Source organism: Diabrotica virgifera, chromosome 1, assembly GCF_917563875.1.
Source record: "Diabrotica virgifera virgifera chromosome 1, PGI_DIABVI_V3a".
NCBI lineage: Eukaryota > Metazoa > Arthropoda > Insecta > Coleoptera > Chrysomelidae > Diabrotica > Diabrotica virgifera.
This window is the reverse complement of record NC_065443.1, coordinates 293,901,583-294,045,761: the sequence shown is the minus strand read 5'-3', so window position 1 is coordinate 294,045,761 and position 144,179 is coordinate 293,901,583. Positions and strand designations below refer to the sequence as shown.

The window sequence follows — 144,179 nt, the reverse complement described above, 5'->3', positions numbered from 1 at the left end:
CTACCAAAAAAATTAATAAAAAAAATTTAAACATTATTAGTTTTACATTGAAATTTTTTACTCTATTGACAAACAACTAGTTTTAATTCGTTTGTTAAATACTTTATTGTTTTACTCGTGTGTTCGTTTTTTTATTGGCACGAAATAATAATAAATATCAGATGATTCCATATATGAGTTTGGTTGTGTATATATGTAAAAGGTTGTAGTCCTATGTAGTAATATGTAATGAGTCCTAGAAAATTACATAGGTAAGCAGCTTCATATGGCTAGAGTAAAATATCTTGGACGCTGAATCTTTTTCAGTGTTATTGGTACTACTGCTTACTCGAAACACGCTTTAGAACTTGTCCAGATAAGGTTTTTAAAAAAATTTCCTTTCGTCTATCAGCTTTCTGTCTTACTTATTCATCGATTTTATTCCCTATATTGCTATTCAATTGCTCAACTCTGCAAAGCTTTTGTAGTCCATTTATCCCTATTACCTCTATCGTGCGACTACTGGCCGCAGCAATGCCGTTTCTAGTGCCTTGTGTGTAATGCCTCCTCTACACATCGGCAGACGCATCTGCGGATGCATCTGCCGATGTATCATCACGAGCTGACCACACATCTGTAGGTACACATCTGTAAATCTTTCAGTCTGTGTTAATTCTCTGGTGACGCAATATCTACTTTGAATTCACTGCGAAAACTAATGCGTCGTACAGGTCAGAGGTCAGTAGTGAGAGTGAGAGCACGCAAAATAGAATTATATTTTAGTGACGTTACGTTGCCTAGTAACTGTCTATTCTCGCATTGTGAAATTCGTTTTGTGACGTCAGCAAACTAGAATTCTATTTTGCGTGCTCCCACTACAGATGTGTGGAGAGGCATCGGGCGTTCGCATCGAAACCCTTTGATCTGTGCTAGGAAGACCGACAACAATTGGATATTTCGCAGACGCGTCCGCCGACGTGAAATATAAACAACAAACGGTCAAATTACCCCATCTACACATCTGCGGATGCATACGCAGGTGCCGACGTGTAGAGGAGGCATAATACTCGTGCACAGAACTCCAGTATGGCGCGCAAGATCAGGTTCCAGCGTGTTGCACACTATCCACGAGCGAGTAATTAATCGCGCTGAGTAACGGCACTCGAATCGCACGTAAACCGCCTCACTTGGATCAGCTCGCGCAAATATTACAGACAGAACAATTATCAAATGCATTTGTTTATATACCTATGCCACGTTTTTACCATATATTTAAGATTTTTTATATTAGTTATTAATATTTTGTATTCAGCTTCAGTGAAGTGTTTTATAACAGAAAATATTGTGGGTTTTTATACTAAGCATTTTAAGAAAAAGTCGTGTTGCAATAAATATATTTATGCTGTACTAACTTACTTAATAAGTTTTAATGATGCATTAAGTTTTAAGATGCATTTACAGATTTGTTTGGTGAGTTTTAAAATATTGATGATATGTAAATTTGAGGAATATTGAAGGTTTGAGACATGAGTTGACTTTAGTAATAGATTTGTGGCAATGATATAATACAGGGAAACTTATTAAGCCCTATGATATTTTTTACACTTTATAGTTTTTTTATATTTTTTATACCGATAATAGCTATAATAATGGATGAAATCATCTACGAAATCTTGACAACCCAAGATGAAAATTGTATACAAATATTAATCCATGGATTCAGCAAAAGGACAAAGGAACGTAATATCACAATCTCAACTCAAAAAATTACCTATTACAATGATAGTTAGTAAAGAACCAATTGTTAGAGGTGCCTTTAAATAGACTTCGTGTGGTTAAGTGTGGTGTGGTCAATAGTATGGTACAAAGAGACAATTAATAAAAGTAAAATCGATAAATATAATTGAAGCAAGGGAAATGTGAATTTTAAAAAGAAATATAATATCGTGGATTGATCGAGTTACCAATGAGGAGGTGTTGCGACGGGCTGGAGTATGCCGAGAAATGTTGAGTGTGGTGAAACAGCGCAAGGTTTCTTATTCGGGACACGTTTTGAGTAGATCAAGGTAAACCTCTTAAAACTTATACTCCCGAGTAATATTAAGGGGAAAAGAGGTCAGGGAAGAATATTATATTGCTGGCGTGATAAAACATATGAATCTGGTATAATATCGAAGATTCTGGGTCTACTTTCCAGCTAGCTAATGAGGCAAAAGCTCTAAAGAGTATAGTTGATTAAGACAGCAACTGAAATTCCTATACCCTACTAAATGTATGGCACAACAAAAAGAAGAAAATAACCAACTAGAGGTAAATTGGAGAACCATGGCATCAGCATTGAGCAAGTAATGCTAAAAAAATAGTTACACGACATAGCTATGACAACGTGGAAATGAAAGTGAGACAATAGAAATAATTGTATGGTAAAGTGAATTTCTTAATAAAACTGTGATAAAATCAAGAATTTATAAAGTCACTACCAGACTAATCATCATCATCAACCCGTATGCGTCCACTGCTGAACATAAGTCTCCCTCAGCTCTTTCCATCTGTCTGTTTTGTGCGGCTTGCATTCAGTTACTGATATCACGATTCAGATCATCGGTTCATCTGGTTGGTGAGCGTCCTCTACTTCGTAGTGCTTCTTCTCGTTGCCCTCAGACCGATACCAGACCAATACACCGAGTTAAAACACAGAATTTTCTGGAACGAATATAATATTGACATAAGTAGAATGGAGAATTCTAGAGGGGTAAGAGAGCAAAGAATAAATCACAAAATGGTAGAAGAATTAAGAGTTGACCACGTGAAAGACGGAGTAATAACCTTTCATAGAATCACCAATCCACCAACGAAGGAGCATAACAGCCTGCATCCAAACCATTCTCTCAGGTTCTTCAGCCATGAAAATCGTCTTCTTCCGATGCTTCTTCTGCCATCTATCTTTCCTTGCATTATGAGTCGCAGGATGCCATACTTCTATTTTTGCTACTATTATGAGTTTTCTTTCTTTAATTGTAAGTTCAATTTTCGTCTCTTTACCTATTCTTCTCAGTACTTCGTTGTTCGTAAATCTATCTACCCAGGAAACCCTCATAATTCTTCTAAGGTCCACATTTCACATTATAGGTCCACATCAAAACTTGGAATATTTTAACTCTTGCATTATTTTGTTCACATTGGTTGGAGAGTTATTTTTCTTTTACTTCACCATTATTTGCAATAACAGAGCCTTAATAAATGAAATGGCTTCCCGCTTCATACCCTGCTACGTTTCTTATTTCTACCGGCTATTTCTATTCTGGATGGATCATTTCGATGAATGATCATCACCTTAGTCTTATTCATGGTCCATATTCATGACTAAATGTAACAAGAATGCAAACTTGAAAGAAGAGCCAATGCCTGAAAAATGATAATTGACAAGATGAAATGAGCAGAAGAGAACGGTTGAAAGCAAGAATAGTAGTATCTTCACAAAATAAAAAAATTACTGTAATTTAGTTACAAGTTCCTTACTCCTGTTTAAGAATTGTTTTGGAAGAGAATGATCTCTAAATTCAGACTATAGATGCATATTTTTAAGGGTAATACCGTTTTGCTGGTATACAGCGGATTTTAAGATTTCGTATTTCAATTTACCAAAGATATATAACACTTTAAAAAGAATACGGAGCTAAAATATTGGTTAGCTTACCAATGGATAAATGTGTGATATCGGAAACACATTGTGGCCTTTCTATTTTCTCATACAGTCCTCCACTATGTACTCTTATCACAAAAAGTAAAACATAAAATATTGACCCTGGTATCAGAAGCGATGTTTCAAGTTAATAATTTTCGGTTTAAAAATAACTGTCTAGAATAATTTGAACAGCATACCCAATCTTTCTATTACGTTCACTCGAGTATGAAGGTAACATGCTACTTCTATTAAAAATAATGTTTTGGCATAATGTTTTGGCGAATACGCCACGTTAAATATGTATTGGGATATACTTTATATTGCAAGAGTTTGAAAAGTAAGTTTGTGGGAGGTATGAATCCATATTTTTCAATAAGAAGAGAAATAATTCTTTCACAAATTAATGGATCAACTAAAACAAAACTAAAGTGTTTATTACTACTATTAAAATTAAACTACTACTGAAAATGCTATTAAAATGACACAAAACACTACCTTTAATTAGTCTAGGCGCCAAATAGAGGTCACCGTGTCCTTTTCAATTATGATGGACAAACTCAACGGTTTCGTATGGATTTTTGGCTGCTGATTACGAATTTTGAGGGTGGAATTCGATCCGAGTGGTGAAAAAATTGTTATAAACAATTTAATTGTTTATAAGGCTCTGACTCATAAACTAAAAGAGATAAAAAAGAATGTTTTAAATATTATTTGTTCGTTAATAAAAAGCGAAGAAAAAAACGTTTACTTAACTTAAATCCAACAATTAGATCTCAAGATATTGTAAAATTAGTGCACAATTCAAATTGCAAATTGCAAAATAAGTATTTTTCGAAGCTTTATCGATCGCAACTCGGCTTCTACGCATTCAAATGAGCCTTAGAAGATCTCATGTTAAAGTTTAATGAATATGCTTCGAAACAAAGTTTGTTAAATTCCCTTGTCTTCATTTTTTTTTAAGTTATATCCGTTTGAAGTTAAAATTTTCTTAAAAAAATTGTACAATAATTTGTTTATAATGGTTTCAAGCAAATTTGAGCTATAAACATTTATATTTTAATTAACAATATTGATAGAAGGACTCAAAAGGAACATTTTGAGCTTAAGAAAATGTTCGTGTGTTTATTTTTGGCCAAGATATCGATATTTCAATAGCGTGCTCTGAGGTGCGAGATTGGCTCATCGCGTAAAGGTTCACGCGCTATTTTCTCAATGCAAATTTTAATTTCTATGTATATATACGCTATCTCTATTTTTCATTTTTGAAAACACTAATAAAATTTGATCATACAATTCTTATAATTAAATCATCATACTGTACCTCGTATCACATTTCATTCTATTTACTTTTTCTTCTATTTTTTGTACTAAATGAGCAAAAAAACATTAAAATCTAATATTTCAGAAATATAACTAAAAGTTAATATTATTTATTAATACTATTTTTACAAACATTATCTTTCATGCATCTGCATCGAGATATACAGATGTACAGATGCAGCTTTTTACATATGCATAAGTTCTTAGAGCAATTTTTACAGTTACATGGTACTAAGTCTGTTCTTGTAGGCAGTAAAACTAAAACTTTCTGGGGCTTTAGAGTCTAATTATCTAATCTATATGATATCCATATAAAGTGGATCTAGTTCTTTTGCAACATCATCAAGGCACGTCAATTGTGTGTATGCCGTCACAACATAAATGCAATGATTATGCTGTAAAAGAACTCGATCCATTTTTATATGGATATCACATATTGGCTCATTTGCATGCGTAGAGGCCGAGTTACGGTCGATAAAGCGTCAAAAAATACTTACATACTTGACTGTGCGCCGATTTTGCGCCTCATAGTGCGCCATTAAAATATCGATATCTTGACCAAAAATAAACTTACGAACATTTTAAAAAGCTCAAAATGTTCCTTTTGAGTTCTTCTATCATTATTGTTAATTAAAGTTTAAATGTTTACAGCTGAAATTTACTTAAAACCCTTATAAACAAATTAATGTACAATTTTTTTAAGAAAATTATAACTTCAAACGGGCATAACTTTAAAACAGATAAAGATAAAATAATTTAGCAAATTTTTTTTGGAAGCCTATTAATTAAGCTTTAAAATGAGATCTCCTAAGGCTCATTTACATGCGTAGACGCTGAGTTACGATCGATAAAGCTTCGAAAAATACTTATTTTGCAATTTGCAATTTGCATTGTGCACTAATTTTTCAATATCTTGAGTTCTAACTGTTGGATTTAAGTTTAGTAAACGTTTTTTTCTTCGTTTTTTATTACCGAACAAATTTTATTTAAAACATTATTTTTTATCTCTTTTAGTTTATGAGCCAGAGCCTTATAAACAATTTATAAACAATTAAATTGTTTATAACAATTTTTTGACCACTCGGATCCAAATCCACCCTCGAACACATTGTGGCCTTTCTATTTTCTCATACAGTCCTCCACTATGTACTCTTATCACAAAAAGTAAAACATAAAATATTGACCCTGGTATCAGAAGCGATGTTTCAAGTTAATAATTTTCGGTTTAAAAATAACTGTCTAGAATAATTTGAACATCATACCCAATATTTCTGTTACGTTCACTGGAGTATGAAGGTAACATGCTACTTCTATTAAAAATAATGTAATAATTCGTGATCAGCAGCCAAAAATTCATAAGAAACCGTTGAGTTTGTCCATCAGAATTGAAAAGGACACGGTGACCCCTCTGGCGCCTAGACTAAATCGTCTTAAGGTTCATCTAAAATAATTTTCGCGCTCACAAGGTCCTTTATAAATAAATATCATAAGTTTTTAAGATCTACAACTTTTCTTTTTTGAAAAGACCGGAGATATTGCTCATTTTAAGACAATATCGCTCACTGACTAGTGGCACATTTTCAGAAAATGGTGTTTTCTAATAACCTCTACTTAAAAATCACAAAATTTCGTTTTATAATAGAACGAAACCGGCATAAAGGTAGTTTGCATAGAATCCCCTAGAAAACGTTGTACCACCTGCATATTTTCCTCCATTTCGCTCGAGCGGCAGCACTATACCGGCATATATTTAGTATGCCGTTGACTTTTGACGTGTGTTTGTGTTGTTTTTACGTAGAATACCGGTACATTTTAATAAAACTAAAATTATGTCAGTTTAGAATTTTTACAACCTTCAATAAAAATATCTTATTTTTTAGTCGATACCGGCACATTTAAAGTTGTGCCAGTATGGAATTAATGTATTGGCAAAAACATATTATTTATGTCACCAAAATATAAAGTTGTGTCGGTATAGAATTTACTTTACTTCAAATACTTCACTTCATGCCATAAAATAACAAAGTTGTGTCAGTATAGGTTTACTTTTTCTTATATTTCACTTAGACTCTAAGAAAAAGAAGAATGTAAGAAGAAAACGAGAAAAAGGAAAGCCCAACCTTCTCAGTGGATAAAAAACCGAATTAAATGCCTCCGAAACCCTGGACAATCGTATCAAATGTACAACAGGAAGATATATGTTTCATGAGCAGTTAAAGAGAAGAAGAAGAAGAGAGGCAAGCGTTTTTAAGTTATACTGGGATTTAGGAGACATTTCCAATCAGCTTAACTACATAATGGTATTGATAGAACAGGTTAATGTAGCAAAGAGTGGTGGAAGAACAATGCTTTTTATTTTATTTTAGAAAAATTTTTAAAATCTTTTTAAAGAAACTTTTTAAGATCTACAACTTTTATTTAAACTATTTTTTTAAACTCTATTAGAAATGTCTACGCAAAAAATAATTTTTTCACTTTTATGGCTATTTAAAAAAAAACAAAGCAAAATCAGACGTACCTATGGCTTCACCACGGGTTTGTCATAAGCTACCCCTCATCTACCTTTTAGAAGTTTCAAGATTTTTTTGATTTCTAGATTTTTACGTGAAAATCGATGATATTTTCACAGGTAGACTGGAGTCATAATAATAATTTAATGTTAAGTTTTTATAAATTCAAATCATTATAATTAAGTAAGTTAGTACACACGTATAAAATTATTACATTTTTGCCTCTTCCCTTATATTCTTTATTGTAAGTTCATTTAAAATTTTAATTAACTTTCGTTTTTTATTGAAACGAAATATAAATAAAATAAATACAGAGAAATATAATGAAAAATGTTGAGTTAGTATATTTACCCACAATAAGGTATCAATTAGAGATTTTTGTTAATAATTATCGAAAAACTGAAGTTAAGTAAAATTTTGTCTAAACCTGTATATATATCGAGAAACCAGTGTGCTGCGCATATTGAAATGTAGGTATATTTTTAAAAGCTTATAATATGTGTTTAAATGTTTTTTACTAATTTTTTATAAGTATTATATAATTTAAATTTAAATAAATAATAATTTTGGTGTAAAATGAAAACTTCTTCTTCTTCTTTAAGTGTCATCTCCGCGTCAGAGGTTGGCAATCATCATAACTATTCGGATTTTAGAGACAGCTGCTCTGAAAAGTTCATTTGATGTACATCCGTACCATTCTCTCAGGTTACGCAGCCAAGATATTCTGCGTCTCCACATCCTTCTTGTTCCTTGAATCATTCCCTGCATAATCAATTTTAATCAAGTTGTATCTCTCTCCCCGTGTAATATGTCCGAGATATTTCAAAATGAAAACTAAAGACGTCTTATACTTATTTCAATTCATTCCGAAAGTGTCATAAACAACCTAACCAAACTCCTAAGCTATTATCAGAAAGTGTGTATGCATATGTATATTACTTTCTCTAAATGAACTAAAACAAATCCGACTGCTAGTAGGGGAGAGTTGGATAAAACGGGATAGTCGGATAAAACGGGATACCTAGCCTAGAGACCCAACTAGTGCTGCTATCAATCGGACAACGACGAAAACTTGTTCTCAGTCGTCATTTTAACATTCTCAGTTCGTTTTACCTCGATGCCATTATTTGATGAAAAGTTGTTGTGTTTAGAATTGTTTGACTCTATTTTTTTGGTACTTTGTACTTTTAAGTGCGTTGTTTTCTACAATATATTGCCTACATATCTAATCATATAATTCCGGTGGCAATTACATTTAATTAAGCACTCATTAAAGAATAGCTCATGTGTAGTATATCTAATTTTACTTTCAAGTTTAGGCAGGAGCCATTTTTGTTTTGAAAAATGTCTGAGTTGGACAAAACGGGACACTTATAAGTTCGATAAAATGGGATACAGTTTTTTATGTCCCGTTTCATCCACCTATTTATTTGTTGGCCTATTCATTTTTTAAATAGTGATAGAGCGTGTTCTCATACTGCAGAAAAGAACAACATATTTTTATGTGACTTTTGTTCTGATATACGTACCTAGTCCTAAATAAAAGGTCTTATTTCCCATTTTGCAATAAAACATAAAAAGGCCTATTTTTAAGTTTCTGACTACTGAAGATATTGTTTTTTCAAAGGTATTTTTTTCTTTGCAGTCTTATATCTACTTAAATATACTTTTTAAATAATTTTATGCAAAAAATTAAATATTGTGAACCTATCCCGTTTTATCCAACCGTGGTATGCTAAAACGGGATGTGCAGGACTTTCATAATTTTTTTTTACTATTTTCCAGTCATTCAAAATAGCTAAAAATATGTTTTTTGTGTGCTTCAATAAATGTTATACCTATAAAAAATAATAATATAATTTATTTTTAACATTTTTTCCGTAATTAAAATAAACAAGAATGGTACCCCGTTTTGTCCAACTCTCCCCTACCGAATTACAACAAGATTGTTCAAGATTGTTAATTAATTTTACCGGTTCATTTTTGGCACTGATTTGAGATAAATAATTGTTTGCGCGTTGGATAGTTGTTTATCATCTGTTATTAATTTTGTGAAAACCTCGAAGAAACTGGTCCATTCGGATATTTCACCGGAGAAAAACCCCCCGAGTAATCCATTGGCATCAATTTAGTGCCGAAAGCCCTTGAACTTTCAGAAGATGACGTGTCTTAGTAGTGATCCAGGGCACTAGGTATTCAGGAGGTTGATTCTGATGGCATATTCGTGATTAGCGACCCCAAAAACCCATAAGTAATCTCCAAAATTAAATGCCGAAAACCAAAAAACTCCAGAAGATGATGTCCGTTGCACTAACCTTGGGCACCAGGTGATCCGGGGGTCAGTTCTGATGGCATATTCGTGTTCAGTGGCCCCAAACCCCCCGGTAATAAAATTTGGTCTTTAGTACACTGATTTTGACATGTTTATGCACTTTTGGATGCATTTTGCACTTTAAAGGGCAATTATGCATTTCCACCCATTTTTCAATAGTAGCCTTTTTTCCTGACGTCATCCTGAACATAATGCAAAAAACTGTATGTCTGTAGGTGCTGTATTTAAAAATCGATGTATTCAAGTGTTTTTAGTGCTAAATTCCCCCGTCTAAACCATGAATGACTTTTTATTTATTTATTTATTTATTTATTTATTTATTGTTTATACATATGACCTGGCCTCTAGTGACTAATCCAGGTCGTTTTTTCCTGATGAGATTACAGATATTTTTTTATATTTTTACATTTTTTACTAAACTACTTAATCTATTTTTACAATTTATTAATTAATTTGCCATAATATATTAATTACAGTTAACAAATACATTTAACAAATTTAAATAAACAATATACATTTGTTAAAATATTTTTGGTACTATCAACTCCCTTCAAAGTTATAAAGAGAGTCCCTCTATTTTCAGAAGAGAGTTGGTAGTCTTTTTTTTTAATTTAATGAATTATTTATTGAATTAATTTAATATTTTTATTTATTTATTTTATATTGAATTATTATTATTATAATTGTAAATATCTATTTTTGAATTTATATTTTATTTTATTTATTTTAACTTTATCTTACTCAACTTCATCAGGGTTGGATTATTTGTTGTCTTCTTCTATTATTATAGATTTCTTGTTGTTTTTTAGATATTATTTCTGTTAGATTGTTTAATATTCCAAAATATTCTTCATTTTGTAATATATCTTTTATTTCAATTCTTTCTAATCTTCTTCTCATTTCTCTATGTTCTTCATTTTCTATAGTATGTTCACAATGTAACACTATATGTTGAATGACTGTAGTATGCCGCGACTGATCAATTTGTTCATGAATTCGATTAAAATTTTTTTTAATGGAATCGTGCCAGAGAAGATATTTTTTGGCGAATGCTTTTTACTAATTTTTGGTGGATACAAATAAGCGCAGCACACTGGCCATTTAACACATTCGTACGAGTGTGACAAATAAACAATAACTAAAAAAAGTGTATGTCCAGTATAAATAAAACTAAAAAATAATAAATAAGTCAATACATCGTTTTCAAACGACTATTTTTTGCTAGAAGACTCATTTATATATCGATGAAATGTTACAAAAGCAAAGCTGTTAAATGTTTTCGTTCTTTTTTGATACAGTCAATGTCAGCTTTATTAAAATTTTTCTCGAAATAAACCAAAAGACACGTTGTAATAACTCTGATTCTAATTTAAATGCTAGTAGTAAATGGTACTTTTTAATATGTAAAAAAATAACTTTAAATTTAATAGTTCCAATTACATACATATTTCTGAAAAAATAAAGAAGATAAACAAGAAGATTGATAGGGCTATTATTCATCCAGGCTATCTGTTAAAACTACGGATTCTTCCATAAATACGTTTGTCTTTAATATATAACCTCATTATTTTCTTTTATAACAACATCAGATAAAGTTTGTAGAAAAAAAACTGAAAATAAAATAAAATTATCATTAACTAGATCTATATTATCTGGAAAGTAAAGTGCGTACGAAGAATCTGGTTTTTATATTATTGAAAGCCCTTTTGTGTTCTGTTATACGTTTGCCAAAGATTCTACCAGTTTGACCAATGCAAATTTTGGGCAGTCGCAATATGGTGTCCGTAATATATTTACTTATATTCTTGTTTGTTCTGAGAGCTGGTACTATTCCTTTTTTTATGTGTTTATTTATTTTTGTTGATATCTTGCTTGTATATGACTTACTCGAGCAAAAGAAATTGGGGTTTTTGTCTGGTGGTGGAAAGACTAATTTAAGGAATTTTTTATGCAGTTTTTGGTTAAACTTGTGTTTTTTTTTGTTAATATGCTACGGTAGATTGCTGATTTATATTGTGTAGGAAGGGATGATGATTTATGAATAGTTGTGTCAGTATGAGTAGGTTTCTGAACTACACAGGACTCATATTTGTTTTCGAGGCACATAATTTTTCTAGAAAATTTTTGAATTGGTTTTGTTCTACTGTTATCGTAAATTCAATATGATTTAAATTCACTCTATCGATAGTCATATTGAATTTACTATTAAATAGAAATAGAAGAAAATGAATCTATAATCAATATTTAAAAATTATGATTATTTTTCATATTTAAAAATTATGAGACTTGAAAACAAACATAAGTTCTCCGTACTTCATAAACCTACCCAAACTGACACAACTATACATAATTCATCATTCTACACAACATAAATTAGCATAGCAATCTATCACAGCATGTTACATACAGTAACAGGAAATACCATAAAAATAACTTCACGATAGAAATGAATATCATTAAGCAAGTAGCAGTAAATAATAGGTACAACGAACAAACAATAAACAAAATTTTAAACCAAAAACTGCATAACAAATCCTTGAGATTAGTTGAAAAGAATAACATTCGCTTTCAGAACAAACAACATCCGTAGCAAATAGATTAAGAACAACAAGAACCCAAAGTAAAAGTACTCCCCAGTGCTCCCAGTCCAAAAACTTACTTCGGTTAAACTGGTAAAACCTTTAACAAACGCATAGAAGAACACAAAAGGGCTTTCAATATCATAAAAATAGATTCAACGTACTCACTTCACCTTCTATATCATAATCATTCCTTTAACGACAAATTTTAAATTCTCTGTATTCAAAATAAGAGTCTCTTGCTTTTATATTTTTGGCTTATTCCTTGTTTTTCCATTGCAACGCAGATCATTTAAAATGGTACACATTCGTGTGCCTTTGTTAGATCAATAAAGACTATATGTGTTGAAAGGTTTTGGGCTAAACGTTTGTCTTAAACCTGCACAAAATTTTGTCTGTTTTTGTCTGTGCGTACAAAATCTGCCTGCACGAAAGCCATTTTTCTTCTAAAACGAGAGTTTAAAATTTAAATATTGCGCATGGTTTACAAACCGTGAAATATGGTCAGTTAGAACCAATAAAAAATTAATTAAACTCTAGGGAACCTCCAGAATCATGAATATATTAGAATTCAAAAATCTAGATAGTTGAGTCATAAAGAAAAGACGTAGCAAACAAGAGTCCAAGACGTTAATAACAAAAATAAATGCTTAAAGGAAACTGACCTCAAAAGGCATGTCTTAAAACAGAAAATCAAGAGCGAATAAAATTAAACGGAGAAAGAGAAACGAAAGAAATTGTGTCTCAAAACCTCGTAACAGATAGCTTATACCTACCCCTACCCAGGGTGATCATTTGATGAGGCGTGCTAACAAACAACACTATTGCATACTTCACTAAATAAAATCTTCCATTTTCGCCATTTTTATTTGTTTTCTATATAGGTATAATTTAATAAAACTAAACATTGAATATTTCAACAGTCCGCCAAATCCTCTTAACGAATTTGCAGATCCACGTTTTTAGATACTAAAGATGCTGCATCTTTTCATTTTACACGCCGAGATATAATGTGAAATTTAAATAGAGGAAATTTCTTAGAAGAATAATTAATTTAAATCGTTTTCGCCAACTCAACGTCTGTCCTTCCTAACCACTGACTGTTTCTTAAATTACCGAGGTGTGGAAGAGTCGGACCAAGTTCCAGAGTCGTGGAAACTTTGTTTTTCTGGAATGGTTTTTATTTGTGGTTGAACATTTCTTCTTCTTCTGCTTTTTCTTAAATCAATCATATCTTGTTTTTTTCCTTAAACTCTAATAAACTACAGTGGTGTTAAAAAGTCCTGCATCACCTAAGCGCCTTATAGTTTTTGAGGATTAACACAAGTTTTTTTTGTATATTTTCGCTAATTCATTTTAAGTTTTTACTTGTATCAAACAGCACAAGTCAAGGTCGATGATGAAATGACTGAGGAGATCAAAATATGTAGAGGAGTAAGACAGGGGTGTATTCTGTCTCCTCTTTTGTTTAATTTTTATAGCGAAGTCATATTTAAAGAAGCTCTGTCGGAGGTTAGTTGTGGTGTAATGATCAACGGAAATACAATCAATAATGTGAGATACGCTGACGCACAGTGATATTAGCAGACAATCTTGCAGATCTGCAACGACTGATGGAACGCATTAACCACTACTGCAACAGCTACGGACTTACATTAAACCTCAGAAAAACTAAATGGATGGTAATAACAAAAGATCCACACGCCAGGAATGATTTGGTTGTCAATAACACCGTTATAGAAAGGATATCCTTCTATAAATACCTTGGAGCTTGCCTGGATCATACAGAGCAAGAATAGAAATAGCTAGATAAGCATTTAACAAGATGAAAATATTTCTCTGTAGTCGTGATATAAATCTTGATCTGAGAGTGCGTATGCTGCGGTGTTATATCTTCTCCACTTTATTATATGGAGTTGAGTCATGGACCATGAAGATGGGCAGCATTAAAAACATTGAAGCTTTTGAGATGTGGTGTTACCGTAGAATGCTACGTGTATCTTAGGTGGACCACGTGACGAATCCGAAATTTTACGTCGGATCGGAAAAGGATGTGAAGTTGTACTTACTGTTAAAAAAAGAAAACTTGAATACTTTGGCCATGTTATGAGAGGTGACAAATACTCGCTGCTGAGACTGATCATCCAGGGTAAAATCAGGGGTAAGAGAAGTATCGGTAGGCGCAGAATATCTTGGTTAAGAAATCTGAGGGAATGGTTCGGCTGCAGTTCCATCGACCTATTTAGGGCGGCCGCCAGTAAAATAAGAATAGTTGTGATGATTTCCAACCTCTGATAGGAGACGGACTTTAAGAAGAAGAACTTGTAATTAGCATTATCGGTATACTTACTAATGTTTTTTTAATTACTAACGCAAAATTCTACAGAAAAGATTAAAATAATCTGTTTAAAGGGATTTCTCATAATCCGAGAAAATTATGAGGTGACTATTATTCGCTCTTTGATTTTTGATAAAAAGGTCAAAATGTCATCCCAGACCAAACAAATTAAATTATCGAACAAAAAGCGTTTTGAAATTATTTTTCACCATAAAAACGACAAATCTAGTCGCGAAATAGCATCCGCAGTAAACTGTAATCAATCTACAGTAATTAGTGTCATTAAGAAGTATGCTGAACAAGGAAAAATCGACGACAGTCCGCGTATTTAGTAAGGTGATGCAGGACTTTTTAACACCACTGTATGTGACCTCAACAAAGGTCAACGGTTTTTGTATTGGTAGTTTTAGGATCTCTTCTGGTTCAAACCTAAGTTGACCACTGAATTCCTGCCTTATCTTACTTAATATATTGCATTGGCATAGTATATGTATATTTTCTTTCATTTCGCACTTTTTGTACCTTGGTTCATTCAGCTAAGCTATGTAGTTTGTATGGGTGGTTCCTTAAACGGCAATGCCCAGTAACCATTTCAGTGATTGTTTTGATCTCTCATTTATTGAGGTTCGTCAAATTGTTCGATAGTTTTTTAATAATATTCTTGATTATTTTTTAGTCTGGATTTGCCCTTGAGTGGTTCTCCATTTGCTTTGATGATTTTTTATTAGCCACAGAAAGGTTCTTCGCCTTTCTGCGGCATCACTAAACATAACGTATCTGCTCGTTCATTCTCATGCACCCTTTCATGATCCGGCAGCCATATTTAAAGACACTTTATTGTATTTTGCCAGATTGTTGAGGAGATGTTTGCAGTTCCTCACCCGTTTTTATTTAGTGAGTGGGTTCTTTACTGCCAGAATAACCGCTTGGTATGGTAACCGTAGTAAAACAGTGGTATGGTGACCAAAGGTGCAGCAAAAAAATGTCATCTGCAAAATCAGCAAGGTGTAAGATCAAAGGAACTCTGAGAAGCACAAAAACAGCATCTACAAAGTTCCTGCTAGGTATCCCTCTTCTTCAAATCGTTATAAAGGGGGAAGGCGATAATATGATATTAGATACTAAGGTCATAATAACAACATAAATGAAATAAAAGATAAAGGAAATAAGAGATACCTAATGGATGATAATTTCTGATCAATTGGTAGCCAAATACAGGCGTAAACTACCTTTTTCAGCGGATATATGCCCAAGAAAGGTATGAAACAGAGGAAATATACAAAATAAACTACAGAAAAATCGGGTGTGGAACTACGGGTGTAGTCAGGTATCATACTAGTGGTGGAAATATAAACATTTTTATTCCAATAGAAGAATGTACCTCTTTATTCCAGGCAGAGGTTTATGCAATCTTGCGTTTTGCAAAAGAATTGAACATGAGGGCTTTAGAACTGAAGTGGATCAATATATGCAGAGGTAGTCAAGCAGCCGCGGGTGCTCTCTTAAGCTCTAAGGTTTATTCTTAGACAGTATAAGAATGCCGAGACGAACTCGAACTAGACTAGTGGAATAAAAAAAATTCACAATGATATATATTCTAGGTCATTTTAAATATCACGACAATGAAAAAGCTGATATATGACAGGAAAAAATCCTGGATCCGAACACAACATATCTCTCACTAGGAAGATACGCCCATCTAACCACACAGCAAAATGTATATTAGAGAGACATACCCTAACAGGAGCTAAACTACTAGGACTTCAGACTTCCTTCTTGGACACGCGTAAGTCACCAGCCATGTGATACTGGCAAACTTTGTAGCATAAAATCTAAAACAATCAACCATATCCTTCCTGTAAAAATTGGTACAAGCTTCCAGATTTCTGGAAGGGAAAATAACCATAAAGTATAAATGGAAGATGTACAATGAGCCAATTGGCCGCAGTAGGTACGATTGACTAATAACAGACGGCTTCCGAAAAACGCAAGATGATTTAAATCAAAAAAGGAAATTAAAGAGGAAGATACGGTGAATTATTTATTTAGCGTGTTATTCCATAGGCATGTACTTCTAAGTCTTTTGTAATCACGAATTACAGGTAAAGCTGTTAACGCCAATATCTTTTGGTCAAAATTTCTGCCGATTTTTATCTCCTTCTGTAACAAAATAAGGCCGCACATTAGTTCCAAAACTTTAATAATTGTGGTCTCTTTAAGACAGATTACTGTTACAAAGCTTCTAAAGATACAAGATTGGTATTTTGTATATGTATACTAAGGATTTCTACAGTGTTCGCTGTATTCTTTCACTCAACCGTTCTCTCCAGTTCTTTCTGTTGTATCAGTCTCCTTCCTGTAGATTTCTTCTCTCCATTGCTTCGTCCACTTCATCTCTGAAAGATCGTCGAGGTCTGCCTCTCTTCCTTCTTTCTATCAGGCTTCTAGTCCATTCTTTCACGGTTTTTGCTCTACATTTTAAAGAATCGCTTGGATTGACATGAAATTTGGCATACTTATAGCTTACATGTCAAAGAAAAAAAGTGATATTGTGCCGATGTGTGCTTTTGCCCTGGGGGTGACTGTCACCCCCTCTTGGGGGTGAAAAAATATATGTGCAAAATAAGTCCGGAAATAGGTAAACTGACTAATTTTAAGTAACTTTTGTTCTATAGAGCTTTTTCGCCAAGTCAACATTTTTCGAGTTATTTGTTAGTGAATATGTTCATTTTTCAACAAAATAACCACATTTTTAGGCGGTTTTTCGCAAATAACTCAAAAAGTAAGTATTTTGTCGAAAAAACGTTCCTAGCAAAAATATAGCCCGTGAAAAAGTAAAAAAAAATGGTGTGCGCGTTAGGTCTCTGGATCTCGTAGAACCAGAGTTATAGCCAATGAAAAATATATTCATATTCACCAAATTTCAAATAGAATATTTCGACGTGAAATATCCAAAAAATTAAGCACTTTTTGGGGAAAACTCATTATAACTTTTTTAAAGTGTTTAAAAAAGCTTTATTTCTGTTTTTACAAAAAGTTTCTAGCATTAAATTTAAACAAGTTACGTTCAAAATAAAGATGGTCACTTTGGTTTTTGCAAAAAAAAAATCGGGAAGACCACCCCCTAATTAGCAGCTTAAATGAAATTAATCGTTACCGCTCCACAAATTATTTTACTTATGTTGTGTTTATATGATCTGTAAGTTTCGTCGATTCAAAGTGCTTATTTAAAAAAAATTGGTTTCAAAGTAAAATTTTTAAAAATTTAAATTTTGAAAAATATGCTTTTTTTTCAAAATAACTTAAAAACTGTTAGAGATTCCAAAAATCTCAAAAAACAAAAAAAAGTCAGATTTGCTTTTCTGAATATCATGTATTTTTTTGTTTTTCTGTTAGACAAAAATTGATTAAGATTTGGTGTTTCTAAATTTGCATACATTCGTGATCAGTGACTCGTTCAACCCCTTTTAACTACAGCCATTTCAATAATAAGGACTTTGAACCGATGAAACTTACAGATCATATAAACAATATATACACGAGTTAAGAAACTTGTGAAGTCGTAACGATTAAGTTCATAAGATACTAATTAGGGGGTGATTTTCTCGATTTTTTTACCAAAACTAAAAGGGACTAACTTTATTTTGAGCGTAACTTGTTTAATTTTGATGCTAGAAATTTTTTTTATAAAACAAAAATGAAGCTTTTTTTAAACAATTTAAATAAGTTAAAATGAGTTTTCCCCGAAATGTGCTTCATTTTTGGTTATTTCACGTTAAAGTATTGCATTTGGAATTTGACGAATATGAACCTATTTTGCATTAGCTATAACTCTGCTTCTACTAGGTATAGAGACGTGATATATACACCATTTTTTTAAATTTTTTACAGGCTATATTTATACTGAGAATGTTTTTTCGACAAAATACTTACTATTTGAGTTGTTTGCGAAAAACCGTCTTAAAGCGTGGTTATTTTGTTGAAAAAATGAGCATATTCACTGCCTAATAACTCGAAAAGTATTGACTTCGTGAAAAAAATCTATTGAACAAAAGTTACTTAGAATTAGCCAGTTTATCCATTTCCTGACTTTCTTTGGACGAATATTTTTTCACCCCTAACAGGGGATGAAAACCACCCCCAGGGCAAAAGCACATATCGGCACAATATCAGCTTTTTTGTCTGACTTGTTAGTATGTGTATGCCAAATTTCTTCAGTTGTTCCTTTGTTTGATATTATGAAACCTAAATACTTGCTACTTATATGTTCCTTTGATTTATTTACCTTCGTCTATTTGCAGGCTTCATTTATGTATTCTCCGTTAGGTAATCGGTTTTCTTTAGGTTTATTTTCATCCCATTCTTTGAATATTCCTGTTACAGTTTTCTCATCGTCTTGTAGGATCACTCTTTGGTAGTTAGGAAAACTTAGGGTATATAACACAAAACTAGTCATTCTTTCTTACTGGTATACCCATTCCTTCGCACTTTCTTTTCCATGATTTCAGGGTTTTTTAAGGAATGTTTTGACCAGGCTAAGGGATGATGTGGAGCAGCCCTGTAGCAGTCCCTTTGTCATATTAATTCGACTTCATATTCTATTGCCCGTTTTGATAGCTACTTTGTTATTCTTTCGTATTTTGTTAAAACATAAAACTAAGATGGCTCTCTTAAAAATTATGAAGGTACGCCCCTGTAATATTCATTTGCATTCTAAAGGAGTTCAATTGGATTATGCAAAAGTTCCTCAGTTTGTCACAGTGTCTTGCGACTTCGAGGTGGGCATTACTTTAATTAAGTATTGGATGATGTTGGATTATTTCTCGAGGATCAGTATCTGGAATTCGGATCTAAACTTCGACTTTCCTTTCATCTGAGTCGACATATACAGAGGCTGCTGAATAATATAATGAGGATTAAGAAGTAAGTTTTGAATAAAACGGAATGCAGATGAAATTTCGGCTCTTTAATAACGTCTATGGAGGTGAATTAGTTGTAGGGAGTACAAAAAGTAATCATATTTAGTTGAGTTGTACAACAAGACAACAAAAAATAGTAAAAAACATACTAGACTTAACTAATAACACTGATTTCAACGATATTCCAATAACTCGATATTTTTTGTGTAGAACAAAGTCTAATTCGGTTTCTGCAATAAATCCCATATTTTATTCAAAATTATTTCACTGAAGACTTCATTCTTTCACAAGGATGTGGTGACGTTATGGTATTCGACGTGTGATTGCTATCCACTTTTCTCCCTCCTGGTAGCCCTCATCAGACAAAAACTCATTCAATTCACAGAGAAAAAATTTGGAAACTACGAGCAAGGATTCAGAGAAGGCAGATCCATTACAGATGCGATACACATAATTACAAAAACAATAGAAAAATGCCAATAAAATAGAATAGAACATCATTCATATGGATGTAGTGACGTAATGGTATTCGAGGTATGGTTACTATCGTTGGACCATCGAAGTGGACTCGATCTGGAAATACAGAATCCAGCTCTGGGGAGCCTCCTCTAACAGCAATGTGAAAATAATCCAAATATTTCAAAATAAGACAATAAAAATGACCAATAGTATGTACAAAGAGATACAGGGATAATAACCAAATAGATAAAGGGATCTGATAAGTGAATACGTGCTAGCCAAATGATTGTTTCGAGATATTTCTTTGATTTTTTTCGTAGTTTTTTATGCTTCTCTAAGAAATACCCAGTACACTATAAATGATATTTAGTGTACCCACTATCGTCGCTACTTGGTCGAGGACTGCTTATTCAATATACAGGGTGTTTCATTAATAATTGTCCATATAGTAACTGGAGAAACCTTAGCACAAAATACGAAGATTTAACCCAAAACATTTAAATAAAATGTGGTCCCTTACTGAGTTACAGGGTGTTTTATCTAAAAATTTAAAAACTATTTTTGCTCCGAATTTTAAAACTATTCGACGTATCCTTTTCATACTTGGCAAAAAGTGCGACTACTATACACCCTACTAAATTATGATAAACAAACGTTTCTAGCTGCTACCAGAGGCGTACGACAAGGGATAGTGAATGGTTGACCCTTCTCAAATTCTACGCCAATGGTGGAATTACTATTTTAGTGCCATTTTTAGATTCTCCAATACTTTCTACGTAAATAATATACTTTTCATTGGTAACGATAAAGTCATTAGTTTTCGAGATATTTGAAGTTAAATACGAAACGGCACAGTTATTTTGATTAATTTATGATATGATTCATATGATTAACATTTAAAAATTATTTGTACCCAGTACTTTAAAACTATTTGGAGTATCGTTATCATACTTGGCAGAAAGTGTAGGTACTGTACACCCTACTAAATTAAGATAAATAAACGTTTCTAGCTACTACCAGAGGAGTACGATAGGATAGTGGTAGGTTGACCCTTCCCAAATTCTACGCCACTGACGAAATTTGCTGTTTTAGTGTAATTTTTTGATTTTTCAATACTTTTTATGTAAATAATATACTCTTCATTCGTAATGATAAAATGATTAGTTTTCGAGATATTTGAAACTAAAATGAAGCGACACAATACATTAATCAAAATAACCGTGTCGTTTCATTTTTAACTTCAAATATCTCGAAAACTAATAACTTTATCGTTACGAATGAAGAGAATATTATTTTCATAGAAGGTATTGGAGAATCCAAAAATTGAACTAAAATAGCAATTCCGCCAGTGGCGTAGAATTTGGAAAGGGTCAACCATTCACTTTCCCCCGTCGTACGCCTCTGGTAGTAGATAGAAACGTTTTTTTAACATAATTTAGTAGCTTGTACAGTACCTATACTTCGTGCCCAATATGAAAAGGATACGTCGAACAGTTTTAAAATGCTGAGCAAAAATAATTTTTAAATTTTTAGATAAAACACCCTGTAACTCAGTAAGGAACCACATTTTATTTAAGTGTTTTAGGGTAAATCTTCGTATTTTGTGCTAAGGTTTCTCCAGTTACTATATGAACAATTATTAATGAAACACCCTGTATTTGCAGCTGATCTTTATAACTCAAGACCGATTCACTAGCTGTAACTTCTTCTGCTATTTGTATTTGATGAAAGCTATTTGATAAAGAACTTCTTAGAAACTGGCGTGAATATTTCTCTTCGGTTGTAACTATTCAGTAATTTCCATTCCTGTGCAAGTCATTTACGTTTAATATTGACAATAATCCAATTATTTGGCAAAGGCTATAGCGGGATAAGATGGTAAAATCTGCACTCGGCTGGATTCTTAGTTGGGGTTGGGCAATCGAAAGTACATAATTCAAAAACCCCCTAACCAAATTTTTAGCTCCATATGTGACCCCAGGTGTCCCCTATCGAAAAAAATGTGTTTTTTCGAAAAACATTTTTTTGGAGCGATTTTTTGCCTTAAAAAATGTGAAAAAAATTGTGAATGTACATTATTATACCCTAAATCCCACTGATTTTTTTTAGATTTTTTGGATCAAAATTGACGCCAGAAAAAATTTTTGAAGTTTTCAAAAAATTTTTAGGTTATGTAGGTAATTTTTGGCTAGCTCCGACAAAATTTTTTTTAGTGTATTTTTTTCCGTTCTTTTGAATGGCAGGGTTAGTTTTGCCATTTTCTCGCCGGAAATTACTCAAAATTCGAAAAAACCCATTTTTTGGTTATTCCCCTCATATTTTTAGTGTTTACTGAGCGATCTTTTCTTTAAAAAATCTGAAAAAAATTATGAACATACATTGATGCCCAAAAATATACTATTTTTTTTTCAGATTTTTTGGATCAAAATTGAAAAATTTTGAATTTTTCAAAAAAATTTTAGGTTATGTAGGTAATTTTTGGCAAGCGCCGACATAATTTTTTTTAGTGTATTTTTTTCCGTTCTTTTGAATGGCTGGGATAGTTTTGCCATTTTCTCGCCGGAAATTGCTCAAAATTCGAAAAAACCCATTTTTTGGTTCCCCCTCATATTTTTAGTGTTTACTGACCGATCTTTCCTTTAAAAAATCTGAAAAAAATTATGAACATTCATTGATGCCCAAAAATATACTGGTTTTTTTTTCAGATTTTTTGGATCAAAATTGAAAAATTTTGAATTTTTCAAAAATTTTTTAGGTTATGTAGGTAATTTTTGGCTAGGTCCGACATAATTTTTTTTAGTGTATATTTTTCCGTTCTTTTGAATGGCTGGGATAGTTTTGCCATTTTCTCGCCAGCACAGTGTGCAGCACGTGGAAAATCGAGCACGAATTGGCTTATGCTTACCTATAGTATTATTGTATTATTATTCTATCTATGTATATCATGGATTGAAAATATAAATATGTAGATATTCACATACTTATTTAGTAAGCTACATTTATGGAAATAACTTGATTACGGTGCAATTTGCTTATTTAAAATGTAACTTTTAACGAATAATTTTATTTAATTTACACCTTTGAAAAGTAAAATTAATAAATCAAATAAAGTTGAAAATAAACGTTTGCCTATAACTGTATGGCATATTTCATGCTGTGAAAACGTTTTTAATAATTACTTATTACTTATTAATTACTTATTAATTACTTATAATTACTTATTAATAACATTAATAATGTCTATATATATTTAAATATTTATAATATTGATATATTTTTTAAAATAGGTACTCTAGCGTATCAAAAAATTAACTTTCAATTACCTTAAGTTAATTAATAAATACGCAAAAGGTAATATTAATATGGTAATTTCAATTGAGAAATCGGAAAACACAACTAAGACGAAGAAATATCTATGAATTGATCTATACATAATGTAATTAAGGTAGCCATGTACCTATAGTTAAGGGTTAATGTTGTCTACTAAAAACATAGGAAAAATATCAACAAAGGGAGTTTGTCGTATTTTATGCATATTCTCTTCTCAAAATGGCTACCTTCTCTTCTCAAAAAACCTGATCACGCTATTCAAAATAACGGAAAATCGTTATAATTTATTGACATGCAATTGAGTTTATGTGTACACATAGGGGGACACAAAGAAATGGCTCTTTTCGAATTGTGAGGAAGTCCCGGAGAGAAAATGGCAAATCTAACCCAGTTATTCAAAAGAACGAAAAAAACATACACAAATTATTTCGAAGTCCGTCAAAAATGGCTTACATAAACGATTTTTTTTGAAAAATTCAAAAAATTTCCCTGAGTAAAATTTTAATCCAAAAAATCTAAAAAAAATCAGTATGTTTTTGGGCATAACAATGTATGCTCATAATTTTTTTCAGATTATTTTAAGAAAATATCGCTCAGTAAACACTAAAAATATGAGGGGGGAAAACCAAAAAATGGGTTTCTTCGAATTTTGAGCAATTTCCAGCGAGAAAATGGCAAAACTATCCAAGCCATTCAAAAGAAGGAAAAAATACACTAAAAAAAATTATATCGGAGCTAGCCAAAAATTACCTACATACCCTAAAATTTTTTTGAAAAATTCAATAATTTTTTCTGGCCTCAATTTTGATCCAAAAAATCTGAAAAAAAGTATGTTTTTGGGTATCAATGTATGTTCATAATTTTTTTCAGATTTTTTAAAGAACAGATCGCTCAGTAAACACTAAAAATATGAGGGGGGAAACCTGAAAATGGGTTTTTTCGAATTTTGAGCAATTTCCGGCGAGAAAATGGCAAAACTATCCCAGCCATTCAAAAGAACGAAAAAAAATACACTAAAAAAAATTATGTCGGAGGTAGCCAAAAATTACCTACATAACCTAAAAATTTTTTGAGAAATTCAATAATTTTTTCTAGCCTCAATTTTGATCCAAAAAATCTGATAACAAAAAACAGTATGTTTTTGGCCATCAATGTATGTTCATAATTTTTTTCAGATTTTTTAAAGAACAGATCGCTCAGTAAACACTAAAAATATGAGGGGGGAACCAAAAAAATGGGTTTTTTTTAGAATTTTGAGCAATTTCCGGCGAGAAAATGGCAAAACTATCCCAGCCATTCAAAAGAACGGAAAAATATACACTAAAAAAAATTATGTCGGACCTAGCCAAAAATTACCTACATAACCTAAAAAATTTTTGAAAAATTCAAAATTTTTCAATTTTGATCCAAAAAATCTGAAAAAAAGAAATAGTATATTTTTGGGCATCAATGTATGTTCATAATTTTTTTTCAGATTTTTTAAAGGAAAGATCGGTCAGTAAACACTAAAAATATGAGGGGGGGACCAAAAAATGGGTTTTTTCGAATTTTGAGCAATTTCTGGCGAGAAAATGGCAAAAATATCCCAGCCATTCCAAAGAACGGAAAAAAATACACTAAAAAAAATTATGTCGGCGCTCGCCAAAAATTACCTACATAACCTAAAAATTTTTTGAAAAATTCAAAATTTTTCAATTTTGATCCAAAAAATCTGAAAAAAAATGGTATATTTTTGGACATCAATGTATGTTTATAATTTTTTTCAGATTTTTTAAAGAAAAGATCGCTCAGTAAACACTAAAAATATGAGGGGGGTAACCAAAAAAATGGGTTTTTTCGAATTTTGAGTAATTTCCGGCGAGAAAATGGCAAAAATATCCCAGCCATTCCAAAGAACGGAAAAAAATACACTAAAAAAAATTATGTCGGCGCTCGCCAAAAATTACCTACATAACCTAAAAATTTTTTGAAAAATTCAAAATTTTTCAATTTTGATCCAAAAAATCTGAAAAAAGAAATAGTATATTTTTGGACATCAATGTATGTTCATAATTTTTTTCAGATTTTTTAAAGAAAAGATCGCTCAGTAAACACTAAAAATATGAGGGGGGTAACCAAAAAAATGGGTTTTTTCGAATTCTGAGTAATTTCCGGCGAGAAAATGGCAAAATTATCCCTGCCATTCAAAAGAACGGAAAAAAATACACTAAAAAAAATTTTGTCGGAGCTAGCCAAAAATTACCTACATAACCTAAAATTTTTTTGAAAACTTCAAAAATTTTTTCTGGCGTCAATTTTGATCCAAAAAATCTGAAAAAAATCAGTGTGATTTAGGGTATAATAATGTACATTCACAATTTTTTTCACATTTTTTAAAGCAAAAAATCGCTCCAAAAAAATGTTTTTCGAAAAAACACATTTTTTTCGATAGGGGACACATGGGGTCACATAGGGAGCTAAAAATTTGGTTAGGGGGTTTTTGAATTATGTACTTTCGATTGCCCAACCCCAACTAAGAATCCAGCCGAGTGCAGATTTTACCATCTTATCCCGCTATAGCCTTTATATGTGCTTATTTCCAAAGAGCATTTTTGTTTTACGGGCAATAACATTATTCTGAACTACATAGATATTGATACTTAATATTATATCTATCGATAAATAAACAGACGATTTTAGAACCATTACATGATAATTATATACCTACTTTATTGATAGTAAAATTAATTATATTTATTATTGTAATTTGTACACCACATATCACCAATAAAATAAAATTTATGGAATTAAATTTTATGTTTGGTAGTTACTCTAAAACAATAATTTAAAGTGAATATTATCGGAACAGCATTATGCAAATATTAATCTCCAATGTATAAGTGCAAAAAAGGATAACTACATACATATGGAATGCTAGGAATTTCTATCAAAATTATTTTTTTCTTTATTAAGTAGGGTGCGGAAAGGTATATTGGTAATAAAAATGAAAAATACTAATAATATAGCAATTTCACAACTAAGCAAGAAATAAATTTTGCTTTATTATGTTACTTATTATTTAAAGTAAATGTTTAGGAGAGTTAATTTAACAGAAAATGAATAATAATGATAGTAAATGCCAAATTGACATACAAATTTATGTTAGTTAAGTTGGTGACACGGTAAAGTATATTGGTGATAGTGGTTAGAAAATTTCATGAAACAACCACAATTTAAAGAGTTTAACTTACCTTGGCTAAATCACGAATTCAGTAAAGCTTTTCTTATTGATAATTAGTTTATTAAATGGTTTTATAAAATTTTATAGAGAAAACAGCAATTATTCCAATATACAGGGTGTCCCAGACTAATTTAGCCACGGTATATCTCTTAAACGAATAAAGATTTTCGAATGGCACAAAAAGTGGTAAATTATACTTGTAATACACTTTAATATGGCGTAGAAAAAATCATCCCCTAAATATTCATCCCTTAGTTACAACCCCAACTTTAATTTTTTTAATAGCACCCTGTATATTTTTTTATAGTTTTGGATGTGGTCTTCTATCGTCTATTCATGACATTTTTTGAAAATAAAGTCGGTTCGTAAATAACCAAGAAAATATCAGTTTAGTTTTGTTAATTATGTGTCCCAGACTAATTTATCCAGGCTATATTTCTTTAACGAATAGAGATTTTCGAATGGGACAAAAACTAATCTATTACACTTTAATAAAAAAATTATCCCCTAAATATTCATCCCTTAGTTACAACCCCTAACTTTTTTTTTAAATAGCACCCTGTAAGTTAGGGATGAATATTTAGGGGATGAATTTTTTCTATGCCATATGAAAGTGTATTTGCAAATGGAATAGATCAGTTTTTGTCCCATTCGAAAATCTCTATTCGTTTAAGAAATATAGCCTGGATAAGTTAGTCTGGGACACACAATTAACAAAAATAAACTGATAGTTTCTTGGTTATTTACGAACCGATTTTATTTTCAAAAAATGTGTTGAACAGACGATAAAAGACCACATCCAAAACTATAAAAAAATATACAGGGTGCTATTAAAAAAAATTAAGTTAGGGGTATTAATTAAGGAATGAATATTTAGGGGATGATTTTTTGTATGCCGTATTAAAGTGTATTACAAGTAGAATATATCAATTTTTGTCCCATTCGAAAATATCTATTCGTTTAAGAGATATAGCGTGGCTAAATTAGTCTGGGACACCCTGCATATATAACCTACTCTCACATTCAATAGGAAATGGCCCCACTGTTGACTGTCACACAACGCAACGGTCAAAATAGTCTGTTTACTAAAAGCGGGTGCGCGCATTGCGAAATCGTAATAAATGTTTGTCCTGCTTACACTCATAGCAACTTTCTAGCGCTGTGTCATGAATGTGCCTGCATAGGGAACTGTGTGGTAACCTGATTAAAAATTATCACCAAATTATCTGTATCACCAATATACCTTTCCTTACTACCTACCTTCAACAAAAAGTTTTATTTTTCATGATTTTCAATCATTTCTAACTAATATTAATTCTAATAAAGTACTTGTGATTATGGTTAATCGTAATAAAACAAATAAGGCTATTAATAAAAATCATATTAAATTCTCGACATGTTATAATTTGTATTGAAACTGGTTTATTTCGAGAAAAATTTTTTAGAAATCGAATCGTATATGCTTCAAGTAGCACTTTCTATAAGATGTATATTGCCAAAATGTAATATATAGGTTAAAAATAAACATTTATAAATTTACATTTATTTTTTTTCCAAAGACCTATTCACAATACAATATTTCTCTGAAAAACCCATAGGCGCTTAAATCAATATCTGAAGCAACATCGACGAAACAGTGGCGTAGCGTAGTGGGGGCGGCAGGGGCGGCCCGCCCCGGGCGGCACTTTTTAGGGGCGGCAAAATTTAACAATAAATAATAAAAATATTTTGTAAATATTTGAACCATTTTATATTTTTGTCGCAACTACAAATTCGGACCGATTGAAAGGAGCACGGAATCTTTAAAATCAAAAGGAGAGACAAGACGGCTTACTAAGGAATGGTTTTACCGTACATTGATTAACGGCGAAAAAGTTTTACGTACTTGGATGGCGTATTCTCCATTTAAAGCATGATTATTTTGCTTTTGTTGTCGTTTATTTGATAACGTAAATACACCGAACGGATCTAAATTTTGCTCATCTGATGGATTTAATACTTGGTGGAAATTAAATCCTAAGGTTTCAAGTCACGTATCAAGTGCACTACACATCCAAAATTATTGCAAATGGAAGGAGTTGGAGAGCAGACATCAAAAAAGATAGATTATTGACAAAAAAGAGCAAGACATAGTGCCAAAAGAAATAAAGAAATAGCAGGAAATTCTTATCAGAATGTTTGATATTATAAGATTCCTTGCCAAACAAAATTTGGCTTTACGTGGACATATAGAAAACGACACCAGTATCAATAGAGGGAACTTTTTAGAGTTAGTTAATTTAATTGCAAAATACGATCCTGTACTTCGTGAATATCTCGTAAGTTCTAAAATGTGTGGCAAAATTTCAATCACTTATATGTCATCACAAATACAAAACGAATTTATTGCCATTTTGGGAAATAATATTCGCCAACATATCATCGGGCAAATAAAAAATAAGGCTATGTCGGTTCGCTAAACTCAGACGCAACTGGCTAGATATTTTAGTCGATAATTTTTTTGTTTTTTGCCAATTTTGCAAAAATTGGCAAAATTACTAACTATTTAGTGATTATTAACTATTTAGTAATTACTTTTTGTCAATTTTACTAAAATTGGCAAAATTACCGACTAAAATATCTAGAAAGTTGCGTCTGAGTTTAGCGAACAGACTATAAGTATTATTCAATAATTATATTCGACACCACTCCAGATCTTTCTCATAAAGATAAAACGAGTGAGGTATTAAAATACGTAGTAATTGAAAATCAGGAAGTAAAAGTAATGGAATCTTTTATAGATTTCATTGAAACTAAAGACAAAACTGCTGAAGGAATTTCTAAGATGATTTTGGACAAGATTCAAGCTGATGGCCTAGATATAAGCAACTGTAGAGGCCATGCATATGATAATGCTGCTCTTATGGCTGGAAAGTATTCAGGAGTTCAGCAAAGGACTCATGAAATAAATCCTAAAGTTGAATTCGTACCTTGCTCAAATCATTCGTTAAACCTAGTTTGTTTACACGCTGATGCCTCAGTTGAGGTGGATTCAGTAAATTTTTTCGGCACTTTAGAACGTTATTCTTTTTTTCCTTATCGGCACATCGTTGGGAATTTATGATAGCAGCTACAGGCAAAAGCTTCTTAAAAAGGGTTCAAGACACGCGGTGGAGTGCAAGAGGCGATGCCGTAAATGTGACATGGCATCATTAAAAAGATATTCTCGACACTTTGGAAAAACTAACAGAGGCATGTGAAAGCTTAAACACTAGGACAGATGCAGGTGCTTTACTAGTTTCGATACAGTCATTTTCATTTCTTTGTTTTTTGGGCCTGTGGCAACCGGTGCTACATGAAGTGAATGATACACAAAAATATTTACAAACAAGGGGACTTGACATAAAATTGTGCGCTCAGAAAGTAAATGCTTTGCATGTAATATTGACAGAGAATTATTAAACGTGATTGTAAAACTTAGATAAACTTTTTTATTTAAAATTTAACCTGTATAATGCAAAATAATACTGTGTTTTCGCCGAAAAAATCTCTATAATTAATGTTTGTAATGTATAGTACCATTAAATTAAAATACCTTAATAAGAGGGCGGCAAAATTGTCCTCCGCCCCGGGCAGCCGACACTCACGCTACGCCACTGCGACGAAATCAGATATAAACGATGAATCAAATAATTTGAGAATATGTATTGGAAAAGAGCCACCTTCTAAGAAAATGTTCATTAATGTAAATATTACATTAAACATTAAAATCAGATTAATACGCTACAAGATATTCTTCACATTGCTCTATGACATGGAGGGCTGGACCGTTATGGAAACATGACATAAAAATGAAAAAGGGCACAGAAATAATGAGAACAATGAAGCATCCAGCGAGGTATAAGCTTCTACATTTCATAATACAGGGCAAGATCTTCGGAAGAAGAAAAGATGCTCAGGCAGCAGAAGAGCATCCTCGCTCCGTAATCTCTGAAATAGATATAAAGAAACATCCGCTAATTTGTTTCGAGCTTCCGCAAACAAAGATTATTTTTGCCAATAACCGTAGAATAAACAAATAAAAACTGAAATTATTAAAAAAATGGGCACGTGCTCAGTCCAGGGTCCCGCCATCGATTTTGGCCCCCCAGTCTCTACTCGATTACTAAATTTTAACCGAATCGGTTATTTAAGCATAGAAACAAATATACAAAGAATTCAAAACAACGATTTTTTTGCAAAAAAGGAATGTCCAAAGAAAATATATATAAAAATTCCAGATGGGTCGGTCAAATAGTTTTTCAGTTACAATGTCTGAAGCCTTTGAAAAAGGCAGTTTTATTTTCAATTTCTTTTTGTCTTTCTTTCAATTCGTAAAATGATGCACACCGGAATATCTTTTTGAATCGCGGAGTAATTTACTAAAGAAAATGAGAACCGTTGACCGTTGTTCAACCACGTTCAAGCGTGCTTTCGCGAACCTGCTGCAAATCGAGTCGAAAGTAGGGCTATTCAACACTATCTCTCTACCTCCCTACCTTCGACTCGCTTTGCAGCAACTTCGTGCCAGCGCGCTTAATAGCGAAAAACGGTAAACAGCTGTTTTTATTTTCTTTTGTAAATTACTCTGCGATTTAAAAACATATTCCGGTGTGCATCACTTTACCATTTGACAGACAAAAAATAAATTGAAAATAAAAGTTGACAATACTTTAAACGCGTTTTTCTCAAAACTGCTTTTTCAGGCTGTAGACATTGTAACTCAAAAACTACTTGACCAACTCACATAAAATTTTGTATATATTTTCTTTAGACATTCCTTGAGGTAACGCTGTCGAGTTTTTTTGTTTTATGCTTATTATTTGTTTAACAATAATAAATATGATGATTTTCACCCTTTTTGTAAAAAAATTCTTTGTTTAGACTTCTGAGTGAAAATTAAATAAAACTAAAAAAACCTGACAGCGTTACCTCGAGAAACTCGTAAGCTAATAAAATCTTTTTGAATTTTTTATTTACCATGATCCAATGATGAGTTCTGATGTCCACTGAAAAATCCATTATATTTTGAGGTGTCTTAAAAATTTGCCACCGTTGGCTTATGTTTCAGTATTTTTCCTTGAATTTTTTCTTGAGTAATCTATGAATTGTAATGAATATGCCTATTTAATTTAAATATAAAATAATTCTACCATACTTTCAAAAAAATGTGTTTGGAATATTGATTTCAACCCCTTCGGCCCCCCCTTAAGCATAGCTATGACACGATTTTGAGAGACAACCCATGCTAGAAATATTTGTCTATATCTGTAATATAATAAAGAAAATGTTTCATTCGGCAAGCGGATGGGTACATTTCGACGTCTTATTCGGATCTTAGACTATATAATTTTATGTATATATTAGGAAAAAAATTAAGTTACTTTTTACGTCAGAACCTACCTTGAACTCTTTAGTACAGAACAGTATTATAGGTACATATATCTACTTTTGATCTCTTTGAAAAACATTCTCTGTATTGCATATCCCCATTAGTCCCGAGGTTACGCCCGCTGGCTCCAGATTAAGAGCAAATCTCTGTTTAAATTCGCTTCCGAACCACTCCACGGGAGTAAATCAGAAACAACTATACAACTGGCATTACACCATAGAGTGCGGTAACTTGCCCTAAACCCACTATAAACACTGCAGCCCTTTGCTGGCCTGAACGCAACTTAAGAGACGCTCACTGGAAACGAACAAACCGAATCAACAAAGGTAATTAGAGAACGTATGTACTTGTTGATCATCTATTATTAAAAGTGAGGTGAGAAATTCTATTAGTAGAGTAGTGTATACATTATGGAGTTCAGGTAGGTCAAAAAAACAAAAGAACAGAAATTGAACGAAGCTTTATATTTAGAGCAAAATTATAGAATACAATAGAAATAATATGCTTTATTGTCACTGAATTTTTTTACAATTCTATGGACAAAGCTTACATACAGTCAAAAGAAAAATAATGTCAATAACAAATAACAACTAACAACTACAATTTACTAAAATTAGATAGATCGTCAATACAGTGCGTCCATAAAGTAACGCATAAATTCGTTATTTCGTAAACCGGTTACTTTAAGGAAAATTCCCGAAACAGGTCGATTTTTATTTTTAAATTACGGTTTTTTGATATATATATCATACTAGTGACATCATCCATCTGGGCGTGATGACGTAATCGATGATTTTTTTAAATAAGAATAGGGGTCATATGATAGCTCATTTGAAAGGGTATTCAATTCTCTATGCAATAATATAAACATTAACATAATTATTTATACAGTGTGTTCAAAAAACATTTTTTAAATTAAAATAAGTAAGACAAAAAGAAGAATATAATGTAATTATTTAATTCAAAATACATTTTACTACTGTCAGTAAATAGAAAAAAAAATTATTTGACAAATAAACATTGATTTTCACTAGTAATACCACTAGAGGTCAAATTATTTCCGGAAATTTTTTTGAGATCATGAATATTTTGAAAATTTTCCGAGTCGCAGACGAGGGAAATTTTCTAAAAATATTCATGATCAAAAAAAAATTTCAGGATATTAATTTGACTTCGCGTGGTATTCGGTAAGAAAATTCCACACCAAATTTGCATTTGAAAATCCAAAGCTGCATGAACAGATTAATAGCGCGCCATAGCTTTGTCAGCAATTATTTAGGCTTTCAAATTCGTAATTTCTACTCATTGTAGTTGCATGGGAATACCATTTCAAGATAGAAAATAGTATATTCTTCAATTTTACATAAGTTTTGAGTAACTACAAGTGATAGAAAATGAATCAAAACTAAATTATGTAAACAAATAAAAACCAGTCTGTCAAAAATGTTCTGTTATTGTAAACGTCAAAAAATTTCCACTATAATTCGCTGTTGGGTACCCCACGAGCAAAAAATTTCCGATAAAATACCTCCGTTGCCATGGTGATCTGTCAAAATAACGTATTTTGATTGGTTCAAAATTACAGGTGTGGAATTTTCGCTGAAACGAAATGTTCAAACTGCCAAGCGACAGGTGGGTGGCAGATTTAACATTGAATTTAAGCAAAAAACAATATTTATTTCTCAAATAAACCTTTTTTTCCTGTTTTCTGACAACAGTAAAACGTATTTTGAATTAAATAAATTACGGACATCCTTCTTTTTGTCTCAATTATTTTAATTAAAAAAATGTTTTTTTGAACACCTTGTATAAATAATTAGGTTAATGTTTATATTAGTGAATAGAGAATTGAATACCCTTTCAAATGAGCTATCACATGACCCCTAATCTCATTTAAAAAAATCATCGATTACGTCGTCGCGCCCAGATGGATGACGTCACTAGTATGATATATATGCCAAAAGATCTGAATCTAAAAATAAAAATCGACCCGTTTCAGGATTTTTCATTAATGTCGCTGGTTTACGAAATAATGAATTTATGCATTACTTTATGGACGCACTGTATACAGTATACAGTATAAGCTATAAAAGCAATGACAAAAACAATTTATTGCAAAATTTATATAAATTGCTGATTGAACATCTTACAACAAATAAAATACAACATTAGGAACTGACAAGTTTAAGCTACTGCCTAGGAAACCCAATTTTCTTAGTTATTCATTAAGAAATTCTTCTATTGGATAATATGGTCTTTTAGATAGATAGGCTTGTGCCATTTTACGGAACTTTGGGAAAGATGTTGCAGATTTAAGTTGTAACGGGAGATGGTTGTAAAGCTTTTTTGCGGAATATAATATAGATTTCTTTACTAACTCAGTGGATGGGATCGGTAAATAAATATCAAAGATTGAATTTCTGCTGGAGTAAAGATGATTGGGCCTTGCTGGAATGACATGAAGGTGTTTATGAATTAAATAAATCGTTTCTAGAATATATAAAGATGGAAGTGTTAAAATTCCGTGGTCTCTGAAGTAACTTCTGCAATATTTAGATCTTCTGAGCAGGGCCGCCAAGAGGGATGAGCGGGCCCCGGTAAGAAGTGAAGAGCGGGCCCCTGCAAAAAGTGAAATTTTGCGTTGTTTTTCTTTATTCGATGTAAATTCTGGGTTTATTCCATTATTGCTGACAACTAATTTAGATTCTTCAACAGAGGAATACCATGAATTTCTGATTTTTTGAAAGTCTTCTAGAAGCCCTGAAATATTTTTAATCTCCCTATCCATAGTTATTTGACTGCTCTGTAGTATTTGACTCCTATGATATATTGCTTTTAAAATCTAAACTAAACCGATGACATAGTATACAATTTAAATGTGTTAATGTATTTTTTTATTTGGTTAAGTTTTTTTTTAATTCCATTATTATGTATTTCAATTTATAACTTCTTCTATTTGGGTGTGCAAGTACTTGGAGGGGATACGAGAAACGATGGCGCGCGATTAGCGGAGAAATCTTGCAACTTTCTAAAATAATTCATTGTCAATTGAAATTGTCAAATTGACGTATATTTCGTATCTACTGTCAATGAAGAAGTAAAATTATATATTGCTCCACAATATTGATAGGATATGCAATTATTATATAAAGGTAAATTTAATTAATTGTATTTTGCTTGCAGTACTGCATTTTAATAACTAATTTTATTTACTACATACAATTGTTAACGTTTTAATAACATAACCAGGTGCGGGAGCACGCCAAATAGAATTCTATTTTGCTGACGTCACAAAATAGAATTTCATAATGGGAGAATCGACGGTTGCTAGGCAACGTGACGTCACTAAAATAGAATTCTATTTGGCGTGCTCCCGCACCAGGGCACAGAGCACGCCAAATAGAATTCTATTTTGCTGACGTCACAAAATAGATTTCCATAATGGGAGAATCGACAGTTGCTAGGGAAAGTGAAGTCACTAAAATAGAATTCTATTTGGCGTGCTCCCACACCTGAATCTTATTTTTTCTTCTTATTATTTTTTTGGACTATGGCCTTGACAATTATCCAGTAACCAGGACTAATATAATTGGCCAATATAATTAAAAGTGCGAATAATGTTGCTGAGCGTAGAAACCAGGTGTTGCTTTGCCGAACTTGCACGGTCCCAATAGCTTTATCAATTACAAGTAATTTCTGTACTAGTGGTTTAATGCTTTCAACTCTAGTAGACACTTTCAAACACCCCTATTTTTCTTTAATATCTCCCAACGTTGTGAGTTACTGCTAAATTATATTGTGAAGGTTTTAGACAATTTTGAAGAATGATGTACGGTTGTACTCTTGTAGGGTAAAGATCATAAATATTAAATATACCCGAGTATTAATTAAACGCATTATGCACATAAAGTGAAGAGCAAAAAAACGAGGAAAATTACGTCTTTGTTCTGGTCGACGCCGGGCCCCGGTAAAACGTACCGGATCTACCGCCCTCTCGGCGGTACAGCCACATTTTCTGCTTCTGAGGCCAAACAGATATCTTGTTGCTCTTTTTCACAATTTAAAAATAACATCAAATTGAGCAGCGGTACTATAACCCCAAAAAGGAAGACCATGTCGAAGATGAGACTCGAACAACGAAAAATATGTTATTTTATAAGATGCCAAATTGAGTTCCCTTGAGACAGATCTTATTGCCTACCAAGCTGAGGCGAGTTTCTTACTTAACGAATCGATATGAAGGGACCATTTGAGGTTGCTATCTAAAAAAATATCAAGAAATTTTACAGAATGAACGGTACTGATCTGGCTGTTATTAAGAGGCAAAGATTGAAGAGCTCCTTTGCCGATAGAATTGTAGACGATATACATACACAATAAATTATAATTTACTATTTTAGTTCGGGATAGGCAACAATTTTAGCTTGATATTAAGTTTATTTGACGTTTCGAGTTCCACTTCGGAAGGAAATCGAAATGTCAAATAAACTTAACTTCTAAAACAATGAAGGCACGAATACAGGTTGTCACCAGAAACTTGGTTACGCTACAGCGCTACAGCGCTACAGACGCTACAGCGTCTAATAGCGAATTTTTTTTTTATTTAGAAAGACAAAGTCACATCCACTCGAAGGTTATTAGCGACATTCCTGTAAGATGTGTAATAATATTAAATTTAACATTTGTAGCAATCAATCATTGTAATAATTAATAACAATTTGTGAACAATTCAACATTTGTAACAATTAATTAAGTTAAATTTTGTCTAATATACTTTTATACATTTTAAGTAACCCAATAAATTGTCCGGAACTAAATTTTTGTTGAGGAGTGCTTCAGGTTATTTTTTGGCAAACTGTAAAACTGTCTTTGATTTACATATTTAGGACAGTCTATCAAGAAGTGCTCTATACTGTCTACTGTATTACATATGTTGTTCTGAAGCTATTTTCTTGTGGCATTTTTACAATTTTAACTATTTAGAATGGGAAATAAGCCACAATATTATTAAAAAATGATTTTTATTAACGTTTCGACGCCCAAATCGGGTGCCGTTGTCAAAATATAAAATACTATTAATATAAACAAAAATGTTGTTGCTTAGTAAAAAAATTCTTCTAAGAATTTATTTAATTTGACTCATTTATATCGGCACTTCAGATACATATGATACATTTTAAAGTAGAAGACTTTAAAATGATATTGCCAATATTTATAAGTTGCGTTCCTGGGACGACTTTACTGAAAGATAGTTCATTCGATTACATGAAATCAACCCCAACTCAAGAATATCCGTCACAAAAAAATCATAGCATGTGATCTGTCTTTAAAAAGACAACCACATGCAACGGTGACATTAAAATTCTCGCGTTAGAGATCTCATAGTAAATCACGAGGGAAAACCAGGAAAAACCTCGTGATACTATCCCGACATCGTAAGTATTTGGTCTTACATTTAATTTACTCTCAAAATTAATACCAAATTCTGACTTTACTATAATTTTGTTTAAATTATAAATAATATCAATAATACATGGGTATATAAGTAATACTAAAATATAAAATATGTACTAACTCGACTATTGACTTACTAATTGTGGTATTTTCTTTCTATTGACTTCCTCTTTCAGTATGGGTATCCACATCCTACTGCATTCCACCGAGGAATTTGCGACACAATTGGTTTCGTTTAGCATAATTAGAGCCGCTTCTTTGATTTTTCTCTTTTTACTATCTGTTTCTTTCAGGACTATACTTGAATCTCTCCACTGAACTCTATGTTCATTATCCCATGCGTGTTGACATATTGGAGATCTATCAAATTCTCTATTTTTAATATAAGATTGATGTTCACTTATTCTAACTTTTAATGGTCTTGATGTTTCACCTATATAAAACTGTTCGCATTCACAAGGTATTTTATAAATACAATTCTTTGTCCTTTCTTGTTCATTGTTAGGTTTAGTTTTAGATAGAATAGATCTCAATGTGTTGGTTGTTTTGAATGTTGTTGAAATTTAAAATTTCTAAACAAAATTTAAAACCCACTGTATGGTGGAGATATGTAGATGATGTGTTTTCAATATGGCCTCATAGATCAGAATTGTTGGATACATTCCTGAATATTATAAACGATCAAGAAGAGACAATAAAATTTACAATGGAAAAGGAATATAATAACACCCTGCCTTTCCTCGATGTTTTAGTCTTAAAGAAGGATACTGGATATGAGACTCAAGTGTATAGAAAACCAACACATACCAACAGATATCTCAATTACAAATCAAATCACAACATCAACGTTAAAAAGGGAATCATAAAATCCTTATATGATAGAGCCAAAATTACTTGTTCTAACGAAAATTCTTTTTTAGAAGAAAAACAATTCTTAACTTCTGTTTTATTAAAAAATGATTATCCTTTATCGTTTATAAATAAGGAATTGTCAAGATTGGATCGAATGGAACAGAACAACATAGAACGGGATCCTACAACATTCACAAGAAATAATACGAGGAAAATATCAATACCATACATAAAAGGACTATCCGAGAAACTTAAAATAATAGGAAATAAATTCAACATTTCAACAACATTCAAAACAACCAACACATTGAGATCTATTCTATCTAAAACTAAACCTAACAATGAACAAGAAAGGACAAAGAATTGTATTTATAAAATACCTTGTGAATGCGAACAGTTTTATATAGGTGAAACATCAAGACCATTAAACCTTAGAATAAGTGAACATCAATCTTATATTAAAAATAGAGAATTTGATAGATCTCAAATATGTCAACACGCATGGGATAATGAACATAGAGTTCAGTGGAGAGATTCAAGTATAGTCCTGAAAGAAACAGATAGTAAAAAGAGAAAAATCAAAGAAGCGGCTCTAATTATGCTAAACGAAACCAATTGTGTCACAAATTCCTCGGTGGAATGCAGTAGGATGTGGATACCCATACTGAAAGAGGAAGTCAATAGAAAGAAAATACCACAATTAGTAAGTCAATAGTCGAGTTAGTACATATTTTATATTTTAGTATTACTTATATACCCATGTATTATTGATATTATTTATAATTTAAACAAAATTATAGTAAAGTCAGAATTTGGTATTAATTTTGAGAGTAAATTAAATGTAAGACCAAATACTTACGATGTCGGGATAGTATCACGAGGTTTTTCCTGGTTTTCCCTCGTGATTTACTATGAGATCTCTAACGCGAGAATTTTAATGTCACCGTTGCATGTGGTTGTCTTTTTAAAGACAGATCACATGCTATGATTTTTTTGTGACGGATATTCTTGAGTTGGGGTTGATTTCATGTAATCGAATGAACTATCTTTCAGTAAAGTCGTCCCAGGAACGCAACTCATAAATATTGGCAATATCATTTTAAAGTCTTCTACTTTAAAATGTATCATATGTATCTGAATTGCCGATATAAATGAGTCAAATTAAATAAATTATTAGAAGAATTTTTTTACTAAGCAACAACATTTTTGTTTATATTAATAGTATTTTATATTTTGACAACGGCACCCGATTTGGGCGTCGAAACGTTAATAAAAATCATTTTTTAATAATATTGTGGCTTATTTCCCATTCTAAATAGTTAAAACTGTATTACATGTTCGCGTTTTGGAGGTTCACTATTTGAGAAGAGATAGGCGTGAGTATATCTACAGTGTCCAAGTCGTAGACGTGTATTAATAGTTTGGCATCTTCTATTTCTGGCAGTGGACTTCCATTACAAAAATGTCACTTTTGATGGTTCTGAGTTTAGAACTGGAATCATTCCACTCCCGATTCCACGCACTTAGCACCTTATATTTTTGAAATAAACTTTTAGATCGCCTGCGACACTCCGACACTCTGTTTCTAATGCGTATTCCACTAAAGTAGAGACTTGAATTTTAATGTTGGCTTAATTGAGATGTGTCACTTTTCGCGTCCGATGCCTCACTGCCAAGGTTACCATGTTAAGTTGATCAAAGTTTAGAGGGAAAGGTAGAGGATGATTTTCCATGAAGTTTTTAGCACGGTCAAGTAAGAGAGAAAATGAGCATTGAACTAATTTTAGCTTTTTTAGGTTTTGCTTGGACTTTAGGTGGTGGAAAAATGTTACATTCTTTTTAAGATGGATCTGCTTCAGGTGAAAGCTGATTTTCATCAAAGCTACTTTCTGGTTGATTAATTATGTGACTGTCATTATTTGATGCATCTACTTTGTTCGGTATCTCCGGGGCATTAGAAATAGACATTTGTTCACATTGAGAAGGGTTTGTATCATTGAGTTCTTGCAAAGATATATTTGTTGCGCTGGATACCGATGTTTCATTGTTTTGGTTGGGGATTAATTGAGCTAGTGGTTCGGAGCACTGTGATGCAATGTGACCTGACTTCTTGCAGCTAAAGCAAACTAAATTATCTTGAGAGATGAATAAATGGCGTGTTGTCAAAAACAAGAGTAAATGATTCTGGAAGTGTTAGACTGTGAGGACTGATATAGATTTATCTTCTAAAACTAAGAATGTGACTGTACTCGGGCATAGAAGCACTAATTTTAAGGAATGTCATGGGGGCGATAGGAACTATGCCGATTTTTTGCCTGCAACTCATTGATTAGCAAGTCGTGTGGTATTGTAGGACATACGTTGGAGAGCACAAGTCGTTCCGCTGCTGTAACTAATCTTCTTGATCTGACAATTTCACCTTGTATTTCTATTTGACCATGATTATTAATAAAATCACCCACCATTTTTTTATTGGATAAATACATACATATGCGATTATTAGATAATCTAGAAGAGAAGATTATATTTTTTGGTTGAATTTTATTTCCAAGTGGGAGAAAGTAGTCTTGAAGTATGATGATTTCTAAGGCACTAAAAATAATTGCCTGCTATTTGCAAGGAAATTGCATTTTCGACGCTGCCAAAGAATATGATTGTGATGAGTTTATTTGACTTTGACGGTCTTGAATTATAGAACTGTTGTGTGATTCCATGTTTGAATTCGTTTCGATAAATGTTAAGTGAAAAGTAAATCCGACCCTGTACACCTGCTAAAACAAGTATATGGGTCTTTACTAAAAGTGGATATTTTGCCTATAAAACTGGATTTGTTTATTGACAACAATAACAAATAATTGCAATTTGCTGACTTTAATGCTAATTTAACTGGATATTATGTAAAAAGTTTGTGCACTTACAGTTTATTTCAATATATCACTGAGATTTACAATGTATAACTTATATTAAACTTTGTTAATATTAAAAATATTCGGAGCCCTCATTGAGTACAATATTATAGTTATCGATGCAGAACCGAACTAACCCTAATAGCGAAATATTTTATATAATTTTGCTTAGTAAGATGGTTGATTTTTGTTACGATTCAGAACAGTCCACAGGCCTCTCTGAAGATCTCAAAAGGGTAAAACGTACGTAAGAGGATGGTGGTTGTCTCTGAAATGGAATGAAATATTAATTGTTTTTCATTCTCATTTAGTTTTACTCCTATTTAAGTACAAGAAACCGAAATTGGTTTCATATATTTATTGTTATTCGTTTTAAAAGTCACTCTCAAACTGTTTCTCAAGATAATTCTTAACAGAGTTAAGCAGAAATGGGAAGAAACAACGGGAGACAAACAATTCGGCTGTAGAGGAGGATTGGGAACAAGGAAAGCTTTGTTCTCAACGATAACATTAATTCAAAGGTCATGGGAAGTACAGAAACCAATTTACGTCTGTTTTATAAAGTTTAAGAAGGCGTTTTAGGGTTCAACACGATAGGCTGTTCGAGTATCTAGAAATTAGTGGAATATATGATAAAGATTTGAAACATCTATATTGAATCAAGAAGTGTATATTCCGGTAGACGGTAAAGAAACAGGAAAAATTTTCATTCAAAAAAGTGTCAGGCAAGGTTATGTGCTATCTCCAACTTTGTTTAAAGTGTAATCGGAAACAATATTCAACGAAGCCTTAGAATGGCAATGTGGAGTTCGAATTGGGGGGGACTATTAACAACATCAAATATACACAGTATCGAAGATCTTCAAGTCCTTATTGATCCATTCACTAAAGAATGCTCCAATAATGGACTTGGCATAAATACATCAAAGATTGTACCTATTCACAAGAAAGGAGACCAAACAGTTTGTGATAACTACAGAAGCATTATCTTGCTAAACGTGACGTACAAAATATTGGCCTACATTCTTCGATACGTACTCATATTGTAGTTAAAATCTCATGGATTCAACGCATTTCAGACATAGAAGTCTTAAACAGAATAGGTCAAGATTTGACGAAGATGATAAAAAAAAGAAAACTTGAAATTCTGGGACATATATATGCAATATTCAACGAAAAGGTCGAGGGAAAAGATCGGTCGGAAGAAATATTCATGGCTCCGCAACTTTCGTCAATGGACTGGCTTATCAGCAGATGAATTACTGTTACATGCCACGCAAGATCAAGAATGATATCGGCAAATTGTCATGAAAGCTACCAACGCGAACGCCTAAAATTTGAGCACGGTACTCAAAGCAGAAGTTTTAAAAGTAGCAGGTAGAAAATAACAGTTACAAGATATTTTTATTAACGTTTCGACGCCCAAATCGGGTGCCGTTGTCAAAATACAAAATACTACTAACATAAACAAAAATGTTGTTACAAAATACCTATTAATAACTCAAGGGTCGCGGAAATATTTTTATTTTAATTTGATATTTTACTAAAACTACCTATTTTCCCTATTGACTTTAAATAAAGCAACACCCTTCACACTACTCTATTGAACAGACATCGATTCAACTCAGAACAGAAGTTAAATTAAAAACACTATTATCAAAATAAAAGTTCTTTTGTGTGAAACTTCTCTTTGTTTGTCTGGATGTTTATTTGAAAAACATCAACCCTTATACTCTGCGATGCGTGTTATCTACAGGAAAATAAAAACAGTTTCGTTTTCAGGGATTCATTCACAATGGTATGAAAACTGAAAATTGAAAAAAATTGAGGATTTGTCTAGATGATAATTGAATCTATTTAAAGCAGCTTCGCGCTGTTGTCTATTTTTAAACGCTGCAAAATCCGATTTAGGTTTTAGGGATCGAGTGATTGATTACGAATATTTTAAAATGTAGTACGGAACAAAGAAACTTAATCTTTGTGGTAAATTGTGGGATTCGGGAATGTTGTCGAGCTGTGTTGTTTTATTGATTATTTCATTCATAGAGATTCTGACCAATAGAAATCTACAAAAAGAATAAAAATTACAGCGATTATTTTTTAATGATTTTAACTTCCAATCGTATAGTAAGATTTTTGATCACATGTTTAATTCTGTCCAATCAGATTATTATTTCATCGGTAATTTTCTACTTTAGAAAATTACAGCGATTATTTCATTCATAGGAGATTCTGACCAATAGAAAGCTACAGAGATGCAAGTTAAGGTGATAATTTTTGATAATCTCCCGTCGTTAAGCATATTACGTCAGATGCCCTTCGTTGCTACGAAAAAATACATTCAGTGACATTAATGACAAATGTTTTAAAAATTATAAAAGTGATGACTTTCAACCGTCAAATACATATTTATAACAACTGTGTGTTTAATTTCACTAATTGGTACTTACATATATAAATTACAATAAAATTTTGGTTTTGAACAGTTTTATTCATGAAATAATCGCAACAAATTGCACTCGATCTCTAAAATTATTATAGAATTTTTGCCCTCGTGACACTTTGACATAATTTCACTCGCCTTCGGCTCGTGAAATTAAAACTGCCAAAGTGACACTCGGGAAAAATTCAATCATTTTAGAGCTCTTGTGCAATTACTACTGAGAATTTTTTAAGTAGATTGTTTCTGTTTAATGGCAACCAGTTTCCTAGTTTTGATAACTGTGATATTTAAGAAAATATCCATAATATACTTTTTTCTACAACCGTGTTAAAAATGCAATTTTTAGCACTCCATACGAGCATTAAAAATGCTACTTTAAGGCACTAGTGCTTTAAAAATTTTATGGAACTGCCATTCGTATTGACCGTATAGGCAATTTTGATGTAATGTCAAAAAAATATAAAAATGGAATGTCGGTCAAGTTCAAGTAAAAGTTTTTGTAGATATTGTCCTGTAATTACGTTTGTAGAAAAAATATTGTATGATATGCGTGTTAAAAAGTACATTTTTAAGGCACTCATGTGAATTGCAGAACTCGCTATCGCTCATTCTGCAAACTTTCACATATGTGCCTTAAACGTGTACTTTTAACACTTATATCATAAATAACTATTAGTTCTGCATCTCTGGCCAGTTGGTTGCTTAAACCAGTGCCAATAAAACACAAACACAGACAAACAGTTCTGCATCTAATGTCAAATTGTCACGAGGAGAACACAAATAGTCAAATTTAAGCGCTTGATTTACTTCGGTAAGATGATTTCATGAATAAAACTGTGTTTATAAATAAATTAACTAATATTTTATTAATATCTTCATCTAAATATTAACTAAACTGTGCATTTCACTTTGACAAGTTGAAAAATGTGTGTCACATTAATTGGGTTCAATGTCACTGACTGTTTTTATATAAAGACTTGAATTTTATATATAAGTATTAAAAAATAATCTTACGAATATCACACGACAGTAAGAATAAATAAGAAAATAATGCTTCATTTTTCTCAAATTTGTTGTCATTGGGCAACAGAAACTCGAGCCCTGCGGGCTCTCGTGTTTATTGCCAGACAACAAATTTTCGAAAAACTGTCGCATTATTGTCAATTTATTCTCACTCTCTTGTGATATTATACCCGATAATTTTTGATAATTTCCCGTCGTCAAATATTTTACGTCAGACGCCCTTCGTTGCTACGCAAAAATACATTCAGTGACATTAATAACAATTAATGTTTTACAACTTGTCACAGAGAACAACAAGAAAGAGGTTTAGCAAATATGCAGGCGAATATATCAATAAAATATTAGTTAAAATGATTTAAAAATACAGCTTTTCTCATTAAATAATCTTACCGAATTACTCTCGAGCTCAATTATCAATTTTGTTTTGCCTTCGTGACACTTTGACATAATTTCACTCCCCTTCGGATCGTCAAAATAAAACTGTCAAAATGTCACTCGGGATACAAATCGATACTTTTAGAGCTCTCGTGTAATGACTACTGATTATTTCATTCGTAGAGATTCTGACCAATAGAAACCTACAAGAATAAAAATTACAGCGAAAATTACACCCACCCATTTGTCTACTCGACAATTATCGCTTGATTACAGCTATAATTGCATAGTAGAAATCGAAAATTTCACTGTCGTGTTTTTAATCGAAAAGGATCATTCAACAAATGAGAACCAATACAACGGAGCCCCAACCTAGTTGTTCCAAAAATTTAAATCCACATACAAAGGAACCGGAAAATAATGTATACAATTATTATAACTGTGTCTTTAACAATTATTAGTTTTTTTTGAAGTTATACTTCTTTACCGGCGATAGAGGGTGAATTTTTATATGTTAAAACCTATCAGCCCGGCGCATGCGCATTATAACTTTGTTCTGATTGGATGTTCAAATGACATGTCAAAAATTATCCGATATGGCAGCTGTAGGACAGCTGTGGTTTGGAGGTAAAGGTAAAGGTAAACAAATGTATATATTAGTTTTATTGTTGTGAGGACAGAAACAAAAAAAAGAATGTGTGTGTACTTTGTACGCACGTAAGAAGTTATACTTCTATTATATGATTATATGATTATAAAGGAAATTAATATACTTTTTATTTATATTTTATTTAAATATTAAATTAATTTATACTTACTACTTCTCAAACATTTTTATTAAAACAGTGCCAAAAAACACATTAAAAATGCCACAAATGATTTCTGAACATTAATTGTCGGAAAATTTTTTAACTAAATACGTATTTTCTGAAAATAAAATTATATAATAAATATACTTACAATCATAAAATGTATAAAAAAATTAAAAAAATAAAAGTTTCTATTGGGATTCGAACCAACTTACCACGCGGCTGGTATTTGCGTTGTATTGGGATTCACCCGCATTAAAACTTCGCCACAGAGACAGCTTGTCATTATGTGCGAAGATCGTCTAACTAAACAGATTAACCTTTTGACATTTTTAACTTATGTAAATCAAATTATTTTGATTTTGAATTGAAATGATTTAGAATTGAAAAAATACAACAAAACATAGAGTAAGAAGACAATATATTAGGTGAATATTGATAGAAATTTTGATGGTAATCAAATTATGTAAATAAAAGTGTTACATACTACTTATGTATTTTGGTAGGTTCAAGGTAGGTATCGGAGCCCGTATAACGACTAATAAATTTCGCAATCACTTGCGTCGTGCAAAGTGGCTATGTTCAAATATCATAACAAAATTTGATCAACTATTTATAAAACACTTACCAGTGAAAGATTCTTTAGCTTTGAATAAGCGAGATCTGCGGCACTCATACTAGGCACAGTTTGATGAGCTTTCACATTGGCATGCAACAATCATCTCTTCTATGTAAATAAGTCCAAAAATATAATATGAAAACTATTTAAAAAGGCAGTATAACCATTAACTAACTTTTTGTTTGTTGTTTCTCTTCCTACAAACTTTAAAACGCAACAAGCATACATTATAACCAAACCATGCACAGTCCCACAGCTGTGCCACAGCTGCCATATTGGATAATTTTTGTTATGTCATTTGAATATCCAATCAGAACAAAGTTATAATGCGCATGCGCCCGGTCGCTAGGTTTTCCCATATAAAATTTCACCGTCATTACGCCCGTAAAGAAGTATAACTTCAAAAAGTTTATAATATTTTAGTGACTTTTAAATAGTTTTTAAAAGCAACAGGTACGTAATAATTGTTAATGTATCATGGGTATAAACCTACCTATTTGATCTGCCAAAATACACAGTATGTAATACTTTTATTTATATAATTTGATTACCATCAAAATTTCTATCAATATTCACCTAATATATTGTTTTTTTACTCTATGTTTTGTTGTATTTTTTCAATTCTAAATCATTTCAATTCAAAATTAAAATAATTTGATCAATTTTCAAAATATCAAAATATCACAAGTTTAATCCGTTTAATTAGTCGATCTTCGTAAATAATGACACATAGTGTCCGTGGCTAAGCTTGAAGGCGAATGAATTCCAATACCAACCGCGCTTATCAGCGCTGGTTCGAGTCCCAATAGAAACTTTCTTTTTTGTTTTTTTTTTAATACATTTTATGATTGTAAGTATATTTATTATATAATTGTATTTTCAGAAAATACGTATTTAGTTCAAAAAATTTTCGACAATTAATGTTCAGACATCATTTGTGGCTTCTTTAATGTGTTTGTGTGTGTTTTATTCTTTTATTATTTTAATTTTTGGCACTGTTCTAATAAAAATGTTTGAGAAGTAGTAAGTATAAATTAGTTTAATATTTAAACAAAATATAAATAAAAAGTATATTAATTTCGTTTAAATCATATAATAGAAGTTATAACTTCTTACGTGCGTACAAAGTACACACACATTCTTTTTTTAAATTGGGTTTTGTCGTATTGTTAACCCGGGAGCAGTCGCGCTCACTTTTGTAACGTAAGTAGTCGCGCCTAGAGAAAAAATCTGACATTATAGATTTAAATACGAATTTAAATTAAATTTAAGTTATAAAATTTTTTTTATTTACTTGTTTATGTTAAAAATATATATTTCTAACAATTTCAAAAAGCTAATTGGTTCACACTAAAGACATAAATTCTACAAAAAAAATAAAAAAATAAAAAAAAATTAAAAAAAAAAATATCCACGCATTACTACGATCTTCCTCGAGGCACTTGCGAGTGGAAAGCAATGTTGAAAAAATTTTCATCAAGTTATTACGGAAAAGGATAAAATGTGATATTTTTTCTCACGGCGCGACTGCTCCCGGGTTAAGTAAATTGTTTAGAAAATTATTATTTCTTCATTTGATAGTTTCATTTTCTTTGAGAGTAATTTTCTACCTCAATTACACTCGTACGTCAACATAATGAGATAATTTAGCTTTCAAGTGTATTGCCTTTTAAAAACTACTCTTGTTCATTTTCACATTTTTGTGAAAGAGCCCTCCTTCTTCGCAGTCGGGCTCTTTCGCCAAAATATGAAACTGAACTCTAGTAGTTTTTAGGCAATACGGTTTCAAGCAAAATTATGGATAATTTTGAAGCACTTGTGTAATTATCAACGAAAATAAAAAACATTTATTACAGAAAAACTTTTATTAAATAAATTAGTAAAATGTTTCCAAAAGTCGTAACAAAACAGTAATGGATCTTAATAGCTACCAGAGAATTTTCTATTTGCAATCGTTTTACAGTCTAATTTAAATTGTTCGAACTAAATTTGAACCCCTTTTTTCATAACAGTCATTTTTGGAAAAATATTGCAACGAAATTTTAAGTGTGTTTTAAACTTAACTTTAACACTAAAATCGAATTTAAAATTATAAACGAACACAATTTTAATTTAAATAGAATTAACTAACTTATTAAAATCTATATATTCTCTAACGAGGGTAGTTTTGTTTTTTGCTTTTTGCTTTTTACCCAAACAAATTTCTTGCAATTTCTCCAACGTACTTTTTGGATTAAACATGATATTTGATTTACGTTGTACAGGTTTCTCATATACTTTGGCAGCTACTGATGGAGAATACAGTTGAATGTTTCTGAAAAAATATCTGTTACTTAAAAAATAAATCCTGAAACTACACTCCTATTCAAAAAAATCCGGACAGTTGTATTTTGTATGTTTTCTTTTTTAATTCTGTTAGTGTATACTGGTTTTAATAAGGAAGATGTAAACATTAATTATGAAACTCGTTAATTCGTAACAATAGAAACGGTTCTTTTATTGAAATAAAAATGTATACCATTTTTATTCAGTTACAATGCGAAGGAAAAACTGTTTTATTTCTCACTTAGAACAGAGAGCGCAAACCAGCACTCTAAATCAACGATTTTCAAAAACGAAAGTCAAAGTTTTAAAGTTTTCAACCTAATAGAATTATTAAAAATATTGAAAAATATTAAAAATATTCCTAAAAGATATTTAATTGAAAACTTTTGGACCATTTTCCTGGTAACACCTCCATGGCTTCTAAAAATTGCAAGCCAGATGGATGCTGAAGCGAAGAAAACAAGAGGGAATACAAAAACTTACAATTTACGACCCCGTCTGTTCAGCTGGTCATGAATTGTAAGTGTTCACGACCAGCTGAACAGACGGGGTCGTGAATTGTAAGTTTTTGAATTCCCTCTTGTCTTCTTCGCTTCAGCATCCATCTGGCTTGCAATTTTTAGAAGCCAAGTAACCAAATTTAATTCTGGTAACAGGGCTACTGATATACACAACGCGCTTACGGGCTTACGTCGTCGCTCCTTCAAGATTTTCAGACACTAGCTGGTCCCGAGCGACAGCGAGGATATAACCATTGTAACCACAAATGAGACTGGTAACAAAGTATAACAATGTTGTTCTGAAGTTATTTCCTTGTGGCATTTTTATGATTAATTATTTATATGGGAAATAAGCCACAACTAAAATGAAAAAAATTATTTTATTAACGTTTCGACGCCCAAATCGGGTGCCGTTGTCAAAATACAAAATATTAATAAAATAAACAAAAGTGTTGTTCCTAAGCAAAAAAATTCTTCTAATAATTTATTTAATCTCACTCATTTATATTGGCAATTCAGACATATATTATACATTTTAAAGTAGAAGACTTTAAAATGATATTGCCGATATTTATGAGTTGCGTTCCTGGAACGACTTACTGAAAGATAGTTCATTCGATTACATGAAATCAACCCCAACTCAAGAATATCCGTCATAAAAATTTATAGCATGTGATCTGTCTTTAAAAAGACAACCAAATGCAACGACAGTAAAATTCTCGTGTTAGAGACTTCATAGTAAATCACAAAAGAAAACCAGGAAAAACACTGTGATACTATCCCGACATCGTAAGTATTTGGTTTTACATTAATTTACTCTCAAAAAATTATACCAAATTCTGACTTGTAACATGTTTAAATTATAAATAATATTAATAATACTAGATATATAAGTAATACTAAAATATAAAATATGTACTAGCTCGATATTATTGACTTACTAATCTTGGTATTTTCTTTCTATTGATGTGGTATATATGCAGTAGGATGTGGTTACCCATACTGAAAGAGGAAGTCAATAGAAAGAAAATACCAAGATTAGTAAGTCAATAATATCGAGCTAGTACATATTTTATATTTTAGTATTACTTATATATCTAGTATTATTAATATTATTTATAATTTAAACATGTTACAAGTCAGAATTTGGTATAATTTTTTGAGAGTAAATTAATGTAAAACCAAATACTTACGATGTCGGGATAGTATCACAGGGTTTTTCTTGGTTTTCCCTTGTGATTTACTATGAAGTCTTTAACACGAGAATTTTACTGTCGTTGCATTTGGTTGTCTTTTTAAAGACAGATCCATGCTACAATTTTTTATGACGGATATTCTTGAGTTGGGGTTGATTTCATGTAATCGAATGAACTATCTTTCAGTAAGTCGTTCCAGGAACGCAATTCATAAATATCGGCAATATCATTTTAAAGTCTTCTACTTTAAAATGTATAATATATGTCTGAATTGCCAATATAAATGAGTGAGATTAAATAAATTATTAGAAGAATTTTTTTGCTTAGGAACAACACTGTTGTTTATTTTAGTAATATCTTGTATTTTGACAACGGCACCCGATTTGGGCGTCGAAACGTTAATAAAATAATTTTTTTCATTTTAATTGTGGCTTATTTCCCATATAAATAATTAAAGTATAACAAAGTGCAACTGAGTCACATAAACTCGCCAATATTTTCGTGTGTCTACGAGTAGTTGGCTATTTACTGAATTAGGTACTATTAACACATAACATAATAATATATTTCTATTGGTAAAAATATTGGTAAATGGAATTATTCATCGTCGTGAAATATTTATATGCAAAATTTTTAACTGTTACCAATCGTAACAGTGGTTACATGGAAGCTTCTCCAGTGTAAGCTATATATTAACGTAATATTTATTATACGTTATAGTTAAAGTGATAAGTTAAAATAGGTAAGTTTGTTGATAAAGCATGGATCAATTTATACAAGTGTTTAACTATGTATTACTAAACCGAACATACCCGTGAGACAGACGGGATGTCAACTGTCAAGGTTAATGTCAACCATTAAAATATTATCTGTTAAAATATGTTTGTATTTGGGTTTCAATAAATGATTATAAAGCTTATCCAATTATTAAAATATCCTAGTATATGTGGATACATTAATTTTAAACATGGCACAGTCACACATACATGGACCTGTAAAATTGCCTCCAGATTTCGACTTACAGGGGCAGAATGCCGCTACAACATGGAAGTTTTGGAAAATCTCATTTGAAGATTATCTAGTAGCCACAGGGAAAGATCAGTCTGCCGATAATATAAAGCTGGCAATCCTCAGAAATATAATAGGAGCCGAGTCCGCTAGAATAATGTGCACAATTGCAATCCCCGATGGAACTGCTGAGCCCTACAAATACATGATGGAACAGCTAGAGGTATATGTTAATCCAAGAGCCAATGAAGTGTTTGAAAGATACAAGTTTTTAAGCAGAAACCAAAAAGAGGGCGAATCTTTTGAGCATTACCTCACTGAAGTGAAGCACCTGGTGAAATCTTGTAATTTTAATGTAACAGACCCAGATGAAACAACTGAGGAGAAAGCTCTAAGAGACAGAATTGTCATGGGCATTCGTGATACAGTCACAAGAGAAGCTCTACTAAGAATCGACAAGCTAAAGTTAAACAAAGCCATAGAAATTTGCCGTGCAAGTGAAATCAGTAAGAACCAGAACAAAATGTTTGCAGAAGAGAGCATCGCAGAAATTCATGCTATCAAGAGGTTTCCCAAGGATAAACATACAAGCAGAAAACAGCAAGACAAATTTAAATGTAGGCGCTGTCAAACAATGCATGGGCCAAGGAAGTGTCCAGCGTTTGGAAAATCATGTTCACGGTGTGGAATCTTGAACCACTTTGCAGTTGCTTGTAGAGTAAGAAATGTAAAGAATGTGGACAACCAAGAGAAATCCGACAGTGATAGTGATAGTAATTCTAGTTTAGTGATAAATAATGTTAATGTTTCAGATCAGTTACGGGACCTTTGGGATGAGATTGTTGAAGTAGAGAATTCCAAATTTAAAGTAAAGCTAGACACAGGGGCTGACATTTCAGTAATACCAAACAAATTTTTTAAAAGGATTAACAAGCAGTTTAAGGTATGTAAAAATAAATTTATTGTAAAGGGTTTGAAGGCACTCAGGCAAAAACTATTGGTATTGTAAGCCTTCATTGTAAGTATAAGAACAAAAATATATATGAAAACTTTGTAATTGTTGAAGGAGCTAACAAAATTTTGCTAGGTGGGCAGGCTTGTGTTGATCTTGGTCTTTTAAAACGAATAAACAGGGTAAATATTAAACAATGTAACAACAATGTTGAGAAAGATCAATTCATAGCAGATCATCATGAAATATTTTCTGGCTATGGAAGATTTGAAGGGAAATTTAAGATAACTACTACAAAAAATTTCGAAGCAGTCAGTTATCCACCTACAAAGGTTCCATTCGCCATAAAAGATGCTCTAAAAAACGACATTGAGAGGCTAGTGCAGAGGAAAGCCATAGTAAAAGTGGATGAGATAGACCCTCGTGCCAGCATAAACCGTATAGTAATTGTTGAAAAAATTAATGGTACATTGAGATTATGTCTAGATCCACAAAACCTTAATGGTCAAATTATACGAAAACCACAACCAGTCAAGACCATTGAAGAAGTGTGCTCCAATATGATTGGGAAAAAAATATTCACTGTATTTGATTTGGCTGAAGGGTACCACCACTTAGAATTAGATGAGAGCTCCTCTTGGAAATGTAGTTTTGCTACACCTTTTGGTATCTACAGATATGTGGTTCTGCCTTATGGGCTTTCAAACTCCCAAGACTTATTCCAGGAACAAGTTGAAAGAAATTTTGGAGACTTAGAAAATGTTCAGATCTTACATGACGACATGATAGTAGTTGGCCGAGATAAAGAGGAACATGATAAAGCAGTTGCACAAGTGATAAAAAGAGCCAAAGAAACCGGTGCCAAATTCAATAAAGAAAAATTTCAATACTGCCAGAGGCAAGTAAAATTTATGGGACAAGTATTCTCAGAGAAAGGTATGGAAATAGACCCAGATAGGGTTGAATCTCTTTGTAAATTGGAAAGACCAAAAGACAAAACTGAACTTCAAAGAATAATTGGAAGCTTTAATTATGTTAGAAAATACATCCCGAACATGGCAGAGCATATTAAACCTTTATGTGAACTTTTAAAATCTGACGTAGAATTTAAATGGCTCCCATTACAACAAAAGTGTTTTGAAAACTTAAAAGAAATAATTACTAAATCTCCTGCATTAACGCCATTTGACCCAAAGAGGAAGATTATACTACAATGTGATGCCTCCAAGAATGGATTAGGTTGCTGTATGTTCCAAGAACATGAGAATAAAATTTTAAAACTGGTAGCTTGTGTTTCTCGAAATATGAATAATCACGAAGTGAACTACAGCCAAACAGAGAAAGAACTTTTATCAATTCATTATGGCACCCAAAAGTTCCATGATTTCATTTATAAATCTATTGTTGATGTACAGACAGACCATAAACCAATTATATCTATTATGGCAAAACCTATATGTAAAATTGGATCTGTGAGATTACAACGATTAAGGTTGAAACTTCTGAAGTATTCCTTGAATACATTATATGTTTCAGGTAAAAATATCCATTTCGCAGACATGTTGTCACGTGCTAGTTTAAAAGTGCAGGAAAACGACCCTGAAATGATTGAAATGGTACATTCTGTGAGCAAACATCTACCAATGAATATTGAGAAACGATCTGAATTAAGAGAATTCACGAGTAAGGATGAAACACTTTCAAAAATTTTTGACTACTACTTCAATGGATGGCCAAAAGAGAATATGCTACCAGCAAATTGCAGACCATACTATAAGCTAAAAGATAGCATCTTCGTTGAAGCTGGTATAGTCTTCCTTGAGGACAAAATTATAGTTCCTACAGCTCTGAGAAAGAATTACATGACAATAATGCATAAAGGACACCTAGGTATAAGCAAAACCATAAATAAGGCAAGAAAAATATTTTATTGGCCCCACCTTAACGACAACATCACAACATTCATAAAAGAACGTAGGACATGTGAAAAGTACTTACCCAAGAATTTCAAGGAACCCATGTTACCTCATTCTGTACCTAAGTTACGATTTAATAAAGTTGCCTCTGATATAGTGGAGTTCGGAGATAAATACTATCTTGTAACTATAGACTATCTTTCCCATTGGATAGATCTTGCCATTTTAAAAGATAAGACTTCAAATTCTGTAATCAGTGCATTCCAAGATCTGTTCAGTAAATTTGGATACCCACAGTTTTTAATTGCTGACAACTTACCCTTTGTGTCACAGAAATGTTTGAATTATTACCGTGAAAAAGATATAACTATTGCAACATGTACTCCAGAGTGGCACCAAAGTAATGGTCTTGCAGAAAAGGCTGTCAGCATCTCAAAACAAATATTAAGAAAAAGTGTAGAAACAAACACTGATTTTCGTGAATCTGTAATGGAATATAACAATACAGGAATAATTGCACTGCATGCCTCTCCGGCCCAGATTCTTCAAAGCAGGACTTTACGGACTCAACTACCCATAACTAGTAAACAATTAGAACCTCAGATACAGAAAACAACATATGGATTGCTGTGCAAACAACAAGGGAAGGTGAAAATACATTATGATAAAACAGCACGTAAAGCAGTAACTGAGTTTAAAAAGGGTGATAAGGTAGTAGTGAAAAGTAGAAGGGATGAAATATGGCACAAAGCAGTGGTTATTGAAAAAGCTAAGGAACCAAGATCATACTGGGTCAGAAAAGAGTATAACAATAGAATAGTTAGGCGCAATACAAACCAAATGAAACATTCGATAACAAAATCCCAAGCTAGTGAGCTGCTACTAGAACCTGAGTTTTACCCTGACTTAGCTCAAGCCGATAATCTATATGCCCAAAAGCAAAACATTGTCGTAAGACATAAACAAAATAATTTACATAAACAGAACAATGTAAACACACACCCAAATGGCAGTGACATAACAAAAAATAAACAGAATCATGACCACCATCACGATCCTCACAGTACTGCCAACTTAGGAATTATTAAGCCCCCAAAAACATCTATAAATACTTCAAACAATCTTAGCTTCAAAAGGACCAACAGCTCAAAATCAGGTCGTCTAATCAAACCCCCCCATAGAATGGACCTTTGAGGGGAAGGTGTTTAACTATGTATTACTAAACCGAACATACCCGTGAGACAGACGGGATGTCAACTGTCAAGGTTAATGTCAACCATTAAAATATTATCTGTTAAAATATGTTTGTATTTGGGTTTCAATAAATGATTATAAAGCTTATCCAATTATTAAAATATCCTAGTATATGTGGATACATTAATTTTAAACAACAAGATATGCATCCAACCGTACTTATCAAATATTTCAAAAAGTACTTACTCGCTACTAAGTCCATATATATCCACGATGTATTGTTTTAGACTAAGAAGAAGCAACCATCCCTGAGCAGCAGATATACAAGCCTGTAACTGGCTCGTATCTTTTGGTAGACGGTTTAAGAGAGTTTGCTCGTCCTCCTCCTCTTCATCTGTATCAATAGCAGTAAGGTCACCCTTTTTGTCGGCAAGATTTTTATTTTTTGGTTGGTTCTTGGCAGAAATTAGACCCTATAATAAATAGAAGCATTTAAGCAATGAACATAAACGCTTATGAAGACGATGTCTTTCGTTTCAAATGCATATAAAAAAAGGTTTTCCTACAACCACTATCCAAAATGCACTTTTCTGTACAGTTTTATGTTAACAAACTTGATATTTTCTCACAATACAGTGGAACCTCGATAACTCGGACTAATCGGGACCGCGGCCGATCCGGGTTATCGAAAATCTGGGTTAGCCGAATAATATGGTAAAAAGTAATAAAATACGGTATACTTACAGATAAACTCCGTTATAATTGAAATAACATGAAATATATATTTATATGCACAGTACCTACACATCTAAATTAGTAAAAAGACGCAAACACAAACCTAAGAAAACGGAAGGGAACAATACAAGACTGTACTACACACAATACAGTCACAATCGGAACGATGTTATGTTATTTAAGAAAAGTGAAAACTAAGACCATTGTTTAAATAAGAATTATTTAAATAGTGTTTTATTCTTTTTTAAACAATGCTAAGACGGTTTGAAATAAATAAAGGAATACTACAGGTGCCTGTTGTTTCCAATAATCCGAGAAAATGAACGTCGCTCTGCCGCCGGCGCCGTGTGCCATAAGTCATTTTTATTATCGTATAGTTTAAATTACACAAATACACATTATCTCTCAAATATTATATTACATAGGTACATTTTTATTGTTGGAATATTTTTCTGATGAAAATCGGTCCGGGATAGCCGGACTTCCGGGTTATCGGGGTCGAGTTATCGGGGTTCTACTGTATAAGATATATGACATTAGTGTGCAGAAAAGTGATGTTTCTGTGCCGGAAAGTCCTTTTCTGCACAGTTGACTGCCTCATTCTGAGTAACGTATTCTGTTTACATCCGTGGTTAAAGTTTAGACAAATATATAACCCATAAGACAATTATTATATTTAACTATAGAATAGAAATTAAATTATAGATGTTACAACTGTTTTATTTTACAATTATATTCTTAATAAACATTTTTTAATTATCAAATAACCAATAAGGATTTAGCAACCTCAACAAGATACGTCGAATTAAATAGGTTTGGTGGAAATCCATGACTGCATAAATATAACGTCAAATGTGAAACTATTATGCAATATTTTTTAAAATAGTTTAAATTTAAACAAATTAAGGCAGTGCATTAATTTTTTAACTGATTTCTGTGCAATTTGTTTAGGTGTAAGGAATTTAAATTGATTAGTATTAATGAAATACAGTTTAAAATTTGTCACATATTATTATAATTAATCTTCGTTTGAAAATTGTGATTTTTATTTTTAAGTAGACTGTAGAAAAAGTATAGTGTGTAAAACGTGCAAAAAGGTAATTTCTCACTCGTTTGAATTGCGGCACTCGCTTACGCTCGTACCGCACTTTTCAAACTCGTGAGAAATTAGTACCTTTTTGCACTTGTTGCACAATATTGGGACCGTGCAAGTTCGGCAAAGCGACCCCTATTTCTACGCTCTATACTAAAATTCGCACTTTTAATTATATTGACCAATTATATTAGTCGTGGTTACTGGATAATTGTCAAGGCCATAGTCCAAAAAAATAATAAGAAGAAAAAATAAGATTCAGGTTATGTTATGAAAACGTCAACAATTATTGTATGTAGTAAATAAAATTAGTTATTAAAATGCAGTACTGCAAGTAAAATAAAATTAATTAAATTTACCTTTATATAATAATTGCCTATCATATCAATATTGTGGAGCAATATATAATTTTTCTGCTTCATTGACAGAAGGTATGAAATATACGTCAATTTGACAATTTCAATTGACAATATGAATTATTTAAGATAGTTGCAATATTTCTCCGCGACTCGCGCAGGGTCGTTTCTCGTTTCCGCTTCCAAGTACTTGCACACCGCGAATACTATTGTAATCTAGTCGATTGAGGAGCTGGTAATCAAATTGTTTACGCAATTTATTTTTTTTTTTTTTATTTTTCTACGCTCTATGTCATTATAAAATAAGACTCGGCGCAATTTTAACCGACCACCTCCTTTTCCCCTCTCCTAAAAACAAGACGCCATTATTTCGATTTCATTTATCTTAGGTGGGATGCAAACAATTCTAAAATTTCAAAAAATTCACCCGCATATGTGTCTATTGTCTATTTTTTTATAGACCTGTAGGGTGTATATAACGTCAAAATTCATTCTTGCTTTTTTTGAAAAAGCGTTTTTTGAGATTTTTTCCCTATTGTATAGACTTCAAAACAGATCAAATCAAGGTTTTTTTATAGGTTTTATATAATTTGAAGTAACTGAGTCTTTCAGGATATTTAAATACGGGAGAAACATGTTCAAATCCCCAGAAACGTGGGGGGTATTTTGGCGGTCTTTTTTTGGGACCTCATTTTTAAATGCCCTAAAGGGCTCAGTTACTTCAAATTAGATAATATATAAAAAAAACCTGGATTTCATCTATTCTGAAATTTATAAAATGGGGAAAACTCCCAAAAACCCACTAAAAAACCATTTTTTCGGATTTTTGAAAGTGGCGAACCTTTCAGAAAATCTGAAAAAACTTAAAAATATACCCTACCTAGTTTTTGATAAAATACACAAAATAAAAAAATTAGAAATGTAGCTATCTCCAAAAAAAAGTGATACGCTTTTTTCAAAAAAAATAAAAATGCATTACTTATGATGTTATGAATACTTAACCTACGGGTATATAATAGCTATTTGTATAACAAGGGAGGAAAGTGCTACTTTTCCTCCCGAGAATGAAGTTTACTGCCCGACGCGTAGCGGAGGGCAGTAATCATTCAAGGGAGGAAAAGGCACTTTACTCCCATGTTATACATATGGTTTTTCCACCTTCCTCAAATAACAAGTCATTTTTTCATTTTTACTTAATTTATTTATGTAACTAACCAACAAAATTTATTAGAACTAAAACTAACAAGTACGTACAATATAACTGTCAACTGTCAAATATAAGTCAAATTAATAATGTAAACATTGTTAAATCAAAATAACAATTTACTGTTTTTTACCATTCTGCAAAATACAGAGTGTTTTATAAATAAAGGTTAAAATGTATAGAAACTTACGTAATAGAAAATAGATATTTTACAGGGCGTCAATAAGTTACATTTCATGAATGAAATACCATGACGTCACTTTTACTTTTCCTCCCTAGGGAGGAAAAATATTTTCCTCCCTAGGGAGGAAAAGTACAACTTTGCTCCCTACAATCAGGTCCGGAAAAGTATACTTTCGGTAGAGGTAGGTGGAAAAAATAGTTTTGTAAAAGCCTTAACTACTATGCGCGTGAATTTTTGAAATTTTATAATTGAATGCATACTACCTACAAAATAAAAATGGTGGGGAGGATAAAGGGTTGGTGGGTAACAATTCCGATGAGCTTTATTTTTTAATCACAGAGAATTATTTATCCGGTCCGTAAGTGAAAAGTTTGATTTTCCAACGCCGCCGACCCATACCCACTAAAAATTGACGACATAATGTTCATACGTTTTCTTTTAGGTTCTATTATTTAAGTTATAGCCTCTTACGATACCTATTATATTTAACAAATTTAATTAGTAATGTTTTCCTATACTTAGTCTAATAAGCATTTCGTTGGCAACAAGTTATACCTTAAAAGAAGAAAATTATAATACTTACGTCCTTAAAGTTTTGCAGTAAATTCGTTCCGAAGACTGAGATTTTAATATCAATATAATGAACCAGAAACAAGGGTTCATCTTGTACTTGGTAGGGAAAATAAGCCATATTGTCAGCTAAATAAATCATGTACGATAAGGCAAGTTCCTAAAATATAGAGAAAGTTATAGTTATTTATGAAACAGTTCGTGAAGTATGCTTTTTGCGAACGCACGCGATGTTTAGAGCTATACATCGCTTAAGTGCGCAAAAAGTACTCCACGCCCAGTTTCATACAATATTTTATCTACGATAAACAAATAAAAAACGGTAACTCTTTGTCACTGGAATTTATTTCTATTCTAGAATTTTTAGAACTTTGACATTTAAAAATCCTAACTTTTTTTAAACCACAAAACTGTCAAAACTTTTGTTGTAATTTATTGCTCACATATGTCATCACCATGACAACGCGAAAGTTAAGGATATTTGATTATATGAAAGTGTGCCAAAAAACAGTGCGAAAAACTAAATCCCGTTTAATAGTGTATTGTGGAACAAGTGCAGCAAGGTACTACCTTTCTGCACGTGTTATACACTATACTTTTTCTACAACCACAGTTTTTGCTAAAAATAAAAATCACAATTTCCAAACGAAGATTTATTACAATAATAAATTATAAATTTTAAACTGTATTTAATTAATACTAATAAATTTAAATTCCTTATACCCAAACAAATTACACAGAAATCAGTTAAAAAAATTAATGCACTGTATTAATTTGTTTGAATTTAAACTATTTTAAATAAATTATTACAAAATAATGTCATATTTGACGTTATATTTATGCAGTCACGGATTTTCACCAGACCTACTTCATTCGACGTATCTTGCTGAGGTTGCTAAATCCTTATTGGAATTGATAATTATAAAATGTTAATTAAGAATAAAATTGTAAAATAAAACAGTTGTAACATCGATAATTTAATTTCTATTCGATAATTAAGTATACTAACTGTCTTACAAGTTGTATATTTGTCCACATTTTAACCACAGATGTAAACAGAATAAATAACGTTACTCAGAATGAGGTAGTTATTTGTAAAATACCAAATGTAAAGTTAAAAAATAATGTGTTAAAATAGCGAATTTTGCAGCCTTCTCGGACATGAGTTAAATCGGCTCTTTGTTGAAAAGCACTATCAAATCTAATATCTTAAATAAAACGATTTCATCTAAACATGTTATAATTATATTTATGATTTTATTGTGGAATGTAATGGTAATGTGCAGAAAAGAACTTTTCGGCACAGAAACGTCACTTTCCGGCACATAAACGTCACCTTTCTGCACACTAATGTCATAAATCTTATACTGTGAGAAAATATCAACTTTGTTAACATAAAACTGTGCAAAAAAATGCACTTTAAATAGTGGTTGTAGAAAAAATACATTGTTACTTCACGCACACTTTCAATCCTTCATGCCAGTTCATGCACTGCTATCTATAATGACAGTTTTCACAAACTAAAAACTTATACATAATATTAGATACTTAGTAGATAAAATACTTTGATGAATTTAATGATTGATGTTTATGAAAATGTTGGACAGACCATATAGTCCTGTCGCCAGGGGGGGTACAACGGCCTCCTGTATTCAGATGGACTTACCCAAGTTTTTATTATGTATTTTGGCCCGTAGAACACGAATTTTTTGGGTAAGAGTTGATCCGGATGTCGATAAGATTGTTATAAACAAAGAAGTTGAGGAATTACATAACAGCGATTTCTCGCAAAAAAAACCTGTTTTTGTATTTTTTGGGCCATTCTAACCAAAAAATGTTCCTACAAGTTTTTTCGTAGGATGCATAGTTTTCGAGATAAACGCGGTTGAACTTTCAAAAAATCGAAAAATTGCAATTTTTGAACCCGAATAACTTTTGATTAAAAAATAAAATAGCAATTCTGCTTACCGCATTTGAAAGTTCAAGTCAAATTCTATCGTTTTCGAATATATACATTACTCAAAATTTTTGTGTTTATTGCTAAAAAAAAGCTATAAACACATAGTGTTTCCCGTGCCTAATACATGCGTTTACATGCATGCTACGTAGAAATAGCCTCGCTTGCACTTGTACCTACTCTATCTACTCGTTCGATTTTAAATGAGAAATCATTGAAAACATCACTCCAGCACTAGGTGTTTATACTTTTGTTTAACAATAAAATAATAAATTTTTAGCAATGCAAATAACTAAAACCGATATACTTTGACTTGAATTTTCAAATGCGGTAAGCAGAATTTCTATTTTATTTTTTAATCAAAAGTTATTCGGGTACAAAAACTGCAAATTTTTCGATTTTTTGAAAGTTCCACCGCGTTTTTCTCTAAAACTATGCATCCTACGAAGAAATTTGTAGGAACACTTTTTGGTTAGAATGGCCCAAAAAATAAAAAAACATGTTTTGTTTTGCGAGAAATCGCTGTTATGTAATTCCTCAACTTCTTTGTTTATAACAATCTTATCGACATCCGGATCAACTGTTACCCAAAAAATTCGTATTCTACGGGTCAAAATACATAAAAAAAACTTGGGTAAGTCCATCTGAATACAGGAGGCCGTTGTACCCCCCCTGGCGACAGGACTAATAATATATACAAGAATACAAAAATTACTTACAGTAGGTTCCTCGAACTGTTTCAAACAATATATTATTAAAGCTCGTCTCTGCTCTCTGGAACCTCTTAGTAGTGAATAAAGACCTCCGTTTAAGGCTACAGGATATTCTTCTTTCTCTTTTACCTTAAAACCTCTTACAACTTTTTCTCCTTGCAAAATTTTCTGAAGTTGGAACGATAATTGAATACCCAAAGATGATCTCGTGTGTATCAATCCTGGATATCTGGATTCGATTTCACATAAGCGTTTATGTGCACTAAGGGCCACCGGTTGCTCACAGTCTGTGCTCATACAGAACAAGTAGGGAACCATGAGTAAAGGGTGCACTAAACCTTGACGTAAAATCATTTGCACAACTCTGTAAACAGCTTGGCGAATCTGCAAGCTATCGTATAGGTAGCAATTTAGGATTACTTTGAGATAATACTGAATGACTAGACTGGCTATTCCTGAGGAGGTGTCATCCATTTCCTTCAAATCTGTTTGCTTAGATATTTTGTTCCCTGAAAATAGGAATATGTTTAGGGTAACACAATAGCAATTGGACCAAAATTGGATATGAAGATATCACTTACAGTTCTTATTGTCTTCTGTTAATCTAATGTCCTCCTCTTTCAAAAAGTTTTCGATGTTGTTTAATATCTCAGCCTTCATTAGTAACGAAGTATCTTTGGAAGCAAGTTGTTTATAATAAAACGTTTTCAGTTGGTTTTCCCACAAGAACTGATAATATCTGCTACAAAGAATACCAATTGCTTTCAGTGTATTCACCTGAATATCAATACTATCTTTTTGGAGAAAACATAACATGGTTTGGTAAACTTGGTCGGTGGTGTCAGGCTAAAAGGAGAATATAAAATAGGTGTATCATAAATTAATGACTATAGAAAAATAGTGCTGTAGGAATAATCTCATAACCCAATGCGAGAAAGTGCGAAGACTATAGAATTATAAGACTTATGAGCCATTGACTTAAAACATTTTTCTAAAGTTCATTCACAAAAGAATATAATACAAAGTGCGAGGAACAACTAACAAGAATCCAATTCGGATTTCGTGATGCTCTGGGAACACGGGAGGCCCTTTTTGCTGTGCAAGTACTATTTCAGAGATACAGGGATGTAAATTGTGATATATACGTATGCTTTATGGATTACCAGAAAGCATTTGACAGAGTAAAACATGACAAATTAATAACTCTAATGCAAGAAACTGGAATTGACAACAAAGATCTAAGAATTATCAGAAACATTTATTACAATCAAACGACCAAAATCAAAATAAAAGATCAGTTAACTGATAAAATTACTATTCAATATTTACTCTGAATGGGTATTTAAGGAAGCTTTAGATGGTTGTGCGAGAGGAGTATTAATAATTGGTGAATGGTTGAATAACATTAGATATGCAGATGACACCATAGTTTTTGCCGATAATCTAAATGATTTACAGATATTAACAAATCGTATAACAGAAGTCAGCAACAGATACGGACTAGCTCTAAACACAAAGAAGACCAAATTTATGACAATTAGTAAAAAACCAATACTAAACGCTCAACTTACAATCAACCAACAGAATATCGAAAGAGTTGAGCAACATGCATATCTGGGCACGAATTTAAATAGTAAATGGGACCACTCGACAGAAATTAAACAGCTAGTAATAAAAGCGAAAGCAGCATAGGTTAGAATGAGATCCATTTTCAACAGTCAAGACATATCATTAAAAACAAAATACCGTCTGTTGAATTGCTAGATATTCACAGTTCTGCTGTACGGAATGGAAGCGTGGACACTAACTGTTGCATTTATGAATGGGCTCGAAGCTTTCGAGATGTGGTGTTATAGGCGCATCTTACGTATATGCTGGGTTGACCGAATTACTAATGTGGAAGTCCTGCGTAGAATGGGGAAAGAGTGTGAAATTCTCATAACCATCAAAACAAAAAAATTAGAATATCTAAGACATATAATGAGAAATCAAGAACGTTACAGCCTTCTCCCACTGATTCTCCAAGGGAAGGTAAATGGTAAAAGAGGACGGGGAAGAAGACGCATTTCGTGGCTTCAAAATTTACGAAAGTGGAATAACACGACTACCACTAAACTGTTCCGCGCTGCGGTAAACAAAGTCAAGATAGATAAGATGATCGCCAACATCCAGAACGGATAGGCACTTTAAGAAGAAGAAGAAGGAATAATCTGTTATTTTCTGTACAAACGATGGCCTCTTTGCAGTGATGAGTACACTAAGAACCGGCAAAATAACGGAAAAGATGGAAAACATAATGCGTTGTGCAATAAAAAAGATGAAAATAGTAGAGGTGGGAAATTATCGATATTAACCTATAAAACATTACCACTTACGATAGTCTTCCACCTTTAAACGTAAGCTAAGAGCAAGTTGACTTTAATCATACATATAACGTTAACGTGACATTACTATTTTTTTAATTTTAATTTTTAATTTATGTTGCAACCAAAATTATTCTTATAGATTTTCATTGCACTAGTGCTTGCATCTTGCGTATTCTCCTTTTCATGAACATTTTTCAGTGCGTCACAAATTATAGAAAAAAAGGTAAGTCCGTGATAATACACATTTATGACATTTATTCTAACGTGACATTTTAGTTAAATCTGACAGTTGTCAAATTTTATTTTCAATTTGGAATAAAACCAAATCAATTGTGTCTATTGCATTTATAAAATGGTATTTTCTTTCATTTGTATAGTCTTATAAATTGTACAGATTATATTGATAATATTATTATTTTATTTAATAAATAATTCTTTTTTGATTATGGCGCCATCTATCGACAACTAGAATAATCACCGAACTAGAATAATTACCGAAGTATTCCCAGACGTGCCTTTTTTTCTGTCACATACAATTTAATGCGTTAGAGAGAAATCGAAAAACTGTGACGCACTGAAAGATGATCATGAGAAAAAGAATACCAGAAGTGTGTCATGCATTCACCTTGTTTTCAACTTTACTTTTTATGACCGCTAGTTCAGAGAGATATATTTCTAAACTTAAATTAATAAAACCATATCTTCGTACTACAATGTCAGAAGCACGGTTATCTTCTCTAGAGCTTATAAGTATTGAAAACGAAGTTGCCCATCAGATAGATATTAATAAAATAATTGTAGATATATCCGCTGATAGTAGTGCACAAAGAAAGTTGTTCATCTCATAGAATAATAATGTGTAATAATGTAATAATTTAAAGAGTGTAGGAGTAAAATTTCCGACTAACGCTTTTTAAATGCATTAATTTTTTTAATCCTGAGAAAACTAATACAATTTTTGAAAAGTTCAAACGCAGAAAGAAAGATTACATTATTACCGAGGGCTGAAAGTTATTTAGAATAAACAAAAAGTTTCTTTTGAATGGGATATTGAAATTAAAAATCATACTAAACATTCTCATTTTTCTCACCCCTGTAACTTATTAAATTAAACATTATTATAAGTGTTCAGGGTTCATATGTAATCTTTCATTCTGCTTTTAAATTTTTCAAAAATACTACTAGTTTTTACAGAGTTCGAAAAAAATGAATTTAAAAAGCATTGGCACGAAATTTTGCGCCTACGCTCTCAATTTTTGTTCTATTTTATTCTATACCAATAAAGATCAGAAATATAAGTTTTTATAAACAGTGCATAAATACACTAACACATATACGTTTGTGTTACAGAAGTCGCATTTAGTAATTTTTGTAAAGGGGGCCCCATTTCCTATTCTGCGGGGGGGGCAACGGAGTTTGTTACGCCACTGATGTTGGGTGCACATAGATGAAAATACCATATCACGCGTGCAACAGTTCGTTGAAAACCAGCCTATCCACCAAACGAACATCGTTAAAGATTGTTTTAGTTTGTTAAAGCTTGTTTTGAAGATTGTTTTATCCTTTTGTGAGTCAATTCATTCAGAAAGGTACTTTAAGCTTTTACAAGAATAATGTATAACTTTGCATGAAGATGAAAGATTCGAAGAACGAAACGTCATTTTCGTCAGCAAGAGGGCGGCCCTGTGTATTTTGGTTTAAAAGTTCGTGCTTTCCTAAACCAGCATAATTCTTTCAGCCTATCCTTTTGCTGGATAATTGGGTAGAAGTGGAAACGAACCGTGGCCTCCAAGGTCGACAGGTGACGACCAATAATTCAATCAAATTGTGTTTTAACTAGGAAAGTTTTGGGGTAGTTCTGTTTTCTTTCATTTTATACGTATTTTCGGCTTCTGAATCCGAATATGAGGTTTGGGGACAAAATTTCGTGACGGAACATTGAGTAAATCGCAAAAAAACGAAAAATCTCTTCTTCTTCCCGATTTTTTGCTGAAATCTCAAAATTTATTAACTTTTAGTAAATGGTTTTTAACAGAAATTAAAGTACTTAAAATTCTCTACAGATATCAGTATCTACTTTTTTATTCAGACGAACCTTTCGGTCTAAAATGCAGGTTGAAAATTGCCAATTTAACGGTTTCTGCAAAATCCACATTTTATACCGGGTGCCCACATAAATTTTTTTCCCCATTTTAACTGCCTATAACTTTAAACGGCTTAAGATAGAAAAATGCGGTTTTCGCTGAAATGTTTTATTTTAGTAAAAGTTTTGTCTGAATGGATTGAATTTTTTATATTGCGTTCAAATACGAAAAGAAAAATGGCGGATTTTTGAAAAAAAAACGTTGTTGACTTTTTTTTAATGGAACACCCAGTATATTTTTTGTAAATTCAAAGAAAAATTATTCACCTATCCAGCGATATAAAGTTTTTCAAAATCGGTTGTCAAATCACTGAGTAATTAATTTTTAAAATGAGCGGTGCAACGTGGATATCACATACCTAAATAACATAACCAAGCAAAATGACATTATGTTATGTGATTTCCACATTGCATCTCTCATTTTAAAAAATATTTTCTCAGTTATTTGACAACCGATTTTAAAACATTTATATGTTTTTTCAACCGATATAATTACTCAGTGATTTGACAACCGATTTTGAAAAACTTTATATCGCTGGATAGGTGAATGATCTTTCTTTCAATTAACAAAAAAATATACTGAGTCTTTCATTAAAAAAAAGTCAACAACGTTTTTTTCAAAAATCCGCCATTTTTATTTTCGTAATTGAAAGCAATATAAAAAATTCAATCCATTCAGACAAAATTTTTACTAAAATAAAATATTTCAGCGAAAACAGCATATTTCTATCTTAAGCCGTTTAGAAGTTATAGGCAGTTAAAATGGGGGAAAATATAGGTAGACACCCGGTATTTCAAAATTTTATTTGTTATTAGAATGCTGTCATTTGATAAATTTACATCCTCCATCCTATGGAGGATGCTGATATCCTAATTATCACAACAGCTCTTGAGATATCACCGTCAAATAAACATGTGACAGTGGTGGGGGAAGATATCGACCTTCTGGTCATTTTGATTGACCTGTGAAGTCCTAACACAAAAAATGTATTTTTCCTGAAACCAGAAAAAGGAAAGGTTTCACAAATCTTCTACGATCCTCATCTGGCTGCTGAAAAAATCCTAATGGACCATATATCATTCCTACATAAGATAAGTGGTTGTGATACTACTTCTGCATTGTTTAATCGGGGTAAACTGAAATTTCTTAAAGTCCTGCAGAAGAACACAGTCTTGCAACCAACCATTGAGGCTTTTAAAGACCCTAAGTACCCTTTCAGACTAAGACACTGGTGTCTGACATTAGTGTCCGCCACCGGCAATTGTTTTAAATGAACGACTACAGATAAGCCACTTTCGAGTGTCTGGCTGATTTTAGTGGCTCAACAATGCTTTGCTGCAATTGAACACCGGTGGCGGGCACCGGTGTGAGACATCAGTGCCTTAATGTGAAAGGGTACTAATGCACATCAGTATGAGATTGCCACAGCAGGAAACATGTTTCTCATGGCTCTATATAGAAAAAAAAAAGAGACCAGTCTGAACGATTTGAGATACATACAATACGTATGTTTTCAACCAACGTTTTCTCATAACCCCCTACCGAATTTGCTGCACGAGACCATTCACTTAGAGTTTACTATCAGGTACAGCAATGGTTATCTTTATATCAAGCCACACCTGACGAGCAACAAAAAGATCCAAGTGAGTGTGGTTGGAAAATACCTACTAGTGGTCTCATGCCGGTGCCAATCACTTTGGACTCTGCACCAAACTCATTACTACGGTATATTTCTGGTAAATGTAAAAAAAGCTGCCAACGTAATTGTGGATGCAGGAAGGCGGGCCTCCATTGTTCCCCAATTCGCACATCATGTGAAGGACTGTGTGACAACGTTGAGCCCCCGGAAGATAGCTTTGATATAGACGTAGAAGAGACTGTGTAGTTGACGGTGCCATCTCAAGCGCTGTTGTGATAATTAGGATATCAGCATCCTCCACAGGAGGGAGGATGTAAATTTATCAAATGACAGCATTCTAATAAAAAATAAAGTTTTGAAATGTAAAAAGTGGGCTTTGTAGAGACCGTTAATAATTGGCAATTTTCTACTTGCACTTTAGATCGAAAGGTTCGTCTCAAAAAAAAGAAAATAGCCATATTTGTAGAGAATTTTAAGTACTTTAATTTCTAAGAGACCATCTACCAAAAGTTAACAGGTTTCGAGATTTAAGCAAAAAAAGCGGAAAAAAGCAGATATGTTTCGCTTTTTCGCGATTTACCCAATGTTCCATCACGAATTTTTTCCGCAAACTTCATATTCGGATTCAGCAGCACAAAATACATAATATATAATGAAAGAAATTAAAACTACCCAAAAACTTTTTCACTAGGGGGCTCGTAGAGTATAAATTGACTGAATTACAATGGATTTGAAGATCCCACAATGTTCGCTCGAATTATTAATTGTATCGAAAAACGTTGTTTGAAGTGTCTTGAGGTGAACGGTGAACATTTTGTACACTTATTGTAAATAGTTGTTTCTGCCTTATAAGGAAATACAACGTTTTTTAAAAACAAAGTTTCCTAAATGTGTTTTCTTTTCAAAAATATTTTTGCAAATTCTCCAGTTAATTATGACCACCCCTGTATAATATACTTCAGTTATTTTAAAATAAGAAAACAAAAAATAAAATATAACAAACTTACTGCTAGTTCTCCCGACACTTCTGGATCTTTAAAATCAAAATACTTCAGCAGGAGTCCAACAATCAACAAAGATCTTTTGATTACAGCTTTACATATCGCATATTCTTCGGTGGGCATGCCAACACCTTCCCAAGTTTTGTATCCCAGCAGGTAATTATAGAACTTATTAAAGCAGTCTCTGATGGTCTCATACTTGTGAGTAATTTTGTTGCAAATCGCTGCTAAACAAGACAAGCAGCTGTTAACTATGGTTCTGTCGTACCGTAGAAGCAGCTTCATGATCTGTTCTTCTAGCTGTGCTAGGAATACCTCGCTCGGATTTTCTGATAAAGGAACTACTAATTCTAGAATAGCAATAACGCTTCCTATGATCCCATTATCATTGGCAGATGTCTCTTGTAATTCCAAGTAACGGTGAAACTTGCTGACATGTCGGACTAGAAGCTTAGGTTTTATTTTGGCAAAAATATGTAGAGTTTTTAAGACAGCTGCAAGTCTTTCAGATGATTCGTTGTTGTGTTGGTTAGGATTACGAAGGGTAGGTTCCATCAGGAAATCGACAATTTGGCGGGAAGCTCGTAAAATTTCGTTAGGATGATCAGTTTTTGATTTCGAGGAATTATATTTGTCTTTTGTCGGTTCCAATAACTGTAATAGAAAAAAAATGATAGCGATTTGGAAAAAAAATAAGCATCTAAATACTATTAACATGCTCATGCACATAACCTCAAGTAGTGGTACATTACAATCTATTGACCATTACTTCTGATGATGACAATTTTGTCGAAAAAGCAAATAATAAAAAATAAGGAAATAATAATAGTTATTTATGTACCAAGTCAGTAAAGTTACTCTTTGTCGAACGAGTCTGATATTATGAGCAGAGCGAGCGTTAGCGAGCGAGGTGAATAACAGACGAGTTCGATAAAGAGTCTTTACTGACGTGGTGCATACAAAATTTTATCACCAATCATAAAAAATATTAACACTTACTTAATTACATCCTAATGAAAAAAGAGTGTGTGTACTTGGTACGCACGTAAGACGTTATACTTCTATTATTAAAATTTCAACGAAATAAATATATTTTAAACTATTTAATCGTATTTTTATTTAAATATTAAACTAATTTTAACACTAAAAATAAAATACCAACAATTAAAATTACCGTTAATAGTTACGTTATTGTTTATGAAGTGTATCATTCCGCAGTTACTTTTCCCTTGATGAATAGTAGAAAATCTAAATAAATATATTTTCTAACAAATTATCATTAATATCTGTCACCGTCCTATATATAATCGAATTAGCAAAAACGTCATTTCATAATATATTTGCATTAATACAAAACTTAAAAGATTTAAGAATTTTATTAATTTTAGACGGCATAAAAATTTCGTATGACAGTGACAGTAATGACGATGACAGAATGCTTTTGCATGATGGCCGATTTCGATGTTTAATCGATAGTTGTTCAAGTGATCAATATTGAATAAGTACCTAATTACTAAATCTGTAAAGTTTCAATTTATGCTTTATGAATATAATTGCAAAATACTAAAGAATTTCACTTTCTGACATAAATTTAATTAATAATAACGTAAATTTTGTACAATATTTTTAATAATTACAGTAAATAAATTTTAAGTTCACTCAAATAAACAATCGATTACTGCCATCGACCGCTTACATTCAATTTCAGTTTATTTTGATTAATCGCGGCAGGTAAAGTAAAATTCTTCTTTCAGTACAATAAAGTGTTACTTTACTGCCGCAAATGGCGTCAAATGAGTACAATAATGAGTGACTTTAGTGAAGGTTGGCGATAAAAACATTTTTACACCCTTTGACATACTACACTGCGAGTCAGAGAAAACGGGCACCCCACAAAATAGGTCATTTTTGATGACTCGAATCTCCTAAACCTGTTATCCAATTTAAGTGATTTTTTCAGTATGTTATAGCCTTATTATTTAGCAATATCATAGTAATAATATTGTTGCCAAACAGGTTACTCTGGGCTAATTAGCAAAATTCATGGAAGAGTTATTTACCAGCAATTTTATTGCTGGAATCGAATTATAAGATCATATATATTAATAATATAGGTATTCTCCTTTTCATGAACATTTTTCAGTGCGTCACAAATTATAGAAAAAAAGGTAAGTCCGTGATAATACACATTTATGACATTTATTCTAACGTGACATTTTAGTTAAATCTGACAGTTGTCAAATTTTATTTTCAATTTGGAATAAAACCAAATCAATTGTGTCTATTGCATTTATAAAATGGTATTTTCTTTCATTTGTATAGTCTTATAAATTGTACAGATTATATTGATAATATTATTATTTTATTTAATAAATAATTCTTTTTTGATTATGGCGCCATCTATCGACAACTAGAATAATCACCGAACTAGAATAATTACCGAAGTATTCCCAGACGTGCCTTTTTTTCTGTCACATACAATTTAATGCGTTAGAGAGAAATCGAAAAACTGTGACGCACTGAAAGATGATCATGAGAAAAAGAATATGCAAAGTCCGCACATAGTGTGCTACTTTTTTATAAACAAAATGGCGCCGACAAATCGTATTTTTTTCAATTAATGCTCTATAACTCCGAAGATTTTAACTTTACAACAAAAACAACCAAATAAAAATTCACCGCAATTAAATTCTGCATAGAGATATGTTTTTTACGATTTGCTCCGACGAAATTTTTCCTCGGAAAATGCGGGTTTTCCTAACAAAAACTATAATTTTCAAATAAAGTTTTAGGTAAGTAATTATTAATCAATAATTAAATAACTTAGTGACATCAAAGATTTTTTGGTATAGATTGTAATTCCAGAAGCCAGTGAAAAGTAAACGAATATTTTAGCAAAAATTCAATTGTTAATTAACAATTTACGATCGCAATAATAACCAAAATAATCATGATATATTGATCAAACTTATAAAGATTATAAAAATGAGATGCTTGTTTAATATTTTATTGACAAAATACAAATTTTTCTTTTTTTTGCATAATCTTTAAATTTTGAAAAAAAAATAGTTATAATACGTTGGTCTAATTAGTAAAGTACAAAGAAAGGTTATTTACCAGCAATTTTATTGCTTTCATCGAATTATAAGATCTTATATATTCTTAATATAGGTATACAAAGTCCACAGATAGTGTGCTACTTTTTTTATAAACAAAATGGCGCCGACAAATCGTATTTTTTTAAATTATTGCTCTATAACTCCGAAGATTTTAACTTTACACCAAAAATACTAAAATAAAAATTCACCCCAATTTAATTCTACATAGAGGCATGTTTTTCCCGATTTGTTGCGACGAAAATTTTCCTCGGAAAATGTGGGTTTTCCCAACAAAATCTCGAATTTTCAAATAAATTTTTTGGGCCAGTAATTATTTATCAATAATTATATAGCTTGGTGAAATAAAAGCTTTCTTGGTATAGATTATAAATTCAGAAGCCGGTTAAAATGAAACGAATATTTTAGCAACAATTCAATTGTTAATTAACAATTTACAGTCGCAATAACAACCAAAATAATCATGAGACATTGATCAAACTTAGAAAGGTTATAAAGGTGTGATGCCTATTTAATATTTTGTCGACAAAATATAAATTTTTCATTTTTTTGCATAATCTTTAAATGTTTAAAAAAAATTGTTATAATCAAATTAACATTTCTTAGAAATTGTTTATTATATTCTAATTTTAAAAAATACTTTAAATGCTTATTTCATAGGTTTTGAAAATGAAAGCTTTAAAAAAAATTTCTAACCATTTGCAAAAAAGTTAGGAAACAGCAAAATAAATATACGATATCTCCATTGTTTATAATTTGTTTTAATTGTTTCAAAGCTTAAAAGTGAGTCTATGGTACAATCTAATTACTCACAAAGAATGTCAAAAATTAGTTCAATGGTTATATTTTAATCAAAGATTAAAAATACTTTTTTTGTAATTTTTAGCGCGAAAGTAGGCGTGATACAAAGCCGGAGATAAAATGTTCACTCGAAGCGACTGACATGCTTCAACTCGCGCGAGTTGTGTATGTGGGCGGGTAGCTACGGTACTGTATTATTCTACTTTCGCGCGTGTAAATTACAAAAAAATATATTTATAATCTTTAATTAAAATATAACCATTAAGCTGATAATCGATATTGTTTTATAAATAATTAGCTTGTACTTTAAACTCACTTCTACGCTTTGAAAGAATTAAAAAAAATTATTAACACCGTAGTAATCGTATGTTTACTTTGCTGTTTCATAACTTTTTTGCAAATGGTTACAAAAAAGTTTTAAAGCATTCATTTTCAAGATATTTGAAATGCGCATTTTAGTTATTTTTTAAAATTATAATATAGTAAAAACTTTCTGAGAAACGTTAATTTGTTTATAACTATTTTTTTTTAACATTTAAAGATTATGCAAAAAAATAAAAAATTTATATTTTGTCGACAAAATGTTAAATAGGCATCTAATCTTTATAAGATTTCAAAGTTTGATCAGTGCATCATAATTATTTTGGTTATTATTGCGACCGTAAATTATTAATTAACAATTAAATTGTTGCTAAAATATTCGTTTAATTTTTACCAACTTCTGGAACTATAATCTAAACCAAGAAGGCTTTTAAGTCACCAAATTATTTAATTATTGGTAAATAATTACTTATCTAAAACTTTATTTGAAAATTAAAGATTTTGTTGGGAAAACCCGCATTTTCCGAGAAAAATTTTCGTCGGATTAGATCGGGAGGAACACGTCTCTATCCAGAATTTAATCACGGTGAATTTTTATTTGAGTGTTTTTGTTGTAAAGTTAAAATCTTCGGAGTTCTAGAGCAATAATTGAAAAAAACACGATTTTCGGGCGCCATTTTGTTTATAAAAAAAGTAGCACACTATCTGAGGACTTTGCATACCTATATTATTAATATATAGGATCTTATAATTCGATTCCAGCAATAAAATTGCTGGTAAATAACTTTTCCCAAAAATGGCCTATTCTCCGGTAATCAGCCCAGACTAGTATATTGTTATTGTATACGGGGTGTACCACACCCTGTGGAATATTCTAGCATTTATAAAATACTTAAATTAAAACAAAACTATAACCTCAGGTTTTCTCAACATTCTGTTTTGTTATTCATTTACTCATGTTTGATAATAAAAAAGTTAGGTACTTTAACAACTAGACATGTTCTTCATAAATACAGGGTATTTCTAAATACGTGCAACAAACTTTAAGGGATAATTCTGCATGAAAAAGAATGTGTGTGTACTTTGTACGCACGTAAGAAGTTATACTTCTATTATATGATTATATGATTATAAACGAAATTAATATACTTTTTATTTATATTTTATTTAAATATTAAATTAATTTATACTTACTACTTCTCAAAAATTTTTATTAAAACAGTGCCAAAAAACACATTAAAAATGCCACAAATGATTTCTGAACATTAATTGTCGGAAAAATGTTTAACTAAATACGTATTTTCTGAAAATAAAATTATATAATAAATATACTTACAATCATAAAATGTATAAAAAAAATAAAAAAATAAAAGTTTCTATTGGGATTCGAACCAACTTACCACGCGGCTGGTATTTGCGTTGTATTGGGATTCGCCCGCATTAAAACTTCGCCACAGAGGCAGCTTGTCATTATGTGCGAAGATCGTCTAACTAAACAGATTAACCTTTTGACATTTTTAACTTATGTAAATCAAATTATTTTGATTTTGAATTGAAATGATTTAGAATTGAAAAAATACAACAAAACATAGAGTAATAAGACAATATATTAGGTGAATATTAAGGTGTAAAATAAAAGTATTACATACTACTTATGTATTTTGGTAGGTTCAAGGTAGGTATCGGAGCCCGTATAACGACTAATAAATTTCGCAATCACTTGCGTCGTGCAAAGTGGCTATGTTCAAATATCATAACAAAATTTGATCAACTATTTATAAAACACTTACCAGTGAAAGATTCTTTAGCTTTGAATAAGCGAGATCTGCGGCACTCATACTAGGCACAGTTTGATGAGCTTTCACATTGTCATGCAACAATCATCTCTTCTATGTAAATAAGTCCAAAAATATAATATGAAAACTATTTAAAAAGGCAGTATAACCATTAACTAACTTTTTGTTTGTTGTTTCTCTTCCTACAAATTTTAAAACGCAACAAGCATACATTATAACCAAACCATGCACAGTCCCACAGCTGTGCCACAGCTGCCATATTGGATAATTTTTGTCATGTCATTTGAACATCCAATCAGAACAAAGTTATAATGCGCATGCGCCCGGTCGCTAGGTTTTCCCATATAAACTTTCACCGTCATTACGCCCGTAAAGAAGTATAACTTCAAAAATAATGACTGTTCGCTTTATAAGAGCCCCAAACGCTTCGTTTCCGAGATAGGGGATGTTGAACATTTTCTTACAAACTGACGATTTACTTATTGCTCTATAACCGGTTGAGATATGCAAATAAAATTTGGTAGGTTTTAAGAGATAGTTATTGCGCAGTTCTTGACATACAATTAAGAATTTTATATTCGCTATTGGCGTGTATACGAGTAATAAATACATACATACCCGTATGCACGCCAATGGTGAATATAAAATTCTTAATTATTGTATGTCAAGAAATGCGCAATAACTATCTCTTAAAACCTACCAAATTCCATTTGAATATCTCCACCGGGATTTAGAGCAATAAATAAACCGTCAATTTGAAAGAAAAAATGCAACATCCCATATCTTGGAAACGAAGAATTTGCTGACATATGTTTATAAAGCTAACGGTCATCATCTTTTCATGCAGAATTACCCCTTAAAGTTTGTGTCACTTATTTAGAAACACCCTGTATTGATGAAGAACATGGCTAGTTGTTAAAGTACCTAACTTTTTTAATTGTCCAATATAAGCGAATGAATAAAAAAAAACAGAATGTTAAGAAAACCTGAGCCTATAGTTGGGCTTAAATTTCAGTATTTTATAAATGCTGGAATATTTCACAGGGTGTAGTAAACTTTAAGAAAAAAACACAGTTTGATTGGTACACCCGGTAAACAATGACAATTTACCTGTTTAGAAACAATATTATTACAGCGATTAAAAGAAATAATTTCAATTTTAATAAAATAAAATACTTGAGGAGATACAATAATTTAACCATTAAATTGTTAATAACAAATTATCTGACGGGTACCACAAAGTATTAGGTCTGGATCCCGCGTATGAAAAAAAGTTGAATAATAGCAAGCTGAAAATTTGTTAATAGCTTAAGGGTGTCTAGTAGGACAAAAACTTTGATATATGGGAACACTGGAACAGGGGAAGTTTTAATTGTGGAACAGGTTAAAAATTTGGAACGGTCAGACCACGAAAACGGCACATTTATTTTGTCCGACAGAACAGACTCAAACTCTCAGAACAGAGATTAAACTCTCATGCAAAAATCAGACTCCTATTTTTCACCAAATGGGCGTTTTAATAAGTCCAACACGAAGAACATGTCAAATGACAGGAATTATGACAGGTGATAAATAGCAGTCTGATTTTTGCACGAGAGTTTAATCTCTGTTCGGAGAGTTTGGGTCTGTTCTGTCGGAGAAAATAAATGTGCCGTTTTCGTGGTCTGACCGTTCCAAATTTTTAACCTGTTCCACAATTAAAACTGCCAATATTCCAGTGTTCCCATATATCAAAGTTAAGTTACCATATATCAAAAAAACGTTAAGGTGCCGAGGGAACAAGGTACTAGGAAGGAGGGTTACATAGTCAACCCTCCTCCTGGCTCCTACACATAAGTAAAAAAATTATTAAAAATTAGATTGACTTACCTCGACTAATATTTGTTCAAAGTTTTCTAATCCCGTTTCTTTTGAAGCAATAACAATATCAATAATGCTGGTAACCTTTTTGAACAGTTTTGAACCCGAGGCACAAGTAAACCACATATTTTGGAACATTTTTAACACCAGTTCTTTAACACTTTCTTCATCGTTGATCCTTCGAATTATTTTTACGCAAATTTCTGTATTTTTCTCAAAATCGGGATAATCTAGGCAAATATCGTTTAAAATCTTGATCACACGTTTTCTGATGCTTATTCCTGTATCTAATATTCGAGCGGATATCATTTCATAGTATTTGGTTATTAACTCTGGTTTGTCCAAGATAAACTTTGCTAATAGATCTATGACAGCTTCTCTTACTGAAGAAGAGGGATCGACGAAAGACTGGCTTATCATCAATTGCGTATCGTTCCCTTCCAGAACCGTTGGATCCGTTTTAATGATCGTGCTAAGACATTTTAAGCCTTTGGTTCTTAGAACATTCGAAGCATCTTTTAGAACGATCAAAATCTGAAAATAACAATTGACTAAAATGTATGAAATAACAGTCATAACAAAAGAATAGGTTCCCAAACACAAGCGTTAATGGAAAAGATGAGAACAATGCAAATTAAGAGGAGCAAAGAACACCATGAACTTAATGAGATAGGTAAATACAAAAATATATTAGAACAAATCCAACAAACGGTTGATGATAACGAGAGCCTTAAAGTTCTAAAGAGAAAATTAACAAATAAGAAATAATGAAATTTAAGGGTAGAGATGGAAACAACAGAGATGAATTAGTAAGGGTAATAGAAGACTTCTATGCAGAAATATATAACAGCCAACAAAACCATGGTGAGCAACTAACAGAAAATTTCAGGAAAAAGATTAGTCAACCAAGGATCAACAGACGAAATTAGGAAAGCATTGTTTGAAGACAATTAAAATACATAAAGCTCCGGGTGAAGATAATATAGTTATAAAAGCCCTAAAAATTGTATTAGACAGATTTTATACGTATACGAGCAAGAAATCCAGCTCCAAACTCAATTGCAGAATTAAGAATTGCTGCACAGGAAGAATGGAATCGACTTCCGCACAGTAGCGGATCCAGGGGGGGCACGGGGGCACGTGCCCCCCCCCCCCCAGACGGATCAAAAATACACTAGATAGAATAGATTTTATCGGGGTACATTCCAGACTCCTTGAGTTTGTACCCTATGTGTCCCCCCCTAATCGATTTTCTGGATCCGCCCCTGCTTCCGCAAGAAAGCATCCAAGATATTCTGCGGAGAATGCCTAGAAGGATGCAGGCAATCATTAGAGCTAGAGGAGGAAATACTAGGTACTAAATTGTTATAATGTTGCCGTAAAAAATTGTTCTATTGTCGTTATTGTTTCTTTTTCTAAATAAATGTTATAAGCAAAATCAGACTATTTCTTTATTTCTCTACAAATTAGTTGTGACTCTGCAATATGCAAGTAACTTGACAATAAATATACGTAGGACAGTTCAGTTCAACTTACCAAAAATAAAATATGCAGTTATTGTTGTCTGTGAGTGTATAACAAACTCCAATCTCAACAAACTGGTATATATTATTACAATGACATACGATAAATATCATTAGAATATAAATATTTTTCCTTTATTCCGCGACGACGAGCTGGCCAAATACCCAAGTAGGTGGAGGCCAATAAACTATAGAAGAAGAAGAAGAATATACCTAAATATAACCATAAACGGAACCATATAGTTAAACTCTGTGACGTCACGGGTCGTTTGAACTATTTTAAAATACAGAAGACTTTAAATTTGTACTTCTAAGTTATTAAGAGTTGTTGAAGCGTGAAATTTTCAAAATCATATTTTTATACAAAACTGAACATTATTAATAACATAATAAAAAAAATGTGCAAGTTCCCTATTGGTTGCAGGAAGCTCAAGACTGACAGAACTGGAAAGAAATTAGGGGAGGCCTATGTTCAACTTTGGACGCAGAAGGCTAGATAATGATGATATGAATAGATAATGATGAAAAAATATAAACGGCTGTAATACGAATACTAATAGAAATAATATCAGTATTTGAAAAAATTTGTGAACTGAATGTATTGTGACATGATTATGTCACCCGACTGTTTTCAGCTACTGGTCTATTTATTATAATTTAACAGACCTTTTTTTGTTTACTGAATTTGTTTGTGAATGCTTTTAAAAGGGGGGCATTTTTAACAGGTACACACCTCGATATTTCTTTTTCATTCTAGAAAATGCTTATTTGATATTTATGTAAATAACCCTTTGATTGTTATTCTAGAATAAGATGAATTCTTTTCATAATAATCTTTCTTATTCTGAAACATTGTAATAATGTATAAATAGGGGTTTTTGGAATTAGAGTTGTGAATTTCAATACGTCGGTGTACTTTGATATGTATCGGGTGCGGTCTACTGTTGAATTTGTAATTATGTAGATAAAGTATTAGATTTAGTGTAATAAATAAATTAGATATCGTAGTTTGTAAAATAAAAGATATAAATTCAGTGTTTTTCATTTGTTTAGAGGTAAGTTATTAAAAATAAATAAAGTCAACTAAAACTAAACATTAGTGCCTAAAAGATCATACAAAAGTCAGTTTTGTAACAGTATACTTACCGCATTGAAATACTGGTCAAAGCTTTGGGAAAAATATCTCTTGGAAGCTAAGAGCGCAACAACCATTTTTGCGCTGTTATAGTCAAGTTGACATTCATACGCTTGATGTTCGAACTCTGGAGAAAGCACCTCTTGGATTTTTTCTAAAAGAAACTTCTCCATTTCCGCGATTCGCATTATTTCTGGATCTTTCTCTGGGACGTTTTCCTTATCCTTAGACTTACTCTTTGTTTTGGAACTACTTTTGGACTTGTAGTTACGTTTTTTATTACCACTTTCTTCTTTGTGGTCCAACACCAGTTGAGACTTTCTGGTTGCGAGATCTTTGTGCCACTGAACTAAGTAAAATAATCTGGCATTTTTGTAGATACCATTCTGTCGACCATTTACGCCCAGAAATTCCAGTAGAAGGCTTTGCAAAAATTTGTCATCGTTACGAAGTATGTCGACTTCAATCTGAAATTTATTATACAGGGTTGCGAGAAAGTCTGGTAACACGGTATTTAGTGGTAATTACATTTATGTCAAATCTTCCGTTTTTCTGAAAATCTAACGAACTTGCTTATTTCAAATGGAACACCCTATAGACCAGGACTAATCTGTAAAAAAACGTGTATTTTTGGATGTGAGAGGAGGCATTCGGATGTTTGCAGATAAAGTTAGGTGACACCTTCAGTAATAATAATTGACTTATGCTCCTTCTCAAATATACCCGGATCATTAAAATATTAAAATAATTATACAATAATAATAATTAATAAAAAACAAAAAAATTAAAATATTTAAAAATTTCGAAAAATATCGATTTTTTTCTGCTTTATTTACTTATAACTTTAAAACGATTCGTTTTGGAACAAAGTCGTAGAGAAATAAAATAAAAATAATTAAATTTTGTATGATATACGACTGGTCAAAAATGTCTTAGGTTATTATCTTTTCTGCAATATAGCAATAAATACAAAATAAGGTGTCAAAATACGCCTGTTGTTATTCACTGTTTCTTAACCACTTTTGTGGCACTTAGAACCTTAGTAATTCGCTTAGAAAATTCTTATAACTTACTTAAACGGTCTACTAAATTTAATTAAAATCGACCTAATAGATTTTGCATAATACATTTGCAATAAAAATGTTTTAAAAAAGTTCAAATTTGAACTTTGATCAAAAAAATTTGAACTTTTTTAAAATCTTTCTGAACAAGTGAAATTTTTTTACATATAAAGAGATGCTCTACCTATCTAATACACTTTACAGAATTAAAATCGGACTATTTAAGGGGCCTCAGCAACGTTTTAAAATTATAAACAATTTTTTGGCTTATAAACAAATAGCTTTGTTTAACAATAAAGAAATTAATTTTTAGCAATGCAAATAATTAACACCGGTATAATTTGACTTGAGCTTTCAAACGCTGTCAGCAAAATTGCTATTTTATTTTTTAATCAAAAGTTATTCCCGTTAAAAAATTGCAATTTTCGATTTTTTGAAAGTTCCACCGCGTTATCTCGAAAACTATATACTACGAAAAAACTTGTGAGAACATTTTTTGCTTAGAATTACCCAAGAAATACAAAAAAATGTTTTATTTTGTGAAAAATCGATGTTATGTAATTCCTCAAGTTCTTTGTTTATAACAATCTTATCGACATCCGGATCAACTGTTACCCAAAAAAATTCGTGTTCTACGGGTCAATATACATAAAAAAAGAATGTGTGTGTACTTTGTACGCACGTAAGAAGTTATTCTTCTATTATATAATTTTAACGAAGTAAATATACTTAACAGGTTATTTGTAGTCTATTTAAATATTAAACTAAATTTCTTATCTACCACTTTCAAAAAATTTTTATTAAAACAACAAAAATAAAAAAAAATGAATCGTCCAGGATTGGAACCCGGGACCTTTCGATCTCTGAGCGAACGCTCAACAACTAGACCACCGAGTCTCCTGTAATTGACACGTAAGTTTCGGATATAATTACACAACACGGTGAGAAATAGATTGAGTGGTATCGTGCATATTTTATTATCTTACTAAAGAAGAAGGGAAATTCAAAGACACAAAAATTATAATAAATAATACATTTACTAAAAACACTAATATATTCTTTTAATGACTTATTTGCGCTGATACAGATACTATCTTGAAAGATTAGAAACGAACTACATACTTTCTGTGTGCGCATGCGCGCAGATTTATGAAAAATTTTACTCTTAATCGCGCCTAAAGCAGAATAACTTCAAAAACCTTTTAAACCACCTTTTTTAAATTGCGCAAGTTGTATTATTAATATTAATGTTAATAAATGAAATATAAATATTTTGACCTTTCACAATTTGACAATTCACTTTTAACTGCAGTGCCTTAAAATTTTTAAAGCACTGGTGCTTTAAAGTAGCATTTTTAACGCTCCTATGGAGTGCTATAAATTGCATTTTTAACACGTTTATAGAAAAATATATTTAAAAACACTAATATAGCCTTTCCACACCTTTTCTGGACTGATACATACATAAATTAAAACATTTAGTAACGAACTCCACACTGTCTGTGTGCGCATGCGCGCAGATTAATAAAATTTCACCCTCAATCGCGCCTAAAGAAGTATAACTTCAAAAACTTGGGTAAGTCCATCTAAATAAAGGAGCCCGTAGCACCCCCTCCTAGACATAGCACTAATTTGTTTATAAGCCAAAAACTGTTTATAAATTTAAAACATTGCTGAGGCTGCTTAAATAATCCGATTTCAATTCTGTAAAGTGCATTAGATATGTGGAGTGCTTCTTTATATGTAAAAAATTGACAAATCTTTGAATGTTCTAGTTTTTGTTGTGCAAGATTTAAAAAAAAATTATTTTTTAAAAAAAGTTTAGATTGCAAAATTATTATGCAAAATTTAGTAAGTCAATTTTAATGAAATTTGGTGGACGGTTTTAGCACATTACAAAAATTTTCTAAGCGAAATAGGAAGGTTCTAAGTGTAACCTAAGTGATGGAAAAATATTGAATAAGGACAGGCTTGTTATGCCCCCTTATTTTATATTTATGGCTATTTTGTAGCAAGGGTGTTAAATTAAGACATTTTTAACCAATCGTATCTGTTAGAAAATTTAATGATCTTGGTTTTATTCCTATACGACTTTGTTCCAAAATGAATCGTTTTAAAGTTATAAGCAACGAAGGTAGGAAAAAAACGAAATTTTTTGAAATTTTTAAATATTTTATTTTTTTTATTATTGTTCCGGGCATATCTGAGAAGGAGCATAAGTCAATTATTATTAACGAAGTTATCACCTAATAGTGTAGGAAACAAAGGTTGAACCTTGCAAAATGAACACAAGTCCGGTTTTATTTTTTTCTGGTATATCAAGGGGTTCTTATTATAAGACTAACTTTTTCTGAAAAAATTTCGCCCCGGAACCTCCCTTTTCACCCCTTTAAAGGGGGTAATTTGTGGTTTTTGCAGAACGTAGCCCTTCCTGTAACTTTTACAAAAAATTTCTTTTGTAGAAATATGAAGAGGACTATATTTTCTACGATTTATTTCCAACACCATCTCTCTATCATCCACCGTTTAGCGGGGGTGGCGCCCTAAATTTGACAAGTTTTTAAAAAAGATGTTTTTAAAAAAAAATATGTTTTTCCCTAACTGTAACGGAAATTAAGAAGAAATTCTACGGCAATTATTCACAAACAATTGACTGCTTTTTTGGTATAGGTTTCACTTAAGGGTAATTGCCCTTTTTTTAATTACAGGGTGTTACATTTTAAAAAACCTCTTTTTATACCATCTGAACCGTTTATGCTAGAGTAAAAATACTTTCAGCGATTACCCATGTACTGGTGCTATTTACAAATTTGTATAATTCACCCCCATTTTTTCCCCGGAACCACCCCAAAAAAAAGAAGAATTAATAAATAAATTAATTTTCTTGGAATCCTTCACACACAATGCCCTTTATTAATATGCTTCATATACCATTTTGTGCACAATATTATTACCCATGCATGGACACCAAAAGCAATTTCCTAGTGCAACCTTTGTAGCAAAAAAAAAATAAATAAAATGAGGGGTTGAAATTTTTTTTTGTTTTTTGCTTTTTGATCCATATGGGCATATGCTTCGTCAATAGTGCTTTTCAAAAATATATATGGTTATTGCAACATCTCTGCGAAAACCACCCCTATCCTTGAAAATATACTGCAGAAACTACCCCTATCCCTTGGCGAGCATGTTTTTACGATTTTCTCATTACCTATGTATTCTTTTTAAACAAAACTTATACAAGGTTAAAGACCACTATTTACTCTAAAAATTATGTCCTATTCATTTTTTCGTACAAGCAACCGTTACGGCACAGTGGCGCCGTAAACCTCATATATGCTTTGACGGGCTCCAGTTTTTGTTTTTTTTTTCGTCATCTGTTCGTTTTATTGATAAAGTACTTATGCAAAACAAAACAACACAGTGTAACCTACAAATTATGACTTATGCACATTTTACATTCTTTGCTCCCCAAAGCCACAGTGGTGGCCCAAAATAAATTTTTGCATATTTTCGCCACCTACATGCATTTTATTGCATTAATGCTACCTTAACAGCACAATATTTACCCTTAGGTGGTCGCTACGCAGTGGCGGATCCAGGGAGGGGTAATGGGGGTGATCACCTCCCCCCCCCCTCTCAAACCAAGTGATATTATATTCAAAGATTATAAAAATATTCATTTATTTTTATAGAGATTTAACCAATTGGCACTCCCCTCTTAACGATTCTGGATCCGCCACTGTGGCTAAAGCATAAAAGGTCATTCTTATAAAAATAATATTAATATAATATAAGTATTTCTATAAAAATAAATGAATATTTTTTAATCTTCAAATATAATATCACTTGGTTTGAGAGGGGTGGGGGTGATCGCCCCCATCACCCCTCCCTGGATCCGCCACTGCTTAGCGACCACTTAGGGGTGAATATTGTGCTATTAAGGTAGCATTAACGCAATAAAATGTGTGTAGGTGGCAAAATATGAAAAAATTTATTTTGGGCCACCACTGTAGCTTTGGGGAGCAAAGAATGTAAAATGTGCATAGGTCATGATTTGTAGGTTACACTGTGTTGTTTTATTTTACATAAGTACTTTATCAATAAAACAAACAGATAACGAAAAAATAAACAAAAACTGGAGCCCGTCAAAGCATATATGAGGTTTACGGCGCCACTGTGCCGTAACGGTTACTTAAACGAAAAAAATGAATAGGACCTAATTTTTAGAGTAAATAGTGGTCTTTAACCTTGTGTAAGTTTTGTTTAAAAAAAAATGAATAGGTAATGAGAAAATCGTAAAAATATGCTGGATAAGGTATACGGGTAGTTTCTGCAGTATATTTTCAAGGATAGGGGTGGTTTGCGCAGGAATGTTGCAATAACCATATATATTTTTGAAAAGCACTATTGATGAAGCATATGCCCATATGGATCAAAAAGCAAAAAACAAAAAAAAATTTCAACCCCCCATTTGATTTATTGTTTTTGGCTACAGGGGTTGTACTAGGAAATCGCTTTTAGTGTCCATGCATGGGTAATAATAACTTGCACAAAATAATATATGAAGCATATTAATGAAGGGCATTGTGTGTGAAGGATTCCAAGAAAATCACTTTATTTATTAATTGTTCTTTTCTTTTGGGTGGTTCCGGGGAAAAAATGGGGGTGCATTATACAAATTTGTAAATAAAACCAGTACATGGGTAATCTCTGAAAGTCTTTTTACTCTAGCATAAACGGTTCAGATGGTATAAAAAGGGGTTTTTTAAAATGTAACACCCTGTAATTAAAAAAAGGGCAATTACCCTAAAATTAAACCTATACCAAAAAATTAATCATCTATTTGTGAATAATTTCCGCAGCATTTCTTTTTAATTTCCGTTACAGTTAGGGAAAAATATATTTTTTTTAAAAACATTTTTTTTTTAAACTTGTCAACTTTGGGGCGCCACCCTTGCTAAACGGTGGATGATAGAGGGATGCTGTCGGAAATAAATCGTAGAAAATATAGTCCTCTTCATATTTCTATAAAAGAAATTTTTTGTAAAAGGTACAGGAAGGGCTACGTTCTGCAAAAACCATAAATTACCCCCTTTAAAGGGGTGAAAAGGGGGGTTCCGGGGCGAATTTTTTTCAGAAAAAGTTAGTCTTATAATAAGCACCCCTTTATATGCCAGAAAAAAAATAAAACCGGACTTGTGTCCATTTTGCAAGGTTCAACCTCTGCTTCCTACACTATAACTTTATCCGCAAACAAGGTGAATGCCACCTCTCACATCCACCTAAAAACAGATCCTTCCTGGTCTACTATATATTTTTTGAGTTTTGGAATCCTTAAGGGACACTGATTATTTTTCATATGATATTCCCTATATCTAAATGCCATAATTTCGGAGTTATTGCTTTATTTATTAAACAAAAATTTTTAAATAATTTTAAAAAATAAATTTTTTCGGCCCGGGTAGACATTATGTTAGGTCCCTTGGATCATTGTGAACAAAAAAGGCCTTCTAGAATTTTTCTCTAAAGTTAATCGTTTTCGAATTATAAGCAATTTAAAACTGAAAAAAAAAACGAAAAATAACGATTTTCCAGGTTCAAAAATACAAGTAAAAAATAATTTTTTAAATTATAAAACAAATTGTCAAAATAACTGTCAAAGTTTAAATACATAATTCAAAGTTTCTCTTCGAATTTTGTGATTTAACCACAGATTATTTAACGTAGATAAAATTTGTTCAGTCCATTCTTGTATCGACATATCGAAGTAATTTAGTACAGCAAAAAAAACACCCTGTTCGGGACTGTGACAAGCCCAGTCCAGGAAAACTAATACACAGGTACGCAAATGATGATAAATATATTTTTCAAAATATGTTTCCATCCGGGATAAATACAGAGTTTAGTAATAATTCAATAACCAACCCACAAATGTATCAACAAGTCAACACACAAGGGCAACTAGCCATGAATGTACAAACCACGCCATATCTAATATCGATGTCGCAACCAGCACCAACTAAACCAATGCCACCTAACTTGTACCCTCCACTACCACAGACACAAATTCCATTAGTGCCGATCACATATCATAGTTCTGCTTCAAATTATCAATTACAACGATTGCCATCCACCAGTGAAGAAGAGGAAGAAAACAACGAACCAGCTAGCAGCAACGATTGGCAAGAAATTAGAAGCTCAAAAAGAAGAAAAATCAGAAAAACAACAGACAATGCAAACAGTACAAATATTATTGTAACAGAAAATAGATTTGAAGCGCTAGAAAATGAAGTAATCCCTCCCAAGGAGAACAACACAGCAAACCCTCCACCAATTTTCATACACGGTGTACAAGACTATCAAAAAATGGTACAAAAAATTAAGGATGTAGCAGAAAGGGAAGAATATCATACGAAAAGTTTAACTAACAATGTCGTAAAATTAAGTTGTGGCACGCCAGATACATATAGAAAAATGGTTAGATATTTTAATGAACATAACATTTATCACCATACATATCAGTGAAAACAGGATCGAGCCTATAGAGTTGTAATAAAATACCTTCACCACTCTACAAACACCGAGGATATAAAAAACGAACTCCTAAAACTGGGTCATAAAGTTCGAAATATAATAAATGCACAACACAGAATTACTAAAGAGCCACTTAATTTGTTCTTCGTGGATCTCGAACCGGCAGCAAATAACAAAGATATTTATAACTTAAGGGGGCTACAGAATAGAGTTATTGAAATTGAACCTCCCCGAACAACCAAAAATCGCATAACACAATGCATGAGATGCCAATCGTACGGTCACTCCAAGTCATATTGCAATAAACCATTTGTATGCGTCAAATGCGGAGGAGCCCACAATACCACAACTTGTAAGAAGACTAGAGAAACTCCAGCAAAATGTGCATTATGTGGTGGGGATCACCCCGCAAATTATAAAGGATGTGAACATTACCAAAAAATTTATAATATTAATAACAGGTATCATAACAGAGGAAACGTATTAAATCCAGCAATAAATCAAATACATACACAACCCAGAATATATACACAACCCAGGATTCAGAATCAGTATGAAAGTTACGCTCAAGCTGCAGCAAATAATCAGAACAATAACGAAGATACAGCGAGTATACTTACCAAATTTCTAGAAGAGTTTAAAAATTTATTTAACCAGCTAATGCAACAAAACAGTATGGTGCTCAACATGATTTCCATGCTAGTAAATAAAGTAAACTAACAATGTCAAAGTTCATAAGAATTGCCCAATGGAATGCCAATGGTCTTCCTAATCATAAAGAAGATATAAAACTATTTCTGGAACAAAATTTCATTGACATACTACTAGTAAGTGAAACCCATTTTACAGACAGAACCTACTTCAAGATACCTAAGTATAAATTATATTACACAAATCACCCAGATGGTACAGCCCACGGAGGTTCAGCCATATTGGATAAGAGAAACTATAAAACATTATGAAATGCTAAAATACGAAAAAAATCACATTCAAGCAACATCGATAAAAATACAAACTCTTCCATATGATATAACTGTCACAGCAATTTATTGTCCGCCCAGGCATAGACTTACAAAAGAAGATCTTCTACCCTTTTTCGAAACTGTAGGGCCAAAATTTATAGCAGGTGGAGATTACAACTGTAAACATACGCTATGGGGTTCACGCCTAACAACCACCAAAGGCAGAGAGCTAGCAAAAGTTATCCAGGATAAAAGCTACTCATTCCTATCGACGGGATCACCGACATATTGGCCAACCGATCCAAATAAAACACCAGACCTATTGGATTTCTTTATTACAAACGGAATATCTCAATCATATACAGATGTAGTACCAAGTTTTGATTTATCATCAGATCATAGTCCCATAATTGCCACAATTAGCACAACGGTGATAATCAAAAAACCAACACCTCGACTGCATAACTTCAAAACAAACTGGGACACATACCGGCTAATCATAGAACAGGAAGTAAATCTACTAGTGAGATTGCAAACTCCCGAACAAATAGAAACAGAAACTAATAATCTAATCAACTTACTTCAAAATGCTGCCAAACAGTCTACCCCTCAACCTGGACAAAAAAAAATTTCAACCAACATTCCTCTTGAAATAAAAAGACTAGTTGTTCTGAAGCTATTTCCTTGTGGCATTTTTATGATTAATTATTTATATGGGAAATAAGCCACAATTAAAATGAAAAAAATAATTTTATTTTTTTATTTTAATGTATTTTGACAACGGCACCCGATTTGGGCGTCGAAACGTTAATAAAATTATTTTTTTCACTTTAATTGTGGCTTATTTCCCATATAAATAATTAATCAAAAAGACTAGTAGCAGAAAAACGAAAAGCCAGATCAATTTGGCAAAGAACTCACAGACCAGACGACAGGACAGTTTATAATAACAAAACAAGAAACTTAAAAACAGCTCTAGAACAGATGAGAAACAACTCATTTGAAAACTATGTATCAAACCTTTCGCGTCAAGATAACTCTATCTGGAAACCAATCAAAAACAAAAATAAACCAATAAATACTTCACCTCCAATTCGGAAAAACTCATTACCACCAGGACCATGGGCAAAAAGCAACAAAGAAAAAGCTGATTTATTTGCTGAACATCTAACTGAAGTCTTCAAGCCACACGACAATGACCAAGTACAAGAAGTAGAGCAGGAACTAGCCTTACCAATTAATCAACGAGAGCGACTAACTTTAATTACACCGAAGGAGATCAAAGATGAAATTAATCATTTGAATGAAAAGAAGGCACCAGGCACTGATCTCATAACAGCAACAATGCTAAAACAACTTCCTAAAAAAGGTATAATGAAGTTATTGTACATATTAAATGCAATCTTAAGACTTAATTATTGGCCTATATCACTAAAAATTGCCCAAGTAATTATGATACCGAAACCTGGTAAAGCTTTAACGGATGTTTCATCATACCGCCCAATAAGTCTACTGCCAATAATGTCAAAACTTCTTGAAAAGCTGTTACTTAAAAGAATTATGAGCGACCTAGAATTCCAAAACTGGATCCCAGAACACCAATTTGGATTCCGGCAAGGTCATTCTACAGTGCAACAATGCCATCGCATATCAAATGTAATTAATAGAGCTTTGGACAATAAACAGTATTGCACAGCAGCATTTCTGGACATTAGCCAAGCATTTGATAAGGTATGGCACCCAGGATTACTTTATAAAATCAAAAAATCCCTACCCAACAAATACTTTGACTTATTAAAATTATATCTAAATCACAGAGAATTTGAAACTAAAGTGGAGGATGAACTATCAAACCGTAACAAAATTCAATCAGGAGTCCCACAAGGTAGTATATTGGGTCCACTTCTTTATGTACTGTACACATCCGATTTACCAACCTCTCCACAAACCACCATTGGAACTTTCGCTGATGACACAGCAATATTTGCAACTGAAGAGGATCCAAGAGCTGCAGTATTAAAACTTCAAGAACACCTAGACCAAATTGGACAGTGGTTAAAGAAATGGAAGATAAAAGCTAACGAAACTAAGTCAACACATATAACTTTCACACTAAGGAAAGACCAATGCCCAAATATTAGCCTTAATCAAGTCAACATACCACAACAGAACATCGTCAAATACCTGGGGCTTCATCTTGATTCTAAATTAAACTGGAAACAACACATTTTAAAGAAGAAGAAACAAATTGAGTTGAGAGTGAAAGAAATAAATTGGCTTATAGGTAGAAAATCTCGACTCTCAATTGAGAACAAACTGCTGATTTATAAAACAGTCATCAAACCTATATGGACGTACGGTATAGAACTATGGAGTTGTGCCAGCAAATCAAACACAAAAATTATCCAAAGAACTCAATCAAAAATTCTACGCACCATCGCAAATGCCCCGTGGTACATTTCCAACCAAACCCTTCATACAGACCTAAACATCCCGTTAGTCAGCACAGTAATTCAAGAAAGAGCCAACAGACATCACGAGAAATTGGAAGACCACCCCAACCAATTAATATTACCATTACTGCAGCCACTAAACAACAGAAGATTGCGAAGATTATGGCCCATAGATCTTCGCTGAAACTGAGGTGAAACCGCTGGGTGATGTACCTCATAACGCCATTTTAGTGTACAATAATACATTGATATATGTTATTGTACTTGTTATCAAATTAGCTTATAGAATATGTAATTCTGATTGCTAATAAATGCTTACAAAAAAAAAATTATAAAGCACCTAAATTCAAGATCAGACCTTCTTCCATCAGATACCTGTAAGAATTTATGGCACGTTTTATTCTAAAATATTGTTTTTTTAATTATTAATGAAGCGCATATGAGAGAACGGGCGATCGGGCTACATTGAGGACTAAAAAATAATATTTTAAAATTAAACAACACCAAATTGCTTATCGGTAGCTGATAAAATAAGGCTTGATATTGAATTTAGGCTTTTCGTAGGTTTAAAAATAATATTTTTTACTTTTGTTTTTAAAACTAGAAAATTGTAATTTTTAGATTTTTTTCAGTTTTAAATTGTCTATAATTCGAAAACGATTAAATTTACAGAAAAATTACAAAATACATTTTTTGTTCCCAATGATCCAAAGAACCTAAAATATTATCTACCAGGGCCAAAAAAATTGATTTTTTAAAATTATTTAATTTTTTTTTTAATAAATGTAGCAATAACTCCGAAATTATGGCATTTAGATATAGGAAATATTATATGAAAAATAATCAGTATCCTTTAAGGATTCCGATACTTAAAAAATATATAGGGTGTTCCATTTGAAATAAGAAAGTTCGTTAGATTTTCAGAAAAACGGAAGATTTGACAACAATGTAATTACAATAAAGCAGTTTCCTTTATTGCAAATTAATTATATCTACCCGATTAATGCAATCGAGTAGATATTATTTTAGGTTCTTTGAGTTATTGGGAACAAAAAAGGTCTTTTTTAATTTTTCTCAAAAGTTAATCCTTTCCGAGTTATAAACAATTTAGAACTGAAAAAAATCAAAAAATGACGATTTTCTGGGTTCAAAAACATAAATAAAAAATATTATTTTTGAAACTATGAATTGCCTAAATTCAAGTTCAAACCTTATTTTATCAGATGCCGATAAGTGAGTTGGTCTTATTTCATTCTAAGGGCCGGTATTTCAATAGCTACTTAAGCTTTTGCTTAGCTAAGCCTGTGTCAAAAATTAAGGAGAAGCTTAAGCCGGGTGCCGTATTTCCATCATTTCCTTAACTAAACTGATGCTTAACTGTAAAGTTAATTGGTTTGGTACCTCCGAATACGTCAAAATGCCAAAACTAACTGTTCTGAGGTAAAAACCACTACTGGTGACGTTTAATTTTATATTAGGTTTGTTCCAACCCGTCAAAAAAACCGTTCTTGAACGGTTACGCGTATGCGCAGTAAAGAAAAATGTGTTACTGCGCATAATTCTTCGTTATTGCGCATGCGCGTAACGATTCAAGAACAGTTTTGTATCGAGTTGGAACAAACCTATTATCATCTGTATCAATGTCAATTACTTCACATAATTTTGTGTAATACATGGTACAGTGTTGTTAGTTTATTGTCTATATTTTCTCTGGTTATATGTTTATTGTTATTTTGCATAAGCAATAGATCCGTCTTTGTAATTTTGTTTATTGGATATATTCCTTAAAATGTCAAATTCGAATGTAAGTTTATTTTTGTAAATAAATATACCTACCAAGCATTGTAGAAACAAATAATTTGCATGTGCCTACACCTTCCAAAAGTAGTAAGAATTTTAATAATCGTTATTACGATTAATGAATTAATAGATTAATAGATTATTATTTAATAATCTAATAATAACGTTATTACTCAAAAGTTGGTTTTCAAAATAACTTTCTAATTAATAATCTATAGAAATAACCTCAAAAAACAGATAACAAATTTTAAGCAAAGGCTTAAACCAACTCCCGCGCGAGCTTAAAATTATTTGGTTTAAGCCTAGGCTTAAGCCTCAAATTGAAGTGGAAATACAGGCATCCAAGCTTAAGCAAAGGCTTAAAGTAAGCTTTTGCTTAAGTGAGGTTGGAAATACCGGCCCTAAAAAACATTATTTTTTAGTTGTTAATGATGCGCGATAGCCCGTCTTCTCATATGAGCTTTATTAACAATTAAAAAAAACAATATTTTAGAATAAAATATGCCAAAAATTCTTATAGGGATCTGATAGAAAAAGGTTAGAGCTTGAATTTAGGTACTTCGTAATTTTAAAAATGATTTTTTACTTGTGTTTTTGAACCTTGAAAGTCGTCATTTTTCGATATTTTTCAGTTTTAAATTGTTTATAACTAGGAAACGATTAACTTTTGAGGAAAATTATAAAAGACCTTTTTTGTTCCCAATGATCCAAAGAACCTAAAATATTGTCTACTTGGGCCGAAAAATTGATTTTTATATATTGTTTAATTTTTTTTAATAAATGTAGCAATAACTCCGTAATTATGTCATTTAGTTATAGGCAACATAACATGAAGAATAATTAGTATTTCTTAAGGACTTCAAAATGCAAAAAATATATGGGGTGTTCTATTTAAAATAAGAAAGTTCACTAGATTTCCAGAAAAACGGAAGATTTGACAACAATGTAATTATCACTATAATATCGACCGCATTAGGACACCCCTAACCATCAAAATTTATAAAAATCGTTTTAGAGGTTTCCGAGAAATCACCGTGTTTCCATACTTTCTCGCTACCCTGTATTAGTATATCAACAAATATTAAAGTTTCATGAAATTCTTACCTCTCTGTTGCCCACATCTTTCTGATTGCCCTTTTGTTCCCTCCGCTTTATTGTACTGATCATATCATCGATATTAGCTTTTTCAGACGCAAACAAGACATTGTCTTTTCTCAATTTACCTGCTATTATACTCAAACAATCCAAACTAACTACTCTAAGAGCTACTTGCTCATTTTTATTTAGAAAGAGTTTCACCAGCATCTTTCCTAACAAACATAGTACTAGATCAGTACCTGGAAATTCTGGATTATTTCTAACCAAAAGCAGATCATCTACGAAGTTCTCGAATAATGATCGACGGTCTGAATTCTTTTGCATTTTAAAGCATCTGTGAAAGAAAATTGTAAGAAAACCAGCTGCCATAGCAGTTGCTTCTTTGTATTTAGTGCAAATAAGGCTGTCAATATCGACCTGAAAGATAAAAAATTATGATATAAAAATGTTTCGGTGTTCAATTTTTATATAGTACCTTGTCTTTGGTTTTGGTTTTGGTCTTGGTATTTTTCTGAAAGAGATTCTCTGGTAAAGTAACCATGGATTGTATTAGCTGCACAACCAAGGCGCTCACTATTGATATATTTTTTCCGTCTTTTAATATATACGTTTTTAAATGTTGTTTGGTAGTGGGAAGGAGCATAAGGGAAGATAAAATGTTGTCCAAAAATACTGTTTGGTGTCTTTTATATGTTCTAAATAGCTGCAATGAAGATAATGGTATGGTCCTTTTCATGAGCATTTTTCAGTGCGTCACAAATGATAGAAAAAAAGGTAAGTCCGTGATAATACCCATTTATGACATTTATTCTAACATGAAATTTTAGTTAAATCTGACAGTTGTCACATTTTATTTGCAATTTGGCATAAAAACAAGTCAATTGTGTTTATTGCATTTATAAAATGGCATTTTCTTTGATTTGTATAGTCTTATAAATTGTACAGATTATATTCGTAGATATATTATATAATTCGTAAATATTTTTTTTTTATTATAGCGCCATCTATCGACAACTGGAATAAATGTTATAAATGTCTCTAATCACAGAGTTCTGTCACATACAATTTAATGCGTTATAAAGAAATCGAAAAACTGTGACGCACTGAAAGATGCCTATGAGAAAAAGAAGACTAGATTAAAGATTTATCTAATACAAAAAAAAGAATCGCAGTGTTATTTACTGAATTATATTACCTGGTTGAGATTATATCACATCCAAGATGATAAGAAAGTTATATTACTCTCAACGTCGAAATTATGACAGGTAAACGAAGAGATCTCGCCGATTTCATGCAGAGAAGAATGATTGGTGTACTTTGTGTGAAATAAAATCATTAGAAAGGTAATTAATCGAGAAACCTTGAAGGTGAATGCAAGTTAATATACAGTAGTGCAAACAGTCACGGCAGAAATCGAGTAGTGTTATTTTGAACGAGTGGAAGGAAAATCCAGTAAGGGTAACCAGAAGAATTGATGGTGGTGATCCAACCGAGTACAGGCGATACTATCGTGAATATCATATTTCAGTCAATTCAGTCTTCTTACAAAGCCTATTTGATAACGGGAAAACCTAGAAACTAGGTTTCTATTTTACTAGGTTTCTATTTAGAATAGAAACCTAGTAAAAGACGTATCGGTATTGTATTAAATCAGTTTGACCTAGGAAGCGACCATAGACTAATAATAACAAAACTAGTAATAAACAAAAAACTAGAAAGAAAAAGAATACACGAAAAAAGATGCAACTGGACATCTGAAGAAATAAAAAATAGTGAAGTTAATAAAAAGATAATGCATGCATTAAATCAAGTTAACATGCAGCAGATAAACTCCAATGATATTGATGACTTGAATAACCTTATAACCGAAACAGTGAACAAAGGCATTCTGCAACTGAAAAAACCAAAAACAACACACAATGAATTAGACAAAGAAATATTACAGCAAATATAAAAAAGGAAGATCTTAAATAAATCTAACAAAAAGGGAACCGCAGTATATAGAGAAATTAATAGGCAGATTAGAAAAGGAATCAGAAAATAAAAAAGAAAAGAAGAAGAAAAATTAATAACAACATCTATTGAAAGCAATAAGAGTACGAAATGCCTCAGACCGACACTAGGACAACGTCAGATAATATCATTAATGGGAAAAGACGAAAATGAAATCACAACTAGAGAAAACATACTGAAACGAATAGAAGAATTTTACACGGAACTCTACAGAACACATCAACAAGACGATGAAATGAGACCAGCACGGAAATTAATAAAAAATGTTGGATCGGAAATAATGCCAAAAGTAACAATTTCAGAGGTAACTACAGCATTGGGAAACACGAAGAGAAATAAAGCTGCAGGAGAAGATAGGATTACCACAGATATGATATTAGAAGGAGGTAAAGAACTCATTGCAATTGTAACTAAGCTTATAGACAGTTGTTTACACCAGGGCAAAGTCCCTAAGAGCTGGAACAACTCTAAAGTAATCTTATTACACAAGAAAGGTGATAATCGAAAGTTGGAAAACTACAGGCCCATCAGTCTATTGTCCACCTATTTAAAATACTCACCAAAGTCAAAACTACTCGACTAACAAGAAAATTAGATGAATGCCAACCATATGAACAGGCAGGTTTTAGAAAAGTCTATTCAACTTCCGATCACCTGTTAATCACAAAAATATTAATAGAAAAATGTAGCGAATACAAGTTTCCAGTTTTTATAGCATTTGTAGACTACGAAAAAGCTTTCGACACTATAGAACACACCGCCGTAATAAACGCAATACAAAATTGTAGAATAGACAGCAGATATATTAACTTAATAAAAGAAACTATGAACCAAGCTACAGCTACATACTACCGAAATGAAAATGAATACACGAACCCTGTACCATTAAACAGAGGAGTCAAACAGGGAGACACTCTATCACCCAAACTGTTCACCTTAGTTTTGGAGGATGTTTTTAAAAATCTAAATTGGAAATATAAGGGAATAAACATCAATGGCCGCTACCTCAGTAATCTACGATTTGCGGATGACATAATCCTGATAGTTACTGAAATACAAGAACTGCCAATCGTGCTTTCAGAACTACATACAGAATCTTCTAAAATAGGACTAAAATGAATTTAAACAAAACAAGAGTCATGCACTCCGAAGAAACGATGACAATAATAAACAACAAAGTTAAAAAAAAGTTGGAGAATATATATATTTAGGACAAAAAATAATACTAAATAGGGAAATTCAAACGGAAGAAATAAAAAGAAGAAGAAAGTTAGCATGGGCAGCATTCGGCAAACTAAACTATATACTCATAAATCAGCAAATTCAACTACATCTTAGATCTAAAGTTTTTGATGCATGCATTATTCCGATATTAACATATGGGGCACAAACCTGGACAATCACAAAAAAGAATATGAACATACTCAGAGTCACTCAACACGCGATGGAAAGAGCAATGCTTGCCATATCACTTCAAGACAGGAATACAAACACATGGATTAGACAGAAAACCAAAGTCGCCGATGTGGTACAAAAATCACTAAAATTGAAATGGGAATACGCTGGACATATAGCTAGGAGCGATCTTAACAAATGGCACAGAACAATTCTAACCTGGAGACCATACGAACACAAAATACCTAGAGGCAGACCTCCTATGTGATGGACAGATGATCTGAAACGAACTGCCGGGAAAAACTGGCTACAAGTAGCGTACAACAAAAAACAATGGAAAGGAAGACTTGAAGAGGCTTATGTTCAGATGTGGACGTGAATGGCTAGACGAAGAAGAAGAAGAAGAAACCTAGAAACACGTGTCAGAGGATAGTAAGTGAATCGAAATTAAAACAAAACGAAACCGTCTTAGTCGAGGAAATGAAACTGAAAAAATGGCAAAACCTCGCAATTTTTTCGTCCAGCATCGATTTGTACAAAAATTTGGGATTAGGCTCATTTCACCCTCTAGTCCATTTTCTATATTGAGCCGTTGTACGCTTTTGGTTTTTTAAGGGTGAAAACTACCTACCCCTAATTGTAAAAAATTGTAAAATAACATTTTAAACTTTAATATTGTCAACATTTGGTTCTTATTAGTTACATAATGATTGTTTTATGCTTTAAGATATACTATCACAATATTTAAATCCTTAAAACCACCCTTGTTGGAGCTATATATAAAAAATTACTTATCCTAAAAGAATAATTTCGGCTTGCATCGATTTACATAAAATTTTGGGATTAGGATCATCTCACCCTGTACTTTATATTCTATAACATGCTCAAGGGCGTAGATTATTTTTATGGGTGTAAACTACCCCTTATTGTCAAAAATTATATAAAAATATCGTAAACTTTAATATGGGTAAAATTTGGTTTTGATTGGCTAAAAATAATGATTGTTTTATGCTTTAGGATATAATCTTTATTAATATTTCAACCCTTAAAAACCACCCTTAAGAATATTACAATTTTTAAAAGTAGCTAATTTAATAGATCTATACAGAAAAAAACGTAGAGAATTAAAGAATTACAAAAACATTTATTTACACAAAAATACGAATTTACAAATATGTAGACGTACAAATACAAATAGTTTGTCATCTTTCAGTATACGAACCAATTCTGTGGTATTATACATGCATTGAAAATGTTCCATAAGCGGACTATTCGAATATTTCGAAAAAAAAATTCGTTTTATAAACATAGCTCCTTCATTTTTGGCGATAAACAGTTTTTTCAAAAATGACTTTGTAGTATTTTTAAAGAGCTATAAGACCGTGTAAATTTAATTTCATTAGGTCCCTTAATTGTTAATTGGGTTGGGTTTAAAGGGCTCGAATAAGGGGATGTTTTCTCGTAAATAGAGGTTTTAAACAGCTATATCTCACTAACTGTTTACTGTAATGAAATATATGCGCACAATATGATTTTAGTTATTAAGAAAGCTACAATTTAGTAATTAGTCATTTTTTTCGTATCTCCAGTATTTTCTGAGATATTTTGAAGTAAAAGGTAAAAAATATGAAATTGCAAAAAAATCAATTTTTCTATAAACTCCAATTTTTCTAAAATTAGGCCTTTTAAATAGGTCAAACTTCTTGGGTGTATTGACAATACAAATAGGTATACAAGGAGTTACAGAAAGGTGAAGACCAATTTTTAATTAGGAGGGTAGTTAGGGGGTTATTTTCACTGATTTTTTCGTAGATAAAAGCAGGTACCGACCTTTTTTTGATCATAAATCGCTCTGTATTTATGCTAGAAATTTGTTATTATTATTCTTTGAAAGGTTTAATTGTATACTTAAAAAAAGATAATTTAAGTTTTCATCGAAAAGTGCAAAGTTTTCCCGTTACTTGACTTTGAATATTTCAAATTATTCATTTGACGAGAAACACTAACTTTTAACATGCCGCATCTCGGTTTGTGTTGGACTTAAAGATATTTTAGAAAAAGAATTTAGTTTGTGTTACTAAAAGATACAATTTTGTTATCTGCAGTTTTTTTGATTTTTTTCGACGAAAAACTGTTGCTTTTAAGCGCGAATAACTCGAAAAATATTAGTTTTACGGAGAAAATGTAAAAAACATTTTTTTCTTAGAATTGCTTTTTACATTGATTTACATGTACCACCCCCAAGGTTTTAGCGTACAGCGGCATGATATAGAAAATGATCCTTAAACTATTCCCTACTTTCTGTGCAAATTTCAATAAATCCATGCTGGACGAAAAAATTGCGAGCCAAAATGCTTCATTTCCTCGACTATTTATCTTTATTTCAATATCATAGGGCGCGTTCACCAGATGCAAACGTTGGCAATCAGTTTGCGCTTTATGCTTCTGAACGACATGCTAACGTCAAACATGTTTGGAAAGCGGTCGCCATTTTTACAAACATAAAATATTTATGATTAATTATTTATATGGGAAATAAGCCACAATTAAAATGAAAAAAATAATTTTATTAACGTTTCGACGCCCAAATCGTTAATAAAATTATTTTTTTCATTTTAATTGTGGCTTATTTCCCATATAAATAATTAATCATAAAAATGCCACAAGGAAATAGCTTCAGAACAACAATAAAATATTTAAGTTGAACTTTGCAAACGTGTTGAATATTGAAAAAATGTGGCGGGAATTTAAATTGTATATATTGTAGAATATATTGATAAGGGTTTTATATATAAAATAAAGGCTACTAAAGACATTCTGCTACGTTATTATCTATTAAATAAATTTTCTTTTTTCCTTTAATAAAAAAAAATAAATTCAAAAATGTATTTATTGAGAAAATTTATTTTAGGTTACGTTCAAACCAAGCAAGGAAAATGTCAAATTTTAACCTAAACAACCAACCGTTCAGCTCGCTGTCAACAAGTTTAGAATCAAAGCGCAAACATTTGTGAACGTATTTGCATCTGGTGAACGCAGTCATATTTACCTCCGCTGCGCAGGTAAGCTGTGAAGAATAGGAAAGGGAAGAGTTTTGAAATAACCTAAGATGCTGGAGATTTGTGTAGTCGTAGAGTGACTGTTTTATTGAGGGTGATTTGAACGGACTTATATTATTATTTGAAGAGGAAGAGTAGGAATAAAAGAGTGTTAGGATATTGGGGGCTCGCTGATAACCAGTATGTTACGTATAGTAGCGGGGGAAAGTAAAGTCAAATAGATTTTTTCCGGTGTAGATGAGGCCAGCTAAAAGATGTTACCAACTGTAAAGTCATAAAGGGTGAGTGTATGGCTAGTCAACATCGAATCGTAATAATATAAAATAAAGCAAGTAGGATATACGAAAATAAAGTAATAAAAATTAAAGGATCAGGATTTAGCAAAAGTCTGCAAGAGTAGGTATAGTGTTGGAAGAATTCTAGATCATGGTCATCTTTTTTGGGGGTTTGCCTCTTGTGTAGACTCGTGTATTATCTCCGCTTCTTATATTAATATGCTATCAATTTTTGTTTTTCTCTTTGATGTGGTTGCTTAAAATATCTAAGTTACCCAAACATAACATCACCCACCCTTACTTTATCGTTAAAATAAGCAAACTAATATACACTCCTGGCCAAAAAAACCCAGACACCTTAAAAATGGGTAATTTTTGAAGTCTCGCATCTCTTAAACCTGTTCAATTTTAGTGATTTTTTAATATGTTATAGCCTTATTCTCTAAGAATATCGATGTAGTAATAGTGTTGTTGAACAGGTAAATATCATTGTATACCGGGTGTAACAATAATACTGTGTTTTTTCCTCGAAGTTCGGAACACCATGTGGAATATTCTAGCATTTAAAAAATATTGAAATTAAAACTCAATTGTAGCCTTGGCATTTCTTAACATTCTGCTTTTTGACCCATTCACTTATTCGATACCTCAAAACAACAGTGAGACAAGTCCAAAATTTCAATTTTTTTAAGTACGCTATTTACATACAATGTATTGCACTATATACTGGTAACACCGAGATATGTGTATCTCGGTTATCAGAGATACATATCTCAGTGTTACCAGTATAGAGTGCAATACATTCTATGTAAATAGCGTACTGAAAGAAAAATTGAAATTTTGGACTTATCTCACTGTTGCTTTGAGGTATCGTTATGTTGAATAATGAAAAAGTTAGGTACTTTGACAACTACCCATGTTCTTCATCAATACAGGGTGTTTCTAAATAAGTGCGACAAACTTTAAGGGGAATTCTGCATGAAAAAATAATGCCCGTTTGATTTATAAACATATGTCTGCAAATGCTTCGTTTTCGAGATACAGGATGTTGAATTTTTTCTTACACTCTGACGATTTATTTATTGCTCTAAAACCGATTGAGATATTCAAATGAAATTTGGTGGGTTTAAGAGGTTTAAGAAGTAGTTATTGCGCATTTTTTGACATACAATTATGTATTTTATATTCACCATTGGCGTGCGTACGGGTCATATTACCCGGTAATATTACCTGTTTGCACGCCAATGGTGAATATAAAATTTTTAGTTGAATGTCAAAAAATGTGAAATAACTACCTATTAAAACCCACCAAATTTTATTTGCATACTTCAACCGGTTTTAGAGGAATAAATAAATCGTCATTTTGTAAGAAAAAATTCAACATACCGTATCTTGGAAATGAAGCATTTGCGGACATATATTTATATAGCAAACTGTAATTATTTTTTTGTGCAGAATTAACCCTTAAAGTTTGTCGCGCTTATTTAGAAACATCAGGTATTGATGAAAAACATGGCTAGTTGTTAAAGTATCTAATTTTTTTGTTATTCAACATAAGTGAATGGGTCAAAAAGCAGAATGTTAAGAAAGCCTAAGGATATAATTAAATTTTAATTTCAATATTTTTTAAATGCGAGAATATTCCACAGGGTGTCCCGAACTTTGATGAAAAAACACAGTATTATTATTACACCCGGTATACAATGAAATTTACCTATTCAGCTACAATATTACATCAACAATATTACATATCGGACAACAGGTTTAGGAGATTCGAAACATCAAAAATGACCCATTTTGAAGGTGTCCGAATTTTTTTGGCCAGGAGTGTATATTTTAAAATAAAACAAAAATGTATACCATTTTTATTCAGTTGCAATGCGAAGGCAAAACTGTCTAATTTTTCACTTAGAACAGAGAGCGCAAACCAGCACTCTAAATCGATGATGTTTGACTCTATTTGGAGTCATCATCAGAGAGGCGTAGGTTTGCTGCTCACCGCCCCAAGTGACGAAACACCAAGAGCTTATCCCCGCATTGCTACTGACGTTTATGGAGTGACATATAGAGTGAGTATATGGAGCGAGTATATGGAGCGATATCTGGCAACTGAAAGTCAAAGTTTTCAACCTAATAGAAATATTAAAATAAAAATATTGAAAAATATTCCTAAAATATATTTAATTGAAAACTTATTGGACCAATTTCCTCCATGGTTTCTAAAAATACTTTGACTAATATATTTTCTTAAAATTTTAAATATAAAACTAGCATATTTACCTTAGTGACAAGATTCATGCTAGCTATTTGTAAATTCTGCACGTTCTTCGCCCAAAACGTAGCAGCACCTATGGAGAAGGCAAGAAAGATGGCCGTTTCATCTAATGTCAGAAAGTCGATTAATTCCGCTATTAAATAGACTAGTTCGGTGATTTTGACACCCAAGAGAATTAAACATTTCTCGGAGATTAGCTTCGAATCTTGATTATTCTTTTTAGTTTTGTTTTCTGCTGAATACGTGGGATCAACTGCCGGGAGAATTGTATTCGTAATATTATGATTTATGTACTGCATGATTCGATGTATGACTTCTTCCAAATAAACGCGTTTCGGCATGTTTTTGGAAGTCATTATGTACATACATATTAGACAAGCATCTGCGGTTGCTAGTACTCGTTCTATTGATAGTCTAAATAATTGAAGATCCTTCTGAAATAAAAAGAATATACTAAAGAATAATCCCAGGGATAAACGGGATTTGACTGTATTTTAATACTCACGTTGGAGAGGGGTGATATTTTTGTTCCTACTTTAATGTTTGCTTCCAATAAATTTAATAGTTTTACTAATTTTTCTACGTTAATTTTATTTGTATTACCAATATGGTTAAGTCCAGCTGCTTCTTGATATAGAGTCATTAATATTTGGTTATCTGAAAGATATTTAAAAAATTTTGAACTGTTGTATAGAAGTAGAAGAAAATATTCAAGTACATACACAAAAAGAGTTTCAACAGAAGGAAAGAAGAATATAAGGACAACAAAACAAGCATAGAAATATAAGTGAAAACGTAAGTCAACAATTTAATATCGAAAACAGATTCCAAAGAAACAGCAGTACATGGCAAACAAAGCCAGGAAGAAATAATGATCACTGCACACACAGGGGAAACCACAGGAACAGAGGCACAACAGGAGCATATTTCGCAACGAGCGAATAAGAAAGAAACAAATATAGTGCCGCAAATATACTTTTCGTGGCCCGCTCCACGAATAAAAGCGAATCATTTAGAAATTAATGGATTAAATTACATTAAGTGGATGGGTACATATTTTCGGCTGTAATGCTATTCAAATGGGGAATCATTTTTTTTTCGAATCCTGAGAAAACTAATAAGTATTTTTGAAAAATTTAAACGCCGAATGAAAGATTACGTTCTTACCGACGGACGAAAGTCCCTGAAAACTTCTATAATGTTTATTTTAATAAATTACAGGGATGAAAAGCTAAGAGAAAATGTAGTGTGATTTTTAATTTCAAATATCTCATTCAAAAGAAACTTTTTATTAATTTTAAGAGACTTTCGGCCCTCGATGATAATTTAGTCTTTCATTCTGCGTTTAAATTTTTAAAAAATATTTATTAGTTTTTTCAGGATTCGAAAAAAATGGACACCACATCCGTGGTGATATTTTTCAAATTGAACATTCGCTATATTTGTCATACAACGCACTGAGTCAAATAGAATATGATGACAAGACACAGTGACAGTTTTAAATATTTGACATGGCATCGGGAATATTTTGAGTTGTTGATTAAATAATATTGAGAGTGTATTTGATAAATAATTGGAAGCACCACGTCGGAGGAATTCCTCATTGACACCGGACTTAGACAAGGAGATCCTCTCGCCTTCCTCTAAGGAAAGCTCAGCCACAACTGACAAATGGATTTGCAGCCCAAGGATCAAAAATACTATTAGCCTTTGCGGATGACGTGGACACAATTGCACAATCCACCAGAGATGTAAAAGAAGTTTTCACCCTATTCGAGAACGGAGCCAAGGAAGTTGGTCTTAAGGTCAACGAGGACAAGACCAAGTACATGATGGTTACGAAGAACCCAAGACCAAGGGTTAGAAAAAACGTAACAATTAATGAATACAATTTTGAAGTCGTCAAAGAATTTAAGTACCTGGGAGCGATCACAACATCTGAAAATAACTATGAAAAGGACGTGGCAGCCAGGATCATTGCAGGAAACAAGGCATATTACTCATTAAGGACCCTACTTAAATCAAAAATACTCTCAAGGCCAGCAAAAATAAGAGTATATAAGACAATAATTCGTCCCACAATAACGTATGGAAGCGAAACATGGACTCTGAATCAGCGGGAAACAACAAAATTACTGGTACTTAAAAGAAAGATACTGCGGACTATCTATGGGCCTTGTAGAGAAGAGACAACAGGAGAATGGAGAAGAATAATGCACTTCAGACAATATAAGGAAATAAAAACATAGTACGCTACATTAAAGCAAACAGAATACGATGGGCGGGTCACGTACTAAGATCAAATGACGAAAGACTTCTAAACGGCCACATTCTGGGAAAGGCCCGATGGAAATAGGTCAGTTGGTCGCCCAAGAAAGAGATGGAAGGACGCAGTAGCCAGTGATCTACGCAAAATGGGAGTACAGCAATGGGAAATAGCTGCTCAGGACCGACAACAATGGAGGAAATAGTAAACGAGGCCAAGACTCACATAGAGTTGTAGAGCCAAATGATGATAATGATGATTTGATAAATGATTGATTTAAGACGTGAACTTATTAAAAAGTTATTTATTGTTTCTTTTTATGGAAGATCCAAGCAGAGAATACATCATGATATATTCTGTGATCCAAGTATTTTTTTGTTAAAGATGTTCAAAATTGTAAGCGTTCCATAGTAACAATATTATATTAAAAAATCACTTTAACACTTTTACTCTTTTTTAGATTGTACACATATATTATTACAATCGAATAAGTACACAGTTAGTGAAAAAAAATTTTCACATTTATTAACTGAATTAATAATTTGCAATTATACAAATAACAGTTATCCAAGAACATTCACATTCACAATAACAGTTATCCAGAACATGCACATCTCTTTGAAGTTAATAATGACATTGTCAAGTAGAATGACATTCTAGTAATGTTTACATATCCATACCAGTGTGAATTTTACTACACGTAATTTGCCGTGTAAAGACAGAAAAAGTAGGGATGGCTGTAAAATATTTGCGAATTATGTTCCGATGGCCTTAATGTCAATCATAAAGAAGAACATATGAAATTCTAATAGACGGATGCATTAATCAGCGTACAGTCCGTACGCAATTACAAAAAATTCTTGAATTAATTTTAAATCAAATATATCACATAATTATTGTGAAGTGGATAATACAACAAAACAAATTAATATTTAATGTAAATAAATAAAAACATTAGAAATAGAAGACAAAAATCAAGTTGTAATCTTACGTTAAAGTAAATAATAAAAACAATAAATATAATATCCTTTTTCTCATGATCATCTTTCAGTGCGACACAGTTTTTCGATTTCTTTCTAACGCATTAAATTGTATGTGACAGAAAAAAAGGCACGTCCGTGATTACAGACATTTACAACATTTATTCTAGTTATTCTAGTTGTCGATAGATGGCGCCATAATAAAAAAAATAATTTTTTTGAATTAGATAATAATATTACAAATATAATCTGTATAATTTATAAGACTATACAAATCAAAGAAAATACCATTTTATAAATGCAAGAAACACATTTGATTTGTTTTTATTCCAAATTGAAAATAAAATGTGACAACTGTCAGATTTAACTAAAATGTCATATTAGAATAAATGTCATAAATGTGTATTATCACGGACTTACCCTTTTTCCTATCATTTGTTACGCACTGAAAAATGCTCATGAAAAGGACAATAAAACAAATACTTATAGTAAAGAATAAAAACAAATCTGAAGTATCAATACCGCAACTGTCAAATAAAACTGTCACCTTTGTCCGATCGTAGTTAGAGTGTAATCCGAACAAGTGGGCTTTATAAAAACGCTTTATATTCCACTATACAAATTAAATAAAACAAGTTAGGGTATGTTTCTTTAAATTTAGATTAATAGATATCTTTTAATTGCTTCTACGCATAAACATATAATAAAATATGTCTAGTGGCTGTAATTCCAGTGTACTCAGTACTCAGATAAACGATTCTAAAAAGGAACACACCTACCACTTAAATATTTCGTGTTGGTATCACGTAACGCCACGTGCTACGACGCGGATGACATGCAACAGTATCTATATTGTACGGACTGTACTATTCGAAGAACCTTTGGACGATAGACAAGAGATAAATAAACAAATTTTGTAACCCAATTAAATATGTAGCTTAATAAAGCTAAAGCTAGATAATAATGCAGGATTATTATTAGTTTTGATATAATTAAAAACTTACAATATTTTATGATAATGCCACCATACAGATAAAGCTGGACGGAAGCACAAAAACGAGTCTCATAAAACTAAATTGGGGAGTAAGACAAGGAGGAGACACCATTTCTAGAACCAGAACTATCATTTATTAAAAAAAGGTGTATGGGCCATTCCATTTCAAATCACTCAATTTTGGAGCAAAAAAAATTTTGGACCTCCGATTTGTCTGAAAATTGGTATATAGCTTCTACGGGACGTAAAAATAAGATATTTAAGGTCAAAAAATTTTCTTCTTCATTTTTTCTCAAAATGTTATTTTATGCGATTTTACAGTGATTTGGTGTTTATTTATACAAATTTGCATTTTCTATCGTAAAGTGTCAATGGAAAACATAATATTTTAATAGAAGGGACTCAAAAATGTCATTATATGGCATTATAACAAGTTACTTTGATTCAAAACAAGCTTTTGATCAAATTTTATAGTGTAGAAAACGTAGAAATACCGTTTTTTACATTTTTCTCCATTCCCAAAATACGTCATATTTGATTTGGCTGAAAATTTGCCCACAGATAGACAAAACATAGGACTTTAAGTGGTGAGAAGGATTTGAATTATATTACAATACCAAAAAAGTTACATGCAATATTATAGTCAAAAATATAGGCGTCTACTGTAAGTACAATTAACTCGAAAATATCGACCTCACCACAAAAATTGTTAAAAAGAAATTGCAATAATTGTAAATATGATTTATTTGGAACAAGATGGCTGCTAACGTAACGGAGGAATTCATTCGTGATTTTAAATTTAGGCTACTATTGACTCCCCTAAAGATCAGAAAAATAAAATTTTGGGCAGCTATCCCGACTGGACTAATATATACTTTTGAGTCTGATATTTACTGCATGTAGCTTTTTTGGTATTGTAATATAATTCAAATCCTTCTAACCACTTAAAGTCCTATCTTTTGGCTATATGTGGGAAAATTTTCAGCCAAATCGATGATAATGTATTTTGGGAATGGAGGAAAATGCAGAAAACGGTATTTTAACGTTTTTTACACTATAAAATTTGATCAAAAACTTCTTTTGATTCAAAATAACTTGTTATAATGCCATATAATGACATTTTTCAGTCCTTTCTATTAAAATATTATGTTTTTCATCGATACTTTACCACAGAAAATGCAAATTTGTTTAAATAAACACCAAATCACTGTAAAATCGCATAAAATAACAGTATGAGAAAAAAAGAAGAAGATTTTTTGACCTTAAATATCTTATTTTTACGTCCCGCAGAAGCTATATACCAATTTTCAGACAAATCGGAGATCCAAAATTTTTTGCCTGAGTGATTTGACATGGAATGTACCGTATAACACAAGCATACGACATACTACCAGTTTCTACCCATGGCTTGGATGCCGTATCATATATACTCTGGGCTTTTTTAGCAAAATACAAGGAAAAGTTATTTACCAGCAATTTTATTGCTAGAATCAAATCTTATGATTGTATATATTAATAATATAGGTATGAAAAGTCCGCAGATAGTGTGCTACTTTTTTTATAAACAAAATGGCGCCCGAAAATCGTGTTTTTTCAATTTTTGCTCTATAACTCAAAAGATCTTAACTTTACACCAAAAACACCCAAATAAAAATTCACCGTAATTAAATTCTGCATAAAGATGTGTTTTTCCCAATTTACTTTGACGAAATTTTTTCCCGGAAAATGAGGGTTTCCAACAAAATCTTTAATTTTCAACTAAAATTTTAAATAAGTTTACCAATAATTAAATAATTTGATAGTATAAAAGCTCTTTTTGTATAGATTTTGTAATTCCAGAAGCCGATGGAAATTGAATAAACAGTTGAGCAACAACTGAATTGTTAATTAAAAATTTACGGGCGCTATAATAACCACAATAATTGTGATACATAAGAGTAGCTATGATTTTTTTTATAAAAAGACACTGTACCTATCTAATTTACTTTACATAATTGAAATTGGACTATTTAGGCAGCCTCAGGAATATTTTAAAATTATAAATAATTTTTGGCTTATAAACAAATAGAATATCTCGGGAAATATTAAACTAAATTAAATTATGAAAACGGTGTTGGAAAACAAGCGACAGAATGCTTCTTTTAAAAGAAAAAACGTTTAATTCTGATGAGTGGTTCCTGAGATACAACCGGTCAAAATTGACCGGCATTTACGGCAAAGATATAAATAATAGGATCATAATTTTCGAACCATCACCTTTTTATTTTTGTCCTCTTTCTCCACACCAATTTTCATATCTTTAAAATAATCATAACATATATTATTATAATAAAAATTATCGATATTACAAGTGAAAATTGCCAAAAATAGCAAAATTCCAATCAAAAATTAGGTTGGAGAAAATGTAATCTCAAAGTTCAAAATCGGTATACGTTAAAAAAATGCATTCATTCTTTTTTTGTTCCCAAGTAACTCGAGTAGAGCCATCTAACTAACGCATTATTAAATGCCAAACTTGCTTTTGTTTTGTTATAATAGATTAAGTTGTTTATAAGAAAAGAAGACTACATATTTTTCCAGTTTTTAGATAAACTTACTACAAGTGTACCTTTTAACGTTAAAAATACAAATATTCTCATTTGAAAGCTGTATAATTATTTAAACAATCTTTATTTGAACAAATTTAAAAAATTTGTTATAATAAATAAATTAATTTATTATAACAAAACAAAAAGTTTGACATTTAATAATGCGTTAGTTAGATGGCTCTACTCGAGTTACTTGGGAACAAAAGAAGAATGAAGAAAATTGCTCCATGGGAAGCCGAAAAAATACATTTTTTAACGTATACCGATTTTGAACTTTGAGATTACATTTTCTCCAACCTAATTTTTGTCAATTTTCACTAGTAATATCGGTAGTTTTTAATGAAATAATATATGGTATGAGTATTTTAAAAATATGAAAATTTGTGTAGAGACAGAGGACCGAAATAAAAAGATGACGGTTCAAAAATTATGATCCTACTGTTTATATCTTTGCCGTAAATGCCATTCAACTTTGACCGGTTGTATCTCAGGAACCACTTATCATAATTAAACGTTTTTCTTTTAAAAGAAGCGTTCTGCCATATTTTTCCAATACTGTTTTCATGATTTAATTTTATTTAATATTTCCCGAGATACTCTATTTGATTATAAGACAAAAAAGTATTTATAATTTTAAAATATTCCTGAGGCCGTTTAAAGAGTCTAATTTCAATTCTGTAACGTATTTTAGATAGGTACAGTGTCCTTTTATTTAAAAATCGTAGTTATTCTTATGTATCATAATTATTGTGGTTATTATAGCGACCGTAAATTTTTAATTAACAATTCAATTGTTGCTAAACTGTTCAGTCACTTTCCATCGGCTGCTGGAATTATAATTTATACGAAAAGAGCTTTTATATTACCAAATTATTTAATTATTAATAAACAATTACTTATCTAAAATTTTAGTTGAAAATTAAAGATTTTGTTGGAAAAATCCGCATTTTCCGAGGAAAATTTTCATCGAAGTAAATCGGGAGAAACATGTCTCTATGCAGAATTTAATTACGGTGAATTTTTATTTGAGTGTTTTTAGTGTAAAGTTAAAATCTTTGGAGTTATAGAGCAATAATTGAAAACAACAAGATTTTCGGGCGCCATTTTGTTTATAAAAAAGTAGCACACTGTCTGCGGACTTTGCATACCTACATTATTAATATATACAATCATAAGATTTGATTGCAGCAATAAAATTGCTGGTAAATAACTTTTACCAAAAATGGCCTATTCTCCGATATAATCTGCCCATACTAATACCAGGAAATTTGCTAAAAACTTAAGACAACGCAAATGGCAATGGAATGAAACATGCTTGGAATATCACTGGAAGACAAGATTAGAAACACGGAGATTAGACGTAGAACGAAGATCAGCGATATCGTGGAAGAAATTAGAAAAGCCAAATGACGCTGGACCACGCTGGTCACATGGCCAAATATGATGATAACAGGTGGACATGGGGAATTCTAGAATGGAAACCAAGGAAGACGACAAGAAGCATGGGAAGACCTGAAAAGAGATGGGTAGACGACATAAGAGCAGTGGGAAGTATTTTTGTTGTCAGTACAGGAAGGCAGCCTACACCATGGACAGATGCTATCAGATGGATTATAGTGTAGGAAACAAAGGTTGAACCTTGCAAAATGGACACAAGTCCGGTTTTATTTTTTTTCTGGTATATCAAGGGGTGCTTATTATAAGACTAACTTTTTCTGAAAAAATTTCGCCCCGGAACCTCCCTTTTCACCCCTTTAAAGGGGGTAATTTGTGGTTTTTGCGGAACGTAGCCCTTCCTGTAACTTTTACAAAAAATTTCTTTTATAGAAATATGAAGAGGACTATATTTTCTACGATCTATTTCCGACACCATCTCTCTATCATCCACCGTTTAGCGGGGGTGGCGCCCTAAAGTTGACAAGTTTTTAAAAAAGATGTTTTTAAAAAAAATTTATTTTTCCCTAACTGTAACGGAAATTAAGAAAAAATCTTGCGGCAATTATTCACAAATAATTGACTGATTTTTTGGTATAGGTTTCACTTAAGGGTAATTGCCCTTTTTTTAATTACAGGGTGTTACATTTTAAAAAACCTCTTTTTATACCATCTGAACCGTTTATGCTAGAGTAAAAAGACTTTCAGCGATTACCCATGTACTGGTGCTATTTACAAATTTGTATAATGCACCCCCATTTTTTCCCCGGAACCACCCCAAAAAAAGAAGAATTAATAAATAAATTGATTTTCTTGGAATCCTTCACACACAATGCCCTTTATTAATATGCTTCACATATCATTTTGTGCACGTTATTATTACCCATGCATGGACACTAAAAGCAATTTCCTAGTGCAACCGCTGTAGCAAAAAAAAAATATATAAAATGGGGGGTTGAAATTTTTTTTTGTTTTTTGCTTTTTGATCCATATGGGCATATGCTTCATCAACAGTGCTTTTCAAAAATATATATGGTTATTGCAACATCTCTGCGAAAACCACCCCTATCCTTGAAAATATACTGCAGAAACTACCCCTATCCCTTGGCGAGCATGTTTTTACGATTTTCTCATTACCTATGTATTCTTTTTAAACAAAACTTATACAAGGTTAAAGACCACTATTTACTCTAAAAATTATGTCCTATTCATTTTTTCGTATAAGCAACCGTTACGGCACAGTGGCGCCGTAAACCTCATATATGCTTTGGCGGGCTCCAGTTTTTGTTTTTTTTTTCGTCATCTGTTCGTTTTATTGATAAAGTACTTATGCAAAATAAAACAACACAGTGTAACCTACAAATTATGACTTATGCACATTTTACATTCTTTGCTCCCCAAAGCCACAGTGGTGGCCCAAAATAAATTTTTGCATATTTTCGCCACCTACATGCATTTTATTGCATTAATGCTACCTTAACAGCACAAAATTTACCCTTAGGTGGTTGCTACGCAGTGGCGGATCCAGGGAGGGGTGATGGGGGTGATCACCTCCCCCCTCTCAAACCAAGTGATATTATATTCAAAGATTATAAAAATATTCATTTATTTTTATAGAAATTTAACCAATTGGCACCCCCCTCTTAACTATGCTGGATCCGCCACTGTCGATTAAGCATAAAAAGTCATTCTTATAAAAATAATATTAATATAATATAAGTATTTCTATAAAAATAAATGAATATTTTTATAATCTTCAAATATAATATCACTTGGTTTGAGAGGAGTGGGGGGTGATCGCCCCCATCACCCCTCTCTGGATCCGCCACTGCTTAGCGACCACTTAGGGGTGAATATTGTGCTATTAAGGTAGCATTAACGCAATAAAATGCGTGTAGGTAGCGAAAATATGAAAAAATTTATTTTGGGCCACCACTGTAGCTTTGGGGAGCAAAGAATGTAAAATGTGCATAGGCCATGATTTGTAGGTTACACTGTGTTGTTTTATTTTACATAAATACTTTATCAATAAAACAAACAGATGACGAAAAAATAAACAAAAACTGGAGCCCGTCAAAGCATATATGAGGTTTACGGCGCCACTGTGCCGTAACGGTTGCTTAAACGAAAAAAATGAATAGGACCTAATTTTTAGAGTAAATAGTGGTCTTTAACCTTGTATAAGTTTTGTTTAATAAAAATGAATAGGTAATGAGAAAATCGTAAAAACATGCTGGATAAGGTATAGGGGTAGTTTCTGCAGTATATTTTCAAGGATAGGGGTGGTTTGCGCAGGGATGTTGCAATAACCATATATATTTTTGAAAAGCACTATTGATGAAGCATATGCCCATATGGATCAAAAAGCAAAAAACAAAAAAAAAATTTCAACCCCCCATTTTATTTATTGTTTTTGGCTACAGGGGTTGCACTAGGAAATCGCTTTTAGTGTCCATGCATGGGTAATAATAACTTGCACAAAATGATATATGAAGCATATTAATGAAGGGCATTGTGTGTGAAGGATTCCAAGAAAATCACTTTATTTATTAATTCTTCTTTTTTTTTGGGTGTTTCCGGGGAAAAAATGGGGGTGCATTATACAAATTTGTAAATAACACCAGTACATCGGTAATCGCTGAAAGTCTTTTTACTCTAGCATAAACGGTTCAGATGGTATAAAAAGGGGTTTTTTAAAATGTAACACCCTGTAATTAAAAAAAGGGCAATTACCCTTAAGTGAAACCTATACCAAAAAATCAATCATCTATTTGTGAATAATTTCCGCAGCATTTCTTTTTAATTTCCGTTACAGTTAGGGAAAAATATATATTTTTTAAAAACATCTTTTTTAAAAACTTGTCAACTTTGGGGCGCCACCCTTGCTAAACGGTGGATGATAGAGAGATGCTGTCGGAAATAAATCGTAGAAAATATAGTCCTCTTCATATTTCTATAGAAGAAATTTTTTATAAAAGGTACAGGAAGGGCTACGTTCTGCAAAAACCATAAATTACCCCCTTTAAAGGGGTGAAAAGGGGGGTTCCGGGGCGAAATTTTTTCAGAAAAAGTTAGTCTTATAATAAGCACCCCTTGATATGCCAGAAAAAAAATAAAACCGGACTTGTGTCCATTTTGCAAGGTTCAACCTCTGTTTCCTACACTATTAGTAAAAACTGGCAACAATCAGCACAAAACCGTGAAGTGTGAAAAATGGGGAGGACCTATGGGGAGACCTATGTCCAGCAGTGGACGTAAATTGGTTGGATGATATGATGATGATGAATATTTTGTTGACTTACCAATATCTGCAGTACCATTACTCTCGCATTTACTAACCACACAATCTATATGCTTTCTAAAACTTTCACAAACATTTGAATTTATCATTTGCTTTTTTGGCTGTAACTTCAAGTTTTGTTCTTTTATTTGCTGCAAAGAACTAAAAATATCAAGTTTCTCAATCTTCTTTTTTGTATCCAGTTCTGTTTTTGCTATGTCAGATTTTCTCTGCTTCTTTATTCCAGCTAATGCTGGAAATTTACCTGATCCGTTTTCAAGAAGGATCATACTCTCTTTAGCAGTTCTTTTTGTTCCTGTAGTTTGTTGTCTGAAAAAAATTAGCCGTAAAGTTAGTAGTTTTTTATAGAAAAGATGTTAAAATAAAAAAAATAAAAATTGATAAAATAACCGTCGCCCTACACAAAACTGACGCCTATGACCGGTACTAGAAATTCGCAATTGATAGAGTCGATTTATTTCTGGAAGATAAACAGGTGTACCTGTACCTACTAGTTTTCGTTTTTCTAAATAGAAGTGTTTGGGAGCTATTTAAAAAAAAACTAATTACAAAACGCTATCTTTAAAGAGCTCTAGCTCCATTAGAAACCATTTTCGGACTATAGTCAGTCCCACCTTGACTTAACAGTATAGGGAACATAGGCAATGCAGTCCTTACGAGATAGTCCTGTCGTCAGGGGGGTACAACGGCCTCCTTAATTCAGATGGACTTACCTAAGTTTTTTATGTATTTTGACCCGTAAAACACGAATTTTTTGGGTAACAGTTGATCGAGATGTCGATAAGATTGTTATAAACAAAGAACTTGAGAAATTACATAACAGCGATTTTTCGCAAAACAAAACATTTTTTTGTATTTTTTTGGGTGATTCTCAGCAAAAAATGGTCTTACAAGTTTTTTCGTAGGATGCATAGTTTTCAAGATAAACGCGGTTGAACTTTCAAAAAATCGAAAAAGTGCAATTTTGGAACTGGAATAACTTTTGATTAAAAAATAAAATAGCAATTCTGCTAACTGCATTTGAAAGTTCAAGTCAAATTACATCAGTTTTGATTATTTGCATTGCTAAAAATTAAGTTTTTATTTGTTAAACAAAGCCATAAACACATAGTGTTTCCCGTGCCCAATGCATGCGCTTTAATGTACGTAATCTACGTATAAATTGTCTGTATGCGCGCCTACTCGTTCGATTTCAAATGAGAAATGCATTGAAAATATCATTCAATCACTATGTGCTTATTGCTTTGTTTAACAATAAAAAAATAATTTCTAGCAATGAAAGTAATCAAAACCGATAGAATTTGACTTGAACTTTCAAATGCGGTAAGCCGAATTGCTATTTTATTTTTCAATCAAAAGTTATTCGGGTTGAAAAATTGCAATTTTTCGATTATTTAAAAGTTCAACGGCGTTTATGTCGAAAACTATGCATCCTACGAAAAAACTTGTAAAAACATTTTTTGCTAGAATGACCCAATAAATACAAAAAAATGTTTCGTTTTGTGAAAAATCCCTGTTATGTGATTCCTTAAGTTCTCTGTTTATAACAATCTTATCCACATCCGAATCGGCTGTTACCCAAAAAATTCGTATTCTACGGGTCAAAATACATAAAAAAAACTTGGGTAAGTCCATCTGAATTAAGGAGGCCGTTGTACCCCCACTGCCGACAGGACTAAGAGTTTTTAGAGCGGTGATGCCGATTTTATCAAAAAGAATTTGTAATCGAACATTAGTGAGATTAAATTAAAACTATTTAGAAAGATATTCTACCATTTTAGGATTCGTATGCGTTTAAGTTTATTTGATATACTATAGTTATTACACATATATGATCGCCAAAAAGGAAGCGAAAGTAGCAGTAGCAAAAGCTAAAGCAGAAGCGTATTCAAACCTATACATGCCTATACGATCAACTTAATACCAGGGAAGGCGAAGCAAAGATTTATAAAATAGCCAAACAGAGAGCAAAGAAAACAAGAGATTTTAATCAGATTAGATGTATCCGAGATGAAAATAATAAAATACTAATTCACGAAAAGGATGTCAAAAAGAGATGGAGAAAGTATTTTGACAGTTTATTAAATGAAGAATTTGACAGACAGTCTGTGGAGTTAACGGAGACAGTAACAACAATGGTTACCAGAATAACAAACGAGGAAGTGGCTCAAGCGCTTCAAAAAATAAAGAAAGGAAAAGCAGTCGGACCAGACGATATTCCTGGGGAAGTATGGAGAGCATTGGGAGAGACAGGAATAAGTTGGCTAGCAGGTCTATTTAATAGAATTATGGAAGTTGGACAAATGCCAGACGAATGGAGAAGCAGTATATTAGTACCTGTCTACAAAAACAAGGGAGACATACAACAATGCACAAACTACAGGGCTATAAAACTACTTAGCCACACTATGAAAATATGGGAGAGAATAATTGATAGACGAATACGTGAAGAAACCGAAATATCCGATAATCAATTTGGCTTTATGCAGGGCAGATCAACAACAGATGCAATTTTCATTGTAAGGCAACTGATGGAAAAATACAGGAATAAAGAGACCAACGCACATATGGTATTCATTGATCTTGAGAAAGCATATGATAGAGTTCCTCGAGAGATTCTGTGGTGGGCACTCAATAAGAAAGGAGTGCCTGGCGAATATGTAAAGATTGTGAGAGATATGTATGAGGGAGTAATGACTAGTGTTAGGACAGGTGTGGGTGAGACTGATAAATTTCAGGTGAAAGTAGGAGTGCACCAAGGCTCGGTGATTAGTCCTTATTTATTCTCATTAGTTTTGGACCAGATAACAGCGAAACTACAGGGTAGTATTCCATGGTGCCTAATGTATGCTGATGATGTAGTGTTAATAGGAAATAGTGAAAGAGACTTAAAACAAAAACTGGAACAGTGGAGACAAGCTCTGGAGGAAAAAGGTTTAAAACTTAGTAGGACAAAAACAGAGTATTTGGAATGTTAATTTAAAGATGGAGTTACTACAAATAAAATGGTATCTTTGGATGGTGAAATGATTGTGAAAAGCAATAGTTTTAAGTAACTAGGATCGGTATTACAGAGTAATGGAGAAATAGATGGAGATGCATGCAGTAGAATTAGGGCTGGATGGATGAAGTCTAAAGAAGCGAGTGGTGTGTTGTGTGACAGAAAAATTCCAATGAAGCTGAAGAGAAAATTCTATAAAACAGCCATAAGACCGGCTATGATGCACGGAACTGAATGTTGGGCAGTGAAAAAGAAAGAGGAACAACGAATGCATGTGGCGGAAATGAGAATGCTTAGATGGATGAGTGGAGTTACAAAGAAGGATAAAATTAGAAATGAGTATATTAGGGGAAGTCTAGGTGTGGCAACAATTGATGCCAAAATGAGAAAGCATAGGTTAAGATGGTTTAGTCATGTTCAACGTCGAGACGTTAATCACCCAATATGAAGAATAGCTGAAGTGCAGATTCCTGGAAGGAGTAGGAGAGGAAGGCCAAAGAAGACCTGGGGGGACACGATAAGGCAGGACATGTTGGTAAAGGGGATTAACATTGCTATGACCCAAGATAGAGTTGTGTGGAGAAATGCAATTAGGGAAGCCGACCCCGCATAGGGATAAGGCAAAGAGAATGATGATGATGATAGTTATTGCACATATGAATCCTAAAATTGAAGATTGCCTTTCTAAAACAGTTTTAATTTAATCGCTCTAATGTTCGATTACAAATCCTCTTTGATAAAATCGGTATCACTGGGCTAAAAACTCTTATAAGGACTGCATTGCCTATGTTCCCTATACTGTAAAGTCAAGGTGGGACGGACTATACAGTGCTAGTCAAAAGTCCGTACCCCCCCTCTTATCTTTTGAACGGTTATAGCTATAATAGTGAAATTTGGAGGGAGGAAATAAACGGACGTAAGCTTCTTAACTAGTCATGACAGGTGACGTAATAGTGACAGATGATGTTACAGAGCCACTGTGGCCGATAATTTTAAATGGGACCTTATGGGAAGTGATACCTCGTTTGAAAGGTATTCAAAATACCTATTCAGTCGTACTAACTTTTCTGAGTTTAAGTTGATTTTGATTTTGGTGAATAAATTAAATAAATATAATATTGTAGTTTCGCATCTAATTAATAAAAATTCAAATGTCCGCCTATGGTTTTTTTGTCGAAAAAGTTGACGTTTTTCAATTTTATAGTAGTATTTACGTCAACGTCAACCTTTTTGACAAGTTATCATAGGAAGAATTTTGAATTTTTATTAATTAAATGCGAAACTACAATTTTATATTTATTTTATTTATTCATCAAAATTAGCTTAAACAAACAAAATTAGTATGACTGAATAGGTATTTTCAATACCTTTTAAACGAGGTGTCACTTGCCATAAGGTCCCATTTAAAATTATTTGTCACAGTGGCGCTGTAAAGTCATCTGTCACTATTACGTCACCTGTCATAACTAGTTAAGAAGCTTATGTCCCTTTATTTCCTCCCTCCAAATTTCACTATTAAAAGTATAACCGTTCAAAAGATACGAGGGGAGGTACGGACTTTTGACTAGCACTGTATATGAATTGGGTTAAATTATCTTAAAATTATCTCCGTTCTACGTTTGTCGGGAGAGTTTCTGGACACCCTGTATATAGCTCCATTCCCAGAGTGAATTAAAATTATATTATTAATATAACTTGATATAATATACAGTGTGTTCCCGAAAATAGTGCGTTCCTTATAGGTATAGGTAGAAGGCACAATGTAGACCAAAAAAGTCTTATAACATTTTTTTCTAAATTGATCCGTTTGTCCAAAAAACGAAAATACATTTTGATATGCAAATTGCTGGCAACAACGCGCAACTCAAAAATCTAAAGATTAAAAAAGTAGGTTTGTAGGTCAGCTGCATCTGGTAGGTAAAATAATGTAAATATCCACCAAACCATATCCATTATTTTGCAGGTAGTTACCTAAGATGTCAACAACCCCAAAAATCACACCTCAAAGTAAATAAACAAGGGGTTTTTAGGTTAAATCTCCACAGTCACAGCAAGTTCTTCTAGGCTACGCTGCCATGTCATTCAAATTTATGAAAATAAAAATTCAGTTATAATATGGAGAACAATGTAATTTTTTTCTTGGAAACGGTTAAACTTTAGAAAAAATATTATAGGACTTTTTTGTTCTAAATTGTGTATTATATCCATACCTTAAAGGAACGCACTATTTTCGGAGACACCCTATATAGAGTCATATAAGAATATAATAATATACAGTATGTCCCTGTAAGTTGTATCCATATGGAAAACTTTTTTATTATTAACTTTCTGAAAAAAAGTTATTCTTCATAAAAAGCTCTGCATGGTCCAAAACCTAAGATTTAACCATCAAATATCAAATTTTTTGAATATTATACGAGGTATGTCAAAAAGTTTGAATTTGACTCAAGAATAAAGTAGCTTTATTTTTCACAATATTGAGAATTGCTATTATGAAAAGTTGTTTGGAATTAAAAACTATATTCTAATATGCAATTACATCTTTCTAATTGGAAAAATGTTTTTTTTTTTAACTAATATTATATTTATTTCAATTTTGATAACTCTTTTATTTTACGAAAAAAAGTTATTCTTAATAAAAAGTTCTGGATGGTCTAAAACCTAAAATACAACCATCTTATATCAAATTTTATCAATTTTATACGAGGTATGTCAAAAAAGATAAATTTAGATCAAAAGTAAAATATTTTTGTAGTTCAGAATATTTCAATTAGAATAGTTTTTAATTCTAAATAACTTTTCATAATAACAATTTTCGGTATTGTGAAAAATAAACGTATTTTACTCTTGAGCGAAATTCATATTTTTTGACATACCTCGTATAAAATTGATAAAATTTGATATAAGATGGTTGTATTTTAGATTTTAGATCATGCAAAACTTTTTATTAAGAATCACTTTTTTTCGTAAAATCAATTATAAAAGAGTTATCTGAATTGAAATATCTGAAAATAATGTTAATCCATAATTTTTCAAAAAAAAATTTTTTTCAATTAGAAGGATGTAATTGCATACTAGAATATAGTTTTTAGTTAAAAACATCTTTTCATAATGGGGATTTTCAATCTTGTGAAAAATAAAGCTACTTTTGAGTGAAATTCAAACTTTTTGACATACCTCGTATAATATTCAAAAAATTTGATATTTGATGGTTAAATCTTAGGTTTTGGACCATGCAGAGCTTTTTATGAAGAATAACTTTTTTCGCAAAGTTAATAATGAAAAAGTTTTCCATATGAATACAACTTACAGTTTACAGGGACATACTGTATATAAGAATATATTTATAAGGTATATATAAGAATAAGATATCTCGAAGATTAATAATAAATTAATTAAATAAATAAATAGAAAATAAACACAAAACACTCACCTAGGAGCTGAAGGCGTTTTGAATTCAATCTCTTTTTTCTTATCGATCCCATTGTATTTATCTTGGCTAGACCTAGTTGTGCCCGGTCTTAAAATTTTACGAATCACTTGTGTAAATTGTTTGTCGTCTGCCGATGGCATTTCTAATTACACAGATGATTTTTTGATAAAAATCCAGTAAATATCCTGAAAATAAAGAAAAATATATATATTTGACAACATTGTAGTCCAAAATTAAGGTGATAATTGCAATTGTCCAATTTAGAATACATCCATGTGTATCCTGCTTAATTCCGTTTATACATTAAAAGACAGCCATGGGATTATAACACCAATTTTTTGCATATAAATTTTTATTATCAATGGAATCAAAATGTATCAAATATTTACATTCAGAAAATACATTAAAAAACTGTTTTATGTACAGGTCGTAAATATTATTATTCTTTCAGTTTACCGTTCTTATTTTTAATTTTCCTTCAAAGTTACCTAATTGATAATTTCATTTTCATATACCCTACAGATGCAGTAGATATTACTGTGTAACGATATTGGCCAATTTTCAATTAATTTTAAACAAATCATTTAAAATAATAAGTATGTAATAATAGTAGACAATACTTACTACGAATATACAAGAATTGGATTACTATTTAGTAAAATCACATAAACAAAAATAATATGTTATTTTACTCATATAATGTACCTAAATTTTTGAGTGCAATATAATAAATAAGGCCTGCATAAAACTAATAAGCTATATTGTCAGATCATTTAAAATAAGCATAAAGAATATAATACTTACAATTTGTACACTTTTTTATGTTCTATTTCTGCAAAATACGATTGTTTTTTCAATAATATAACCAACGAATATAACACAAAAATTAAAATTTCATAATAATATTTGACATGACTAAAATACAAATGTCACGAGCCAGCCCGACGACCGACGAATAATGTCTACGTCATATCATTGGCGAGGCTGATTTTAAATTTAGAAGGGCGCAGTTGTAATTAAAAATGTAAATATTATTTATTTGATTATTGTAAAATTAATTTTATCGTTTAAAGATTTCATAATAAAAACATTCAAATGGGCAAGTTTACAATCAGCTCTTCCACTATAAATTAGTATTATTTTACCTATGATTATTTGACAGTTAGATTTTAGTTGCATAAGCCTATTTATAGGTGGATTAAAAGAAAAGATAAAGGAATGATACTTGCCATACTAAGTAGGTACATACCTGGGTTCGAATCTTCTCAAGGTAGAAATCTTTTTAATTTAATTAATTATTATAATAGTTAATTAACATGAACTGTTGAATAAAATATTGCCAAAAAAAGATATACCTACTTTATAAAAACGAAGTGTTTTATTTTATTTGAATCAAAAATATTTTATCCTAGTATTTTCCACTTGGTTTAAACGAGTTTATTAATGGTAGAGGGGCCTAAGCGGGGATTTTTGAGTTACTCGAGCGGGTCAGATTATCACATGGGGAGAAACCTTGTACCCTGTAAATGTATTCCGACAATATTATTATATTGGATCTTAATACAGGGGAGTTCGTTAAGGGGGGGGGGCGAAAACAAAAATATATCCTTAGAAAAACCTAAATCGTCAGATTAAGATAAGGTAAGTTAAATACATGCAGAACAGTATATATTTGAAAATCTGACGGTTTGAAGGTAAGGTTGTAAGGTATAATCTGAGGTAAGGAAATGGGTGAGTCACAAAGTTTCACAAGAAAAAAGCGTGTTCAATATTTTTCAAAAATCTATCACTATGATACCCAACACGACCCCGCATGGAGAGAGGTTGGGGAAAATTTAAAATTTTAAATAGGAACCCCGCGATATTTCGCGAAATAAACATCAGATCGAAAAACTGCAAAATACACGTGTTCAATATTTTTGAAAAATCTATCGAATGACACCAAACACGACTGCCCACGGAGGTGGGGTGGGGGGTTACTTTAACATCTTAAATAGGAGTCTTTTCAAAAGTAACTTTTATTCAAAACATTTTTTCGAATTATGGATAGATGGCGCTATAATCGGAAACAACGATTGTTGGAAATGTAAAATTAAATTAAAAAATGGAAAGTCCCCACTTACAGTTGAGTCCAGGAATCTTTACCCGTGCTTCGTCATTTAAAGCATACGAAATAAGTCGATGATAAGGCGGAAATTGAAACTTACTGAACGCAACAGCAAGTGACAGTAAGTAGCTACTGCTCCTATCACGGGTTAAAATTTGAGTTATCAAATATGTGTTTTATCCATTGACATATTAAGCGTAGACACGGCATACTCACCAAAAAAGCGTAACGCGGAAACAGCATGGAAACCAGAGATATGTGAAGAAATAATAGATCAGGCTAGTCATATGCCACTCAATGCATCGGGGTGTAACGCCGATATCAAGTACGGTGGTCTAGCTATCTTTGTCTGTCGTGCGAGTGTGAGCGTATCTACCAAGAGGTGGGAATAACGGAACGACAGTGACACACAGGCGGCGGCCATCATATGCTAGAGAGAGAAAGCTAAGCGCCGGTAGAGAGAGATAGATAGACCACCGACCCGAACTGTTCCGCGTTACGCTATTTTTCGAACTGGCCTAATCTATTCTGTTATATCTATGATGGAAACAGTCGATCGGTGGTCTATCTATCTCTCTAGCCAAGCGATCCCGCGCATGTGACAGACAAAGATGGCTAGACCAATCAATCCTATGTCGGCGTTACACCTCGATGCATTAAGTGGCATATGACTAGCCAGGTCTATCCTTAACATGTCTCTGGTTTTATCTCGCCAGATATTAATGACGCACGGGTAAAGATTCCTGGACTCAACTGTAAACGGAAAACTTTTTTTGATTTTAGGGCCTAATCTTCACAACCCAATAGGTCCCCATAACGCTCGCGTAACTGCAAATTTAGCATACTTCCCTTCCCTACTATAATAACACAGTTACACAAGATTAAAATATCGTTGGCCTAATGTCAAATATGTTTAAGTCCAAAATACCAGATTTTACAGGATAGACAAAAAACTAAATACAGTCGAACTCGCTTATTAGAATACCGGCATCTCTGATGTTTCTAGCATTCTTTTTGTCCTTTCTTTATCAGGTCTTGTTTCTGCTGCGTATGTCATTATTGGACTGATCTGATGACTGTTTTGTAAATTCTGCCTTTCACTTCTTTTCCGATATTTTTATTTATCCATATTGTTTGATTTGGACAACCTGCGGTTCTATTTGCTTCATTCACTTGATCTTCCACTTCTGTTTCGAGCTTTCCGTAGCTAGATAGTGTAAAACCTAGATATTTAAACTCCATGAACTTGTTCTATCATCTGACTCTCCAGCTCTAATTGACATCTTATTTGATTTGCTGTTATAACCAAGCATTTGGTTTTTTTTTTTTGGAAATCAAAGTGTTAAATTTTCTAGCGGTTATATTAAATTGGTGCAGCATACGTTGTAAATCACCTTCACTTTGAGAGAGTATTGCATCGTCCGCATAGCAGATTATTTTAAGTTATCTTTTTTCCATTTGGTATTTTTGTTTAGTGCTTACTTTTTTATTATTTCATTCATGATTAGGTTAAACAATTGAGGACTCAGGGAGTCTCTCTGTCTTATCTCATTGCAAGCTTCAATTGGGTCAGTTAGTTCTTCATCTACTTTTTCTTTTATTGTATTGTTCTGGTAGATATTTTCGATCGTTTTAATTTTTTCCTAGAGGTACCTCTCTTGAGTATAACAAATGGATAACGTCCTTTAATTTGGCCCTGTCGAATGATTTCTTAAAGTCCACGAAACATAAATATGCCGGTTTGTTGTATTCTAATAATTTCTCTTGAACCTGTCTCACTACAAATATAACGTCGGCGTCGGTGCATGATCTTCCCGACCTAAAACCTTGTTGTTCTTCTGCTAATGTTATAATTTTATTCAGTTTTTTATCACTTTGGTCGTTAATTTTAGTGTTGTGTTTAATAAACGGAAGAAAAACAAAGTTTATGGTTATTAGTAAACAGGCAGCCGTAAATAATAATAACTATAACGTAACAATCGGTAATGACTCAATTGAACGAGTAAGTAATATTGTATATCTGGGTACTCATATTAATGAAAGCTGGAACCCTAGTACAGAAATAAAAAGTAGAATTGCCAAAGCAAGAACAAGTTTTAGGAAATTTAAGAAAATCCTGTGCAGTCATGATCTAAATTTGGAACTTTACATAAGAATGGTTTGATGTTATATATTCCCAGTACTACTTTACAGGGTTGAAGCATGGACCCTGACAGAATCGCTTTTAAAAAACCTAGAAGCATTTGAGATGTGGGTCTACCGCCGTATTCTGAAGATCAGTTGGGTAGAAAGAGTCACAAACGAAAGGGTTTTGCAACGTTTGAATAAAAGTTGCGAAGTAGTGAACACCGTTAAAAGGCGCAAATTGGAATGCTTTGGTCATATAATGCGTCACCCAGAAAAATGTGACATACTTCACCTTGTCATGCAAGGTAAAATAATGGGAAAAAGAAGTGTGGGCCGCCGTACAACTTCTTGGCTTAAAAACCTACGCCAATGGTTTGGGAAAACTAGCACTGAACTATTTCGTGCGGCTGTAAATAAGACAATGATTGTTAATATGCTGGGCAACATGAGAGCCAACGATCGACAAACGGTCTCGGCACCTTAAGAAAAAAAAGAAGTTTAATTAATTAATTCCTCAGTAATTCACCGGGTTCTCCATTTTTAAATAAGGATGATTGATCTCCATTCTTGTGGTATTCTGTTTTGTTCTATTTTATTTTGGACTAGTTTTAATAGGTAGTTGTTTGGTCAGATCTTGTCCCCCACACTTTAAGAGTTCGTTAGACATTATGTCCTCTCCTGGTGATTTTCTATTTTTTAATTTCCTTAATACTTCCTTTACCTCTGCTTCTTCAATTTTTATTTCTTCGTTTGTTGTCACTTCGGGTGTTGGTGGTTTATTATCGTCACCTTTAGCAAGTAGAGATGGAAGAGAGTAAGCCCAAGTTTCCCTCGGAATGTGTTTAGTTTTTATTAATTTGTTCATCTCCTTCCTTTAACCTCTGATCATTCTCCATATTTCCTTTTGTGTTCCGTAGAAGTCGTGTTCCATCTGTTTTGAGAAGCTCTCCCAGTTTTTTATTTGTTTGACTGTGCGTTTCAATTCTGATTCGTTTATAGTTTATAGTGTAACTAACGATTCTGTATACGAAAAATTAACTGGTTCTATACATTTCAGTAAATAATCTAATGAACTGAGAAGAAACGTAAAGAAAATAGTGTTAAACAAAAAAATGTCTCCTTAATCTTTTATTTAATGCTCTTCTCGTTTTTCAATAAATGGCCTCTTTTACACCTGACATCAAATCGAAGTTTCTCTTTACAAATTCCACCGGAAATATCCCTCACACTTTTTCTTTCTTTTTAAGGCGTCTTTTGGTGTTATGAAAAATAAATCCTGCATGTAAACACAAAATACTCGGTGAAGATTACCTCAAGTTTTGAATTTCTATTTGGCGTAAGTCGAATGTGGAGGCGAAACGCAGTGGCGGATTCAGATCGAAGGAATAATCTATTTTTTTATTTAGGCGAGCGGCAGGCACCCCTAAAATGACTAAGCACTGACCACGGTGAGGTGAATGGGTAATTTTAGTCATACTTTATGTTTTTCATGGTGATGAAAACGAAAATGAGGTTTATTTTGAATTTTATGTGGGGGAACATTTAGTGCTGTCGCCAGGGGGGACAACGGCCTCATTTATTTAGATGGATTTACCCAAGTTTTTTTATGTACATATTTTGACCCATAGAACACGAATTTTTTGGGTAACAGTTGATCCGGATGTCGATAAGATTATTAAAAACAAAGAACTTGCAGAATTACACAAAAGCGATTGTTCGCAAGACAAAACTTTTTTTGTATTTTTTGGGTCATCCTAAACAAAAAATGAGCTAACAGGTTTTTTCATAGGATGTACAGTTTTCAAGATAAACGCAGTTGAACTTTCATAACATAGGAATTGATAATAAGGACATCCGAATTGTGACAAGTCTTTACTGGATAGGGGTCGACAAGACAAGAATTCTTGTCTTGACAACAACTTCTTGTCTTGTCTTGAGAAAAAATCAAGAAATTTAAAAAATTCTTGTCTTGACGTTTTCTTGACATTTTATATCTTGTCTTGACTCAAGAAATTTCAAGATCTTGAAATTTCTTGATTATACGGTCCGGTGATTCCCCGGCGAATTTTATTGCGTTGCGTGCTAACACGGCCACTGGGGGAAGTCCCGATCGAAAATCTAAATAAATGCAAAATATTAGATAAAGAATGGGTTCTGATCAGTAAATTTTGTCAGTATCTGAGAACCTTTAAAACACTTTCTTCAATACTCAAAGGCTCGAAAGGGGAAAATATTGCACACTCTCATTGGTGGTCATTGGAGTAAACTTACTTTTAGACAAACTGGAAATATTGGGCTCATTAACTTGTAAATTAAATTGATAAAAACACTACCGACGAGTAATTAATTTACTTCATTCAAGCTGCGAGAGATAAAATACTGAAACACTATTACAAAACTAGTTGGATATACTGTATAGTTCTTATTTTGGATACTCGGCATAAAATGGAGGCATTTTCCTCTTCATCTTGAAGAAAGCTTCTACAATCAGAGGCAGTACAAAAATTTGAAGAAATATTTAAAGCTTACTATTTTAATAAATCCCAGAATGATCTACAGAGTCCAATACCATCAAATGAAAAAAGAAGATAACGAATTTGATTTAGATATTACTTACATATTTAAGAACGCTGACAATGATACCTTACAATCTTCGAAGTATGAGATTGAAAAATACATAAATGAGCCTAGGATAGAATATACTGTTCTGAGAATATACTTGATTGGTGGAGAAGACACGAAAATATCTACCCGTCATTATCGAAGATGGCCAAGGATTTTCTCGGAACGCCAGCTTGTACCTGCGGAAATGCTATTTTCAAGAGCAGCTTTAACAATAACAAAGCCAAGAAATCTGCTAGGTGTTGACTCCATGAGAAGTGTTATCTACCTTAATTCATGGCTTATAAATTTCAATTTAAAAATGTGCTAAACTTGTTATTTAAAATATATAGAATCAATCTATATATCAATAGAAAATATATCAATAGAATCTAGTTTGCAATCAATAAATTAAAATATGTTATGTTAAAATAATGTTATCTTTTTCACAAATAAATACTTTTTAGAGTTTTCATTATTAGTCAAGATATTTCAAGATTTCTTGTTTTCTTGACAAGAAATCTTGGTATTGATATAAAATTTCTTGTCTTGTCTTGAAATCTAAAATTATTTTTTGTCTTGATCTTGTCTTGAAATCAAGACAAGATCTTGAAATTTTCAAGAAGTTGGCGACCCCTATACTACTGAAATCAGATGGCCAGGGTAAAATTGGCAATCCGTTCAGAGAGAGCAGAGTTGAGATTAGAAAAGGTGTACGATAGGGATGTGTTCTCTCCCCTTTTCTTATTAATGCTTACCAAACAAATTCTTAAAAAAGCACGGGATGAACAAAACGAAGGCATAAAAATGAAAGGAGAATTGACAAAGAATATCCGATATGCGGACTATACAGTCGTACTTGCCAGCAGTATCGATGAACTCTGGCAACTTATGGACAGGGTACAAAGAGTGAGTGAAGAAAGAGGACTTAACCTCAATATAAATAAAACTGAATGCACGCTGGTGAGCAAAACTTAAAGACTTTCAAGGTAATTGAAAGTAAAATACAGTCGAACCCGCTTATTAGAATATAGGTTATAGGAATATCCCTGTTTAAGGAATAGAAATTCGAAGTCCCGAAACGTTTCTACTAGCCCCCAATGATCGGTTATTAGAATATCCCCGATATAGGAATACTTTTGATTGGCACGAAGGCTATTCCAACAATCGGGTTGGACTGTATTGCGGTCTAAAGTTGAAATGGCCAGAGCAACATTTCACAACATGAGAGATATATTCACCCATTGCGACATATCTGTCCCACTAAAAATACGGCTGCTTAAATGATATGTATTTCCAGTCTTACTGTATGAAGCAGAGGCCTGGACAATAACGGAAACATTAATGAAAAAGCTAGAGGTATTCGAAATGGTGGGTGTACCACCGTATCATCCAAATACCCTGGACGATCCACACCACCAACGCAGGGGTATTGCGCCGAATGAAAAAACAAAAATAAATCTCTTTCACAGTTAAGAAACGGAAACTTGATACCTTGGTCATATTATGAGACATGATAGATGTCGTGTACTTATAAAACACGTACAATGTTAAAAAGCCTAACCAAAGCCTCGGAGCACAAGATTGGAAACACAGTAGACGAAAACTGCAAAGAAAACGGTTAATGAATTTTTGTACATGGAATGTGCAAGGTATCTCCCGAAAAACACCAGAAGTCATGTCAGAACTCAAAAATGCAGAGATAGATATCGCGGTGCTTACGGAAACTAAAAAGAAGGGTAGTGGTTCCGAAAAGTGGGGTCACTATGACATGTTCTATAGTGGAGTAACTAAAGACCAAAGAGCACAACAAGGAGTTGCTATTGTTATTCGCAAAACTTTAAGAAGATATATTACCTCTTGGGAAGCAATTAATCAGAGGTTTATAAAAATGAACATCACGATAAAAGGAAGCAGAATAGCCATACTAGGAGTATATGGCATTAATGAGGACGCATTGATCAACAATAAAGATGAATTCTTCGAACAACTGAACGATGAAATTATAAAAGTAGGAACATCTAGAGAGATCATACTTCTAGGAGACTTCAATAGCAGAGTTGGACGGGAATTTAACAACAAAGTGGTAGGAGCACACGGTGAAAATACCAGAAACGATAATGGAACCAGATTAATATCAACATGCACACAAAATAACTTAAAAATATTAAATGGATTTTATCCACACCGTGATATACATAAGTACACCTGGATACAACAGACCAGAAATCTGAAATCTATAATAGATTATAGCGTTGTAAGACAGAGAACTACAATTAAAATACAAGATGTGCGAGTAGCCAGAGGGCCATCATGTGGCACCGATCATCATCTGCTAAAAGTTAAAGCAGTACTCCCAAACAGATATGAAAAAGAAAAAGAGCACATCGAATCAAATCAGTTAATAAAACAAGTACGGTACAATCTATGCAGTCTAAACCATGAGAGTGTAAAGCTATTGTATAAAAAACGTTTAGATGAAAAATTAGAAAGTGGTAATTTTGAAAATACCGAAGAACACTACGAACACATCAAAAAGTCCATTCATTTGGCAGCAGAAGAAGCACTGGGGAAATGTGACGAAAACCATAAAGGAATAAAACCGTACTGGTGGGATGAAGAAGTAGAAAAGGAAATTACAGATAAACGTCGGAAATACCAAACGTTCCTATCAACAAAAACAGACAACGATAAAATAATTTACAAAGAAGCCCAAGCCAAAGTAAGAAAGAAGATAACTCAAAAAAAGAACGAATCGTGGGAAAAGAACTGCCAAAAAATCAATACTTACATAGGAGGTAGAAGAAGCACAGAGAGTTGGAGATTAATTAAAAATATGAGAACTAATAAGAAAAAAGACGTTATATCACCAATAACAACGGAAAAATGGGAAGAATATTTCAAAAAATTACTAACAGAACAAAGACCAGAATTTGTTAACATAGAAGACAACATGATAGGTATACATATAAATTCATCACCATTACAAATAAGTAAATCAGAGATGGAAGAAATAACCAAATCCCTGAAAAATGGAAAATCCCCTGGTCCTGGTGACATCCCTGCAGAATTAGTAAAAGCCGGCACAGACAAACTCCAAGAACAGCTAAGAAAACTTTTCCAAGATTGCTTAAATGGTGCCGAATTACCAAAAGAATGGAAATTATCTATCATGTCAACAATCCACAAAAAGGGCAGCAAGGATCAATGTGAAAATTACAGAGGAATTGCGGTAAACAGCACAATAAGTAGGATGTATGGGAAACTTATTAAGAATAAAATAGAAAATGACTATAGAGATTACGAATCAGAGGAGCAAGCTGGCTTTAGAGCTGGGCGGTCCACAGTAGACCACCTGTACTCTATTACGCAAGTTATTGAGAAAAAAACAGCCGTCAATAAAGAAGTTCACCTGGTATACGTAGACTTACAAAAAGCATATGACAGTGTGCCCCTCAGCAAACTATGGTCAACCCTTTATCAAACCAACATTAAACATGGTCTTATCAAAGCAGTCCAAAGTCTGTATAATGGAACTACTGCAAAAATTAAAACTGGATCAAGGATGTCTGAGGGATTTAAGATCACGAAAGGATTGAAACAGGGTTGTTGTATTTCGCCTACCCTTTTTAAAATTTATCTGGAACAAGCACTCAAGCTGTGGAAAAGAAAATGTAATGGCATGGGAATCCCTCTCAATGACGACACAACACTATACACTCTATGTTTCGCTGATGACCAAATTCTGATTGCTCAAGATCATGACGACTTAAGTTACATGACGCGGAAGCTAATAGAAGAATATAACAAATGGGGTCTCGAAGTCAACATTAAGAAAACTGAAGCCATGTGTATTGGAGGAACAAAACAGTCCATTACATTAGACGATGGGGTAGAAATTAAACACTGCGATGAATACAAGTACCTGGGCATGAAGATAACTCAAGATGGAACACTCGATGCTGCTATAAAAGACAGAAACATGCAGGGTAGAAAAGCCATATCCATGATGAACGGCATTCTGTGGGACCAGACAATATCTAAAGCGAACAAACAGCTCATATACAATAGCATACTTAAAAGTATAATCACATATGGCAGTGAAGTTTGGCCACTGAAACAAAGAGCGCAGAAAATGTTACTAGTAACAGAAATGGACTTCTGGAGAAGAGCAGCAGGCAAATCAAGAAGAGATCGGATACCGAACGAGAGAATACGAGAAATGATGGGAGTAACACATACAATACTTGATGACATAAAAACAAAACAATTGGTATGGTACGGCCATGTACAGAGAATGCCAGATGACAGGATCCCTAAACAGATTTTGGCATGGACACCACAAGGGAGAAGAAAAAGAGGAAGGCCGAGAAGAAGCTGGAGGGAGGGAATTGAAAAAGAACTAGAGGAAAGAGAAATCCCTCCAGGTCTATGGTTAAACAGAGAAGAATGGCGGTTAGGAGTCGGAAGGCGTCGGAGAACGCTGTAAACCGATAGTAGTAGTATAGATGTCGTGTACTGCAACTGATAGACCGGGCAGTATCGTCGCCCCTGCTAGCGAAATTATTCCGATTCGATTTTTTTGCACAAACTTGCTCAAAAAGAGGTCCTTATAACATATCCACAGGTGCCGGGCGGTGCCGTGGTCGAAAAATTGTTTAAAAAATTTTTTTTAAACAAATTCACAAAAATAATTTTTTCATTTCGAACAAAAATTTTTTAGATAAATTGGCTTATTCTGAGCAAAAAACGTCTCTTCTCATTTTTTTCTAAAATTGATTGTTGTCGAGTTATATGCGATAAAAAATTTGAAAAATGCGAAAATGGCCATTTTCAAGGCTTAATAACTCGAGTAAACATTATTATTATGAAATTCAAAAAGTGACCAAATCAAGTTTCAAATTCCTTCTTCAAGGTCTTGAAGAAATCTTTATAATTATTTTATTACAAAGCTGTTATTTTTAATTAGCGGTATGGTCCAGGATGTATCCGTCGCCCTCGTTAGTGAAATTATTCCGATTCCATTTTTTTGTAGAAATTTACTCAAAACGAGGTCCTTATAACATATCCACAGGGTGCCGGGCGGTGCCGTCGTCGAAAAATTGTTTAAACAATTTTTTTTAAACAAATTCACAAAAATATTTTTTTTTATTGCGAACGATTTTTTTTAGATAATTTGGGTTATTCTGAGCAAAAAAGGTCTCTTGTGATTTTTCTTTAAAATTGTCCCAATTTAGAATGTCCCAAATTATCTAAAAAAAATTTGTTCGAAGTGAAAAAATTATTTTTGTGAATTTGTTTAAAAAAAATTGTTTAAACAATTTTTCGACCATGTCACCGCCCGGCACCCTGTGGATATATTATAAGGACCTCGTTTTGAGTAAGTTTCTGCCAAAAAAATAGAATCGGAATAATTTCACTAACGAAAAATAATAGCTTTCTAATAAAATAATGACAAAAATCTCTTCAAGACCTTGAAGAAGGGATTTAAAACTTGATTTGGTGACTTTTTGAATGTCATAATAATAATATTTAATCGAGTTATTAAGCCTTGAAAATGGCCATTTTCGCATTTTTCAAATATTTAATCGCATATAACTCGACAACAATCAATTTTAGAAAAAAATGACAAGAGACCTTTTTTGCTCAGAATAAGTCAGTTTATCTAAAAAAATTTTGTTCGAAATGAAAAAATTATTTTTGTGAATTTGTTTAAAAAAAATTGTTTAAACAATTTTTCGACCACGGCACCGCCCGGCACCCTGTGGATATGTTATAAGGGCCTCTTTTTGAATAATTTTGTGCAAAAAAATCGAAACGGAATAATTTCGCTAGCGGGGGCGACGATACTGCCCCGTCTATGATAATACAGGGTAAAACAGAGAGGAAACGCGGACTCGGAATAAGAGAAGACACGCATAGTTATGATTCAAAACTTACGCCAAAGGCTCAACATCGATTGAGTTATTCAGAAACGCCGCAAACAAAATAAAAATTGCCATGTGATAGCCAATATCTGCAACGGACGAGGCACATGGACAAGAAGAAGATTGCATCTGCAAAAACATTGCCAAGTGCAGACGCAGCAACTAACCATAATCTGATCGGTACTGTATTCAAACTAAAACTGAAAGAATAATAGCTCGGACAACTCAGAAGAAACCTAATAATCGATTCCTAAGAAATTCCGTCATAGGAGATGAGTTCGAAAATATGATAAATCGTGAGATTAAAATACAGCTAGAAAGATCTGAACAAGAAAATATCGGTCAAAATCTAGATATAATGAATTTCACCATGATCAGCATAGGAAACGAAGTTTTGAAACCAGAAAAACCCCAACATAGAAAAAGAATTGGATGACCGATAAAATACTAGACCTTATTCAACAAAGAAGCAAATGAAAAAGTAAAGACGAGACTCGATAAAGAGAAATATATCGATAAATAAGATAAGAAAATTTTCCTCCTAAGTGGAGGAAATTTCTCTTTGTTCTGAGCTTGATGAATTAAGTCATACCCTATTGAGTGGGTCCAATCTCTGATGTTTCGGAGCCAGGATTTTTTATTTAATGTACGAAGTTAAGCGAACAAAAAAGGCCGGGATGGAACAAAGATGTTGTGTAATGCAGGAATTACAAAGAAAAAATGATGAGTTTAATATGTACAAAAAACTTTTCTCTGTAGGTCTATCTGTCTGTCATCTAAAATAATCATTACTACATTACTCGCATCGTCCTTGAGGACGTAAATACTTCTTTTATGGTATTAATTGATAATAATTAAATGTTAAAAAAACTCAACGTGCCAAAAAAATTAAGATCTAACTTAGACGTCCATATTTAGTAAATTCGCGTGTGCTCGTCCAACAAACTGAGTAATTTGAACACAAGGTTAATTAATTATGTTGCTGAAGTGCCTATATAAAAAGTTTTTTATGAGTTTGTATAACATGATCCAATGAAATAAGTAATTTTAATAATACCCAGTCTTACATTTTTATGAAAGCACATATAGTCCAGGAACCAAAGCTTTTCACCTCGCAATTTTTACAGAATGGATCAATTTGCTTGAAAATTTGAGATAAGTACTGGATAGTCCATGGATCAAAATGTATATGATGCCGACAGGCGCTTTTGCCATGGGGGTGGTTGCCACCCCATCTCGGGGGTGGAAATTTTTTATTATATTTTGAAGGCAAAAGTTAATAAAAACTTTCATTCTAAGCAAAAAATGTTCTATACGTTTTTTATAAAATTAATAGTTTTTGATTTATTCGCTATCGAAAATGTTAGTTTTATATCTAAAAAATCAATGTTTTTCGATGGTATACTCTTACTCATTTACGATTCACTCAATTTTTGCCGTAGAACAAACTTTATCAAACCAAGTTCTTGGGAATGAAAGTACCTACAATTTCATATTTAAACATTTTTTCGTATCTCTGATGCTAATCTTTCTATTCTGAAGAAAACGGCATTTTTTACCAAATTGGAAACATTCGTTATTCGCTTTAAACTTCAGTTTTTTTTAAACTAATTATTCTAAGCCCGTCCGACTTCTAGAATCTATTAATAATACATAAATAAAGAAGAATAAATAAGTCCAATGACTAAAAACACCGCTGACTTACATTATTATGCTTCCAATTGGATTTCTTCTTTTTTCAAAAAAATATATTGATTTTTTAACCGTAACTTTTTTATTTTTTATCTTAGAAAGTTCGTTAGAGAAGAATTTTGTAGGTTTTTACAAGATCTATCAGGCTATTAATATTAGATCCTTTTAAAATTCTCAGTTACAAAAAGAGGTGGCATTGAAAAGGTTGGTAAAGGTGGTTTTTGCATGATATTACAAGTTTTAATTGTCAATAGCTCACTCAATTTTTGTCGTAAAAAATTTTTTGCAAACTAAGTTCTTGTGAATTACATAAGCTACATTTTCATATTTAAATATTTTTTCGTTTCTCTGATGCTAATCTTTCTATTCTGAAGAAAAGGGCATATTTTACCAAACTACAAAAACTCGTTATTCGCTTTTAACTCCATTTTTTTAAAACTAATCATTCTAAGCCGATCAAACTTCTAGAACCTATTAAAAATACATAAATCAAGAAAATCAAATCAGGTCAATGACAAATTTTAATTAGGATGGTAATTAGGGGGTTGTTTACGATCAATTTTTTGCTGAAAAAATAGGGACTGACATTCTTTTCATTATAAATCACTTAGTTTTTTAGCTAGAGATTTGTTTTTATTTCTGGAGATACATATTTTTAAATACTTTAAATTAGTTTTAACTCAGATTCAATGTTTCGCTTAGTTTGTTTTGAAGTCCCTAAATGTTAAAAATATATATTTTTTTAACGAGAAGTGTTATTTTGAATAAACAATGTTCTTCAATTGCTAAAGTTCGCATGAATTATTCAAGTGCACTCCAAATAACAAATGATTTTTATCATCCATGGTATCTATTATTATGTGAAAATGAACTGGACTACAGAGACCAAAGAAGACCTGGGAGAGATGATAAGGCAATGTTGAAAAAGGGGATTAACATTGATATGATCCTAGATAGAATTGTATGGAGAAATGCAATTAGGGAAGCATATAGGGATAAGGCAAAGAGAATGATGAAACGACGAATGGACAACATCTATTCTCAGATAACAGGGAACAAGATATCAATAATTTGGCCAATCTAACATCAGAAATAAAATACGCATTGAAAAACATGAAAACTGGAAAATCATCTGGTCCCGATAACATTTACTTGTGATCTTGTGAACAATGAACAGTGAACGTGTAAAGCTCTTAGCTTAGTGTTATCGTTTGCCGTTGTGAATTTTCATCATGTGCTGTTAACATACACGAATTAACTTGGCATTTTAATTATTTCACAATTCGCTATATGCTCTACTATCCTGATAATATGACAACAATGTGAGAGTAATGTGACAACGTCGATTTGAAAATCGCGGCGTCCAACGTTTTGTAGGAAAATTACAATATATTTATATATTATTTATGTACTCGCCCAACCATTACTTCATGTTTTACTTCATTTTCTCAAATTATCTATAAAAATAATACTAATTGGCATCACCGGCTATTATCGTTAACGAATTAGTATGTATTATACAATTTCATGATGATAAAAAACATACATAAAAATTGTCAATTATCTAACTACACAGTTGTTTTGACTGTGAGACATATAATTTGTTTCTATACAAAGGAATAATCATTATCATTAATTTTATCATATTATTGGGTAATGCTTCGGCACAAAAAGAAGATGAAGGTATTTTGGGCTGCAAAAAAACTATTTTACAAATTGGAAGAATTTTATAAATGAACTAGAAGACTTTTATTCTGTCGGCTCATTATACCAGTTAGATTCAGGCCAGTTGTATTTTTTTCCAAACAGATTCAGCAAGAAGCACAGAACAATAGGGCTTTTCATTCACAGTCATTTATTTCGAGCTTCTGTCATGTGTCACATAATATTAATTTGTCTACGTCATACGTTATTGGTATATACCAAGGATACAAACCAAAGACGTATGACGTAGATATATTAATATTATGTGACACATGACAGAAGCTCGAAACAAATGACAATCGATGAAAAGCCCTATACTCTAGCAGCGGCTCTAATCATTCCTATTGGGACAGGAGGAAAAAATTATCTGAAAGAAATCAACGTACTAATTTCTGACAGGAGGAAATTGCGTCTTCATCATCATCAACCCGTACTCGTCCACTGCTGGACATCGGTCTCCCTCAGCTCTTTCCATCTTTCTCTGTTTTGTGCGGCTTGCATCCAGTTGCCGACAATACGCTTCAGATCGTCAGCCCATCTGGTTGGTGGTCGTCCTCTGCTCCGTAGTGCTTCTTCTCGTGGCCTCTACTCGACAATACGTTTTGTCCATCGGTTGTCTGACAATCTGGCGACGTGTCCTGCCCAATTCCACTTGAGCGACGCGATTCTTTCGACGGAGTTCGTTGTTTTTGTTCTACGACGTATTTCTTCGTTTGGGATTCGGTCCCTCAGGGAGACACCCAACATCTGGCGCTCCATAGCCCTCCGAGTTATGCGAATCTTGTTCACTACCTTTTTTGTGAGTGTTAATGTTTCCGCTCCATAAGTGAGTACAGGCAATACACACTGGTCAAAGATTTTTCTTTTCAGGCATATGAGTAAATCCGATTTAAATACATAGCTCAGTTTACGAAACGCTGCCCAGGCTAATCCTATGCGACGTGGGAGCTCCCACGTCTGGTTATCTCTTCCCAACCGAATTTCATCTCCCAAGTACTTATAAGATGCAGTCTGATCAATATATATTCCATCAACAACATTATTACGATTTAGCACCAGATTAGTAATTATTTGCGTCTTGTTGGTATTAATCTTTAGTCCGACCTCTAAGCCAAGCCGCACACCAAAGAAACATGAAACGAAAAACATGAAACACGAAACGAAAAACATGTTTCATGAAACTAAAACACTGCTAAACAAATCTCAAAGTCCGCCTACCAATGAAACGAGTGTGATTCATGCTCATGACACATTTTTATTTTCGGAGAGTCTCATAAATGGCCGGACGTATATTTGTTTAGCAGTGGTTTATTTCCATGAAACGTAATTTATGTTTCATGTTTCTTTGATGTGCGGCCTGCCTGGAAGCGTGATATAACTTGTTCAACATTATTATTGCATCATCCATACGATCAGATATAAGGACAATGTCATCTGCGAATCTCAAATGACTGAGCTTCTCTCCATTTATGTATATTGATACCATATTCGTTCAGATCTGCCTTCTTAAAAGTGTGTTCTAAAAGGGTTGTGAACAGCTTTGGTGAGATGGTATCTCCTTGCCGTACTCCTCGCTGCATACAGAATTTATTAGTTTGTTGATCAGAGTCTTACGCTAGCCGTTTCCTTGTGGTAGATATATTTTATCATGTTAGTATAGAGATGGTCTATTCGGCATTCTGTCATTGCTTATAACATTTTCTGCTGGTTTATGGTATCGAACGCTTTCTCGTAGTCCACGAATATTAGTGCCAATGGTTTGTTGTATTCCACCGACTTCTCTATCAAGTTATTTATTACCAGTAAAAGTGGTCGTTAGTGCTATATCCGGATCTAAACCCAGCTTGTTCTCTAGGCTGATAGAAGTCTAACTTAGTCTCCAGTCTTTTTCTGATAATTTTTGTGAAAAGTTTAGATATGTGTGATAGCAGACTGATAGGACGGTAGTTTTTAGATCTGTTATGTCGTCTACTTGCGTCTTAAATAGCAACAAGCCAGGTCTCCCAATCCCAAGGATAAAGATATTTAAATAATCTCCCAACATCTCAAGCGAGAAATACAAGACATCAATAATAAATCGATAGAGACATAACTTCCAGTGAATTAACAGCTCAAAAAAAGAAGTAAATACTCTCTCTGGAAGGTCACCTCGATGTCTCAAAAAACCTATACTACATAACCAATCAGAAACACTGATGGAAGCTAGGCCTGAACCAATGCTCAAAAAGACAGTTATTTTGAACAACATCTGGAACACATTCCAGGGTAAACAAAGGAAATGCTTGGTCAATATGACTAGATTTGAACCAGATTTCGTGGAAAGCAAACCTACTAATACTGAAAAATCTCCAAGGAAATAAAAGAGAATATCGATTCCAAAAAGCTCCATGGTTACAAGAGGCAAAATATAAAAATAATTACCAAAGAAAGCCATTACTAGTCTATTTAAAGCATCATTTTGACTAAAGTGTGTTCCGAAAATTTGATCGAAATGATCAAATGATCGAAAAACCAGAAAAGCCACGGAATGAGGTCTTATAAAATTGAAAGAAATGTTTGTTATTCGAGACCTTCCTCTGGAGCTGAGGATAAGAGCTTTAAGATGCTACGTTTTCTCGACTTTGTTGTATGAAATGGAAAGCTACTAAAAGTAGACAATATAAAGAAGTTGGAAACATTTGAGATGTGAAGCTATAGAAGAATTTTGAAAATACCCTGGATTCAACGAGTTTCAAATGCCGAAGTGTTAAGAAGGTTAGAAAAGGATTGCCAGGCGATACAGAACATTAAAACAAGAAAGCTGAAATATTTGGGCCACATTACTAGAGATGCGAAATATGAGATATTAAGGCTCATAATGCAGGGCAAAATTAAGGGCAAAAGATCCACAGTTAGCAAAAGAATTTTCTGGCTGCGAAACCTAAAAGAGTGGTAAGTATAGTTGCAGCTCAGTATATATTTTCAGAGCGGCCGCCAATAAGGTGCGGATAGCTGTGATGATAGCCAACCTCCGATAGGTGGTTGGCTATCAACCACCTATAGGAGGTTGGCTATCATCACTACAAGAAGAAGAATAGGTCTTCTCCTACATGCTTATTTTATTCATCATCATTCTCTTTCCTTATCCCTATGCGGGGTCGGCTTCCCCAATTGGATTTCTCCACACAATTCTATCTTGGGTCATATCAATGTTAATCCCCTTTACCAACATATCCTGCCTTATCGTCTCCCCCCAGGTCTTCTTTGGTCTTCCTCTCCTACTTCTTCCAGGAAGCTGCACTTCAGCTATTCTTCGTATTGGGTGATTAACGTCTCGACGTTGAACATGACCAAACCACCTTAACCTATGCTCTCTCATTTTGGCATCAATTGGTGCCACACCTAGACTTCCCTTAATATACTCATTTTTAATTTTATCCTTCTTTGTAACTTCACTCATCCATATAAGCGTTCTCATTTCCGCCACATGCATTCGTTGTTCCTCTTTCTTTTTCACTGCCCAACATTCAATTCCGTAGATCATAGCCGGTCTTATGGCCGTTTTATAGAATTTTCCCTTCAGCTTCATTGGAATTTTTCTGTCACACAACACACCACTCGCTTCTTTCCACTTCATCTATGTCTCCATTACTCTGTAATACCGATCCTAGGTACTTAAATCTATTGCTTTTCACAATCATTTCACCATCCAAAGATATCATTTTATTTGTAGTAGCTCCATCTTTAAATGAACATTCCAAATACTCTGTTTTTGTCCTACTAAGTTTTAAACCTTTTTCCTCCAGAGCTTGTCTCCACTGTTCCAATTTTTGTTCTAAGTCTCTTTCACTATTTCCTATTAACACTACATCATCAGCATACATTAGGCACCATGGAATGCTACCCTGTAGTTTCGCTATTATCTGGTCCAAAACTAATGAGAATAAATAAGGACTAAGCACCGAGCCTTGGTGCAATCCTACTTTCACCTGAAATTTATCAGTCTCTCCCACACCTGTCCTAACACTAGTCGTTACTTCCTCACACATATCTCTCACAATCTTTACATATTCGCCAGGGACTCCTTTCTTATTGAGTACCCACCACAGAATCTCTCGAGGACTCTATCATATGCTTTCTCAAGATCAATGAATACCATATGAGCGTTGGTCTCTTTATTCCTGTATTTTTCCATCAGTTGCTTTTTACAATGAAAATTGCATCTGTTGTTGCATTTTATGCCTAATTACATGCCTATTTTATTATAAGCGTATTATCAACATTTCAAAATTATGTGAAAAGTTTCTAATGAAAAGTCTAAAGGTCAACATCGAAGAAAAGAGATTAATCCCCACATCAAATTGTTTTTAGAGGCTAGGTCTGCTGAGGCAAAGGCTGTTTAGAAAATTAACTATGTTCAGCTTCATGAAGGTCTTATCTGTAAATTGTGACGGCCGTAGCGAAGTGGCTATGTTACTGGCTTAACAAGCAGGAGAGCCCGGGTTCGAATCCTGGCACTGACAAATTTTTCAATTTCTAATTTAGTTAAGCCGCTACCGTGCTTCGGAGGGCACGTAAAGCTGTCGGTCCCGGCTACTTAAGTAGTCGATAAGTCATGTTAGGGGCGCTTGCGCGACCTGAAAACCCTAACACTAGACCTTAGCCAGAAGGTTACACGAACTTTATTTTACTTTATATCTATAAATTAAGTAGATCACTACCGAGAAAGGATTCACAATTATTAGAGTAGTAATTAACTGAAAGATACTTCAGAATAAAATAGGAGGATTTCTACTCGGAGATAAAGGAAATTAAGCCAAGACTTCCGCAGGTCCAGGTCCGCAGCATAGTATGCTAGACCCGGCTCTCTACTTATTGCACATAAGCGATATCCCTGCGCGCTTGTCACGAGTAGTGATGTTAGAAGAGAATATTCTCAAGAGAATATTCTCGGCCAGGAAATTCTCTCGAGAATATTCTCAGCAAAAATTTTCTATATTTTCAAAAACCGAAACAAAAATAAAAACTAGATACGGATCAAATTGTTTGTAGATAATTTAGCAACTTTAAAATATGGTGATGATTCGGCTGAAATAATGGCAGATTTGACATTTTATCGGTCTAAGGAGAGATTTTTTGGAAAAACCATATGCCAAAATCAACTGAAAAATTAGACTTAATCATATGGTGAAAAGGTACATGTTTCGGAACAAAATTAACTAAAATAGCAGTTGATATATTAAGCATGCCTTCATTCAGTGCAGCGAAGAAAGAAGTTTCAGTACTTATGGTTTTTTTATCCACTTCTTTAAAAGAAAGGGCTCGTAAAGTAATTTTTTTTGCTCACAATTTAAAATTGTTAGACGTAGACCAATCCATGACTGAGTTGGCCACTCGTGAAAAACAAAATCCCACAACTCATCAGTAGGTTGAAATGCAGATTATAGATGACTAGGATGAGCTAATAATAGAAATAGATTCTGAATCTGAGGTCTCATTTTATCATATCACATCGATTATTTGCTGTTAAGAAGAAAATTTCATTTTTTTATCAAAGAAATTTTGTGTTTTCTGTTGATTTTGTATTTTTTTATATACAAATAACACTGTTGTTTCGTCTCATAATTTTGTATATAAGATCATAATTTTTAAAACCCTATTTTTCATCTTCAACAATATTCTTAAGTGCGTCATGGGGTTCATTCTCAGAAAATCTCCATATCGAGAATATTCTCCGATTTTTCATTCTCGAGAATTTTCCAACACTAGTCACGAAAACGGGGCCTTACTTTATAACGTAATTAAACAAAAGGTCCGTACTTCGCTTTTCCATTTACAATGACCTAGGAAAAATCTAAACAAATAATTGTTTAATGACCGAAGACGGTATTTAAAATACGGTTATAAAAATCGACATATTATCTTAAAATTTGCTTGCGAGCTGCTGAAAAATAAATGCCTCGCAGGCTGTAATCTGTGGATCCCCGAATTAAAGAAAGGTTGTTCAAAATTGTTTTTGTTTTCATATTTTTGCACAGACTTTGAAGGACAAAGTGGTAAAGCAAAATATATTTGCGGTAATAACGCGGCAGGTGGTATTTTCCCACGGAATTAAAATTAATATGTCAAAAATTAATAAAATTATCTTTTTTATTATCTTTTGTCTATAAATATTAGTAATTCGCATAATAAAAATTCAAACACTAGTCGAGTGGCGCATGTATGGTATAAAACGACCGCGACGTATGGAAATACCATAAATGGAAAGTTGTTTGCATTTTAATTTAATGCGATAATAATGTTAAAGTGTGCCAAAATTAATAAGTCGGTGACTCGCGAATTATTTGGCCTATAAATTTTAATAACTTTATTTTAATAACTTTTTTTCGGAAGTCTTAATTATTTTACACGGTGGATCATATCATGACAAAAGGGATAAAATTGTTAAACAGTTATCCAAGTACACAGGCTATTCAGAAAGTATGTTACGTTTTGGAATAGAAAAAAAAACGAGTACCTACAAGAAATAGTTATTTTCCTAACAAGTGCAGAAAGTCATTCTTTTCCGCATGCGACTGCAGTTTGCCGAACGACGCGAAACGGGAGTTCGGCAAGCAGTCGAGTGCGGAAAAGAGACTTTCTGTAAGAGTTAGGAACAATATTTTTTCTAAGAGTCTTTAAAAAATTATCAAATCTTAATCAATTAATTTAATTAATATGATTATTTCATTCATAGGAGATTCTGACCAATAGGAAGCTACAGAAATCTGAATTAAATCGATAATTTTTGATAATCTCCCGTCGTTAAGTATATTACGTCAGATGCCCTTCGTTGCTACGAAAAAATACATTCAGTGACATTAATGACAATTAATGTTTTAAAAATTATAAAAGTGATGACTTTCAATCGTCAAATATTTATAAAAACTGTGTGTTTAATGGTACTTGCATAA

General features: G+C 32.4%; 1 protein-coding gene across 1 annotated transcript; it reads right to left on the bottom strand.

Moving 5' to 3' along the window:
- Positions 1-48,443: 48,443 nt before the first annotated feature.
- LOC114324227 (nipped-B-like protein A) lies at positions 48,444-122,020 on the bottom strand. Its single transcript, XM_028272011.2, has 15 exons — positions 121,894-122,020; positions 121,090-121,274; positions 114,657-114,964; positions 103,598-103,749; positions 103,098-103,526; positions 94,551-94,778; positions 94,082-94,492; positions 80,179-80,634; positions 77,519-78,043; positions 69,622-70,269; positions 63,047-63,311; positions 62,472-62,974; positions 59,809-59,955; positions 55,900-56,126; positions 48,444-48,876 (listed from the first exon to the last, which is right to left on the bottom strand). The coding sequence occupies exons 2-15, from the start codon at positions 121,227-121,229 to the stop codon at positions 48,675-48,677; spliced, it is 4,641 nt and encodes a 1,546-aa protein (XP_028127812.2). The 5' UTR covers positions 121,230-121,274; positions 121,894-122,020; the 3' UTR covers positions 48,444-48,674.
- Positions 122,021-144,179: the final 22,159 nt, after the last annotated feature.

Excerpts from the sequence above, each read along its gene's own strand:
- LOC114324227 (XM_028272011.2), bottom strand. The coding sequence starts at position 121,229 with ATGCCATCGGCAGACGACAAACAATTTACACAAGTGATTCGTAAAATT. Across the intron at positions 78,044-80,178 it reads TTGACCAGTATTTCAATGCG|ATTTTGATCGTTCTAAAAGA; the intron begins GTAAGTATACTG and ends TGTTATTTTCAG. Across the intron at positions 62,975-63,046 it reads AACAGAAGACAATAAGAACT|GGAACAAAATATCTAAGCAA; the intron begins GTAAGTGATATC and ends TCCTATTTTCAG.